The sequence below is a fragment of the Passer domesticus genome, chromosome 29 (genome assembly GCF_036417665.1).
Source record: "Passer domesticus isolate bPasDom1 chromosome 29, bPasDom1.hap1, whole genome shotgun sequence".
Lineage (NCBI taxonomy): Eukaryota > Metazoa > Chordata > Aves > Passeriformes > Passeridae > Passer > Passer domesticus.
This window is the reverse complement of record NC_087502.1, coordinates 1,975,026-2,094,019: the sequence shown is the minus strand read 5'-3', so window position 1 is coordinate 2,094,019 and position 118,994 is coordinate 1,975,026. Positions and strand designations below refer to the sequence as shown.

Here is a 118,994-nt window from a genome sequence, read left to right as displayed (position 1 = left end):
CCATGTGTCCCCTCTCAGACGCCCCATGGTCTCTCTGTCCTTTGCTGCCAGATGCAGGATGACAAGCTGCAGTTCCTGGAGAGCATCCGCAGCCTGTGCAGGAGCGCCACGAACCGTGGCTCGTTAGCAGGCCTGGAGTGCTTCTGCCGCAGACATGAGCTGGCAGAGAAGATCGAGGTGAGGGCACACCTGGGGAGCCCCAGCACCCTGTGAGAGCCGTGCTTGTGCAGGGTGAGGAGCTGGTGGCACTGGGTGCTGGCAGCTGCCAAGTCCCAGCCCAGCTGTGCTCCACAGGCGCTGCTGAGCGAGGAGCCCCAGAAGCAGATGCGCACAGAGCTGCAGCTGCTTGCCATGCTGGCCATCACCCAACTGAGGTACCTGCTTGTGCCTCTGTGGGACGCTCTGTGTCCACCTGCACAAGGCCCTGAGATGCTGCTGCCATCACCAGTATCCAACTGGAACCTCTCTCACTGCAGCTCTGTGCTGCCCGAGCTGCTGGACAACACACAGCTGATCAGCTCCTGCTTTCGGAGGGTTCTTCTTCTTCCTCCAGAAGAGGAAATGACGGGCCTGGAGGCTTCCTTCTATACTCAGGTAAGTGCTGGGTGAGCTGCAGGAACCCCAGGCCCTCTGGGCTGCTCTTGGCCACCCCATGCTGCCTCATGATCAGAGATCCAAGGCACAGCAGGCTCTTGCTTTGCTTTCCCACCCTCATCCTTCCATCCCCTTCCCAGGGCTCGGCCATGTCCAGCATCACAGACTAGTGCATGCAGGACACTGCCTGTCCCTGGATCTCCCAGGCAGTGAGGGCATCCTGCCCTGGGAATTCTGATCAGTCTCCAGGGTGGGAGGGACAGCAGAATCCCTGCCATCACTCTCTGTCTTCCCTGCAGACCGTGGAGGCCATGGACATCATGCTGAAGGCTGTGGTGCTCAAATCTTGCGAGGTGCCACAGGACATCTTGGAGGTCTGGCCTGTGCAGAGAGTGGGGGTCTGGGCACTGTTCCTTACCCTGGGGGGGTTGCCCACTCCTGGCTGGGTGGTCCTCAGCCCAGTTGTGAGCAGGCAGAGCACACTGCAGGGAGGGCGCTGCCCTGCCCTGGGGCTCAGCTGGAGTACAGGGGCTGCAGAGAGTGGCACCTGCCTGGCCACAAGGTTGGCCCGAGGCTGAGCTCGAGGTGAAAGGAAGCCTTGAAGGCTGGTAGGAGTCCAGCCCAGGAGGAGAGACCCACACTGCTCCCACAGGAGCTGCTGTCTGCTCCCAGGGCTCACCTAAGCCTCTCTGTGCCCAGGTGCTGCTCACCTTCACCAGCTCTGAGAGAGCCGTTGTGCAGGAGAGGGCCTTGCAGAGGATTTGCAGCCTGAGCCATTGGCTGGCCAGCTGTTCCACTCTGGAGGTGAGGAGCAGGCACCTCCAGCCATGTCCCTGTCCCCATGGCCAGTAGAGCTGCAGCTCCGAGGTGCCTTCAAGGCCAGCCTGGGCTCAGGCTCTGAGCTGAAAGGTCTTGGTCCCTCCATTTCCCCTGGGCTTCCCAGCCAGGAGCCGGCTCTGCCCCAGCCCTCTGTCGGATGGGACTGCCCAAGGAGCAGGGAGGGAGCTCTCCCTGCTGGGGCTGCTGTCCAGTGATTCTCTGAGATGGGGCCTGCAGGGCCTTACCAAGCTCTCAGCCACCTCCAGCCTGGGATACACTGTGTGGGTCAGGCTTTTGGCCTCAGCTGCTCTTCTTCAGCCATTCTTCTTCTTCAGCCATTCTGCTCTTCTGCCTGCCTCCCCCAGACTGGTCAAAATGAGGAAAGAGATGATGCCTGTGCACAGATCCAGATCCCAGTCCTTGGGAAGGTGTTTGGACATCTCATCCTCATGGCATTTGAGGAAGAAAAGACCAACCATGTGGCTCTGGATGCTCTCTACGCCCTCCTCAATTTCATCTCTCAGCAGCAACGTAAGAGAAGCTGTGCTGGCTGCATCCCCCTGCACAGTGACACCCCCTGATCTATCTGCTGGTCTTCCCTGGCATTTTGATGGACCCTTGTGCCTGGTGCAGGTGCCACCATGTCCCCAGCACTGCTATCATCTCTATTCCTTCCCCACATTCTCTGTCCCAAGTTCTTGATGGTCCTGTGCAGCTGAGCTGCTCGTCCACACAGGACTCAGCCCCATTCCGCCCATTCCCCAGGTGCCCCGGAGAGCTTGTGTCCTTCCCTGCCACACGCCAGCCCCACGGGCCCTTCCCCCTGACCAGTACTGCAGCCACAGTGTAGCTGGGGGCTGCATGCAGAGCTCCAGGGGCTCGCAGCCTCCTGGGCCAGCAGCACTGGCTGGAGACACTGGAGGAAGGCTGCCCCTTACACCCGTGCACCACCTCCTGCTGCAGCCAACTCCTCCCCAGCAATTCCCAGTTCCCAAACTCTGTCAGGATGTGCTGGTTTTCAGCTTTTTTTTTCTTCTGTTGAGATCAAGACTGAAGGTACTTGAGACGATAGTTCATGTTTAGACTCATTTAAGACTTGTGTTTAACTTGTCAATGTTCCAGTCTCACAGGCAGTGACTTCTGTAGTCTTTCATTAACAAGACAAACAATGGCGATCTCTTGTTACAAGGTCTTTTAAGGCTAAAATATCTAATTAAGAAATGACACCTAAATTATTTTCTCTTTCAAGCTAATAACTAATCACTTGAATTCCGCAATGCGGACTTTTCTGTCCACTTACAAAATACTACTCAAACTTATGAAGGAGAAGGAAGAAGGTCAAGAAGAACAACCTGCCTCTGCCCTAAAACTTCTATCTTGCCCTATATATATTTCTGTATTCTAAAACCTTAAACTCTGAAGTTTTCTAGTCTGTGATATTACACATTTCTAATTAACTATACACCTGTAATCCCAGTGCTATCAATTAATTTTGGAAGTCTTTTTCACGCCTCAGGTTAGATGTAGTGCTCTCCTGGGGGTCAGAGTCTGTTAGCACAGAAAGTCTAAAATTCTTAGCATCCAGAAGTCCAGCAAGGATGTGGTTGGCTTGCTGGCACAGCAGCTGTGTCTCACTGATGTGTCCAAGTTTCCCCACTCCTCAGGTGTGACACTGCCAGAGGACAATGCACAGCTCCAAGCACACTGGGAAGATGGGATCAGCTCCTCACTTCATTATCCCAATGCCAAGGACTTCATCGAGGTACCGAGAGCTCCCCTTGCTGGGACTCTTGTCCACAGCATTTGTGTAAGCAAAGGGGCCCAGAATCAGCAGGGTTCCTTTCCCTCCTGCCACAGGCTGTTGGAAAATACCTGGGACCTTCTGAGAGGACACACATCATCCTCTCAACCATTACGATGTTCCGCTACTCATCTCCCTGCAATCATCAGGTGGCTCTCAGCATGCTGGAGGTGATTGGGAGAGACCCTGACTGGTGGCTGACGGATGTAAGTGGCCTGTGTCTGGATTGCCCTGCCATGTTGGCTTCCTGCCTCCCTCCATCCCTCCCAAACCCAGATGTTTTGGGCACCTGGAGCCGCCCTGAGGCAGCAGAGAGGGATGGGAAGGGCAGCTCGGCTCCAGCGGCAGCACCATCCTCACCCGTGTCCCTCCAGGTGCCAAAAATCGTGAGCCACATCTACCACACTGGGTTGGTCACAGACATCCAAGTCCAGCACAGCCTCCACTGCCTGCTTCTCTTGGTGGCTGACAGGAGTCCTGTGCAGGTGGTCACAACACTGCTGCAGATCGCCCCACGAGGAGATAGGTACTGGTGCCAAAAGCCCCTGTGGGGAGAGGGACCCTGAGACCCTCTGGCTGGCAAACCCAAGAACACTGCAGGACCCCACCAAGGAGCCAGGACCCCCATCCAGCACGCTTTCCAGCCCTGATGGGGGTCATTCAGGCCTGCAGCAGCCAAAGCTGGCTGGGCCTGCCAGAGCTAGCCCAGAGCCAGCACGCTGCTCCTCAGGCATCTCCTGCCTGCCTGGGCAGGATCCCCAGGCAGCCCACATCTGCAGCGCTGGGCCAGGCCCTGCTGACAGTGCTCTGCCTTGCAGGAATGCCCTCAGTTTGTGGGAGGTGATGTTCTCGGTGCCCCAGACGGTAGAGAAGGTCTTGAAGGAGCTTCGTGTCCAACTCCAGGACCTGAAGAATGGCATTTTCCGCACCTTTCCTGAAAACGACTGCCTCTCTTACTTGGCTGTGCGTGAGCAGCAAAAGCTCTGGTGCCCTTGTCCTCAGCTGTGGGGGAAGCAGAAGCTGTGCCAGAGGAGCCCTGCTGGCTTTGCCAGGGGCAAAGTTGCTCACTGCAGGGTTTCTTTCAGCTGCTGGCCTCCGAAGATGTGCAAGAGGAGGAATTCGCTTCATTGTACAAAACCTGCAGGTTTCTGCTGTATTCAGCCAACAGCACAGACAGAGAGATAACCTCCCTGCTGCTCAGGGCCCTCATCACACTGTCCAACAGAGAGGACAGGGTGAGCAGGGTGCTGTCAGGGGCACACACGGGGAAGCCAGCCTTTCAACCCTGGGCTGGGAGTCAGGACAAGGGCTCACGGCTCCAAACAGCCTCCCTGACTGGCAGGGCCTGCTCACCAAATGGAAACTGTCTTTCCTGCAGGCGAGAAAAATGAAGGTGCTGCTGCCAGACCTGATGAACCTGTTGCGGCAGAACTGCACGTCTCTGGTGATGATGGCCCTGATGGTCCTCCAGAACATGATGAAGTGCTTGAAGAGGACCGAAGCCAGTTCCATTGCTGCAGATGTGGCGAGGATACTCTGGTACCACTTTGATGAGGTGAGGCCAATGTGAGCCCGAGCCCTGAGAGGGGCACTGGGCTGTGACAGCAGCACTCGGGGCAGGCTCCACTCCCCTGGGCTCTCCCGGCATGGATTCTGCTTCTCCCCACTCTGCAATCTGGCCCCCGAGCATCGCCCCTCACCTCAGCTGCTGTCACACCCTGCTGAGAAGGATGAAAGTTTGACAAGAAAGTCTCACAGATATGGATGCTTGGCAGAAAGATTTCTGAATGTAGAACTTGAGAATGAAATAGGGATGGAAGCAAGTTTTGATACAGAAGAAAAGAATTGCCCAGCCACTCCTACTGGATAACTAAGAAGGCAAAGGGTATGTTAGTTAGAAGGGGGTTTTTATCACTTAGAGCAAAGGATAAACCCACCTCAAACACGAAGATGTTTTTACCAAGCAGAAAGATAGCACAGGCAAACAAGACTGCCAACGTCGCAAGCAGAAAAAAGGTCTCAAAATTTTCCACTGCAAGAAAACTGGAAAACAACTTCTAACTTAAACTGTAACATACTAACTTTTAGTGATTGGGGAATAATAACACGAATATGGTAATTATAGTAGTTATGATGGGCTATAGGTAAAAGTTAAGCTATAGATTGGTTCTTCTGTATTAAGATGCTATTAAGCAAAGAAAAGTATATAATGCAATGTAACCAAAATTAAAGGGTCTTCAGGCTTGCCTACAGCTGGAGCTGACAGCTGTAGGCACAGGCTCTGTCGCCCACGACCCTGCACTGCTGTAACATCTTGGATACAATAAACAGCATTTTGAAGAGCCTCCTGCAGTCCCACATCTCTCCTTCAGGCTCTTGCTACACCCCTCATTATGGGTGGCAGCTGCTGTTTCCCAAGCTCACCTCTCCTTGTTCCTTCCAGGAGGAAAGCTGGGTGCGGGAGAGCTGCATCAGCTCCTTCAGAGACCTGGTGAGGACAGTGGTGGGGAAGGAGAAGAAGTGGATGAAGAACTTCGTGCACACTGTCCTGGCCCCGCTCATCCTTCGCATGAACGACGAGGCCCCCAAAGTGGGCCAGGTACTGATGTCAAGGCTGAGCAGTGACACAGAGAGGGGTGGCTGACATTCCCTGGAGCTCCGGGGCACTGGGCAGCCCCCCCAGCACAGACCCTGGGAAGGGTCCCTGCAGAATCAGTGCAGCAGGGCTGGACAAGCTGGCATGGCCATTCCCAACCCCTGCCCTGCCTACTGCAGCAGGGCTCAGCCCCAGCCCAGCACCACCAAGGTGTGGGATGTGTGCTGTGTGGTCCCCAAAGGTGTTGGAGAGCAGGGATTTGAGCCTCTATCCCTGTACCTAGGGGCCATTCCCAGATGCTTTGGCAGGGGCGTGTCCCAGCTCCCTCAAGGCAGAGGCACCTTTTCCAGGCCCTGGAGCCATGTCCCAGCTTCTGCTGTTCCACAGGCCTCCAGGAATGCTCTCCTTGCCATCGCAGAGCTCCTCAAGTGGAAGGAGATGAAGCATGTGGTGAAGACATGGCAGACCTGGAAGATGGCTGAGTGCTTGGTGAGGATGCACCCCAGGGACTGTGCCAGGCCATGAGCTCTGCAGCTGGGCCTAGGCAAGAGACCCCACAGCCTGGAAGTGCATCCTTGTTCCTGGCTCAAGAACAGGGCTCTTCTCCAGGCTCATCTCCAGGCCCATCTCCCCTTCCTGCACCCAGTGGGAGGGAACAGGGCTCTTGGTAATGGAGGTGCTGGCAGGAGGTGCTGCTGCAGCCACCTGGAGGGTATGTGCCAATGCTCACACCTTTCTGGTCTCTCCAGATGAAAAAGGACAGCAGCAGGGCTGAGCAGTACCTTCTTCAGAGCCTGAAGTACCTGAAGGACCCTCAGGAATGCGTGCGAGACTTGACTGTCAGGTTCATTGGTAAGCCCCAGCCCAGGCTCCCACTTTGGGCAGCTCCTGTCTCCCCCAGCCCTTGCCCAGTGTCACATCCAGGCTACTGGTGGGCCCTGGCTGCTGGGAGCATGCTGGGGAACAGCAGGGGCTGACAGAGCTCTGTGCCCAGGGACCATCATGCGGCATGTCAAGGACCAAAGCACGGAGGTGCCTGCTCTGATTGTCAGAGGTGAGTGGGGAGCGAGGGCTGGGAGACTGGGGGGTCTCTGTAAACACAGGAACTCAGCTTGGCTCTGTTTTGGTCACAGAACTTCAGGCCTTGGAGAAAGGTGGCTGTGAATTCATCTGTTGCCTGGCAGCTCAGACCAGCTTGATCCTGAGCAGGCTGAGGGAGCAGCAATCACCAGCAGGGTCCCGATGCTCTCTGTGGTGCTGGCACCGCTGAGCTGGGGGCCTCTTGTGTCCAGAGTGGCACATTCAGGCAAGACTGAGCAGGAACACCCGCCCGCTGCTTCACAAGGTGCAGAAAGGACTGCTGACTTCCTGAGGTTCTTCTCAGAGAAGGCTCTGGGTGTGGTTAGATCCAGGCTTGGTCAGCACTTTGTCATACATCATTGAGCCTGGACATCACATTGTTCTGAGGATTATGGTTGGCAAACCAACTATAGCTGTAAATAGTTTATTTGTAAATAAAGTTAGATTTGTGTTTAAATAATAGCTTGTCAATTTCCTTCTAAGACAAGCTGACCCATCTGGTTCATCAAGGAAAGCCAGTAAAAAATCCCAAAAGACTGGGATTCCAGCAAGGATTTGCAGACTGTCTCTGGCAGGATCCTTTAGGACAAACTGTCCAGCCCCAGCTGGATAAACCTGCCATGTGATGGGTGACAATGGGCACAAGGCTGGGGCACAAAGGGTGACAGTGACTGGGGTGGCATCAGGCTGGCACCGGTCACTAGTGGGGTTCTGCAGGGCTCCATCCTCGGCCCTGTGCTCCCCAACATCTCCAGAAATGGCTTGGACACAGGACTGGCAGGGATCCTGAGCAGTGCACAGCCAGTACAAAATGGGAAGAGCTATTGGCTCCCTGGAAGGCCTGAAGGCCCTTGGAGAGACCTGGACACAGGGGAGAAAGGGACAACCAGCAACCATGTGGAGACCAACAAACACAGGGGATGGATTCTGCCCCTGGGATGGGGCAATCCAGGATGTACGGTGTCATGGTTTGACCCTGGCACAATGCCAGTGCCCCCATGAGAGGTATATTTCCAAAATGGTTACTATGAGATGTGACCAGGAAACAGAACAAACCAGGCTCCAACTTGGGAATGGTGGGAAAAGACAACACTTTATTCATCTATAACATAGAAACAAAAACAAAACAAAACAAAAAACAAAAAAAAAAAAAAAACCAAAAAAAAACCCAAAAAAACCCAAACCAAAACAGAAAAAAAACCAAAAAACAAACAAAAAACCACACACAACAATCCACAATGGAACCCCTCCAAAACACTCCTCCTCCCCCACCCCTCTAACACTCAATCCCCTCTAATACTCAATTCTCAGTCCAATACCATCCTTCACACAACCTCCCCCCAGTTCATCAGGAGAGAGGAGTCTCCCTCTTGCACCATGGGCCTCCCCAGGAAACACAGTTGGAACTTCCTGTGCTTCCATGTCACACGTGGCAGCTGCCCGAAGAGAATCTGCCATGGTGACCATCTTCCTTACGTGTTCCGTGCTCTCAGTACTGGCCATGGATCCAAACTGCTTCTTAGGTCCTTTTAAGAATGCCTTGTCCAGTTCCAAGAAGTGGCCGCCTCTCACCATTTGGGACACCTGTCCCCCCCATATTCACTCTCCTGGGGCCTGGGGGTCTCATGAACAGAGATCCTTCTCCGCTGAAAGCAGAGGGCTCCACCACATGCTCCCCATCAGTCTCTGTTCCCTCTACTTCTTATAACAGCTTTGTCACTTCTGGCTTCTGGCCAACCACCTCTCCCAAGGTGCATTGTCTACATTACAGGAAGAAATTGGTTCCGTCCCGTGGCCATGTAAGAGGGAAGTCCAGCCAAAAGGCCACTGCAATCATCTCCTCCATCTAGGGCGCTTCTCAGCTGCTGGCATTTCTTCTCTCACTCAAACCTTCTTTTCACTTGCCCATCCTCCGTCCCCTCTCAATTCTCAGCTGGGGACGATCAATGTTTTTTACAGCTTCCATTGTCACAGCACCAAAGGGGTTAAAACCTCAGCCACGGTCTGCTGGGGGCACCTTGCCCCCCCTTCTTCTCCTGGCCATGGTGCCAGGCACAAGATATCAAATTTCAAGCCAGCACAGTCTCTATCACTCTCTCCCAGAGGGGGGGCTGCCCAAACATCCCAGGTCTCCTCCACCCCTGCACCCTGCACGGCTCCGGCCTCCCTTCCCACAGGCCGCATGGCCTCCCCTGCCCCACCCAGACACAGCTGGGCAGGGGAGAGGTCAGATCCACTCACCAACTGGACTCAAAAGAGAAAGCCCCTCTGGGAATCTTCTGCTTTTAACCCCTGTGTGTTCTCAGAGGCATATCCAGATCCCCAGTGGCCACAACAGGAGCCAGTTTCAAATCTGGCCACTGATTGGTTTGACCACAACTTTTCAGAAACTCACTTCCTAATCAAACTACGACAGTGCTACCTCTAACTCTTCATCTTGGTCTCGTGGCGGGAGTGACAATGGGCTTTCTACCTCTCTGTCCCTCTCTCCCACCGCTTCTTCTTGCACCCACTCCTCCAGGAGCTCATTCAGCAGAGTTTCCAGGGACGGTGAGTCCTCAGAGTCAGAGCCCAAGTCTGCCAGCAGCTCAAGAGACAACAGCTCTGTGCAGTTTTGTGCTTCTCCTGTGGCATCTTTGGTCAAACTGCAACCGCTGTGTGGCACCAAGGGGTCCGCAGGTGGTTCCACGGTGGCACTTGATGGATCCCTGAGGACGCAGCTGGACATCACGGGGCTTTCTTCATTGCTTATGGACGAGGAGATGTCTACAAAGAGCTCTGCATACATTTTCTCTTCCTCCAGCTTCTCCAGCTCCTCCCTCTTTTTATGCGTAATTTGCAGCAAATCATCAGGCCCCATGCACAGCTGCTTGTGAAGTGCAGTGTGCTTGCCTGGCTGACAAGTTGCCCTTTCCTCACAGGAGCCTCCAGAGAAAGGAGAAGCTGAGAAGCCTGAGCTTTCCCTAGGCTCTCATGTGGGGCAGAGTTTGCCATAGCCTTCATCCCAGAGGTCTCCAGCCAGGGCAGAAGCTTCTGCCTCTACCTCGTTCTCCTTCAAGAACAGGGCAAGCCACAGACTCTGCAGGTCTCGGTTCCACTCTCCTGCAGCCTGTGCTTCTGGGAGTTCTTCCTCCTCCAGCTCCTTTACAGGAATGTCCCAGAGCTGTGAGTTTCCAGAGACAGAGTTCTGCTCTGCCAACTGGGCATGGGACAGGAGCTCAGAGCACTTTTCTGCCTTTTCTGTGGAGCCCTTGGTTGAGCTGGAAGCACTGGGCAGCTCCTGGGGCTCTGCATCCATATCTTGGCGGGCACCTGACTGTGAGTGCAGGTGGACATGATGGACTTGTTTGCTGACAGGTGTGGCCTGAGGCCTCCAAAAAGCTCTTTGTAGATGTTGCTACCATGCCCCTCCTGCACCTCAAGGATCCCCTCTTTCACAGAGTGCCCCAGTAGCTTCCAAGCCAGCTGGGCCCCAGTGCAGAGCGGCACGCCACGTGCAGGTGTCACGGGTGGCAGGCAATGGCCCTGCCTTGCTGCTGACCCCTGCCAGAGCCCTTCTGTTCTCCTCTCCAAGGAGGGTGTTCCCTGGGCTCTGCCCACAGCCAGAGTGCTCCATGGAGAAGGTGGCACACGCTCTGGCTGGCCCCTGGCCATGGGGCCCACAGAACATGCTGTGCCTCTGGGAGAGGATCCAAAGGCTGCTGCTACAGGTACTGCTGGCAGAAGGGGCAGCTTGACCCTGTCAGTGGATACTCTGGATATTTGAACACTGGGCTGGCCTGGAGGTGCCAGTGTCACCTGAGGGCCATGGAGAGGTGGCAAGTCCAACACGGACAATCTCTGTGGCCCTGTGACACTGCTGCGGGGCACTGAGCGCCCGCCCTCCTGGCTGCCCCTGCGTGTGCAGGACCTGGTGGGGCTCCGTGAGCAGATGGGGAACAGAGTGGGCCTGTCCCCAGGGATGGGTGTGATGGTCATCCAGGTGACCTGAGGTGCCGCCTGTGGCTGCCTGTGGGTCACCTGTAGGAAGCAGAAGGAGGCACGGGATGGAGCTGGCTGTGTGGGCACGGTGTCCCCCATGTGCCTGCTGGCCCGGCCCTGGCCCCAAGGCAGGTTCTGGCCACAGCAGCCAGGCTGGGCCGGGTTCCCAGCTGGGCTCGCTGCCTCTGGGGCATTGCTGTGCCTGGGACATCCCAGCCCTGTCCCCTCCACAGAGCATGGCCTGGTGCCAGGCCTGGCTGTCCGTGTCCCAGGGCTTCCCCAGGTCCCACTGCAGGCTGTCCCTCCATCCCTGTCCCTCACCTGTCGCCGCTGGTACAGCAGTGGCTGCGCCTCACGGGGCTGGCCGTGGGCATTTGTCTCCTGCTTCTTCAGCATTGTGAGAGCGCTCTGGTGAACACTGGCCACAATCACCCAGGGGAGCTGCTGCCTCCAGAGAAGCTGCTGCCTCCTCAGAGAGCTGCTCTCCTGGGAGTGGCCCCTGCAGGGGCTGGCAGCCCCAAGGGTCATGACATGAACCCTCATCACAACGGCCTCTCCAAGGAAGCCATGTAACAAAGTGCTAGAGGGCTTTTCCCACCCAGCCCACCATAGGTCACAGCCCTCAGCCCTGATCTCCTGTAGAAAAATCATCAGAGAGGGAAAAGTTTCATTTGAACTTAATCTGGAGGCTGCTGTGAAAGTCTATAGAAAGACTGTTTTTTAAAAAAATATTAAGAACAAAGGAGGGCCAAGGAAAATTCCGTTCTTTAGTTCATAGGGGAGTGGAGGAGAATGGAATTGTGCTAAGGAATATGCCAGGGGCATCCTGGAATTCTCTGTCAGCAATAGTGTGGCCAGCAGGACCAAGGCTCTGATGGTCCCTCTATGCTGGGCGCTGGTGAGGTCACACCTCATATCCTGTGCCCAGCTTTGAGTCCCTTTACCCTGTGCCTACATTTAATAAACATTACCATCTCATTGGGTGGTAATACAGTTATCTCTTGTGTCTTTGTCATAAAATACGTGGCGTATTGCAGATTAGAGGTAAGGGGACAGTAAATTGATATGTTTTAAGTAATTTAGGAATGAAAAAGAGAATGTATTATCTTTGGAAGGAAGATCAGGTCTCTCAGGAAATATTTAAGGGGAATGCTAGAGCATGTAGAAAAAAATTTGGGAGGCCAAAGATCAGTTTGAACTTAAAATGGCGACTTCAGTAAAGGATAATAAAAAATGTTTTTACAAATATATTAATGGTAAAAGGAGGGGTAAGACCAATCTTTGTTCTTTACCGGATGAAGGAGGGAACTTAGTAACTGCAGATGAAGAGAAGGCAGAAGTGCTTAACACCTTCTTTGCCTCAGTCTTTAGTGGGAAGATGACTTGCCTTTAGGAAAACTGCCCTCTTGGGTTGGTCGATGGTATCAGGGAGCAGAAGGGGTCCCCTGTGATCCAGGAGGAGGCAGTCAGAGAATTTCTGAGCCAGCTGGATATTCATAAATCCATGGGACCAGATGGGATCCACCCCAGAGTGATGAGGGAGCAGGCAGATGAGCTTGCCAAGCTGCTCTCCATAATTTACCAGCAGTCCTGGCTCACTGGGGAGGTTCCAGATGACTGGAAGCTGCCCAGTGTGACACCCATTCACAACAAGGGTGGGAAGGAGGATCCTGGTAATTACAGGCCAGTCAGTCTGACCTCAGTACCCAGGAAGAAAATGGAACAGTTTATACTGAGTGTCATCACCCAGCACTTACAGGATGGCCAGGGCATCAGACCCAGCCAGCAGGGGTTTAGGAGGGGTAGGTCGTGTTTGACCAACCTGGTCTCCTTTTATGACCAGGTGACCCTCCTGGTGGATGCAGGACAGGCTGTGGATGTGTCTATTTGGACTCCAGCAAGGCCTTTGGCACTGTCTCCCACAGCACACTCCTGGAGAAGCTGCAGCCCAGGGCTGGGACAGGGGCACTCTGTGCTGGGTTCAGAACTGGCTGCATGGCCGGCCCAGAGAGTGCTGGAGAGCGCTGCTGCATCCAGCTGGCAGCCAGGCACCAGTGCTGTCCCTCAGGGCTCTGTGCTGGTGCCAGCTCTGTTCAATATTTTTGTTGACCACATGGATGAGGGGATTGAGTCTTTCATTAGTAAATCTGCAGATGACACTGAGCTGGGAGTGTGTGTCCATCTGGTGGAAGGCAAGAGGGCTCTGTAGGGAGACCTGGAATGGTTGGATGGATGGGCAGAGTCCAATCAGATGAAGTTTAATGACTCAACGTCCCATGTCCTGCATTTTGGTCACAATAACCCCCTGCAATGCCAGAGGCTGGGGATGGTGTGGCTGCATAGTGCCCAGGCAGAAAGGGACCTGGGGGTCCTGCTCGACAGCTGGCTGAACATGAGCCAGCAGTGTGCCCTGGTGGCCACGAAGGCCAATGGCTCCTGGCCTGGATCAGGAATGGTGTGGCCAGCAGCAGCAGGGAGGTCATTCTTCCCCTGCACTTGGCACTGGTGTACTTGGCATTCTTCCCCTGGACTGGCACCGTACTTTGATTGCTGTGTCCAGTTCTGGGCCCCCCAATTTAGGAAGGACATGGAGGGGCTGGAGCGTGTCCAGAGAAGGGCAACAAGGCTGGTGAGGATTTTTGAACACAAATCCTGTGAGGAACGACTGAGGGAGCTGGAGTTGTTTATCCAGGAGAAGAGAAGACTCAGAGGCGACCTTATTGCACTCTACAACTTCCTGAAAGGTGGTTGTAAGTCCAGTGTGGTTGGTCTCTTTCTCCAGGCAACAACTGACAGAACCAGAGGACAGAGTCTTAAGCTGCACCAAGGGAAATAGAGGTTGGATGTTAGGAACATTTTCTTTACAGAAAGGGTGATAAATTATTGGATTGGATTGCCTGGGGAGGTGGTAGAGTCATCGTCCCTGGATATGTTTTAAAAAAGACTAGTTGTGGCACTCGTTGCCATGGTTTAGTTGAGGTGCTGTTAGGGCTGGGTTGGATTCAGTGTTCTTGAAGGTCTCTTCCAACCCAGTAATTCTGTTATTCTGTCATTCTGTGATTCTGTAACTCGATGATCCCAATGTGTCCCTCCCAGCTCAGCCCCTTATGCAATTCTCCCTCTTTGGCTCAGCCTCTGTGTCCCCTCAAGATGCTGGCAGAGCTGTTTGGGGACAGGGCAGGAGCGGTGACAGCCCCAGCGTTCCCCTGTCTGTGACACCCCAGCGGTGACAGCCCCAGCGTTCCCCTGTCTGTGACACCCCAGCGGTGACAGCCCCAGCGTTCCTCTGTGTGTGACACCCCAGCGGTGACAGCCCCAGCGTTCCCCTGTCTGTGACACCCCAGCAGTGACAGCCCCAGCGTTCCCCTGTGTGTGACACCCCAGCAGTGACAGCCCCAGTGTTCCCCTGTCTGTGACACCCCAGCAGTGACAGCCCCAGCGTTCCCCTGTGTGTGACACCCCAGCGGTGACAGCCCCAGCGTTCCCCTGTGTGTGACACCCCAGCAGTGACAGCCCCAGCGTTCCCTCCCTGCAGACGCTCCAAGGGAAGCGTCCAGAGCTGCGTCCAGTCCATGGAGCTGAGCGGCCACTGCCCAGCCCGGCCTGGGCTGATGTGAATTCCTCTGCACACAGCTCGGGGAAGGTCCCCCTGGCTACCTGCACAGTGCCACAGACAAGTGTCAGACACAGATACAAAGCTCTGCCCAGAGCTGACAGGGGGAGTTCATTAAAAATACCACATAAACCTAAAACCAAACCAAAAGAAAACAAAAAACAACAACAACAAAACAAAACAAACAAACAAAAAAAACCCTAAAAAAACCCCAAACAAAACCACACCAAAACAAAAAAAAACCCACAACCAAACAAAACACCACCACCCCTACAAAACCAAAAAAAAACCAAAAAAACCAATAACAAACAAAGAAGAAAACAATAAAAACAAACGAACCAAAATAGAATAAAAAACCAAAACAAACATAAGAAAAACCAAAAGAAGAAAAACCAAAAGAAGGAAAGGAAAACACCACCCCACAAGAGCTGTTCCATCCTTCACTTTTCAGACCTTCACTCACACAAGACCTGGCTGCAAAAAATGAGAATTTATTGGGCACATTTACAGCAAAAGCAGATTTAAGACAGGTTTTCAGCAGAACTGTTCTCAGCTGAGCCAAAAAGGCCCCTTTGGCAGCTGCAGGGCCATTGCAAATGCAGAGCCTCAGCCCACAGGGCAGAAAAGCGCTCTGAGTTCCCCTCCCATGACACCAAATCCTGTTCCCAGGCTGCTTCACACACAGGATTCTTCTGGAGCACCGCGCAAAGCTGAGAGTGGGCTCTGGCTTCTCCATGTTGTGTGTCCTAAAGCTGCCTGGGAGAAGAAATTTCGGGTCAGCTCGGCTGGCACAATCCCTCCTGGCACAGGCACAGCGCTGGGAAGGGCTTTGCTTGCCGAGGCTTTGCTGCAGCCAAGGAAAGCTCCTGGCTCAGGGTCACCTTTGCTGCTCAGCCAGAGCCCCGAGTGCCCCAGCAGCAGCCGCAGCAGCAGAGAATGGCAGCACTGACACGGGCTGGCACAGGAGGGGAGAGGAGATTTCACCCTGGAGAGGCTCCTATTGCAGTTTTTGCATTCAGGCAGCTGCAGATGCCTCAGCTTTGGCTGCACAGCAGCTGGAAATGCAAGTCCAGGAGCTCTGTGCATGGCCAGCCCCAGCAGGTGACAGCAAGGACAGGGCCCTGGCACAGTGACATTTGCAGGGAGCACCTTCAGCAAGCGCTGGGGGCTGGGACTGTGTGCAGAAAATGCCCTGGAGGTCTCTGCAGTCAGGCCAAAGGAACAAAGTTTCAGTTGTGGCCTGGTTAGGGAGCACCAAAATGGATTGTTTTCCATTGCCGGGTGTTCCAAGAGCCCCAGAGGAGAGCCAGGGGGCCAAGGAATGGAGAGCAGGGACTGTGCAGGAGCTTCATTGGTATCAGTCCAGCTGCCCTTTTTTCCTTATATGTGCTCCCTGAGAATGTTCTCCCCTCTCCTGTCCCCCATTGGTCCTGGTTTACTGCAATGCTCCGCCCCTGTTACCTCATTGGTTCCCCAGTTGGCTACCCCTCCTCTGCACCACCTGTGCTCACTTCCCATTGGTCCTTGACCCTGAGGTCCGCCCCTTTCCCCCCTTACCAAACCCTGTGTTCTCAGCCCCATTTTGTCTCTGTCCCTGGACCCTCTACATTGCAATAAACTGTGTTTGGAGCTCTGCACACAGACCCGTCTCTGGTCTTGTCCATCAGCAGGTTAAGCAAGCGTGCTCGGGGCTCTGGGAGTGCAGGTTGCTCACAGGGGCTCGTTGTGGATGTGCCGCAACACTGGAGATGGACTTGGGCAGGAGGATCCCCTTAACCCAGTGTGCTCATACATTGCATTTTCCCCCAAACCAGGATTTCTCGTTCCCAAACCTTGGGTGGATGGAGGCTGCCAGGAAGAGGAAGATGCCCCAGGACACCCAGGGAGGTGAGGAGGAAGTCAGTACCTCTTTCCCCCTGTCTCTTGCTCCAGCCCAGCATGGCCCCTGGCTGAAGGACAACCCCTCTGCCAACGCCATCTTGGGATGCACTGGGGGGATCTTCTTCCATTTCCCTGTGGTATGGAGGCAAATCTCATCCTCTCCTTGTCCTGCCTTCCCCAGAGACCAGGGAGGACAAATGTCTGTGGCAAAACCTTGTGGAAGAGGCCATTTTGAGTGACGCCACAGGGCAGGAATCCAACGGGGAGGAAAAGCCACTGAGATCCCCCAGGAGGAGGGCCTGCAAACCCAACCTCGGGTGCTGTGAGGAGGAAAGACCCACCCTGAGGCAGGAAGGTGGACAGAGCTTCAGCCAGGGATCAGAGCTGGTGGCCCATGGGCAGCTTCATGGTGGGGAGAAGCCCTACAAGTGCTTGGAGTGTGGGAAGAGCTTCAGGCAGAGCTCACACCTGATCAGCCACCAGATGATCCACACTGGGGAATGGGCCTACGAGTGTGGGGAGTTTGGGAAGGGCCTGAGGTGCAGCTCAGAACTCGTCAGGCATGAACTCATCCACACTGGGGAAAGGCCCTACGAGTGTCCCCATTGTCTGAAGAGGTTTCAGACCAGCTCCAGTCTCCTGCGCCACCAGCGGATTCACACAGAGGAGCGGCCCTTCTGCTGCCCTGACTGCGGCAAGGGCTTCAAGCACAACTCCAACCTCATCAGGCACCGGCGCATCCACACTGGGGAGAGGCCCTACGAGTGTCCCCGGTGTGGGAAGAGCTTCACCCAGAGCTCCAGCTTGACCGGACACCAACGGAGGCACTGGTAAGGGAAGCCGTGCAAATGTCCCAACTGCAGGAAGAGCTTTTTGCATTTCTTCAGCTTCATCCACCATTGGAGAACCCACACTGGGAAGAGCCCTGGAGATCTATGTTCACTGTGATCCATGCTCGGAAGACACCTGTCTGTATTCCTGCCCCTGCCAATGGCATGATGTAGGATTGAAGAACGTGAAGGTCTGGCCATGGCCATGTCATTACATTCACTCCCACCTCGGGTCATTGCCAGGGGCAGGAAAGGGTGTCCTTTCCAGGCAGGAGGAAATACTAGGCCTGGAAGAGCCAGGGATTTGTGTTGTATTTTTCCATGTAAATAGTTTTTCTTATCCCTTCTGTTATCAACATTGTTTCTGTTCCTGTTTGTTTTTTATCTCATTGATGTTCCCAGTAACTTGTTCTTATGCCAGCCCAGGATCTTTGCCTTTTGTGATTTCCATGGGAGGTGGGAGGGCAGCCAGCGGCAGCGCGGTTTTAGTGGGAGCAGGACATTGGGGAAACCCATTCCTAAAGCCCGGCCCCTGGAATCCAAGCATCCCAGCTGGTCCCAGCCCTGGTGGCCATGGCAACAGCCTTGGGAGCGGGTCCCTGGCTGAGGCTGTGGGAACCTCTTCCCTCTGGGCCCAGGGACAGGACTGGAGGGAACGGCTGCAGCTGAGTCGGGGCAGGCTGAGGTTGGATCTCAGGAAAAGGTTTTTCCCCAGAGGCTGCTGAGGCAGTGCCCAGGCTCCCCAGGGAAGGCTCCCAGCTCCAGTGCTCTCTGAGCTCCAGCAGCGTTTGGACAACACTGCCAGACCCAGGCTGGCATTGTTGGGGTGTCCTGTGCAGGGCCAGCAGCTGGACTCCAGGATCCTGATGGACCCCTCCCAGCTCAGCCAATTCTGTGGATCTGGGATCCCATGACCCTGGGGATGGGAGTGCCAATGATTGCCATGGCAACGAGCTCTGGCTGCAGGCCTGAGCTGGTGTCCATGGCAACCACCCCTGTCATGGGGTCAGCATGGAGCTGCTGAGGGACTGAGCATGGCAACAGGGGGCTGGGGATGGTTGCCATGGAAACTGACTATAGCAACAGGGGGCTGGGGATGGTTGCCATGGAAACTGACCATAGCAACAGGGTCCTGGTGATGGCTGCCATGGAAACTGACCATAGCAACAGGGGGCTGGGGATGGTTGCCATGGAAACTGACCATAGCAACAGGGGGCTGGTGATGGTTGCCATGGAAACTGACCATAGCAACAGGGGGCTGGGGATGGTAGCCATGAAAACTGACCATAGCAACGGGGGGCTTGGGATGGTTGCCATGGAAACTGACCATAGCAAAAGGGGGCTGGGGATGGTAGCCATGGAAACTGACCATGGCAACAGGGTGCTGGGGATGGTTGCCATGGAAACTGACGATAGCAACAAGGGGCTGGTGATGGTTGCCATGGAAACTGACCATAGCAACTGGGGGCTGGGGATGGTTGCCATGGAAACTGACCATAGCAACAGGGGGCTGGGGATGTTTGCCATGGAAACTGACCATAGTGACAGGGGGCTGGGGATGTTTGCCATGGAAACTGACCATAGCAACTGGGGGCTGGTGATGGTAGCCATGGAAACTGACCATAGCAACAGGGGGCTGGTCATGATTGCCATGGAAACTGACCATAGCAACAGGGGGCTGGGGATGTTTGCCATGGAAACTGACCATAGTGACAGGGGGCTGGGGATGTTTGCCATGGAAACTGACCATAGCAACTGGGGGCTGGTGATGGTAGCCATGGAAACTGACCATAGCAACAGGGGGCTGGTCATGATTGCCATGGAAACTGACCATAGCAACAGGGGGCTGGTGATGCTTACTGTTATGGGAACATGACCTTTTTGTTCACTAAAAACAGGAGGGAATATAATGTAAATAAGTAACCGTCAGTTGGAATGTGATAGTTAGCTTGCGAAATTGAGAAACCGCAAAAGACAAACATTGCCGAGCTAATCAACCACATGTTGTTCCAAGTCTTAGGTTCAGGGAGAGAGCACGGAGGAAGACCATCGAGGACCTTCATCAGCGACCACCAGAAGGCAGAAGAAGACCCCCTAGCAACGAAGCGGACATGCGCAGAAGGAGACACCAGAAGGAGGAAGGATGGGGGCATAAAAGGGAGAACGGAACAACCCTCGGCACGGCAGTTGGTGGAGCGGTGACTCCCCTGTCGCCCAGCGCTGCAATTTGCTTTCTCTTTTCTGTAATAATAAATTGGCTTTGGATTGGCTCAGATGGCCTGTTGTGCTCATTTATAACAGCTTGGTGCCGTGACTCGGATCGGAGGCTGCGGGGGATTCTCAGTCGCTGGGGAGGCGCCCCACCAGCTTGGTGGCCCCAGTGGCTGAAGAGTTCAGCCTCGGCCCCGACCGACGAACCTCGAAAAGAAGGAAAAGAGAAAGCAAAGGGAGATTAAGGGCCCAGGAAACCCCTTAAAGGTTTTGTGCACAAAGTCCGGACAAAGACGCAGGACGCGTAAGTATTACGGGACCCATCCGGGTGGGGTTGGGATCCCGGAGTGCGACTGTGTGGTGGTGCGTGAGAGGAGGGCTGGCAGCCGGACTCTCCAAGCGAGTGTGGACCCTCAGTAGTGCGGTTCCCACAGAGTCGCGAGGGCTTGGGCCACGAACCAGGGGAAGCGAAAGTTGATTGTGTGAAAGAAGGCACTCCGGAAGAATGGGACAAGGGAAGAGTAAGCCCCCTGTCGATGTAAAACTCCCTCCGATACCTAGGGAGAGTCCTTTAGGATTTTTAATAGAGAACTGGCAGCATTTTCCAGGCACACAAGGCAAGGATAAGGCTAAGATGATTCACTATTGTGTTGAAGTATGGGGAGGAAAGGAGATTTCAAAAAGTGTATTTTGGCCTATATTCGGATCCTCAGAGGATTGGGTAAGGCAAATCCTGAATATTTGGGTAAACAGTAAAAAACCCCCCTGTACTGAAGAAGAGAGTGATTATGCAAAGGTGTGGGTGGAAAGACCAGAAGTGTTTCTTTTTAAACTCTCTGAAATGCCAAAAGGGAACAAGAGCAAGAAAAAGGGAAGTAGACCAGAAGAAACCCTAGTGCCTCCCCCACCCTATGTACCCCCACCCCAGGCACAGGAAGTGGCAGCCCCTCCGAATGCACCGACAGGGACAGACTCAGATTCGGATGGACCTGAGTATACAGGACCAGCGACCCGAAGTCGAACCAAAAAGGGTTTATACCCCTTAAGGGAGATGCCTATGGGGGGACCACAGGCAGGTATAGGGTTTGTGTCGGTGCCCCTGAGCTCGGGAGATGTCAGGGATTTTAAGAAAGAAATGGGACACCTCTTGGAGGACCCGCTTGGGGTAGCTGAGTGGGTAGACCAATTTTTAGGGCCCAACATGTATACCTGGGAAGAATTACAATCTATACTGAACATTTTATTCACGGCAGAAGAGAAAAATATGATTAGAAGGGAAGGGATGCGCATTTGGGATATGCAACATGCGCAGGGGCCAGCAGCAGACATAAAATGGCCATTACAAAACCCCAATTGGGACCATCAAAATCCGGCCCATAGGATCCACATGCAGGATCTCAGAACGATAATTGTGCAAGGAATCAGGGAATCTGTTCCGAGAGGGCAGAATATTAACAAAGCCTTTAATGAAAGACAAAAGAAGGACGAGACCCCCACTGAATGGTTGGAGAAGCTGTGAAAGAACTTTCAGTTATACTCAGGAATGGATCCGGATGGGCAGATGGGGCAGGCAGTATTAAAAGTACATTTCGTTTCCAAATCCTGGGAGGACATCAGAAAGAAAATACAAAAGTTGGAAGATTGGCAAGATAGAGGATTAGATGAGTTGTTAAGGGAAGCTCAGAAAGTGTATGTGAGGAGGGAAGAAGAGAGAGATAGGAGGCAAGCTCGAATAATGGTGGCAGCAGTGCGCGAAAGCCAGGGGTTAGATAAGAGATTCGAGCAGAGCAGAAGGGAACCGAGACGGAACGAACTATCCCCAGGGGGGTGGAAAGGTCCAAGGGAAAAGCAGGAGTTAAAAGTGTGCTTTTACTGCGGAAGGAGAGGACATTTTAAGAGGGAGTGCCGGATGCGGATCCGAGATGAGAAGGAGTTCAAGGAGGATTAGGGGGGTCAGGGGCTCTACCTCTTGGGGACCCAGAAACATCAAAGGGAGCCCTTGATAAAATTGAAGGTGGGTCCCCAGGGCCAGGAAGTTATCTTCCTGGTCGACACTGGAGCTGAGAGATCTACGCTCCAGTCGTTACCTAAAGGGTGTAAATTATCAAAAGAAACTGCTACGGTAGTGGGAGCAAAAGGGGAACCTTTTGAAGTTAAGATAATAAAGGAAGTACCGGTGGAATCAGATTCCAAAATGGGTATTGGAAACTTTTTATTAGTACCAGAATCAGACTATAACCTATTAGGTAGAGACATGATTGTTGAATTAGGCATTCAAATCGAAGTGGTAGAACAGGAGATTCGGATCAAGTTGTGCCCCTTAAGATTAGAGGATGAGAAGAAGATTAACCCTGAAGTATGGTATAGTTCTGACAGTGCCGGAAGACTGGAAATTACTCCCTTTAAAGTAACAATCAGAAACCCGGAGATTCCAGTAAAAATAAAACAGTACCCGATGTCCTTGGAAGGGAGAAAAGGGTTGAAACCAGAGGTTGACCAACTAATCAGCCAAGGATTGTTGGAACCTTGCATGTCTCCTTATAATACTCCAATTCTCCCTGTAAAGAAACCAAACGGGTCCTATCGCCTAGTACATGACCTGAGGGAAATAAATAAGAGAACAATAGCTAGATTTCCGGTGGTAGCAAACCCTTATACATTATTGAGTAAACTAAGCCCGGACAACCACTGGTATAGTGTAATAGACCTAAAGGATGCCTTTTGGGCTTGTCCCTTGGATGAGGCAAGCAGAGATTACTTTGCCTTTAAATGAGAAGATCCAGAAACCGGAAGGAAACAACAACTCAGATGGACAGTATTACCCCAAGGATTTACAGAATCCCCGAACTTATTTGGACAAGCCTTGGAACAAATTCTAGAGAATTACCAGACAGATGCTGGAGTAACCCTGACACAATATGTAGATGATTTATTATTAGCAAGAAAAGAAGAGGAAGAAGTAAGAAGGGAGAGTATAAGGCTTTTAAATTTCCTGGGACTTAAAGGTTTAAAGGTTTCAAAGGCTAAATTACAGTTTGTGGAAGAAGAAGTAAAGTATTTAGGGCATTATTTGAGACGGGGTGAGAAAAGAATAGACCCAGAAAGGGTACAGGCTATTTTATCATTACCAATACCCAAGAATAAGAGACAAATCAGGCAAATTTTGGGTTTAACGGGGTACTGTAGACAGTGGATTGAAAACTACAGTAGCAAGGCCAGGTTCTTATACCAAAAATTGACTCAGGATGGATTGATGAAATGGACTCAAGAGGATACTGAAAATCTGAAGGAATTGAAGGAAAGTTTAGTGCATGCCCCTGTTTTAAGCCTCCCTGATTTAAAAAGACCCTTTCATTTATTTGTTAATATAGAGGGAGGAGTTGCCTTTGGGGTACTTACCCAAGAATGGGCAGACAAAAAGAAACCTGTAGCGTATTTATCAAAACTCTTGGACCCCCTAAGCAGAGGATGGCCCACATGTTTGCAAATGTTAGCTGGGTGTGCCTTACTAGTTGAAGAAGCTAAGAAAATTACCTTCAACAGTAGCCTTAAGGTTTACTCTCCCCATAATATCAGGAGTGTAATGCAACAGAAAGCAGACAAATGGATATCCGATGCTAGGCTCCTGAAATATGAAGGGATTTTACTAGAAGCACCAAATTTTACCCTAGAAACAACTGCAATTCAAAATCCAGCTACCTTTTTGTTCGGCAGCATAGAGCAAGAACCTTTAACACACAATTGCTTGATAACTATTGAGGAACAAACCAAGATCAGGCCTGATCTGGAAGAAGAAGAATTAGATGAAGGAGAAAGGTTGTTTGTAGATGGATCCTCCCGGGTGGTAGAAGGAAAACGGCAATCAGGGTACGCCATCATTGAGGGCAAAGGCTTACAAGTAGTGGAATCAGGGGCCTTGGATAAATCTTGGTCAGCACAAGCCTGTGAACTGTACGCCATCCTTCGGGCTTTAAAACTTTTAAAAGGAAAAGAGGGAACAATATATACTGATTCTAAATATGGGTTTGGGGTAGTACATACCTTTGGAAAATTATGGGAAGAGAGGGGACTAATCAACTCACAAGGGAAGGGATTAGTCCACCAGCAATTGATAGCTGGGGTGTTGCAAGCCCTGAGGGGGCCAAAAAGGATAGCTGTAGTACATCTGAAAGGCCACCAAACAGGGACAGACCTCAAGACTAGGGGTAATAATGCAGCAGATCAGGAAGCAAAACGGGCAGCAGCAAGGGAAATGGTTTTAAGGGAAAACTCAGGAGAGCAAGATAGACTACGGGAAAATACGGAATTAGTCTTCACCCCCGAAGAGGAGGATAAGTTAAAGAAACTAGAATTGTCCAAAGATAATGGAAAATGGATAACCCAGGATGGGCGGGAAATATTGCCCAAAGCAGTAACTCAACGAATTCTATATAAATTACACCAAAACACACACTGGGGAGCCCAAGGGTTAGCAGACCATTTCGCAACCAAGTACATGACCATTGGGTTACACGACATTGCTAAGCATATCACCAAGAGCTGCCCCACTTGTTTACGGGTTAATCGAAGTAACTTGAGGAAATTACCTCCTGGAAGGAGACCTTTAACAAAAAGGCCATTTTCGAGTATACAAATTGATTTTACAGAACTACCTAAAGTGGGGCGAATCAGATACCTTTTGGTGATAGTAGACCACCTTACACACTATGTAGAGGCGTTCCCAACTACTAAAGAAACTGCTCAAACTGTAGTAAAAACCTTGCTCGAAGAAATAGTACCAAGGTATGGGGTACCTGAGACTATAGATTCAGATAAAGGGCCACATTTTACCTCAAAGGTAACACAAGATTTGGCTAGTGCACTGGGAATAAAATGGGAAAAACATACCCCCTATCATCCTCAAAGCTCGGGACGGGTGGAGAGAATGAACAGGGAAATAAAAAAGCAATTAACCAAACTAGTATTAGAGACCAAGTTGTCGTGGGTAAAATGTATACCGCTGACCCTGCTGAATATTAGGACACAGCCACGAGCAGATATAGGACTATCTCCCTTTGAAATGTTGTATGGGATGCCTTATAACCTAGAAAAGGTACAGTCAAATCCCAATATAAGTGATCGAAATTTGAATCACTACCTAACTATTTTGGCAAGGTACAGAAAAAGTTTGTGGGAAAAAGGAATGTGGGCCCAAAGACCTCCTTTGGATCTTGTGTTACATCAGGTACAGCCCGGAGACTGGGTGCTAATTCGAAGTTGGAAGGAAAACCCGTTAACACCGAAGTGGGAAGGGCCCTACTTAACGCTGCTCACCACAGACACCGCCATAAGAACAGCTGAGAAGAGGTGGACTCACGCAAGCCGAATAAAGGGGCCAGTAGACCCTTCCAACTTCCCGAAGCACCAAAACCCTCATTGGGAAGTGAAAAGACCAACAAGTGACCTAAAGTTGGTACTAAAGAAAGTCACACCTAAAACACCGAAGGAAGCAGATAAACTATGAGGACATTTAGGTGAAGGATAATTGAAATTTGTAAAAAGAATTGATTAGGACTTGGGAACCTCTAGGGTATTATAGGAGTTTAGAAGATTTAGAATACAAGGGTAAATTGTATAATATGAATTCCCGCTACATGGGTGAAACCTGCTCTCCATGACCGAGCAGTGGGAGAGACTATCACCGGCAGACCAGGGGAGGATTCAACAAAAGTTGTCACGGATTTTGCGTCCATACTTACAGAACTTGGCCCCTTATGACTCTGCTGCATACGAGGCTATAAAGAATCCTCCGGGTAATTGGGTTTGGTGGATTGAGACTTACAGTCGTCAAGGTGCCCCGTTCCACCCACTTAGACATTGTCCATGCTGTAGTTGCGGGGAAGCACTTTGTAAAGCCTGGGTAGCTTTTCGATGCGGAGGCTGTAACAAGGTTTATTGGGTAGAGCAAATACTGGTGTACGAGCTGTGGTGTGGAAAGTGCCAAGGCGAAGACCTTAGAGAAGACGATTGGGCTCTTGCATTAGAGAGAGAAAACGGGGTGCCCTACTCTCAATTTCGAAGGGTGTATGAGGCACCGGAACAGCTTGTATTGGCCTGGGCCCGGTGGAAAGTTAAGCGCTGGCTACGGAGGTGCCAGATAGTTGCTAATTCTCACATTCTCGCCGCAAGGTGCAAGCATAAGGTACCACATTTAGGGACCTCTGTGATTGGGCCAATAAAGAACTGCGCAGATCCAGATGCAGCCCTAAATAGTTGCATTGCAAGGCTTGAAAGATTACGTTTCGGGAAAGGCCGGTTTCAATCGAAACGAAAACATTATAGTAAATAGCTGATCAAACACACACGAATCACGAAGACATTAAGATAAGGTGTGTTTGGCTTGATCGTCTTTGCTACCCATCTGCTTTCTTTCGCCGTAAAATTTGTAAAGAGTTGTGGTGAGTTCATTGCCAGAGAGGGAGGGCCCCTAAGAGTTTGTGCCAATCCTATTGGGAGGGACAGCGTGAGCTGACTATCTCAATCCTCGGCCAAAGGGTAGCAGCTTGAGAGCTGAAACTGGGATCTATATTTAAAGGGCATTAATTCTGAGCTATATTGCTACCATCCCAACGAGTCCCTTGGCCCCCTCCACACCAGTATAGTGGAAATTAAGTGTCGTGAACAGATAAATAATCTTGGGTGCGACCTCCCAAGAAGAGGTAGGAGAGAGGTGTGAGTTCCACCCCTGAAGAAGATCCTTGCTGCCGAGAAGATGATAACCCTCGTAACTAGCAGCAAACTAGTTGACGAGCGAGGCAGAAGGATAGCTAGTGGAGAAAAAGAATCTCTCAAAATAAAAGCACCAATAAGACTTACAGACAATGATCAAAGGGGCCAAAAGACTCGGGATGGAAAAAGGGAAAAATTCGATAGGCCAGTTAATCCTACCCACTATGCTGGCAGTGGATTTTACTCAGCTCTAGCATTGAAGTTAGTAATATGGTTATTAACTAAAGAAGCACAGGGAGATGGTCAGGCAAGTCATGAACCCTTTAAATGGTCTTTAATAAGATGGGAAGATCAACAAGTGATTCAAGTGGTAACCACCTCAGGAAACCCCCCTTCCTTCGCCTGCCAACTCTGTGACATCATTAGGATACGTCCGTGTCTCAGTAAGAAAGGGTTCTACTTTTGCCCAGCTTCTAACCCAGGAAAGTCGTATTGTAATTACCCTGGGGAATATTACTGTGGGTATTGGGGCTGTGAAACAGTGGCTTACCCATTCTCACCAGGAGGAACAAAAGATGAATATATCATAGCGGAATGGCGACCCACAGGTTGCACCCCTCCGCGTATAGAATGGAACACCAGGATAGCGAACGCGGGAAATTGTCAGGGAATAAGAATTAATGTTACAAAAGAAAAAGTGGGGGATGTTGCATGGGCAATTGGGAAAACCTGGGGAGCCAGACTATGGGAACCTGGAAAAGACCGAGGGGGGCACTTCCTCATAAAACGGGAACCTATTCCCCACGATCCAGACCCCATAGGGCCGAACCCAGTAATTGTTAGAGGAAAAGAAAAAGGGGAATGGAGTAACAATAATCTAACAAGGGAAAATTCTACCAAGGGATGGAATCAATCAAAAAATTAGCCAGTTACTACCCAACCCACTCGGAAGTATAGTGCACTGTGGAAAGTAATGCAAGCTACATTTGGGATCCTCAACAATACATACCCAAATTTAACCAAGGAGTGCTGGTTATGTTATGCCGTTAATCCACCTTTCTATGAAGCTTTAGGAACCACAGCACAATCTAGGTGGATTAATGGAAGCAATCCACAAGAGTGCTTCTGGAAGAAAGGCAAGGAGCAAACTCCAGGAATATCAATAGCCCAAGTAACAGGGAAAGGAAGGTACATAGGGAACATACCTCCTGACAAAAAGCACCTTTGTCAAGTAAAGATGTCAATCACTAAACCCGAAAAACCAGCTCAATGGCTTCTCCCCGCGGTAAATACTAAATGGGTGTGTAACACGCTAGGAGTAACCCCATGTATATCCATACCTAACTTTAATGAATCATTTGAGTATTGCATACAGGTTATGATAGTTCCCCAGATCATATACCACCCAAAGGAGTATGTATATGAACATCAGATCACTCCTGAACATCACTTATCAAAAAGAGAACCTTTTACGGCTACGACTCTTACAGTGACCGTACTATTGGGCATAGGGGGAGCAGGAGTAGGAACAGGAGTAGCTTCTTTAGTAAATCAGCAAAAAAGCATGAGAGACTTAAGGGTCTCAGTAGACGAGGATCTGAGTAGAATTGAAAAAGCAATAGATGGACTAGTCAAGTCAGTAAGATCCCTATCAGAAGTCGTGCTTCAAAATAGACGAGTATTAGACTTGCTGTTTTTGCAACAAGGGGGGTTATGTGTAGCATTACGAGAAGAATGTTACACGTACGCAGATCATACTGGAATAGTAATAGATACAATGGCAGAGCTTAGAAAACAATTGGAGCAACGTAAAAGGAAAAGAGAAGCCCAACAAAGCTGGTATGAATCATGGTTTAACCACTCTCCTTGGCTTACAACACTCCTGTCCACTATAGCAGGACCCCTAATATTATTCATCTTAACATTAACCTTTGGGCCCTGTATTTTCAACAAACTAATCAACATAGTAAAAGGAAGATTAGAGGCTGCCCACCTCATGCTCATTAGGGCGAAATATGAACCTTTAAATAGAGGGGAGACAGAGGACTACCTAGAACTCAGCAGAAGGGAGCTTGCCAAATTCAGTGAACAAAAAGAGTAAAATAGAAAAAGGGGGGGATTGTTATGGGAACATGACCTTTTTGTTCACTAAAAACAGGAGGGAATATAATGTAAATAAGTAACCGTCAGTTGGAATGTGATAGTTAGCTTGCGAAATTGAGAAACCGCAAAAGACAAACATTGCCGAGCTAATCAACCACAAGTTGTTCCAAGTCTTAGGTTCAGGGAGAGAACACGGAGGAAGACCATCGAGGACCTTCATCAGCGACCACCAGAAGGCAGAAGAAGACCCCCTAGCAACGAAGCGGACATGTGCAGAAGGAGACACCGGAAGGAGGAAGGATGGGGGCATAAAAGGGAGAACGGAACAACCCTCGGCGCGGCAGTTGGTGGAGCGGTGACTCCCCTGTCGCCCAGCGCTGCAATTTGCTTTCTCTTTTCTGTAATAATAAATTGGCTTTGAATTGGCTCATATGGCCTGTTGTGCTCATTTATAACACTTACCATGGAATCTGACCATAGCAACAGGGGGCTGGGGATGGTTGCCATGGAAACTGACCATAGCAACAGGGGGCTGGTGATGGTTGCCATAGAAACTGACCACAGCAACAGGGGGCTGGGGATGGTTGCCATGGAAACTGACCATAGCAACAGGGGGCTGGGCATGGTTGCCATGGAAACTGACCATAGCAACAGGGGGCTGGTGATGATTGCCATGGAAACTGACCATAGCAACAGGGGGTTGGGGATGGTTGCCATGGAAACTGACCATAGCAATAGGGGGTTGGGGATGGTTGCCATGGAAACTGACCATAGCAACAGGGGGCTGGTGATGGTTGCCATAGAAACTGACCACAGCAACAGGGGGCTGGGGATGGTTGCCATGGAAACTGACCATAGCAACAGGGGGCTGGGGATGTTTGCCATGGAAACTGACCATAGCAACAGGGGGCTGGGCATTGTTGCCTGCTAAGGATCAGATTTGTCACAGGCCCTCAGAGGGGTTCCATGGGGACATTCCAAGAGTCTCTGGGCTGTTCAAGAGCTGGAATGTCACAGGCTGAGACAGGGGCTCCTTGGACACCTCCCAGGGGTTTTTGGGGATGGTAAAGAGCCCTGTGGGCAGAGGCAGTCACAGCCATTCCATAGTGACATCCCAGAGCACCTTGGGCTGCAAGGCACTGATCTGTCATAGGCACTCACAGGGGCTCCATGGTGACATCCCAGGAGTCCCCAGGCTGCCAAAGAGCCGGGATGTCCCAGACACTCACAGGGGTTCCTGTCATGGGCACAGTGGGAGCTTCAGGCAAAGTTTATTGGAGAAGCTCCTGTTGGGTCATGCGGTGCAGAAAGGATCCCCAAATGTCACTGCTGAGTCAGAGATGACACAGACTCAGATCAGAAGACTAAGGGCTAAAAGGCACCCATTTATTCCGTCCTCTTCTTTTATACCTTGGTTTGCTACAGGTGGACCTCAGTGCTCATTTAATCAACACATTTTACATCCTTGACAAATTAAGAAAATACTCTTCATTAAACAACTTTATGGAAAAAAACACTTATTACAAACATTGTCAGGACACCAGTTATTGATGTTTGTTTTACGTTGGACCCTTCTGGGGGCTCTCTGGATGGGGGAAACACTCCTTTAGCAGTTCTGTGCTAGGGAAAAAGAGACTCATGGGACTTTTTTGGTCTTCAGCTTCTTGTTTGTTCTTATCTTACATAAAGTTTTGCATGCTGTGCACACCAGGCTCAGTGGGATGGAAAATGTACAGTTTCCAGGTCTTTCAAAGTTGTCTCATCCAATTAACTCTTAAAATGTACATTATTTCTACTTATCTACCAAGAAGTCATCCCTTGACTGTCCACCTAACCTCTGCACTGTGCTTTCCTTGGCCAATCACCCAGTGCCACTAATACTGCAGAAAATGGAGTAGATGAAGAGGAAGAAGAAGACAGGGATAACACCAAAATTCCTTCTTCATGCTTCCTATCTGCACCATACTAAAAATCCCAAAACCTAAATTTCTCACCCTAGTAACATACTATACTACTCTCTATTACCTACTTCACACTTTGGTAAATTCTCATATATCTCAAAGTCTTGGAAGTCCTCTTCATGAGTGACAGTTAAAGGCAGTGTTTCTCTGAAGGCAGGACCCCTCAGAGCAGACAGAGAAATATTCCCTGTGCCCTGGATTCCCACACATTTAACCTAAAAACCTTGAACCATTGAGATGCTAAGTTACCCAAAAAATATTCAAGATAAGTAGTATTAGAAGGAGAAGAAATAGAGAACAACAGAAAGACAGAAGATCTATAGAAAGACACACACTTAGGAACAAATGGCTCGGGTTCCAGCATCACTGACAGCAGAACTCCAGCGCAAGGCAGGATCCAGAGCAGGAGCTGGCCTCGTGCTCCGGCTGTGAACCCCCTGGGCCTTCATGGGCCCGCCCCTGGGGTGGGACTGCCAGTGGCTTGTCCAATCAGAGTCAAGGTAACACCAGCTGCAGGTGTGTGATTGATTGACAGCTCAGCCAATCAGAGATTGGTTAGTGCATCATGTTGTGAGATTGACAGCTCTGTCAGGGCTGGGGGTGGGGCTCTGTCCCACCACAAACCAAGGCCTGACCCGGGCCTGGCCCCACACGGGCATTCCGAGCATCCCAAGGTATCTTGGGACATCGATCTCATCCAGCCTCTGACAGCAACCATGGTGACACTCCGGAACCTCATGGAACCAAGGGGCCATGTGACACTCTGGTGCCTCATGGAATCAAGGAGACCATTGTGACACTGTGGGGTCCCAGGAAACCAAGAGAACACTGAACAGGTCTGGCTAGCTGGGCCTCCTGGGGACCACCTGACAGGCCCAGCTGACCTTGGCATGTCGAGGGCTGCTTCTCATCTGCCCTTGAAGCACTGGGGCTCCGGGCTTTCCTTCCTACTGGAGAGAACAGTCCTTGTCCTCCAAGGGCCCATTGCCAAAACTGGGATTCCTCCTTTGAATTTCTTTACATGCAAAGATTGTTCCCAGATGAAATCTGCCAGGACAGACAGATCTGGCTGCCTTGGCTAACCGGAGGGCACCTTTCATCTGCCTTTGAAACACTGGCACCATGTGCTTTTCTTTTTGATGGGAAAAAACCATCCATCTTGACCAGGCACCCATGGCCAAAATTGGGCATCTGCCTCCAGAATTCCCTATATCCAAGTATAGCTCCTAGACAAAAGCTGCCAGGACTGACAAGTTTGGCTGGCCTTGGCTTCCTGAGGGCTGGCACTCACCTACCTCTGAAACACTGGGGCTCTGTGCTTTCCTTCCTAATGAAAAGAATTCTTCTTCTTGTCCAGGCCTCCACAGCCAAAATTGAGATTCCTCCTCCAAAATGCCCTATGTCCAAGGATAGTCCCTAGACAAAAGGTGCCAAAAGAGACAGGTCTGGCTGGTTTGGCCTAAGGGTAGCCACCTCTCATCTTCTTCCAGAACACTTGGAATTCACACTTTCTTTCCTATAAGAAAAAAACATCCATGTTGACCAGGTGCCTGTGTCCAAAACTGGGATTCCACCTCCAAAACTGTGTACATCAGGAACTGCTCCCAAGTGAAAGTTTCCAGGACAGACAGGTCTGGCTGCCCTTGGCCTCTTGGGAGCTCCCTCTCACCTGCTTTCCAAACACTGGGGCTCTGTGCTTTCCTTCCAATGGAAAAGAACTGTCCTTCTCAAAGTGTCCGTGGTCAAAATTGAGATTCCTCCTCCCAAATTGAATATATCCAAGCATTCTGCCATGACAAAAGCTGCAGGACAAACAGGTCTGGATGTCTTGGCCGCCCAGGAGCCCCCTCTCTCCTCTTCTGCCTTTGAAACACTCAGGCTTGGAGCTTTCCCTTCTATGAAAAAGAACCGTCCCACTTATCTACACAGAAGTGGCCGAAATTGGGATTCCACCTCCAAAATTCCCTATGTCCAAGGGTTGCTTTCAGACAAAAGTTACCAGGACACAGAGAGGTCTGGCTGGTCTAGGCCTCTGATGACTGCCTTTCATCTGCCCCTGAAACAACAATGTTCTATGATTTTCTTCCAATGGTAAAGAACCATCCTTCTCCTCTGGGCATCCATGTCTGAAATTGAGATTCCACCTCCAAAATTCTGTATATCCAAGGGTTGCTCCCAGGCAAAATCTGACAGTACCGCCAAGTCTGGTTGGCCTTGGCCTCTGGTGACTGCCCCTGCAACACTGGGGCTGGGTTCTTTCCTTCCCATGGAGATCACTGGGACACTGTGGGCCCTCATGAAACGCAGGAGATCATTGTGGCACCACTGGAGCCCATGGAACCAAGGGGCCATGGTGACACAGCGGGGCTTCATGGAACCCAGAGACCATTGTGACTCTGTGGGGCCTGATGGAACCATGGAGACCATTAGGACCCTTCAGGGCCTCGTGTCACCAAGGGGGCATTATGGCACCTCAGGGCCTCAAGGAAGCAAGGGACCATTGGGACACTGTGGGGCCCCATGGAGCTGAGGGAACATGGAACAGGTCTGGCTGGCGTGGCCTCCCAGGGGCCACCTGACAGGTCTGGCTGATCTTGGGATGTCAAGGGCTGCCTCTCCTCAGCTCCTGGAACACTGGGGCTCCATGCTATCCTTGCTGTGGAAAAGAACTCTCCCACTTTTCAGATGCCCATTGCCAAAATTGATACTCTCCCTAAAATATTTCTTACATGCAAGAGTATTTCTCAGAACAAAATCCGGCAGCTCTGGCTGGCCTTGGACTCTGCTGGTCACTTTGCATCTGCCCTTGAAACAGTGGAGCTCTGTTCCATCATTTCTATGGAATAAAATGGCTTTCATGTCCAGCTGCCATGGCCAAAAATAGAATTTGGCCTCCCAAATTCTGTAAATCCAAGGATTGCTCCAAGACAAAAGTAGCCAGGACAGACTGGTCAGGCTAGCCCTGTCCTCTGGTGATTTTCTTAGATTAGGAGCTGAATATTTTCATTTGAAAGCACCTTGGAGAGGGCCCAGAGATCTTTCAAGGAGGAGTTTTGAGATCTCGGGCACAAGACCACTACATATGGTCAAAGGAGCTCTGTGCTCTGTGCTGTTGTGGGGGTTTTGCATCACGGGAGTGATATTCTAAGAGAAGCTGCAACAGTTTCCTCTGTGTCTGACAAAAAACCCAATCAGTGATTAGCTTTGAGAACTGACAATTTGTTAAATCACTAAGGAACCTGTACATGCCTCTGTGCAGACACATGTTAAAGATGAGAAAGCCTGGGAGGGTCTCTTTTCTTTCTGGCCAGCAAAGAGGTAACAAGGCTGGCCCAGCCCTGTCTCAGCCAGGCCGGGCCGGGCGGCTCCTGCCGTGGGGCCAGGCCCCTTCCCAGGGAGCCCCCCAGGCCCCATCGGCTGCCGGGCAGGGCAGGGGAGGCCGCGGGGCCGAGGCCGGGCCGGGCCATGGCTGCGGTTGCCAACACCTGGGCGCTACCGAGCCCTGCCCCGCCGCCAGCCCGGGCCCAGCCAGGATCCGCCGGGCCCCAGGAGCAGCCCCGGGTCGGACCGGCTCGGCCAAGATTCTGCCACCCTTGGGGTTCACCCGCAAGCCCCGGGCAGGGGGAGGAGAAGCCATGGGCCCCGGCCGTGCTGCTGCTGTGTTCTGGCCTGGCTGCTGAGATCCTGGCCCTGCCCCAGCGCGGCCCATCCTGACACAGCCCCAGCGCAGCCACTGCAGAAACCTCCATCGTAAAACAGCTCCGGCCGCAAGGACTGAGCCCGGCCGGGGTCACGGAGCCATCTGCAGGCCCTGGGAGAGATATTAACTCTTTCAGTGCTTCCATCCTCCCTCGAGTGAGAGAAAAGGACAAAGTGCAGGAACATAGAGGAGCACCATGAAGACACCGAGGTCAGTGAAGGGGAAGTTGAGTCCCAGATGGGAGGGATGAGGAGATGCCTTGATCTTTAGGCTGAAATCCTCTTGAAAAGATACGGAGAAGGATGTAAGTGATACATCAGACTCTCTTTTTCCCTATAATGCATTGAAAAGTATGTGGAGATGTCTTGTTCAGCAAAGGCTTCTGTGGCAGCAACTTTCGGGTCACAGAACGAAACACAAATTTCCCAGGCATTGTTTTGGGAAAGCCTATGAGAAGATCAGAAAAAAAAAAAAAAAAGAAGAACAATTAATATCTTAACTTGCTGCACCTGGTATTTTGAACTTGTGGAATGTATTACAAAGATTTGTTTACCAAAGGGTGGTTTCTTAATTAGCCAGTGGTGATGGGTTTTGTATTGGAGGACCAATTAGGTCCAGCTGTAGTGAACTAGGTTAAAAAAGTATGGGTTTCTTAATAAAGATTATTGATCACCCTCTGTGAATCATGCAGTCAATGTCTATTATTATCCAGCCTGGGGCCCTTGACGTGACAGGCCTCCATGCTAAAGTAAGGAAATGTCGAAGTAGCTGTGATCCCATGAGACATTTGAACAGAGAAAGAGAGAAGAGTGATGAGACCCTGTGCCTCAGGGAGAGAAGAAAAAGACCTCTGTTCCCAGAGATGAAGATGATTTCAGAAACAGATGAAGAAAACCTTTGCTCTTAAACAGCCCATATTTAAACTAATGCCCCATAAGTTGACATGGCCCATAAACACAACTGTGGGAAAGCTGTGAAAAAACGGGAGGTACTTCATGATTGCTGATTTTCTGGGCGGCTGCTATACATGGGAATTGAGATCCATGAGAGAACTGTTTTCGTACAGAGAAGTCTCCATTGCATGAAAGAGAGACTCCTCTCCCTAAGGGAACTGAAGCAAGATTATTTTAGTAGTGGTAAACTGACTCAAAATTTAGGTTTTGTCTCTTTACAATGTCAGTAAGAAAGCAAAGGTTGCAGCGACAGGAGAAGTATTCTGAAAGTTTTGTTCTGATTCTAAATACTCTTTCTTTTAGTTGCTGTTAATAAACTTTTCTTTATAGGCTTTTAAAGTTTTTAGCCTACTTTGTCTTTCTCGTAATCCCATCTCACAGCAGGAAATGAGTAAGAATATTTTAGTGAGTGCACTGGTAATTAGCCAGCACTGAGCCCACCACAATAATTGATGCATTGGCCAAGAAATCTCAAAATGGCGAATCAAAATCACTAGAGAAACATTCCTGATGAACTTCACTAGAGGAGAGGGAAATCAAGACAGAGCCATGGTTTGTCAGGACTGCTTGATCCTAATGAGCCCCGTGGTGCATTTAGAGCTGAGCAGTGGAACCTCAGGGCCCGAGAGGAGATTGCAAAAACCTTTTCAGGAGTCAAAGTCAGAGAAAACACCCAGAGTATCTCAAAGCATGAATGGGTACCACTGAACCCCAACACAGGCTCCTCATGGACTCCTTGGAGGAGAGAATGGGAGGCCAGGATGGCACAAAACCCTCTCAGAGACTCAGTGTGGGAAGGAAAATCCAAAGTACCTTAAAAATCTTGAGAACCTCAAAGCATTAATAAGCCCCACTGAGTGTCATTACTAATAAAGGCTCTCAAGGGACTCGTTAAAGCAGATAATTGGAGGCTGTGACTGCAAAATCCTTCTCATAGAGTCTGCATCGAAAGGCAAACATCAAGTACCTTAAAATAACTGAAGTACCCTGACCATTAATGAGTCCCAGTGAATGTTGCTACTGACAGAGAATCTCTAGGGACTAATTACAGCAGATAATTGGAGGCCATGATTGCACAAACCTCTCAGAAATTCAAGGCAAAAGCCAAACCCAAAGTCCTTTGAAAAACCTGCATTCCCTGGGAGCATTCAGGAGCCCCCAGGGCCATTGCTGAGCAAGGCTCCCCAGGGACTCCTTCCAGCAGATCCTTGAGGCCACTGGGATGTGGGCTAGGGGGGGATGCTGAGGGGAGGACAAAGGGCTGACAGTGCCCAGCCTGGCTGGGGCTGTCCAGGAGGCCCCAGGGCCTTTGGACAAGGTGTCTCCTCCCAGCCCTTGGTGGCACAGACCCTGCTGTGTCCCTGGGCACCAAGACTTGGCTTCTCTTTGCCCCCACCTGGCATCAGTGCCTGCAGTTCTCTGCTCTGGCTGGGGCCTGGGGACACTTTCTCAGTCCTGTCCCTCAGTGGGACCCATTAAAAGTCCAAGAAACTTTGAAACTGGATTCTGACTTGGAGTTGTGGAGAGGTTTCTTCAGCTGCCTCTCAGGGACTGATGTTCAGGGCCTGAGCACAAAGCCCCAGAGGGTCATTAAAGTCCTTCTGCTGTGTCTGTGCTGCTGAGCTGGGCCAGGCTCCTGGAACAGAGGCAGCTCCTGGCAAGCAAGAAGAGCTTCAAAAGCACATTTCTCTTGATGAGCAGCTCTTCTGCCAGCCCAGCAGGGCTGGGGCACTGCCTGCAGCCACCGCAGGCACAGCCCAGAGGCACAGAGAGCTTCAATCAGTCAGGGCTGGGAAGGTGCTGAGAAGTGCCTGGGGCAGAATCACTGCCAGCCCTTGGCACAGGAACCTCTGGCTGCAGGACAATGCAGCGGCAGCTCCTGGAGCCATCTTTAGGAAGTTGGAACATCCCAATGCCTGCAGACTCTGTGAATACAACTCTCAGTATTTCTGGTGCATGGGAGCTGAAATGCTCATGAAGCTCTGACATGCTGAGTTCTGATCAGTCATAGAATATTTCCAAGACAAGGATTTTTATAAAAAAGCAGAAATTTCCTAAGACTTTGCTTTCAGTTTCCTACTACTTGATAGTGGCAAGGAGGGAGAATGAACAATAAAGCATGATTATGAATTATTAATTATGAAATTTGAAAAGTGCCTGAGACATCTGAACTGTTACTTTTAGCAATCAGTAGGTACACAGGAGATCCCTAATGTGCTTTCAGCCTCTCTGCCCATGGACAGCACCAGCATCACCACTGCTGGACCCATCAGGCTCAGTCTGAGCTCTCCTTTCTCCAGGCTGCAAACAGAACCTGCCCCCAGCCAGTTCCCTGCAGACAGGCAGGGTTCTGTAGGGCCAAGGAGAGTGCACAGAGATTTGGGGTCTGTGAGCGCTGTCAGGGAGAGATCAGGCACAGGGAAACACCTGCAGGAGGAAAATCTGCAGGAAGCAGAGAGAGGATCAGGGAAGGAGAGAAAACAAAACCCAGCAATGCTGTGGCAGGGAGAGTTTAGAGATGTCCACAGGATCCCTTCCAGTTCAGCCCCTCCCTCTGAACAAGCCCCCTCCCTCCTGTCCCCCAGCCAAGCCTCTGCCCTCAGGGCCGGGGCTCCAAGGCGTGAAGCCCCTCCTGTGCAGGCAGAGCTGCAGCAGAGCCGTGGGGCAGCTCTGCAGCCCCGGGCCCAGTTCCCTCTGCAGAGCACAGGGCTGGGAGCAGCTGCCCAGCCCTGGGGGCTCTTGGAGGGAGCACAGCTGGCTCAGGGTGACGCTGTGCCCAGTGCCCGGCTCTGGGCAATGCTGTCAGTGCAGCCAGGCAAGGAGCTGCATCTCCCTTCATCCAATGCCATCATAAGGACACTTGGGAGTCTCCCTGAGATTTCAGTCCAAGCTGGGAGCTTCAATCCAGGATGCAAACCTGCCCAAGAGCTTCTCTGAATTCTAAGATTGATGGGGAAAGGCACAGGTGTTCTGACACTGAAAATGCTGCTGGGTTGGTGAAATGAGCAATATGAGTCCTTGGCTACAAATGTGGAGCTGGGCTGTGGGGATCCATCTGCTCTCAGAAATATCTGGTGATCTTTAAGGAAAAGTTGGAAGCATGAACATCCTCCATTTGAGAAAAGTGAAAGCCCAGAGAACCTCCAAACAGAATGAAGAGACAGATCATCTTCCCTCAGTCTCCAGCCATCACTTTGCCTCACAGAACTCTCTCTGTTCTCCCAGAAGGCAGCAGAAATGACAAGGGATTCTCGTGTCCAAGAATAGCAGGAGAGATATGTGGAGAGCGTAGACAAAACCTCAGGACTCTTAATTATAGAAGCGTGTTGGTGTGTGTTACAGAGGAGGGTGAGTGGGAACTAACTTTGATTGTGGATACAGGTATCTCTGCTAACTCTTCACTGACCTTTCTCCATGAACAGGTCCCCATGTGCAGCCCCAGCAAATGTCCAACAGCAGCTCCATCAGCCACTTCCTCCTGCTGGCACTGGCAGACGCGGCAGCTGCAGCTCCTGCACTTCTGTCTCTTGCTGGGCATCTCCCTGGCTGCCCTCCTGGGCAACGGCCTCATCATCAGCGCCGCAGCCTGCGGCCACCACCTGCACACGCCCATGTTCTTCTTCCTGCTCAACCTGGCCCTCAGCGACCTGGGCTCCATGTGCACCACTGTCCCCAAAGCCATGCACAATTCCCTCTGGGACACCAGCACCATCTCCTACTCAGAATGTGCTGTACAGCTCTTTCTGTTTATCTTCTTCATTGGAGCAGAGTATTTCCTCCTGACCATCATGTGCTTTGACCGCTACGTGTCCATCTGCAAACCCCTGCACTACGGGACCCTCCTGGGCAGCAGAGCTTGTGCCCACATGGCAGCAGCTGCCTGGGCCAGTGCCTTTCTCACTGCTCTGCTGCACATGGTCAATACATTTTCCCTGCCCCTGTGCCATGGCAATGCCTTGGGCCAGTTCTTCTGGGAAATCCCACACATCCTCAAGCTCTCCTGCTCCAAATCCTACCTCAGGGAACTTGGGCTTATCATGACTAGTATATTTTTAGCCTCTGCATGCTTTGTGTTCATTGTTTTCTCTACGTGCAGATCTTCAGGACTGTCCTGAGGATCCCCTCTGAGCAGGGACGGCACAAAGCCTTTTCCATCTGCCTGTCTCACCTGGCCATGCTCTCCCTATTCCTCAGCACTACAGCCTTTGCCTACCTGAATTCCTCCTCCATGTCCTCCCCATCCCTGGATCTGGTGGTGTCAGTTCTGTACTCAGTGGTGCCTCCAGCCCTGAACCCCCTCATCTACAGCCTGAGGAGCCAGGAGCTCAAGGCTGCAGTGTTGAGAGTGATGAGCGGAGGTTTCACAAACACTGAACTGCTGGCCAGTTTCTGCAAATCTCTTGTAATAGAAGTAATTTTTGATACTGCTTGTTGGTTTCATTTTGGAGGCCCTATTTCTTTGTTTTCTTCCTCAGTATTGTCCACAAAGAAATGCCATTGTTTGTGCCATTGCTCATTTTGTTTCTCTCCACCTTCCCTGCGGTCACAGACTGTGTCAATGAGGGGCTGCACTCTCAGTGATTTTAGATGAAAGAAAGTATTTCCTACCAGAGATCTCCTTTTGTTGCCTTCTCTGGAGCTGCAGCAGCAATGTCTGTGTGCAGAGCTGGGGCACATCAGTGCTGGCACAGCAGCTGTGCCCAGGAGCAGCAGCAGCACTTGGTGTTGCCAGTGCTGCTCTCGTGCCCCTGCCCTCTTGGGATCTCCTCTGGTCAAGGTGAGCCCGAGGTGTGTTAAAAGTCTCTTTTTCCAACCCAGCTGTCAAAGAAGGAGTCAGAAGTCTTCAGCTCGCGTTCTCAAGGTTGTTTATTATTTCCTATCTAAAACATTTTCTGTCTGGCCTGCCGAGGTGTGTTCAGCAGGTCAGTCCGAGGCACGCTACTCTGCCCTGAGGTGTTGCTATCTCTTTATACTAAAAACTACATGTACTTTATTTGCAGCTATTTTCCATTGCTTATCATCTATGTTAGACAGTGACTTTCTACTTTACACCAATCCTAGGGTGCTACCATCACCAAGAGGATGGAAGCTAGGAAGAAGAAGGAAGAAAAACAGGACAACGCTCAAATCCCTCCATCTTGTCCCCTAGATCCCCATAGTAGAATTCTTCCAAATTCCACCTTTCACCCTGTGACAATCACTGTTATGCTGCTTAAAGTTTTATGACTTGTAATTCTTCATATAAAGTTGGTTATTTGCTCCATGGGTGGAACTCAAAGCTGCAGGGGTCTTTGGCTGCATGCCAGGATTCCCGAGCCCCCTGCCCGGGTCTCGAGCCATCCAGGGCACCCAGAGGGATGTCCTGGGTTCCGGCATTGCCCCGCTGAAATAAATGGGGCAGGAGATCCTTCTCCTTTTAAATGCCTTTATTAAAAATAATTAGCTCAGGTGGGGAGAAATCAACGGGTCGCGTCCATGCCGCTGGTGCTCCCAGGAGTGGCACGGAGGAGGAGGAGGAGGATGCAGCTGTGTCCGCTGGTCTGCAGGCAGAGCTGGGGCTTCCATCCTCATGGGGAGTTGGAAATTCCCCTTTTTCCAACTAACGTTCCAGGTCCTCTTTCTAGTTAAAACCTTTTTAGGTTAGGGTGAGAAGTAAAAGGACCTTAGCAGATACTGGATGAAGTTCCTCATCCTTAGACGTCACTTAGGTCTCTTAATTCCATGTTGGCTTGTTGTTTTTAGGGTTTTTTTCCTGAAACATTGCAAAATCTGGTGAAATGCATTCTCATCTGCATACTAGCTCTGATGTCACTCCCCCCGCTGCTACCTGTGGGGTCTGGTGTCACTCCCTGGCAAGCATCAGGGGAACAATGGCTAATCACCAACCATTAACAGGTAATTGAAGAAGAGCTCTTAACAACAGGTGGCTGCAACATGCAGGTAACCTTCAATTCAACAGCAACCCAAGCAACTTGTTTAACTTGTTTAACTTTGCAACCTTAAAAAAAATGGATAACTTTTTACTCATAACAGCGCTCAATATTCTGGGGCGCTGCAGCGGGGTGGCCTCGATGGCCATGAGGGCCGTGGGGGTGGCGCGGGCTCAGGGCTGGGCGGGGGTCGTGGCGGGCACCCGAAAAACCACACCGGGTTTCCGCTGGTGGAGAAATACGTGCTGGGGGTGGGGGGTGCGGACCCCCACCGGGGAGGTTTGGGGGACCTCATCCTGCTCAAGAACAATCACCGAGCGCTGGCGGCGGCAGCGGGGGGGCTCGAGCAGGTGGGGACGCCGAACTTGGGGGGATAATGGGCGGGGGCTTGAATTGGGGGGGTTCTGGTTGGGGGGGGGGCTCCAGAATTTGGGGAGTAGTGGCGGCAGGACCCATGGATTGGTCATGATTGGTGGGGTGCTATGTGGAGAAACCCAGAGATTTGGGGGTCAGGAGCCCAGTTTGGGGGGTAGATTGGTGGGGGAAGCCTTGAATTGGCATTTTCTGGGTGGTAGGCGTGACAACCCCAGTGTAGGTGGGAACATGAGATTAGGAGTAAATGAGGGGGTTATGGCGGAGGGGGCTCAATTTTGTGAGGAGTGATGGTTTGGGGTACCCCAAATTTCAAGGGTGGTGGGGAAGCACCAATACTTGAAGGGGGTACCAATTTTGGGACAAACTCCTGGATTGGGGTATTCTGGGCATGGACTGATGGGGGGGGACCCCTGGATTGTGCAGGGGGTGGGTCCCAGTTTGGGAGGGAAATTGGAGGTAACCCCTAAACTGTGGGGGATGGTGTGTTGGGTAACTCTAAATTTGGGAGTTTGTAGGTGAGGCCACCCCAGTTTTGGGATTGGGGGACACCCTTGAATTGGGGGGCTCTGGGGAGAGGACCCCAATTTGTAGAGATCAGTGTGGGGAGGGTGATGGGGGGATCCTAATTTTGAGTCAATGACTGGGGGCAGCCCCCCATTTTACCCCACCCCATATTGGTCTGAGGGATTGGGCATCGATCTGGGGCTCCCCCTGACCCCCCTGTTCCCCAGATGATTTTGGGGGTGCGCCGGGCCGGGGGCTTCACCCGCTGGTTGGAGGTCGAGTGCTCGAGGGTGGAGGAGGCGCTGGCGGCTGCGGGGGCTGGGGCTGACATCATCCTGCTGGACAACCTGGCCCCACAGGTGAGCCCCAAAATTGGAGCAGGGTCAATAATCTTGGGACCCCAACAAAGGGGGGTTGGACTTTCAAAATGGGAATAAACCCCAAAAACGGGGCACAGATCTCCCAAAAATTGGGGTGGTAATGCCATAGATTTGACCTCTGCCCCCACCAGATGAGTTCCCAAAATCTGGCAGGGGCCCCCAAGAATGGGAGGATGACTCCCAGGTGTGAAGCTGGACCCCAAAATGGGGGTCTGGACCCTTTAAAATGGGAGGCAGAGCAGTGAAATGGGTTGAAGACCTCAAAAAGTGGGATGTAACCACACAGATCCAGATTCTGCTCTCCCTAGCTGAGCCCCCAAAATTGAGGGGAGCGGCAAAATGGGGGACATCCAGGGATGAGGCTGCATGAGTAAAATGGGAATCTGCTGTAAATGTGGGGCAGCCCCAAAGATACGAGGGGCAATCCCAATTTTGGGGGGTCAGAGAGTTGGGTAATCCCAATTTGGGGGATTTCTGGGTAGAGGCACCCTTGACTTGAGGAGTTTTGGTGGGGGGACCACAAATTGGGGCTCAATGGGTGGGCAAATGCGTGGATTGGAGGGGTTGGGTAAAGGGCCAAAATTTTGGGGGGTTCTATGTGAAGAGACCCCAATTTGGGTCGTCAGTGGGTTGGAAAGCCCAAATTTAGGGTTGCTCTGGAGGTCACTGGTGGGTGGGGCCCCCAAGTGAGCAGATGTTGGGTGGGAAACCCCAATTTTTATTGGGTTTCTGGTTAAGGGGGATAACCCTTGATGTGGAGGATTTGGGGTTGAACACCCCAATTTTGGAGCTCTGTGGGTGCAGTAATCCCCGAACTGGTGGTTTCTTGTGGGGGGGACCCAAACTGGACAGATTTGGGTAGTGAGACCCCCATTTTGGGGGAGAATTCTGCACAACACAGATGCATTGTACATCCTGATGTCCCCTGTGCCCCTAAATTTTAGGGAGGGCGTGCTCCCTGCTCACGGGGTGTCCCCCCCAGGAGCTGCACACCCCGGGGTGATGGTGGAGGCCAGTGGGGGCATCGTTTTGGAGACCCTCCCCCAGTTCTTGGGGCCCCACATCGACGTGGTGTCCATGGGGTGTCTGACCCACAGTGCCCCCGCCCTGGACTTTGCACTGTGGGGGCTGGAACCCTAAAATCCATCCCAGGACCCTGAAAACCCACCCTAGAACCCCCAAAATCCAACCTTGGACCTACAAAAACCTACTCCAGAACCCCAAAACCCAACCTGAGATGCCCAAATCAATCCCAGGGAGAACGAAACTCACTGTGAAAATCCAAAATCCACCCTGGGAATCCTCACACCCCAAAGGTCCCTCTGCCGAGGGAACTGTAAAATCTGGCACTGAGTCTTCCCATCTGCCAGAGGCACCAATGCCTGAGACCTCCCCGCATTCTGGGACTCCAAAATCCATCTTGGGACCCACAAAATCTATTTTGGACCCCAAAATCTATCTTGGAACCCTTAAATCAATTCTGGGATCCCAAAAATCCACCCTGGGCCCCTCCAAAACCTACCCTGGGACCCCCAAATCTCCCCTCAGACCCCACAAAGCCCACCCTGGGGATCCCAAATCTCCATCCTGGGGTCCTCCCACTCACCTCCCCCCTCTAAGGTGGACCCAAAATTCCATCCTGAGGTGTCCCCTTCCCCCTTTTCTCTTTGTACCCCCAAATAAACCCCTACCTCACTCCCCCATGTCCCTCCAGTTTTTTCAGGTTGCCACCCTCAAAACCCTCAGGTTTTGCACTCGATGGAAAACCAGCCACTTTATAACCAACAAAAGGGGGGGTTTGTGACCACTGACCTGTTGAGCCCCTACTCCAAACCAGTGTCAGTTCTGCTGCTCTGTCTGGGCCTTTTGCAAGGAACTCCCATCTCCTCCCTGAGTAACTGGGATGAAAAATAAAAATTCTTTGCCTTGCTGTGGGAATTTGCACCTGGGGAATGAGCCCATAGTTGGGACAAAAGTTTAAAGGGCTCAGACCCAGTTGAGGGGTCCCAGATCTCACTTCAAGGGTCCCACACCCAGCTGGAGAATCCCAAACCCCTCTTTGAGGGCCACAAACTCCAGGTGGGTGGGGGGGGGGGGGGTCCAGACCCATTTTGGAGAGCTGAGACCCCAGTGTGAGTATCCCAGATCCTGCTGGAGGGCTGCAGACCCCCATTTGGGGGTACCAGTTCTCAGTTTGAGAGTCCCACACCCAGTTTAAAGACTCCAGATTACAGTTTGAGGGTCCCTGACCCCAGTTTAGGAGTCCAGGAATTGAACCCTTAATTTGAGGGACCCAAACCCCAGTTTAGGGGTCCCAGATCCCAGTTTGAGGGTCCCAGACCCACCACCAGCACACCTGGCACCACCACAACACTGGGAATTGGGATCAGGGGAGAAATCCTGCTGTAAATCACAAAATCAGGATCTGATTCCTGGCCTGATCCCGCCCAGCTCCATCACACCTGTGTGTGCCCACCTGCCCACAGGTACCTTTGGGATTGCTCTAGGTGCAGTTGGTGCTTTCTGAAATAATCCACAATTTTACACCTAAATCTCCCCTGGAGCCTTTCTTTTGGGTGATTTTTGGGATTAAAGAGGAACATTGCAGCTCTCTAGGATGTGGGAATTCGTCAGCCTGAATTGCCAGGCCCTTTGAATGAGCAGCATGAGATACTGAAACTGGGAAAATCCCAAAAACCACCTCAAATTTTACACAGGTGAAGGGAAAGATGCATTGATCACGTTGGATTTACCTTTCTGGTCTCACTGTACTGCGCAGCAATGGGAATTATCTCTTCCAGAGTGAATTTCCAGGTGCTGACTTCAAATTCCTTCTGTTCATCTATCAGTTCTGGGATTAAAACATAACAGGGAAAAAAGAGGAAAAGGTCCCAAAGACCAAACTCTTTTCCTCTAGAAAACCTGCCTCAAGCTTTGAATAATCACTCAAACTTACACAATTACTCAAAATTTTTCAATGACTCCTAAAAATGGAGCAGCTCCAAAATTATTCAAATCCCACTGAAAATGGCTCAGTTGCTTCCAAAATCATTAAAAGGGCTGGTATTGAACCAGTATGGGACCAGTAAGAACCAGTATGGAAACAGGAAGGGATTGGTACTAGACCAATACAGGACCAGTATGCAGCCAGTAGGGCTAGCATGGGACCAGTATGACACCAGGATGGGACCAGTACTTGACCAGTATTGGACTGATGTAGGACCAGTACAGGGCAGTGTGGGACCTATAGAGACCAAGCCAAGCAAATGCAGGACCTTTATGGGACTGCTGCTGGAACATGATGGGCCAGTGCAGACAAACACAGGCCAGTACAAACCAGTAGGAGCCAGTAGAGAACAGCACAAACCAGTGTGGGACCAGTGCAGGCCAGTACAGCCCAGTGTGAGGGCTAGTGTGAGCACTGTACAAACACTGTGGAGCAGTATGGCAGCAGCATGGGGCCAGCAGAGCCCTGCATGAGCCAGTGCTGGATTGTACTGGACCAGTACGGGAACCAGTAAGGAGCTGTATAGGCCACTACAGGCAAGCACTGGGCCAGTATGAGAGCACTGTGGGTGAGTGCAGGAGCAGAATGTGACCAGTACAGGCCAGTGTGGGACCAGTACTGGACCAGGAGTGGGCCATTGCAGGACCAGTGTGGAATCAGGATGAGAGCAGTGAGGACCCATATGGAACCAGGATGGGACCAGTACACACCGGTACGTAACAGACCGGGACCAGTAAGGGAACATTAAAGACCAGCACAGGCCAATAGGAGACCAGTACAGGAGCTGCACGGGACCAGTACAAGCCTTTCAGTCTCACTTCCAGGAAAAATCCTGGAAAAGATTTTCCTGGGAGCTGTTGCAAAGCCCTGGAGGACGAGGCCGGCCCCGGTCGGAGCCAGCGCGTCTCGGATTCCTCCTGGGACATGGTGACCCCCTGGCTGCCCACGGGGTGTAGGTGGAGAATCTGCATTCCAGCAAGGCTTTCCAGACTGTCTCTGCCAGGATCCTTCAGGACAAAGTGTTTATCCAGCCCCAGCTGGATAAACATGCCATGTGCTGGGTGACAATGGGCACAAGGCTTGGGCACAAAGGGTGACAGTGAGTGGGGTGGCATCAGGCTGGCACCGGTCACTAATGGGGTTCTGCAGGGCTCCATCCTTGGCCCTGTGCTCCCCAACATCTCCATAAATGGCTTGGACACAGGACTGGGAGGGATCCTCTGGAGAAGGGTGCAGGAGATTTTTCTCTAAGAAACTGAATTATTTACCAGTTTTGAGGAAACTCTCAGCAAGAGCTGCAGCAAGAAGGAAAAACTACATGAATATGCAAAAAGGATAAGATCAACCATAAGAAAGCAGAACAACACCTGCCCCCCACAACCCTTGGAGCTTGGAAATGTACAGAAACACTTTGTGAGAGCTGTCCCTTCGTGATGCACAGGGGAGAGAAATGCCCCACCTGTCTCACCTGACGCTGTTAGCCTGGTTCAGGGCCAATCTGATATTTGCTTCTGGACTTTCTACGACTGTATTTGAATTATGGAATAAATTCTCCTTACTAATAAAAAAAAGCTAATTCATTTAAAACATGCAGGATTCACGGCATCGTGACGCTGCTGCAGCCAGGTGGAGATGGATCTCAGGGCTGGACTTTTCCTTTCTGGGGAGGGAGCTTCTCCTGCCTGGCAGTTGTGTCCAAGGGCTGGGCCAGTCCCCCCAGTCGAGCTCACTGCTCTGTGTTCTGCACACTGGGCCAGGAGATCACATCCAAGGATTTCTGAGCTCCTCAGGCACTGTCAGCCACAGCCCACGATGCTGAGGAGTGAGTGATCTCTGGCTGGAGACGAGTACCCCACTCCCTCCTGTCAGCAGCTTCCTAGCTGGAAGTTTGGCACCTTGGGAGGGCCCTGAATCACACAGCCCTTTTGTTTCATAGGAAAGGGTGAAGCCTTTACTTCACCATTTGCTCTTCATGTGCAATGGAAGGCTCTGCTTCCTCTTGTGGTCCTCAAAGGACACAGTCAGTCAATAACACAGGGCGGGAAACCATCCGAGCTCTTCCATGCTTTGATATGCCAAAGGAAACCTTGAGGAGCACACGGTGGGTCTGTGCTGCTTGACCAAGCCAGAGGCCTTCCATGATGGAGTGGCTGCCTCAGTGCACAAGGGAAGAGCTCCAGATGCCACCACTCTGCACTTCTGTAATGCCCTGGCCACACCAGCCCTGCCCAGCACCCTTGTCCCGCGTTTGGTGAGCTATGGATCTGATGGAGGCACAGTTTGGAGAATGAGGCATTGCCTGCCTGGTCACATCCAGGGGGTTGTGGACAATGGCTCAGAGGCCCGATGGATGTCAGTGACCAGTGGTGTCCCTCAGGGTGACAGCAAAACCATGCCTGGACACTGGGAACTCAATGTCCTGATGGTGCTGCTGGACAAGAGAGCTGGAGGTGCCTCCCAAACAGAACTGTTCTCATTCCCCAAGTCTTTCAGCCTTGCTCAATGAATGAGCAGCTTTAAAAAAAAAATCTCTTTTTTTATCCTTCTCGTATGAAGTTTTAATTAGAAAGAGATTTTATTTTATACAGTTATATTTAGCAAATACATTAAATAGCAGATGCTTTTAAGATACCAAGTACTGGAACTGCAGCCAATTCCTCCCTGACTGACATTTATGAGTGCCTGCTCTCAGGGAGGAATTAGAAGGGCCTGTCCAGAGGGTGGGAGCAGATGTATGCCCTCTTCTCCAGGAGCTGCTTTCCAGCTTTTTTAATGGAATCATCCAGGTTTTCATTGGCATCTGTTGAGAAAGAGAGAAAAGTCAACTAAGGGACCACAATGAGCTGTTGTAAATTTCTTTCAAGGAGTGTTTTTCAATGCAAATGCAAGAGAGTGAGGGCCAGGAAGAAACTGAATATTCTTTTCTGAAAAAGATTGGTTATTACAGATTGAGCTTCAGAGAGCCAATGCCCAATTGGTCAGTACTTCCCAAAGAGTCCAAATCCCTCATTTCTATCAGCTACTTGTCAGGAGTATATACATGAAATGTAGATAGTATATTCCTCAATAAAGAACCCTGGCAGTTGGCTTTAGCTATGCAGTTAAGAGACTGTTTTCAACAGGTTCCAGCTCTGCTGTTTGTTTCAATTAAAAGCAGAGCCAAACTCTTCTGTTGGTCACATCAAACCAACATAAATTTCAGGAGTCTCTGAAAGACATAAGAGTGTCAACATGATTTCATTTTATAATACTTTTAATTCAGCCATGGAATACTTAGGCCATCACTGACTATATCAAATAACTGGAAAAAGCACTAGAAAAGAAGTTTTATTACAACTAAGTTTTAAAATCTAATGAATGAACTTCATAACAAAAACTATCTAGTAAGAATACAGTGATTGAAACAGCTCAAAGCTCTTTGATAATGGAGCCCTGAACCCCAGTCATGTGCAGTGCAGCCTCAGCTCTCCCTTTGAGGCCAGAGAACTGCCAAGGCTCAGGGCTGGGATGAGCCTTCGCCCAAAACCTGCTCCAAGACTGACTGGGAATCAATCCAGAGCAGGGCTCACACAAAGAGCAAAGTCTCAAGGCCAAATCCAAACCTTCATCACGTTGGATTTGTTTTAACACTGATCTGGAGAAATTTGCTTCTCCTGCAACACCACTGTTACCATGAATCTTTACACGAGGTACTAAATAAGCACTGTCCTCTTCTGTCCTGAGCTGTGCTGCCCAAATGATGTACAGAAGTTTCTCTGCCTCTGCCCTGTGCTCTTGGCCAGGCAGCCTCAGTGGGAGCCAGCTCTGGCTGCAGCCCCAGCAGGCCCCCAGGACAAGGCCCAGCAATTGAGAGGCCAATGGAAGCACTGGGCAGCAGCAGAACCCTCAGCAGAGATATTTGGACAACCATGGACTGGCCACAATTCCACAGTAGCATGACTCCCAGTCAGGCTACCTATGCAGGAGCAGAGTTATAAGAAAACTGTGGAGAAAAATCAACAACTGACCGTCTGAGCTCGTACAGCTTGCGAATGCCAAGATAGCAGCCTGTCAGCACAAGTGGCACAGTGATCACTGTCACCACCGTGCCTAACATGCAGGACCTGCGCACATCCTGGGGGCAGACAATTCTTGGGAGGCGCACTGGATCCGGGGCATATATTCCTGTTTCATTGATAACGTCTGTGGGAGCAATGGGGAGCGTGAGCCCGTGCTGTGCTGCACTGCTGAGCTGGCAGCAAGGTGGGTACGGGCAGGACGTTCTCTGTTTCCCCCAGAGCTGGGGCCTGCAGGCACCTTGCCGCCCCTGGGCACAGGCTGTGCCACCCAACAAAGCCCAGCAGGCCGGGAGGAGAGCCCGGGGGCAGCGCAGCTGCTTGGGCAGTGGCTGCTGCCAGGGACACGGGCCAAAGCCATCCCTGAGCAGCCACTGCCACCCCTGGCCCTCCCTGCCCCGTGACAGCTCCCCCAGCCCCAGGGGACAGGCTCAGACCCCGTCAGGAGGCATGGGAGCCTTGCACTCCCCCTCTGCCCTTTCCCCACCGTGGCCACCCTGTGCAGCTGCTCCCAGCTTTTGGGACGTGTCTCCCATGGAAGGAGCCCAGCAGGACTGCTGAGCCTGGCTGAGCCTGGCACAGCAATCACCTTCTGTGGCACTGTCTGGCATCTCCTCCCTTTGTGCATCGGTGGCTGGCACTGAGCCATCGCTTCCTCCAGGAAGTGCCTCCTTCCGCAAACCTTTTTGGTCCATGTCTGGAGAAAGGATAAAGGACAGCTGGATCTGGTGGAACCATTCCCGATTAGGGTGGTGGCATCTTCAGGAAACACTACGTGTCAATGATATGGATAAGTATCAGGGAAAGGCCTAGGCTTTTGGGGCTGCTCCAGGGCCCTCCCTTCTCCAAATAGTTGCCTTTCCAGATCTACCCAGAGACCAGGAAGTTGCAGGGGATCTCAGGGTGTTCATGCCCTTTGGTGAAGTTTGGGCTCCCTGTCAGCTGATGCCAAATGCCTTCCTGCAGGGGCTGGGCAGAAGCTGCAGCCAGGCTAGGCTGGAAAACAGCCCTGCAGGGTGTGAAAGCAGCAGCAGTAGCAGCAGCAGTGGGGCAGCGAGGCTGCCATGGATCCCTTCCCACTGTGCCGGGCACAGCGTGTCCAGATGTGCGGCCAAAGCCCCCGGCTGCTGAGTCCCAGGGGAAGCATGAGGGAAATGCACCCACCACGTTGTCTCTCCAGTTCAGTCAAGATTTGGTCCAGTCGTTTGGATTCCTCCAGGAACTCACTCTGTTTTATAGGCTTTTTCCTCCCTCTCAGAGGACCTTAAGAGAAAGTATTTCCATTTCTCCAGAAATGGATTCCACAGAACCAGGGCTCAGCCTGTGGGGACAGCAGGGGTAACCTACTCACCCCTGCCGTGGGAGCTGGGCTTGTGTGCAGCAACCAGCCCTGGAGCTTGAAAAGTCCTCCCTGCAGACACACCTGTAACTCAACAGCCACACAAGCTCCTGTCACCTGGTTCCTGGTTCACAGTTTGTCAATGATTATTCTCTGAGGGGAAGTTGAGAACTTACCTGCAGAAGCTCCCAAGGGTTCCAAACCACCTTCCATCCCAGCTGCTGGAGAACCTATCCCAGCACCCTCACCTAGAAAGGGAGCAAAGATCAGAACCCATTTCCATGGTGTTCTGGGATCCCCCTCTGTCTTGGGGAACTGGGCACTGCAAGGGGGTCAGGTAAGGCCTTGGCTGCCAGATGTCAGTGGACAAGGCCAAAGCTGCACAGGGGCCTGGGGAGCTCTGGACTGGCTCTGGCCACTCTCCACCCTCTTTGCAGGCCCTGTGAAACATCCCTGGAGGGGCACGCACTGACACACAGCAGCAGAGAGGGCAGCTGAATCCTCAGCAGGGCTCAGGCCCAGAGGCACAGCAATTACCTCCTGGGCCTGTGCCTGGCATCGCCTCCCTTCCTGCAGCAGAGGCTGCCAATGATCCACTGCTTCCTCTGGGAAACTCAGTCTTCAGCAGAGCCTTTCGTTTCATCTCTGCAGAAAGAAAAGGGAACAGTTGGATTAGGTGCAGATGTTCCCCTTTCTGGGAGTTGGAATCTTCAGGAGACAATACTGGTCAAATGGATGGATAAGGATCTGGAAATCATAAAAACTTTTGGGATTGGACAGGGCACTCTCTTGTCCAAACAGCTGCCATTCCTGATCTGCCTGGTGACCGGGAAATTGCAGGGGATCTCAGCCCAATGGTGCAGTTTGGGCAGCCTGTCAGCTGATGCCAAACGCCTTCCTGCAGGGGCTGGGAGGAAGCTGCAGCCAGGCCAGGCTGGGAAACAGCCCTGCAGGGCTGGAAGCAGCAGCAGCAGCAGCAGCAGCAGCGGGGCAGTGAGGCTGCCATGGATCCTTTCCCGCTGAGCCGGGCACGGCATCTCCAGATGTGCAGACAAAGCCCCCGGCTGCTGAGTCGCAGGGGAAGCATGAGGGAAATGCACCCACCACGACGTCTCTCCAGGTCACTCAGCATCTTGTCCAGAAGTTTGGCTGCCTCCAGCGACTTGCTGTCCCCTGTGTCTTGGTTCTTCCATCTAGGAAGACCTTAATGGAAAGTGATTGAATTTCTCCTTCAGGCCTGAGTGGCAGTGTGGGCACTTGAGTGATTGGTGCCCTCCAAGGCACTCCCTCAGCTCTGCCTCCCACTCAGGAGCAGGGGAGGGGGAGCACGTGCCTGCAGTGGCCCCACACTGGGATGGAAGGAGCCCCTTGCAGGGCAGTCAGGGCATAAAGGACTCCCTGGAGCTGCCAGCAGCTCTAAACCCAGCCCCGGGCAGGCCCAGAGCTTGGCAGTGGCAGCAGGAGCAGCTCAGGCTCCCTGGGGCTGGCAAAGGAGCTGCCAGAGGCTCAGCCCCGGGGCACAGCCCTGGGCCCGGCCCCTTCGCCTCTCGGCTCTTCTCCCTGGCTGCACGGAGCACACGGAAGGACACACTGGCATTGCACACGGGAGGAAGATGGACAGCTAAATGCTCCTCCCTCCCAGTGACAGTGATCCTGTGGGATCCCTCAGAGCCTTAGTGGGGAGCAGCAAATTTTCGAGATTCTTTCAATCCTGAGATTATGTTGAGGAATATGCCATATGACTGAGCTCTTGTCTCATGGACACAGAGTATTGTCTCTGAAAGGCTCACAGAGAAGTTACCTCCAGCATTCTCCAGGGCTTTCAAGTCATTATCTGATAGGGCATCTAGATACTCCATGACACCATCCCAGTCTAGAAGGGAGCAAAGATCAGAACCATTTCCATGGTGTTCTGGGATCCCCCTCTGTCTTGGGGAACTGGGCACTGCAAGGGGGTCAGGTAAGGCCTTGGCTGCCAGATGTCAGTGGACAAGGCCAAAGCTGCATAGGGGTCTGGGGAGCTCTGGAATGGCTCTGGTCACTCTCCACCCTCTTTGCAGGCCCTGTGCAAGATCCCTGGAGTGGTGGCTGGAGGAGCCCAGGGCCCGTGGGGGCTGTCTCACTCCCACAGAGGAAACCCTCCCTAAAGCCCTGGGCAAAACCATCCCCAGCACTTCCTGGGGAGCAGGGAGCGCTGTGCCGGGAAAGGGGAGCCAGGCTGCCGGCTCACCTGCTCCCCGCGCTTGCAGCGGAGCAGCCTGGGCAGCCCTGGCAGGCAGGGCCACGGCCAGGAGGAGCAGGAGGAGGAGGCGCAGAGCAAGGGCCATGCTGCCTTGCCCTCTGCCAGTCCCGCAGCTCTTGCTGCCACCGCTGTCCTGACACCGCTGTCCCAACGTCAGCACCGCTGCTGCCACCACCGCTGCTGCCGCAACAGTTGTGCTCAAGCACTGACTGCTGGCTCCTTGTGCTGCTGTGCAACCACGGGGCTCTGGCACCTCTGTGACCTCAGGGCCTGCTGTGTCCTCAGCCTCCTGTGACCCCTGAGCCTGTTGTGACCTCATGCCCTTAGCTGTACCCCCAGAGTGTGCCCCCATCTGTATGAATGGATTGCCCCAAATGTAAATGTTTTGCTTCATCAATGAGCCATTGCTCATCAAAATTTGTGTTTTGCCTACTGACATTGCTGGTCAGGCTGTGTTCCTGGAGATGCTCTTGATGGCTTTCCTCTTTTCCTGGGCATGGCCTTGGAGGAGGTCCAGGCCTAGATGATGCCAGAAGGAAATGTGCCCTCAGCCCAGGGACGCTCAGCATGGGCTCCCCCATCCCCTCGGGGCCCTGCCACTGGTCACAGCAGCCCCTGCCTGGCTCCTGCCTGCACCCACCGTGGGCACCCACGGCCGCTCTGGGGCATGGAGCTCAGCCAGTGCTGCTGTCGGGTGGGCTTTGCTGCTGCTCTCACCTGGACCCTGGGGTGACAGCCCCATCACTTTATTGCATCCGAAGATCTGGGCCAAACCCTGCCCTGGAATGGGGGTAGGTGGTGTGGCATGGAGGCTCTTTCAGTGTCATTTGGAGGGCAGGTCTGAGCGTTTTGGGCAATCAGGAGGGGGTGGTCTCAGCTGGGTATGGAAGGTGCTGAACTGGTTCTGGATTGCCGCGCAGGTGGAGATGGACTGGGAGGGGGTGGAGGCATCTTGAAGATCCCCATGGGTAGCACAGGCGGCTCAGGGATTCCTGTAGGGAGTGGAGTTGGCACTGGGATTTCCACAGGGATTGGCTGATTGCCTCCTCTAGGCCAGCTGTTCTGGGGTTGTCCACTGAGGGCTTTTGATGGGGCTGCCCAGGTTCTTATAACTGCTGGAGGAGCTACTCAAGTTATCTGGGCGTGAGATGCAGCCACTGTCCTTCAGCTGCAGTCCAGAGGCTCCCGTGTGAAGAGAGGAGGTGGCTGAGGCCCCAGCTGCCAGTGGCACACAGGGACCCTCCTGCACAGCAGGGCCCAGAGCTGGCAAGGCTCCCCAGCACGGCTGGAGCTGCTGGCACAGGCCTGCAGGGACGGCTCTGGGCAGGGTCCCTGGCCAGGAGCGGGCCCCAGAGCGCCTCTGCCTCTCAAGGGCAATCTCGGCCCTGCTCTTTCTTCTCCCCACCTCCCTCTGCCTCTGCCCTGTGCCCCTGGGGCTGCTCTTGGCCAGGCAGCCTCAGTGGGAGCCAGCACTGGCTGCAGCCCCAGCAGGCCCCCCAGGACAAGGCCCAGCAATTAGGCGGCCAATGGAAGCACTGGGCAGCAGCAGAACCCTCAGCAGAGATATTTGGACAACCTAGGACAGGCCACAACTCCATTGCGGCCTCCCTGCGAATGTTTCCTGTCTGCATTAGATTTTCATAAGCAGCTGTTTGAGGGAAAGATGAAGAAAACACTCACCATTTTCTCTTGCAGTAAAAATGAATTTGGACCCAACATAAGATGAAGATAAAATCCAAAAAAAGCAGGCCTGCCATTAACGCTGCCCAGCAGCCTGCTCCCTGCAGAAGTCCCTTCCGAGGCCCTTCTGGGCATCAGGAACACGTGTTGTGGTGCCGGCTGCATCTGTGGGAGCAATGGGGAGCGTGAGCCCGTGCTGTGCTGCACTGCTGAGCTGGCAGTACAGTGGGTACGGGCAGGACATTCTCTGTTTCCCCAAAGCTGGGGCCTGCAGGCACCTTGCCGCCCCTGGGCACAGGCTGTGCCACCCAACAAAGCCCAGCAGGCCGGGAGGAGAGCCCGGGGGCAGCAGGAAGCTGAGAGAAGGCCCTGCTCCAGAACTGAGGCAGTTCTTGCAGAAGAAAACAAAATGGTGACTTGAAGAGATTCCCACTGTGCTCAAAGTTTGCCTCTGAAGACTAAGAGGTGAGATTGTCAAGAATCCCAGGAAATATCTGGGAAAAGGTTTTACGTAACGTGGTTGTGACTAGGTACAAAGTTCCCATGGGAAAAGATCTTTGCCTCTGCAGCAGGCTGGGTGTCTTAGGGTGCCTTACTTCTTTGCAGAGTAAACATTACCACTGAAATGCCACTTTATTTTTCATTGTATAAGTGTAAAAAATTTTCCAGAACTGTAAAACTACTTTCAAAAATAGAAACGTATTCTGTAAAAAGGGATGAACCATGTGGTGAACATATTTCTAAAAATTAGAAGTGAAGACAAAATAGGGTTGCTTTTTCAGGATTCTAAAACTGCTTTAGGAGTCAAGTCCTTAGTCCTTGAAAAGTCCTTAACTACTGCAGTACTCAAGAAGAAATATTTAGGAATATAAAAATAAATACATTTTAAAATATTTCTAAAACGGTCTAATTTCTAAAAATTAAAAACAAAGGCAAAATGGTGTCACTTCTTCTTAGGAGTCCCATGCTGCTGCCTCCCCCTGGGCTCCCCCAGCCCATCGAGACACTGCTGCTGGTCACAGCAGCCCCTGCCCGGCTCCTGCCTGCCCACACCGTGGCCATCCCCAGCTGCCCCTGGGCATGGAGCTCAGCCAGTGCTGCTGCCAGGTGGGCTTTGCTGCTGCTACCTCCCAGACACTGGGGTGACAGCTCCATCTCTGTATTGCAACAGAAGAAGGGGCCATCGCCTACCCTGGCGGGGCAGCAGGGCTTAACTCCGCTGTTGTTTAGAGGACAAGGCCAGGGAGCTCAGGGGCAAAGGAAGGGATGTGTTGGTCTCAGGAGGGGCTGGAGGCTGCTCGGCTAGTCCCGGGGTCGCTAGAAGAACTTGAGAGATGGCTAGGACGGGATACAGGGAGACCAAAAAAATGGTTAAAGTCATCTTGGGGAGACCCATGGGGAGAGCAGGTGGCAGTGGGATCTACACGGTAGAAGGAGGATTCCTTGCAGATGGCTGTTCTGGGGTCCCCTTCAAAGAGCACTTAAGAGGGCTGTCCAGGCCCTTATTACTGCTGGAGGAGCTGCTCACGCTCTCTGGGTGTGAGGTGGAGCCACCGTCTTTCAACTCCTGTCCAGAGCTGCCCCTGTGGTGAGAGGAGGTGGCCGAGGCCCCAGCTGCCAGGGGCACACAGGGACCCTCCTGCACAGCAGGGCCCAGAGCTGGCAAGGCTCCCCAGCACGGCTGGAGCTGCTGGCACAGCTCGGCTCAGCTGGACAGCTGTCCCTTATTGCTGTATCTGGATCTATGTAGAAATCACAAACAGGACAGTACTACTTAGGAATGTGCCTTGAGCCGTTTCATTTTCCAGCATCAGTCTCATTATATGGTTATGACAATGGGAAGATGCAAGCATCTCACATCCCAAGCAGAAGACCAAGAACTTAATGTTGCAACTTACTTTAAAAGTTTCCTGGCCAATCACAAAAAGCAAAACCTATTGACAGTAGTTCCATCCAATTATTATAAGCACACATTCCTTTGGTTAAAATCGTGCTTGCTTATTTCAAATGTAATATCTGCTTAAAATACAACGCACAGAGCTCCATTATTAAGCTTAGAACTTCCTCACGTTCAACTAGATAGACTTTTCTGCAGGTTAGGGAGTTGTTCTAGACAAGTCTTAATACATAGACCATTGCTCTCTAAGCCTTTACTTGCCTACTTCTTATACAATTTCTCTGCTGACAAATCTTATGATTACTTTTTAGCTCTAACTGCAGTTCTGCTGTTACTGAGGCTTGCCTTTTGCAGCTTTGCCAAAACCCTCAGATTTTATGGATTCCCATAATTCCCCCTCTTGGTTCAACTAAAAAGAAACTTTCGTAACTGTCTCGTTTATTAACTCCCTTCCGTTTTGTAGCTTTACTCTAATATATCTGCTTGTTACTTGCTTAAAGCTTCCTTTTTGCTCACATTAAGTATTGCTATATTACAACACAATTGTAACACAATTTTACAACACAATTGTCACAGCAATTTTAATGCTGTGAAAGTCCAGTCAGTTCAAAGGGCATAAGTCACGTCTGATAACAATTACAAGTCATTGTTCAAAAAATCTCACCTGTTCTAAGGTTTTATTTCAAAACCTTTTTCTATGGCTATACCTTCATCTACCATCTCTGTAAGATTTTGAGAACTTTCTGTGAATCTATTTCCTACTTTTCTCTCTTGTATGATAAAAGCTTCTTTCATATTTTGTCCATCATTTGTCGCACCAAAGTCTGCAAGGTGTCACTACTAGTATGGCCACCAAAACACTCAGCACGTATAGACCTATCTTACAGAGTTCCCTTAGCCAAGGTGCAAAGCTCCATTCCTGGAACAAATCATCTAACTATGACAGACCATCTTCTTTAACTTGAGCTGTCAAATCTTTCAGCTTTTGTATGCTGTTTGGATGGATTCAGAATGATCTGACAGAATCATACAACAGAATCCTTCAAATTCCTCACAACCGTGTCCATGTGCCAGTAAAACAAAATCCACTGCTGCCCTGTTTTGAAGGGTAGCATGTCTAACACTATTAACATCTGTCAACATGTCACTGATTGCAGTGGATGTGGCATTAGTTTCTTTACTCAGACAACATCCAACTTGATCTAATTGTTTCAATGCCATTGATGAAGCCAGTTGGGGTAAAAACAAACCTGGCAGCCTGGGCAGCCCTGGCAGGCAGGGCCACGGCCAGGAGGAGCAGAAGTAGGAGGCGCAGAGCAAGGGCCATGGTGCCTTGCCCTCTGCCAGTCCCGCAGCTCTTGCTGCCACCGCTGTCCTGACACCGCTGTCCCAACGTCAGCACCGCTGCTGCCACCGCCGCTGCTGCCGCAACAGTTGTGCTCAAGGACTGACTGCTGGCTCCTTGTGCTGCTGTGCAACCAGGGGCTCTGGGACCTCAGAGCCTGCTCTGACCTCATGGCCAAGGTGGAATTGTTTGGGAAGGTGGATCTGCCTTCTTCGGGAGGGAGCTCATCCTGCCCAGCTGCTCTGCCCAAGGGCTGTGACACAGTCCCAGCTCAGCTGATCTCACAGGCTGGGACATGACGGGATGCAGGGCAGCTCTGCCAGGATGGACTTGGGGTTGCTGCTAGAAGAGAGGCTGGACATGAGGCAGCCATGGGCATCCAAAGGGGAGTGCGCAGCAGGTTGAAGGAGGTGATTCCACCTCTCTGCTCTGGTGAGACCCCACCTGGAGTACTGTGGAGGAGGTTTTACAGTGGCCTCTGTGAGCCATCAAGAAGTTTGATAAGAGGATCCATGTTAACCCCTGAAAGAATTTTCTGCCAATTTCTATGTCATTGACATAGAAACCAAGAAAGAATGAAGGATAAATAAGAGAAACCTGCAAATGCCTATTCCAAGAAGAGCTTTGTAAGAATGTAGAAAAGGCATGCAGGCTAGAATAAAAACAGGGTTTGAAGCCTTCTGGAAATGGAGTGTGTTGCTTTGTAGTGTCTCGGTCTCTGCCATGGCAGAGTACTGCATCTTGCTCTCGGTCCCCAAGACAGGAAGGACATGGACCTGTTGGATCTAGTCCAGAGGAGGGACAAAATGCTCTGAGGGCTGGAGCCCTTCTGCTTTGGAGACAGGCTGGGAGAGCTGGCAGTGTTCAGCCTGGAAGAGAGAAGACTCCAGGGACACCTGATTGCTGCATTTCAGTGCCTTCTGGGGGCTTGTAAAGAGATGGGACAGAATTATTAGTAGAGCCTTTTGTGACCAGACCGAGGGGGAATGGTTTTAATCTAAGAGGTGGTCAATTCAGACTAGATGAAAGAAACACATATTTTACATGCTTGGTTTTGAAATCCTGGCACAGGTTGCCCAGAGAGGTGGACATCCATCCCTGCAGACAGTCAAGCTCCTGCTCTGAGCAACCTGACCTAGTTCAAGGTGTCCCTGCTCACTGCAGGGCATTGGGACTAGATGGCCTTTAAATGTCCCTTCCAACCCAAGCCATTCTGTGCTCCTGTGCACCATCAAAGCAGTGCTGCATTAGTGCTGGGCTGATTATGCTGGCACCTGTATTTTGGTAGTTGTGCCCTTTAGCAATTGGCCACGAGAGGATTAATGAGCTGGGCAGTGAAGTCTGCAAATAACACAGAGTGTGCTCAAGGAGAAACAGGAGAGGAACACGGCTTCCAGTTCAGATAAATGCCAGCATTTTGCTGCCCATTTCCAGTTAAGAAACAAAGGAATGTCCTGAAGATCCCTTCATGTGGGTTCATTATTTGCCATATCAGTACTTGTGTTCTGTAAAACAGGTAAGTTGTTACAGCTTCTTGCCCCATTTATCCCTGGATAAACCCCAATACTGCATTGCTCCTTGTCTACTTTCTTCCAAGTCAAGGCAAATTTTGTTCATTACTGAGTGGGACATATTCATCTGTTCACAAGCAAATTCCTCTTGCCACTCACACAATGGCAAGACTGCTTTGTTGATTTGCTCTAATTGGACTGTAATTAAGGCCTACCTCTCACTAGAATTAAAACTGATGCATTGGGAGGCAAAGTGTTGAGTCATTTCTCCTGGAGTCTGGCACGGTAAAGAGTTGTTCTGTAAGTAAATGACATTTGAGGATAGGTGTAGTCTACCATACTTCTGGCATACTAGAAGTGAGAAAACAGCTTTTGAAACAGGATTTTATCCTTTCTTCCTCCACCTCCTCCTCCTCCTCCCAGGAATTTTAATCTCTGAGGTCTAAGCTCTTCAGCTGCCTCACAAACACTGTTTTAATTCAGACAGGCATCCATGCAGTGAGCCACAAATCAGGACCGTGGTGTGAACCTTGAACCAATGTAGGTTTATAGCACTGAAAATAGTAATCCAATACACAGGTTAAGCCAAGCCAATTGGTTATTTCCCAAATAACTCTACCTATCCTCAGTGATGTTTCAAAAAGGATCACTGTAAAGGCTAGGAACGGGGAGAGAGAATGTCATCAAAATTAAAAATACAGCTTTCTGAGACCTTTATATTCCTATAAAAAGAAAGTCCAAACTATTCATCTATGGAACATTAACTAAGAAGTGAACAAAAGACAGTAAAAATAATTGCTTGGGGAACAAAAAACCCATAAATAAAAACAATCTTAAATGTAGATAATAAGTAAACCATCATGCAGAGAAAAAAAACAGACCTGCCAAAACTAAAACCAATAAGGCTGTTTCATCTCTCTTAATTAAAAAAACCAAACAACACAAAAAAAAAAAAACCTGAAAAGAAACAGAGATTCTCAAGGGCATTACTTTATATAGAAACTTCCAGGTATTGGGAAAAATATGAAGGAAACTGTAGCATGCAATTCACAGATGTAACCTAGAATTTGTTAGTGGATTTGTTGCAGAATTTCTGAGAGCAGACTGGAAAAGCATAGGGGCTGATCAGACCACGTGGGGGCATTTACAGCAGTCTGAGGGATTTACAAATGGAGGGAGGAAAAGCAGCACACAATTCCTGGGACAATCTCTTTGCTGGCTGTGGACTTTTTGACAGTCTATCCCCTGGGGCTGGGGGAGCTGTCACGGGGCAGGGAGGGCCAGGGGTGGCAGTGGCTGCTCAGGGATGGCTTTGGCCCGTGTCCCTGGCAGCAGCCACTGCCCAAGCAGCTGCGCTGTCCCCGGGCTCTCCTCCCGGCCTGCTGGGCTTTGTTGGGTGACACAGCCTGTGCCCAGGGGCGGCAAGGTGCCTGCAGGCCCGAGCTCTGGGGGAAACAGACAACGTCCTGCCCGTACCCGCCGTGCTGCCAGCTCAGCAGTGCAGCACAGCACGGGCTCACGCTCCCCATTGCTCCCACAGATGCAGCCGGCACCACAACACGTGTTCCCCATTCCCAGAAGAGCTTCAGAATGGGTTGCTGTTGGGGAACCCTCTGTTTGCATGTGATAACGGGCAAGTTTGGCTATCTGTTTCTGCCAGGAAATAATTTGGAAGTGCTCAACTGAACCCTGATTCAGAGCTTCCCCACTGCAGTTCATGTCTTTGATTGTAATTCCATCCTAGCAGTCAGTTTTATACCCCTCCCCTTATTTTGTATTATTTTACCATATTTTATTACCAATGGGTTGCTCCTTTCCCCCATGTGTTGTTGGTTTTGCCCCACTTGTCCATCTCTCCAAAGACCTGCCCTTTTGTTCACTGTTCCTCCTCCCCTTGTATGTCAGTCCCTCTCCAAGCCTGCCCCTTGCTCTAGAAACTTGCCTATCAATTCTGTATCCTTCAGAACCCCATTGGTTTGTTTAAGTTGTTCCCCTCCCCTGTAATCCCCAATTGGTTTAAACCTTGTATTCCCCGCCTGGTGTTCCACCCTCAGTTTCTCCCAATTGGCTAAAGATTGTATCCTGCCCTGGGACCCTGACAAGTTTGTAAGTTGGTGTATGCCTTTAATGCAGTGTTGGTCTGCCCCTGATGGTCTGTAGAATAATCACCTTCGGAAAACATAGAGAACACCTCTCCCTGTTCCTCATCCCTACCCTCAGGGCAGTCCTACCCCCAAGGCAGTCCACCTGTGCTGTAGAGCAGCTGTGCCCTGCAGCCACAGCCCAGATTGGACAGTTTTCTGGGGGCGGCCCAGTCCCACTGTGGGTGTGGGCAGGGGCTGAAGAAATGGGGCAGCACAGCACTTCCCAAATCAGCTCTTCTGTTGCAGTAGAGAGATGGAGCTGTGACCCAGTGTCCTGGTGGTAGCAGCAGCAAAGCCCACCCGGCACCAGCACTGGCTGAGCTCCATGCCCAGGAGCAGCCGTGGATGGCCACGGTGTGGGCAGGCAGGAGCCAGGCAGGGGCTGCTGTGCCCAGCGGCGGGGCCCCGAGGGGATGGGGGAGCCCATGCTGAGCGTCCCTGGGCTGAGGGCACATTTCCTTCTTTGGCATCAGCTGAGCCTGGACCTGAAGAGGCACAAAGAGATATTTTGGGGTCCCTGATGAGGGTCCCAGGAGTCCCGCATGTTTTAAATGAATTAGCTTTTTTTGATTAGTAAGGAGAATTTATTCCATAATTAAAATACAGTTGTAGAAAGTCCAGAAGCAAATATCAGATTGGCCCTGAACCGGCTAACAGCATCAGGTGAGACAGGTGGGGCATTTCTCTCCTCTGTGCATCACGAAGGGACAGCTCTCTCAAAGTGTTTCTGTACATTTCCAAGCTCCAAGGGTTGTGGAGGGCAGGAGTTTTTCTGCTTTCTTATGGTTGATCTTATCCTTTTTGCATATTCATGTAGTTTTTCCTTTCTTGCTGCAGCTCTTGCTGAGAGTTTCCCCAAAACTGGTAAATAATTCACTTTGTTAGAGGAAAATCTCCTGCAATATACATTCTAGGAGGCACACATTTATCTTACAGATGATGCATATCGAATGCATATTGCTGAGGTTTGGTCAGAGAAATAATCTTCTGGAATCAGCATTTCTGGGGATGAATATTCAGGCTAGGATTTTGGTGCATATTGATTGCCCGGAACCCTCCTTTGGTATGCTAGGATTTTCATTAGGCGAGATTACTGTAGTCCCAGCATGAATTTGTGCATGCAATCTATCAGAATCCCTCCCTTTCTATATTAATTTATTAAATTTGTACTTTTAGGATACACTTTGACAAAGCTTACTTATTTTCTAACTTTATGTTTAGTATTTATAAAACTTAACAACTACACTTTTATACTACTAGTGAGGGTATAAAATTAACAGCTCTTCTCATAAAATAGATTATTCTAAATTTTTAATTTCTTTTATTTGGATTGTCAATTATACTTTTTATATCAATGCATGTGCTTATTGTACTTTAGATATATTTTGACTCCATAGTCATTTAAGGCTGGTAATATTTGTAAAATAAGTTTTTCATGTTTTCTTATGTTGCCTGCTAAAATGCATCTTTATAACTGTCTCATGTTCTTGTTTTCTAATTCTTGAGCAATTTGCTTTATTCTACTCTCAGGATTTATTTCTTCTCTATCTCTTACACAACAAGAAGTTTTAATATATTGCTTACAAATTTTGCCATTTTATTCTTTTTGCTATATTTCACATTTTCTTTATTCCAGTGTCTTTTACTACTCATAGCGAACATTCTGAATTTGTTAAAATTATAGCGTACTACACTAACTTGGGATTGTGCATATGGCTCATTCTTTTTGGGCTTGGATAACTAATACAGTGACAATAATCCTCTGCAATTTTAACTCTCTACCTCTCTTAAAGCCCCTTTGGGTTGCAGCCAAAGGGCCAAGATGTGTATCTTCTTGGTAGCAGAGCTTACACCGTGGGATCTAGTCACTGATGTCATTCGTCTCATTCTCAGTATTTACTTCATAAGATTTAGAAGAGCCTTTTAAATTGTTTTTCAGGATTTAGGATAGCATCTGCTTATTTCTAATTGTTATAGTTTTATTTCTTTGACATTTTAGCTCTAAAGTTGTAATTAGTCTATACACTTCTCTTTCTTTCAGCTACACTTGCCTTTTTTTCTTTTACTTTAATTTGATCTCTAATAAATATCTAACAGCTTTTGTTATATCCTATCTGATTTTAATTTTAATTTTAATGTTTCTTGGAACTTAAATCTGGTTTGTATTTTATATACTTAATTTTTTCAGATTTTTCACTAATCATATTACTTGTTCTAATATATTCTTTACACTGTCTAATATATTCTTTACACTGTTCCATTAGCTTTTACTTTTCTTTTCTTTCTTTTTTCTATTATAACAAAAGCACTAAAATATTTTATTTTTTGAAATACATTTGCATACCACACTCTAATTATTCAGTTCACTTAAAACAGCCTCATGTATAATACACTTTAAAATAAAACATTTTACTTCTCATAATAATTGGTTTTACAGCTTACAGGTTTAGGTATTAACATGCATCAGTCTTTTTTACTTCTAGGAGTAGTGGTGACTTTTTAGTGAGGTTTGGCTGGTGTTTCTGTTGGTGGTTTTACAGGTCTTCTGTTCTGCCTTTCTTTGCAGGTGCATTTCCCTCATGCTTCCCCTGGGTCTCAGCAGCCGGGGCCTTTGGCTGCACATCTGGACACACCGAGCCCGGCACAGCGGGAAGGGATCCATGGCAGCCTCGCTGCCCCGCTGCTGCTTTGACGCCCTGCAGGGCTGTTTCCCAGCCTGGCCTGGCTGCAGCTTCTGCCCAGCCCCTGCAGGAAGGCATTTGGCATCAGCTGACAGGCCGCCCAGTTACACCACAGGCCTGAGATCCCCTGCAATTTTCCAGTCGCCGGGTAGAACAGAAAGGGCACCAGTTTGGAGAAGGGAGGGCCCTGGCCTACCCAAAAAGTTTATAGGGATTTCCTGATTCTTAGCCATGTCTTTGACAAGCATTCCCTCCTGAAGGCACCACCTCCCCAGTGGGGAACAGCCCCACCTGATCCAGCTGTCCCTCTTCCTTTCTCCAGAAGTGGATGGAGAGGCTGGGCAGAAGGCGACGTTTCCTGGAGGAAGCAGTGGATCCGTGCCAGCGTCTGCTGCAGGAAGAGAGGCGATGCCAGGCACAGTCCCAGGAGGTAATTGCTGTGCCTCTGGGCCTGAGCCCTGCTGAGACTTCAGCTGCCCTCTCTGCTGCATGGCAGTGCAGGCACAGCCCAGACAAGACTGGCACAGCCCAGGGGAATTATCCCGAGCAGGCTCGGGGCACTCGGGTACTGAGCAGTCCTGCTGGGGTCCCTCCATGGGAGGCAGATCCTGAAACCTAGGAGCATCTGCATTCCCATGGTGGGGAAATGACAGAGCAGGACAGGAAGGCTCCAGTGTGTCCTGAGGGGGCCTGGTTCAGGGAGCAATTTCAGGGGGAAGAGGAATAGAGGGAGAGAGGAAATTAGGAAGGGAGCAAGAGAGGACTGAGGGAGGGATGATGGTGGCACTGCCTGCTGCATTTTTTCACTAGTGCTTTAGCAAGAGTTTTAGCTCTGGGAGTGGGAGAGCCCAAATGCAATCCGGGCTGCTCCAGGCACCTCGCCAGGGATGTTACACAGGGCCTGCAAAGAGGATGGGGATTGGTTAGGAGCCAGCACAGAGCTCCCCAGGCCCCTGTGCAGCTTTGGCCACGTCCATTCACATCTGGCTCCCACAGCCTTACCCAACCCACTTGCACTGCCCTGTTATCGGAGGCAGAGGGGGCCCCAACACACCAGGGAAATGGTTCTGATCTGTGCTCCCTTCTAGATTGGGATGGCAAATTGCATTATCTGGATGCCCTGCTGGATGATGGCTTAAAACTCTTGAAGAATGCTGGAGGCAAGTTCTCCATGTGCCTTTCTTAACAATATCCTGACCGTGCTGCAGGTGCCAGCACAGAACCATGCACATGTGTGCCCTCGCCCTGCGCGATCCCCTCACCGCTCCTGCGGCTCAGTGGTGCCCGTGCAGATCAGCAGAGATGGCAGAAGCTTCTGTGGCTGTTGTGTTACAGGTGTGTCTGCAGGGAGGACTTCTCCAGCTCCTTTGCTGCTTCCTACACAGAAGCCTGGCAACCATCACAGGGGTGAGTAGTGTGTCCCTGCTGAACCCACAGGCTGAGCCCTGCTTTTGTGGGATCCATTCCTGGGAAATGGAACTATGCTGCTCTAAGGTCCTCCAAGGAGAAAGAACAAAGCTACAGGACACCAGAAACCCCATGATCCATCCGAAAACATGAGGCAAATGCTGAAAGAATTACTGCAAGCCGAACAAGGTGGGTGCATTTCCCTCATGCTTCCCCTGGGTCTCAGCAGCCAGCGCCTTTGGCTGCACATCTGGACACGCCGTGCCCGGCACAGCGGGAAGGGATCCATGGCAGCCTCACTGCCCTGCTTTTGCTTTCACGCCCTGCAGGGCTGTTTCTCAGCCTGGCCTGGCTGCAGCTTCTGCCCAGCCTCTGCAGGAAGGCATTTGGCATCAGCTGACAGGCAGCCCAAACTGCACCATGGGCCTAAGATCCCCTGAAATTTCAGTCTCCAGGATGATCACTAAGGGCGGGTGTTATCATGAAAGTGGACCCTGGCCTACCCAGAAAATTGTGTGGATTCCTGATCTTTAACCATGTCTTTCCCAAGTACTGGCTGCTGAAGATGCCACCTCCCAGTGGGGAACAGCCCCACCTGATCCAGCTGTCCCTTTTCCTTTCTGTAGAAGTGGATGGAGAAGCTGGGCAGAAGGCGACATTTCCCGGAGGAAGCAGTGGATCTGTGCCAGCCTCTGCTGCAGGAAGAGAGGCGATGCCCGGCACAGTCCCAGGAGGTAATTGCTGTGCCTCTGGGCCTGAGCCCTGCTGAGACTTCAGCTGCCCTCTCTGCTGCGTGGCAGTGCAGGCACAGCCCGGACAAGACAGGCACAGCCCAGGAGAATTATCCCAAGCAGGCTCAGGGCACTCCGGTACTGAGCAGTCCTGCTGGGGTCCCTCCGTGGGAGACACTTCCTGAAACCTGGGAACAACTGCACGGGGTGCCTGGGGTGGGGAAAGGACAGAGAGAGATAGCAAGGCTCCAGCGTGTCCTTAGTGGGCTTAGCTGGGTCCCCTTAGGCTGAGGGAGCTGTCCCAGCAGATGGAGGAAGGGTGGCTGGGATTACAGGCAGGAGGGAGTTTGCTAGGGATATTTGCAGCACTGCCTGCTGCAGTTCTTCCCAGGGATTAAAGGAGGGTTTTCTTTGTGTGACTGAGAGAATCCCCACGGGCCCTTGGCTGCTCCAGCCACATCTCCAGGGATGTTGCACAGGGCCTGCAAAGAGGATAGGGATTGACCATGAGCCTGCCCAGAGCTCTCCAGGCCCCTGAGCAGCTTTGGCCTTGTCCATTCACATCTGGCTCCCAAGGCCTTACCCGACCTACATGCAGTGCCCAGTTCCCTGAGGCAGAAGGGGATCCCAGCACATCATGGACATGGTTCTGATCTTTGCTAACTTCTAGACTGGGACCAGGACATGGATTATCTGGGAAACCTGCTGGATTATGGCTTGAAACTCATGGGAAATCCTGGAGGCAAGTGCTCAATGTACCTTTCCTGAGAGAATACACAGTGACCAAGTGGCAAGAGCTCATATATTTGCCCTTTCACTTAAGATCATCTGAAGGTTGATGGAATACGGAAAATTTTGCCCTGCTCCCTTCTGGAGCCCTGAGTGATCCCACAGGATCACTGTCAGTGCGAGGAAGGAGCATTTAGCTGTCCATCTTCCTCCTGTGTGCAATGCCAGTGTGTCCTTCCGTGTGCTCTGTGCAGCCAGGGAGAAGAGCCGAGAGGGAAGGGGCCGGGCCCAGGGCTGTGCCCGGGGCTGAGCCTTGTGGGCAGCCTGAGGATCTCCTGCAGTGCCACAGGAGCTCTTCTGTCCTGCCTTTCTTTGCAGCTGAACCTGCTGGTGAAGGTGGTGCAGTTTCCCAAGCCACATCCAGGACTGAGCCTCTGGGAGATGCTGAGGGTAAGTCATGGTCTTTTCCTCTGGGAGAGCTGCCAGCTCAGAGCCCAAAGCTGGGCCAGGAGGGCATTGCTGCAGGTGCCAGCACAGAACCATGCACATGTGTGCCCTCGCCCTGCGCGATCCCCTCCCTGCTCCTGCGGCTCAGGCATGGCAGCTGTTTGGAAAGTGAGAGCCCTGGACCTGCTCCAAAAGCCATGACATTTTCTGAAACCTATCCCCATGTTGGACAAGTGTGACATCTGGAGATGCCACCACCCAAATCAGGAACTCTTCCATCTAATCCAGCTGTCCTTTTTCCTGTCAGAAGTGATGGACCAAAAATCTGTGCAGAAGGAGGCACATCCTGGAGGAAGCATTTCCCCATGGACAGCCCCTGTTGCTGGAAGGAAAGTGATGTCAGACACGGGCACGGGCACAGCAGGTAATTACTTTGCCGGGCTCAGCCCTGGGTGGGGCTGTGTGGCAGCAGCTCTTCCCCCAGGGCCTGCCCTTGCCCAGCAAGGCAGCAGCCAAAGCTGGAGGCGCCTCGGCTTCCAGGCCTCTGGAGCTCATTCAAAGCCCCGGGGAAACGGGACTGGTGCAGCAACGTCCCTCCCGCTGCAGCTGCTGCGGAGCTGGCCCTGAGTGCCCAGAGGCCCAAGGCACAGGAGCAGCCCCGAGCGGGAGCCCTGCGCCAGCCCAGGGCCAGAGCCAGCCCTGGCTCCCGACTGAGCAGGGGCTGCGCTGGGTCCTGACAGGGCCTGAGCCTGTCCCCTGGGGCTGGGGGAGCTGTCACGGGGCAGGGAGGGCCAGGGGTGGCAGTGGCTGCTCAGGGATGGCTTTGGCCTGTGTCCCTGGCAGCAGCCACTGCCCAAGCAGCTGCGCTGCCCCCGGGCTCTCCTCCCGGCCTGCTGGGCTTTGTTGGGTGGCACAGCCTGTGCCCAGGGGCGGCAAGGTGCCTGCAGGCCCCAGCTTTGGGGAAACAGAGAATGTCCTGCCCGTATCCACCGTGCTGCCGGCTCAGCAGTGCAGCACAGCACGGGCTCACGCTCCCCATTGCTCCCACAGATGCAGCCGGCACCACAACACGTGTTCCCGATGCCCAGAAGGGCCTCGGAAGGGGCTTCTATATGGGAACAGGCTGCTGGACAGGGTTACTGGCAGGCCTGCTTTTTTTGGAGTTTATCTTCATCTTATGCTGGGTCCAAATTAATTTTTACTGCAAGAGAAAATGGTGAGTGTTTTCTTCATCTTTCCGTGAAACAGCTTCTTATGAAAATCTAATGTAGACAGGAAGCATTCCCAGCAAGGTCGTAGTGGAGCTGTGGCCAGTCCATGGTTCTCGAAATAACTCTGCTGAGGGTTCTGCTGCTGCCCAGTGCTTCCATTGGCCTCTTAATTGCTGGGCCTTGTCCTGGGGTCCCGCTGGGGCTGCAGCCAGTGCTGGTTTCCACTGAGGCTGCCTGGCCAAGAGCAGCCCCAGGGGCACGGGGCAGAGGCAGAGGGAGCTGGGGAGGAGAAAGAGCAGGGCCGAGATTGCCCTTGAGAGGCAGAGGCACTCTGGGGCCCGCTCCTGGCCAGGGACCCTGCCCAGAGCCATCCCCTGTTGGCCAGGGCCTTGAGGGGCAGCTGTCCAGCTGGGCTGAGCTGTGCCAGCAGCTCCAGCCGTGCTGGGGAGCCTTGCCAGCCCTGGGCCCTGCTGTGCAGGAGGGTCCCTGTGTGCCACTGGCAGCTGGGGCCTCAGCCACCTCCTCTCTCCACAGGAGCACCTCTGGAACTTCACCAGACCGGCCAAAGGCCTCAGTCATGGAGAACTGGGCCTGTCATGCTGCATCTCCGTGCCAGTGTCCGTTGTCCCTTCCACAGGTGCATTACCAGCTTATAGGTGGAAATATGCCGCCACCACCACCCACCTCCCTCTCCGAAGGGACTGACCTTGCTCTCCATCCAGGACAGGAGGTGCAGCCCTCTAGCCTAGGAATGGATTGTTGAAAAAGTTATATTTACTTGTAAAAATTTTAAATGTTTTTTAAAACCTTTATTAAAAGTATAACAAGGGACTGAATTGAGAAAATGTTATGGCTCTGGGTATAGAGGATTTTCCCACCACATGCTCATCCACACAATGGAGGTTTCACCTTTTAACTCTTTTGCCCTTCTTAAAGTTCTGTCCATCAACTCCTTCTTTGATGTCCAGTGGTGGAGTTTACTTCCGTACATCTCGCTTGGAGGTCAGGTGCTGCTCTCGTAGCAAGGTGACCCTCTTAAATGTCCCAAACTCAGGTAACCCCATGATGAAAACACAACAGGGGGTAAAACATATCTGTAAGTGTATAAATCTTCTCTTAACATGTATACATGATATTTATCCTTTAATTGTGAGAGTCAACTGTCACATTACTCATCTATCACAGGCTTGAGTCCAGCTTCAGCTCAGGTGTCTGTGTGCTACCACCAGCACTGGCGGAGCTGCTCGTCTGGGCACAGCCAGGCATGGGCAGGTAGCAGCTGGGCATGGGGCTCATCAGACCAACAGCACTCTCATGTTATCTTTGTCTTTCATTTTGAAACATTTAGATATGTTTTTCCTTTGTAGCATTGAGGAGAGTTTTTCATAGAATACGGACACCAGATATTTGTTCCCCTTTCCTCCAACAGTTCTGTATTTGTCCAAGTAGTTTTACAGTCAGGGAAACCTAGAATCCTCTGACACTTTGGCAATAAAAAGTAAAATTGCTTTTAATTCTTAATGTTTAGTCTTACACAGGCTGGACAAGACCGGCATTGCCCATGGGAATTATCCCAAACAGGCTCAGGGCACTCGGGTTCTGAGCAGTCCTGCTGGGGTCCTTCCATGGGGGACACATCCTGAAACCCGGCAGTAACTGCATGGGGTGCCAATGGTGAGGACAGGACAGAGGGTAAGAGCAAGGCTCCAGTGTGTCCTTAGTGGGCCTGAGCCTGTCCCCTGGGGCTGGGGGAGCTGTCACGGGGCAGGGAGGGCCAGGGGTGGCAGTGGCTGCTCAGGGATGGCTTTGGCCCGTGTCCCTGGCAGCAGCCACTGCCCAAGCAGCTGCGCTGCCCCCGGGCTCTCCTCCCGGCCTGCTGGGCTTTGTTGGGTGGCACAGCTTGTGCCCAGGGGTGGCAAGGTGCCTGCAGGCCCCAGCTCTGGGGGAAACAGAGAACGTCCTGCCCGTATCCACCGTGCTGCCAGCTCAGCAGTGCAGCACAGCACGGGCTCATGCTCCCCACAGATCTTGTAGAGGTTCAAAGCAAGACAGGAACACATGCCCTGATTCCACTTTGATGAATCCCAATGATTTTCTGCTTGCAGGATGGGCACAAGCAGTGCATGACAGGTATAGCAGAGCCGCTGTTCACTGTGTCACTTGCCATGGCCTCTTTCACAGTTGTATATTTCTCCCTTCATATATCCTGCCAAACACCTAAGGGAGAACTGGACCTCTAATCGCATCGCACATCTCCATGCCCATGCCCGATGTCCCTGTGCCAGCTGCTTTAACAGCTTGTTGCTGTGCAGATGCTGTCTCCAGCCAGACAAGGTCCTCTCCCCTTGAAGGCACTGGCCCTGCTTTCTGGCCCCTACTGAAGGTGGGCAGGGCTTGGCCCAGCTCTTCTCTTGCACTAAAGAGATGGAGCTGTCACCCCAGTGTCCGGGTGGTAGCAGCAGCAAAGCCCACCCAGGATCAGCACAGGCTGAGCTGCGTGCCCAGGGGCAGCTGGGGATGTCCACAGTGTGGGCAGGCAGGAGCCAGGCAGGGGCTGCTGTGACCAGTGGCGGGTCCCCGGGGAGGATGGGGCAGCCCATGCTGAGCGTCCCTGGGCTGAGGGACCTTTCCTTCCATGGGACCATCTGGGCCTGGACCTCCTCCAGTGGCTTGCCCAGGAAAAGAGGGAAGCCATCAAGAGCCTGTGAGTTACGCAGGGATGGGGTGCAGCTTCCTCCCTCCTTGGCTAGCGGGCGGATTAAAAGAGGCCTCTAGGGTTTGTGGCAAACAGGAGTGGGCAAACAGGGCCGTGGCATGTCTCTGAGGGGCAATTCACGAGGCAGTTTGCACAGGTAGGGCAAGCAGGCAGGGTTGCAGGTTTTCTTGCTAGGAAGGTTTACTGTGTGTTGTTTGCAGTGTTTCTGTTGGTTGCTTGGTTTTGGGGTTTCTGGTAGTAATGGTTTTTACACAATCAAAAACTGTAGTTAGTACAAGTGCATGTAACTAGGTGGAGCCCTCCAAAAAGGATGTGTCTGTCCTGACCCAGTCCTGTGCAGAGTGTTTGAGCTTAGCAGTGGTTTCAGGGGGCAGTGAGGAGAAAAGCTGCCTGCGGTGTGAACAGGTGAATTATGTCCTTTCACTGGTGGCCGAGCTTAGGGAGGAAATTTAAAGACTAAGGAGTATCAGGGAAAGTGAAAGGGAAATAGATTGGTGGAGTTCAGCCCTTCCATCCTTACGCGAGGCCCAGCAACATGGTCAAACTGTCAAGCAAGAGAAGGACACCTGGTAGATGAAGGGGAGTGGAAATGGTCCCTGCACAGGGAGGTTATGATAAAAATTCCTACCAACCCCTCTCCCATATCCAGGGGCCACTTCAGAATAGGTATGAGCCCCTGGATCTAGAGAGTCAGCCAAATGATTAAGAAGAAAATTATCTGCCCAGAGAGCCTCCCAATTATGATTAATCTGTAACATGGATTGCCACCTCTAACATCAAAAGGGAAAGAAGGGTAATGGTGGTGGGTGATTCCCTTCTGAGGGGAACAGAGGGCCCCATGTCAAGGGGACCCACCCCACAGAGAGGTCTGCTGCCTCCCTGGGGCCCAGGTGCAGGATATTCCTGAGGGAATTCCTGGGCTCATTCAGTCCTCTGATTATTATCCACTGTTGAAACTCCAGGCTGGAAGTGATGAGATTAAGAAGAGGAGTGTCAGGAAAATTGAAAGGGACCTCAGGGCACAGGGACAAGTGGTTGATAGGACAGGGACACAGGTAGTCTTTTCCTCAGTCCCTTTGGTGGCTAAGAAGAACAGTGAAAGGAATAGAAGTGCTCAAATTATTAACAAGTGGCTCAAGGCTTGGTGTTACCTGCAGAATTTTGAATTCTTTGATTATGGGGCAACTTTTACTGTACCTGGCCTGCTGGAACCAGATGGGCTCCATCTCTCTGTTAAGGGCAGAAGGTTTTTAGCTCATGAACAGGCAGGACTTGTTGAGAGGGCTTTAAACTAGGATTGAAGAGGGAAGGGGATGCAGCTGGGCTGTCTGGAAACAGGCCCAAGGGTGGTAAGCCTGAGTTAGGGGTGAAATCAGATGCAGCCCAGCTGAGGTGCATGGATACCAGTGCATGCAGCATGGGTAACAAACAGGAAGAGCTGGAGGCCATGGTCCAACAGCAGAGCTGTGGTGTAATTGCCATCAGGGAAATGTGGTGGGATGACTCACATGGCTGGAGCACTGCATGAGATAGCCTTCAGAAGAGACAGGAAAGGGAGCAGAGGTGGAGGGGTGGCCCTTTATATTAGGGAGGGCTTTGATGCTATGGATGTTGAAAGTAATGATGAAGTTGAATGTCTGTGGGTGAGAATTAGGGGGAAGGCCAACAAGGCTGACATCCTACTGGGAGTCTGTTATTGTCCACCCAGCTGGAAGAAGTGGTGGACAACTCATTCTATAGGCAGCTAGAGAATGTTTCTGGGTAATCAGCCTTTGTTCTTGTAGGTGGTTTCAATTTGCCAGATATCTGCTGGGAACTTAATACAGAATAAAAAAGGCAGTCCAGGAAATTTTTAGAGTGTGTGGAGGACAACCTTTTGTCACAGCTGGTGGGTGGGCCCACCAGGGGAGGGACTGCGTTAGATCTGTTGTTTGCAAATAGAGATGGGCTGGAGGGAGATGTGGTGGTTGGAGGCTCCATGGGGCAGAGTGATCAGGAGATTACAGAATTCTCAATATTTGGTGAAGTCAGGAGGAACATTAATAAGACTTTTATACTAGACTTTTGGAGAGTAGACTTTGGCCTATTTAGGAGGCTTATTCAAAGAGTTCCTTGGGAAGCAGCCCTTAAATGCAAGGGGGTTCAAGAAAAGTGGATGTGCTTCAAAACAGAGATCTTGGGAGCACAGGAACAGACTGTCCCTGTGTGCTGAAAGATGAGGCGACGAGGCAATCACCCAGCCTAGAGGGGGAGGGAGGTTTTGGGGACCTTAAGAATAAAAAAGAGGATGAATCATGTTTGGAAGGAGGGTCAGGTCTCTCAAGAAGTATTTAAGAGGGCTTCTAGAGCATATATGAAAAAAATCAGGGAGGCCAAAGATCAGTTTGAACATAAAATGGCAACTTTTGTAAAGGATAATAAAAATGTTTTTACAAGTATATTTATGATAAAAGGAAGGGTAAGACCAACCTCTGTTCTATACTGGATGAAGGAGAGAACTTAGTAACTGCAGATGAGGAGAAGGCAGAAGTGCTTAACACCTTCTTTGCCTCAGTCTTCGGTGGGAAGACGGCTTGTCCCCAGGACAACTGTCCTCTTGGGTTGGCTGATGGTGCCAGGGAACAGAATGGTCCCCCCATTATCCAAGAGAAGGCAGTCAGAGAACTTCTGAGCTGCTTGGATGTTCATAATACATGGCATCAGATGGGATCCACCCCAGAGTGATGAGGGAACTGGCAGATGAGCTTGCCAAGCTGCTCTCCATCATTTACCAGCAGTCCTGGCTCACTGGGGAGGTTCCAGATGACTGGAAGCTGCCCAATGTGACGCCCATTCACAACAAGGGTGGGAAGGAGGATCCTGGTAATTACAGGTCAGTCAGTCTGACCTCAGTACCCAGGAAGAAAATGGAACAGTTTATACTGAGTGTCATCACCCAGCACTTACAGGATGGCCAGGGCATCAGAGCCAGCCAGCAGGGGTTTAGGAGGGGTAGGTCGTGTTTGACCAACCTGGTCTCCTTTTATGACCAGGTGACCCTGCTGGTGGATGCAGGAAAGGCTGTGGATGTGTCTATTGGGACTCCAGCAAGGCCTTTGGCACTGTCTCCCACAGCACACTCCTTGAAAAGCTGCAGCCCAGGGCTGGGACAGGAGCACTCTGTGCTGGGTTCAGAACTGGCTGCATGGCCGGCCCAGAGAGTGCTGGTGAGCGCTGCTGCATCCAGCTGGCAGCCAGGCACCAGTGCTGTCCCTCAGGGCTCTGTGCTGGCGCCAGCTCTGTTCAATATTTTTATTGACCACATGGATGAGGGGATTGAGTCTTTCATTAGTAAATCTGCAGATGACACTGAGCTGGGAGTGTGTGTCCATCTGGTGGAAGGCAAGAGGGCTCTGTAGGGAGACCTGGAATGGTTGGATGGATGGGCAGAGTCCAGTCAGATGAAGTTTAATGACTCAACGTCCCATGTCCTGCATTTTGGTCACAATAACCCCCTGCAATGCCAGAGGCTGGAGATGGTGTGGCTGCACAGTGCCCAGGCACAAAGGGACCTGGGGGTCCTGCTCGACAGCTGGCTGAACATGAGCCAGCAGTGTGCCCTGGTGGCCACGAAGGCCAATGGCTCCTGGCCTGGATCAGGAATGGTGTGGCCAGCAGCAGCAGGGAGGTCATTCTTCCCCTGCACTTGGCACTGGTGTACTTGCCATTCTTCCCCTGGACTGGCACCATGCTTTGATTGCTGTGTCCAGTTCTGGGCCCCCCAATTTAGGAAGGACATGGAGGGGCTGGAGCGTGTCCAGAGAAGGGCAACAAGGCTGGTGAGGAACTTGGAACACAAATCCTGTGAGGAACGACTGAGGGGGCTGGGGTTGTTTATCCAGGAGAAGAGAAGATTCAGAGGCGACCTTATTGCACTCTACAACTTCCTGAAAGATGGTTGTAGTCCGGTGGGGTTGGTCTCTTTCTTCAGGCAACAACTGACAGAACCAGAGAACAGAGTCTTAAGCTGCACCAAGGGAAATAGAGGTTGGATGTTAGAAACATTTTTTTTACAGAAAGGGTGATAAATTATTGGATTGGATTGCCTGGGCAGGTGGTAGAGTCATCATCCCTGGATATGTTTAAAAAAAGATTAGTTGTGGCACTCGTTGCCATGGTTTAGTTGAGGAGCTGTTAGGGCTGGGTTGGATTCAGTGTTCTTGAAGGTCTCTTCCAACCCAGTAATTCTGTTATTCTGTCATTCTGTGATTCTGTAACTCGATGATCCCAATGTGTCCCTCCCAGCTCAGCCCCTTCTGCAATTCTCACCCTTTGGCTCAGCCTCTGTGTCCCCTCAAGATGCTGGCAGAGCTGTTTGGGGACAGGGCAGGAGCGGGGCAACCCCAGTGTTCCCCTGTGTGTGACACCCCAGCAGTGACAGCCCCAGCATTCCCCTGTGTGTGACACCCCAGCGGTGACAGCCCCAGCGTTCCCCTGTCTGTGACACCCCAGCGGTGACAGCCCCAGCGTTCCCCTGTCTGTGACACCCCAGCGGTGACAGCCCCAGCGTTCCCCTGTCTGTGACACCCCAGCGGTGACAGCCCCAGCGTTCCCCTGTGTGTGACACCCCAGCGGTGACAGCCCCAGCGTTCCCCTGTGTGTGACACCCCAGCGGTGACAGCCCCAGCGTTCCCCTGTCTGTGACACCCCAGCGGTGACAGCCCCAGCGTTCCCTGTCTGTGACACCCCAGCGGTGACAGCCCCAGCGTTCCCTCCCTGCAGACGCTCCAAGGGAAGCGTCCAGAGCCGCGTCCAGTCCATGGAACTGAGCGGCCACTGCCCAGCCCGGCCTGGGCTGATGTGGATTCCTCTGCACAGCTCAGGGAAGGTCCCCCTGGCCACCTGCACAGTGCCACAGACAAGTGTCAGACACAGATACAAAGCTCTGTCCAAGGCTGACAGGGTGAGTTCATTAAAAATACCACAAAAACAAACAAACAAAAAAACCCCAAAAAACCCAAAACAAAACAAAACAAAAACTAAAAAAACCCCAAACAAAATCACACCAAAACAGAAAAAAAACCAACCAAAGAAAACACCACTACCCCTACAAAACAGAAAACAAAACTAAAAAAACCCAAAAAAAACCCTAAAAAAACCCAAAAAAAACCAAAAAAAAAAAAGAAAAAAATATAAAAACAAACAAACCGACGAAAACAGAACAAAAAACCAAAACAAACATAAGAAAAACCAAAAGAAGAAAAACCAAAAGAAGGAAAGGAAAGTAACACCCCACAAGAGCTGTTCCATCCTTCACTTTTCAGACCTTCACTCACACAAGACCTGGGGCTGCAAAAAATGAGAATTCATTGAGCACATTTAGAGCAAAAGCAGGTTTAAGACAGGTTTTCAGCACAACTGTTCTCAGCTGAGCCAAAAAGGCCCCTTTGGCAGCTGCAGGGCCATTGCAAATGCAGAGCCTCAGCCCACAGGGCAGAAAAGGGCTCTGAGTTCCCCTTCCCTGGCACCAAATCCTGTTCCCAGGCTGCTTCACACAGAGGATTCTTCTGGAGGACTGTGCAAAGCTGAGAGTGGGCTCTGGCTTCTCCATGTTGTGTGTCCTAAAGCTGCCTGGGAGAAGAAATTTTGGGTCAGCTCGGCTGGCACAATCCCTCCTGGCACAGGCACAGCGCTGGGAAGGGCTTTGCGGGCCGAGGCTTTGCTGCAGCCAAGGAAAGCTCCTGGCTCAGGGTCACCTTTGCTGCTCAGCCAGAGCCCCGAGTGCCCCAGCAGCAGCCGCAGCAGCAGAGAATGGCAGCATTGCCACGGGCTGGCACAGGAGGGGAGATTTCACCCTGGAGAGAGGCTCCTATTGCAGTTTTTGCATTCAGGCAGCTGCAGATGCCTCAGCTTTGGCTGCACAGCAGCTGGAAATGCAAGTCCAGGAGCTCTGTGCATGGCCAGCCCCAGCAGGTGACAGCAAGGACAGGGCCCTGGCACAGTGACATTTGCAGGGAGCACCTTCAGCAAGCGCTGGGGGCTGGGACTGTGTGCCGAAAATGCCCTGGAGGTCTCTGCAGTCAGGCCAAAGGAACAAAGTTTCAGTTGTGGCCTGGTTAGGGAGCACCAAAATGGATTGTTTTCCATTGCCGGGTGTTGTAGGAGCCCCAGAGGAGAGCTCAGGGGGCCAAGGAATGGAGAGCGGGGACTGTGCAGGAGCCGGAGCAGCGAGAGAGGCCGGGCTGAAGGTGTGGGGTGGGCATGGGCTGGGAGGGGGCACAGCCCGGGGGTCCCACAGAGCCTCCCTGCTCCAGAGCCGCAGCTGCAACAGCGGGGCAGCTGCCGGGATCGCTGTGCCGGGCCGGGCAAAGGCTGAGGGAGAGCGGGGGAAGCGCTGGCACAGAGGCCCCGGGCTCGCCGTGCCCCCTGGCCACACAGCCGGGCTCGGGGCCGCCTCGCTCAGAGCCAGCCCCAGCTGTGGGGGTCCCCGGGGCTCCCTGAGCAGGGGGCGGCGGGGGCTGCCTGAGCTCTGTGCCCGGCGCTGGGCGCAGCTGCCGAGGCAGCGGAGGATGCAGGGTCCCCCCGTGCTGGGGCTGGCTCTGCCCGGCCCAGGGGCTGCACTGTCAGCCCAGAGCTGAAATAAATGGGCAGGAGATCTTTCTCCTTTTTAATGCCTTTATTAAGAAGAATCAGCTCAGGTGGGGAGAAATCGACGGGTTGCGCCCTCGCCGCCGTTGCTCCCAGGCGTGGCACGCAGGAGGAGGATGATGCAGATTTGTCCGCTGGTCTGCAGACAGAACTGGGGACTCTGTCCTCACGGGAGAGTCGTTGAGTCCTTGGTTTGTTTTGTTTACAAACCCGGGGGGTCTCTTTAATCAGTTTCTTTTGAGGTTAGGGTGAGAAAATAAAAAGGTCCAAGCAGGTACGGGACTATGCTCCCATTCTTAGACCACTTACGTCACTTGCTGGCTCGTGATTTTAGGGGTTTTTTTCTTGTAAAAACTGTAAAACTGTAAAAACCCAGGGTGCACTGCATTTCTTATTTGCATGTTGTCTCTGGTGTCACTGCCCATTCTCTTTACCCTGGAGGGTTTCCCTTGGTATCTTCTTGCATACGGCCAGCAACAGGGAAACAATCAGTTAATCACCTGCCATCAACGGGTGATAAAAGGCTTTTCTTCGGCAGCGAAGCCAAAGGAGTCTGACTCAGTCTGGCTTGGTTTTTTTAACTCTGAAATTTAAAAAATTTCCAATTTTCTATTCATAACAAGAGCCACCTGGGGATCGCCCGGGACCGGCAGGGCTGGCAGGGAAACCGGCACTGGGGGGAGCAGAAACGGGCAATGTGAGAGCTGGGGGTGCTCCAGAAGCCTGGACATGTTGGCAGCAAGGACAGGGGGTACCATGGCTACCCCAGGACCCTGAAACAGGGACCCCGGACAGTGCTGACCCCTGGGACACCTGTGATGCCAAAGTGGTGAGCCCAGAGAACAGGAACCTGTGGGATTGCCAGGAGCCCCAGCAGCCCAGAGAGAGGGAACACCAATACAAACCTGACCCGCAGCAACCCAGACAGGGGGGGCCTCCAGGAGCCCAAAGTGGAGAGACCAGAGAGGTGAAACCCAGGGTTGGGTGGTTTGGCTGAATCTTGGTCATTTGTGTATTTTGGTGGACTGAGTCTTGGTGTTTAGAGCATTCGTGGTGACTTCTAGAGTGTGGAGGCGCAGAGGCCAACACTGGAACTGCAATACCTCAGGGCAAAGGTGACCAGGGTCAGAGAGAGACACCCCTCTGAGTACAATGGTCTCACCATAAGCATTTGCAGGCTCACGTTAATGCAGCAGGCTTCATTGGTATCACCCAGCTGCCCTTTTTTCCTTATATGTACTCCCCGACAATATTCTCCCCTCTCTTGTCCCCCATTGGTCCCAGTTTACTGCAATGTTCCGCCCCTGTTACCTCATTGGTTCCCCAGTTGCCTGCCCCTCCTCTGCACCACCTGTGCTCAGTTCCCATTGGCCCTTGACCCTGAGATCCTCCCCTTTCCCCCTGATCAAACCCTGTGTCCTCAACCCCATTTTGTCTCTGTCCCTGGACCCTCTACATTGCAATAAACTGTGTTTGGAGCTCTGCACAAAGAGCCGTCTCTGGCCTTGTCCATCAGCAGGTTAAGCAAGCGTGCTCCGGGCTCTGGGAGTGCAGGTTGCTCACAGGGGCTCGTTGTGGATGTGCCGCAACACTGGAGATGGACTTGGGCAGGAGGAACCCCTTAACCCAGTGTGCTCATACACTGTATTTTCCCCCAAACCAGGATTTCTGATTCCCAAACCTTGGGTGGATGGAGGCTGCCAGGAAGAGGAAGATGCCCCAGGACACCCAGGCAGGTGAGGAGGAAGTCAGTGCCTCTTTCCCCCTGTCTCTTGCTCCAGCCCAGCATGGCCCCTGGCTGAAGGACAACCCCTCTGCCAACGCCATCTTGGGATGCACTGGGGGGATCTTCTTCCATTTCCCTGTGGCATGGAGGCAAATCTCATCCTCTCCTTGTCCTGCCTTCCCCAGAGACCAGGGAGGACAAATCTCTGCGGCAGAACCTTGTGGAAGAGGCCATTTTGAGCGACGCCACGGGGCAGGAATCCAACGGGGAGGAAAAGCCACTGAGATCCCCCAGGAGGAGGGCCTGCAAACCCAACCTCTGGTGCTCTGAGGAGGAAAGACCCACCCTGAGGCAGGAAGGTGGACAGAGCTTCAGCCAGGGATCAGAGCTGGTGGCCCATGGGCAGCTTCATGGTGGGGAGAAGCCCTACAAGTGCTTGGAGTGTGGGAAGAGCTTCAGGCAGAGCTCACACCTGATCAGCCACCAGATGATCCACACTGGGGAATGGGCCTACGAGTGTGGGGAGTGTGGGAAGGGCCTCAGGTGCAGCTCAGAACTCGTCAGGCATGAACGCATCCACACTGGGGAAAGGCCCTACGAGTGTCCCCATTGTCTGAAGAGGTTTCAGACCAGCTCCAGTCTCCTGCGCCACCAGCGGATTCACACAGAGGAGCGGCCCTTCTGCTGCCCCGACTGCGGCAAGGGCTTCAAGCACAACTCCAACCTCATCAGGCACCGGCGCATCCACACTGGGGAGAGGCCCTATGAGTGTCTCCAGTGTGGGAAGAGCTTCACCCAGAGCTCCAGCTTGACCGGACACCAACGGAGGCACTGGTAAGGGAAGCCGTGCAAATGTCCCAACTGCAGGAAGAGCTTTTTGCATTTCTCCAGCTTCATCCACCATTGGGGAACGCACATTGGGAAGAGCCCTGGAGATCTATGTTCACTGTGATCCATGCTCGGAAGACACCTGTCTGTATTCCTGCCCCTGCCAGTGGCATGATGTAGGATTGAAGAACGTGAAGGTCTGGCCATGGCCATGTCATTACATTCACTCCCACCTTGGGTCATTGCCAGGGGCAGGAAAGGGTGTCCTTTCCAGGCAGGAGGAAATACTAGGCCTGGAAGAGCCAGGGATTTGTGTTGTATTTTTCCATGTAAATAGTTTTTCTTATCCCTTCTGTTATCAACATTGTTTCTGTTCCTGTTTGTTTTTTATCTCATTGATGTTCCCAGTAACTTGTTCTTATGCCAGCCCAGGATCTTTGCCTTTTGTGATTTCCATGGGAGGTGGGAGGGCAGCATGTGGCAGCATGGTTTTAGTGGGAGCAGGACATTGGGGAAACCCATTCCTAAAGCCCGGCCCCTGGAATCCAAGCATCCCAGCTGGTCCCAGCCCTGGTGGCCATGGCAACAGCCTTGGGAGTGGGTCCCTAGCTGAGGCTGTGGGAACCTCTTCCCTCTGGGCCCAGGGACAGGACTGGAGGGAATGGCTGCAGCTGAGTCGGGGCAGGCTGAGGTTGGATCTCAGGAAAAGGTTTTTCCCCAGAGGCTGCTGGTGCAGTGCCCAGGCTCCCCAGGGAAGGCTCCCAGCTCCAGGGCTCTCTGAGCTCCAGCAGTGTTTGGCCAGCGCTGCCAGGCCCAGGCTGGCTTTGTTGGGGTGTCCTGTGCAGGGCCAGCAGCGGGACTCCAGGATCCTGATGGGTCCCTCCCAGCTCAGCCAATTCTGTGGATCTGGGATCCCATGACCCTGGGGATGGGAGTGCCAATGGTTGCCATGGCAACGAGCTCTGGCTGCAGGCCTGAGCTGGTGTCCATGGCAACCACCCCTGTCATGGGGTCTGCATGGAGCTGTCGAGGGACTGACCATAGCAACAGGGGGCTGGTGATGGTTGCCATGGAAACTGACTATAGCAACAGGAGGCTGGGGATGGCTGCCATGGAAACTGACCATAGCAACAGGGGACTGGGGATGGTTGCCATGGAAACTGACCACAGCAACAGGGGGCTGAGGATGGTTGCCATGGAAACTGACCATAGGAACAGGGGGCTGGTGATGACTGCCATGGAAACTGACCATAGCAACAGGGGGCTGGGGATGGTCGCCATGGAAACTGACCATAGCAACAGGGTCCTGGTGATGGTAGCCATGGAGCCTGACCATAGCAACAGGGTCCTGCTGATGGTTGCCATGGAAACTGACCATAGCAACAGGGTCCTGGTGATGGCTGCCATGGAAACTGACCATAGCAACGGGGGGCTTGGGATGGTTGCCATGGAAACTGACCATAGCAACAGGGGGGTGGGGGTGGTTGCCATGGAAACTGACCATAGCAACAGGGTCCTGGTGATGGTAGCCATGGAGCCTGACCATAGCAACAGGGTCCTGCTGATGGTTGCCATGGAAACTGACCATAGCAACAGGGTCCTGGTGATGGCTGCCATGGAAACTGACCATAGCAACGGGGGGCTTGGGATGGTTGCCATGGAAACTGACCATAGCAACAGGGGGGTGGGGGTGGTTGCCATGGAAACTGACCATAGCAACTGGGGGCTGGGGATGGCTGCCATGGAAACTGACCATAGCAACGGGGGGGGACTGGGGATGACTGCCACTCAAACTGACCATAGCAACAAGGGGCTGGGGATGACTGCCACTCAAACTGACCATAGCAACGGAAGGGGCTGGGGATGGTTGCCATGGAAACTGACCATAGCAACGGGGGGCTAGTGATGGTTGCCATGGAAACTGACCATAGCAACAGGGGGCTGGGGATGGTTGCCATGGAAACTGACCACAGCAACAGGGGGCTGGTGATGGTTGCCCTGGAAACTGACCGTAGCAACAGGGGGCTGGGGATGGTTGCCATGGAAACTGACCATAGCAAGAGGGGGCTGGGGATGGTTGCCCTGGAAACTGACCATAGCAACAGGGGGCTGGGGATGGTTGCCATGGAAACTGACCACAGCAACAGGGGGCTGGTGATGGTTGCCCTGGAAACTGACCATAGCAAGACGGGGCTGGGGATGGTTGCCATGGAAACTGGCCACAGCAACAGGGGGCTGGGGATGGTTGTCATGGAAACTGACCATAGCAACAGGGGGCTGGGGATGGTTGCCAGGGAAACTGACCATAGCAACAATGGGCTGGTGATGGTTGCCATGGAAACTGACCATAGCAACAGGGGGCTGGGGATGGTTGCCATGGAAACTGACCATAGCAACAGGGGGCTGGGGATGGTTGCCATGGAAACTGACCATAGCAACAGGGGGCTGGGGATGGTTGCCATGGAAACTGACCATAGCAACAGGGGGCTGGGGATGGTTGCCATGGAAACTGACCATAGCAACAGGGGGCTGGGGATGGTTGCCATGGACACTGACCATAGCAACAGGGGGTGGTGATGGTTGCCATGGAAACTGACCATAGCAACAGGGGGCTGGGGATGGTTGCCTGCTAAGGATCAGATTTGTCACAGGCCCTCAGAGGGGTTCCATGGGGACATTCCAAGAGTCTCTGGGCTTTTCAAGAGCTGGAATGTCACAGGCAGAGACTGGGGCTCCATGGACACCTCCCAGGGGTTTCTGGGGATTGTAAAGAGCCCTGTGGGCAGAGGCAGTCACAGCCATTCCATGGTGACATCCCAGGGTACCTTGGGCTGCAAAGGCACCGATCTGTCACGGGCACTCACGGGTGCTCCGTGGTGACATCGGGATAGAGCCGGGATGTCCCAGACACTCACAGGGGTTCCTGTCATGGGCACAGTGGGAGCTTCAGGCAAAGTTTATTGGAGAAGATCCTTTTGGGTCTCGAGGTGCAGAAAGGATCCCCAATAGCCCCCACAAATCCCCAAATGTCACTGCTGAGTCAGAGATGACACAGAGTCAGATCAGAAGGCTAAGGGCTAAAAGGCACCCATTTATTCAGTCTTCTTCTTTTATACCTTGGTTTGCTACAGGTGGACCTCAGTGCTCATTTAATCAACACATTCCACATGCTTGGCTAATTAAGACAACACCCATCAGTAGACAACTTTATGGAAAAAACAACTTATTACAAACATTGTTGGGGCACCAGTTATTGATGTTTGTTTTACGTTGGAGCCTTCTGGGGGCTCTCTGGATGGGGAAAACACTCATTCGGTGCCAGGGAAAAGGAGACTCACGGGACTTTTTTGGTCTTCAGCTTCTTGTTTATAGTTATCTTACGTAAAGTTTTTCATGCTGTGCACACCAGGCTCAGTGGGATGGAAAATGTACAGTTTCAAGGTCTTTCAAAGTTGTCTCATCCAATTAACTCTTAAAATGTACATTATTTCTACTTATCTACCAAGAAGTCATCCCTTGACTGTCCACCTAACCTCTGCACTGTGCTTTCCTTGACCAATCACCCTGTGCCACGAATACTGCAGAAAATGGAGTAGATGAAGAGGAATAAGAAGACAGGGATTACACCAAAATTCCTTCTTTCTTCCTATCTGCACCATACTAAAAATCCCAAAACCTAAATTTCTCAACCAAGTGACATACTATACTACTCTCTATTACCTATTTCACACTGGCAAATTCTCATATATCTCAAAGTCTTGGAAGTCCTCTCCATGGGTGAAGGTTAAAGGCAGTGTTTCTCTGGGAGGCAGGACCCCTTATAGCAGACAGAGAAATATTCCCTGTGCCCTGGATTCTCACACATTTAACCTAAAAACCTTTAACCATTGAGATGCTGTTACCCAAAAAATATTCAAGATAAGTAGGATTAGAAGGAGAAGAATTAGAGAAAAACAGAAAGACAGACACACACTTAGGAACAAATTGCTCGGGTTCCAGCATCACTGACAGAGAAACCCCAGCGCAAGGCAGGATCCAGAGCAGGGGCTGGCCTCGTGCTCTGGCTGTTAACCCCCTGGGCCTTCATGGGCCCGCCCCTGGGGTGGGACTGCCAGTGGCTTGTCCAGTCAGTCAGGGAAGGTACCATATTTTAGTGTGTGATTGATTGGCAGCTGGGACAATCAGAGCTGGTTAGCACAGCCCATGCTGTGTGATTGACAGCTCTGTCAGGGCTGGGGGCGGGGCTCTGTCCCACCACAAACCAAGACCTGACCCGGGCCTGGCCCCACAAGGGCATTCCGAGCATCCCAAGGTGTCTCGGGACATCGATCTCATCCAGCCTCTGACAGCAACCATGGGGACACTATGGAACCTCGTGGAACCAAGGGGCCCTTGTGACACTCTGGTGCCTCATGGAATCAAGGAGACCATTGTGGAACTCAAGGGCTCCAAGGAACCAAGGGTCCATGGTGACCTTGTGGAGCCCAGAGTGTCACGGAGGAGCCCTTGAGACACAGCGAGGGTGCATGGAGCCGCGAGGCCATGGTGACACATCAGGGCTTTGTGGAACCATTGCAAGGCCTCATGGGAGGACGGGGCCATTGTGACACTGCAGAAGCAAGGGGAACATTGTGACGCTCCAGAGCCTCATGGAACCAAAGAGACCATTGTGACACTGTGGGGTCCCATGAAACCAAGGGAACAGGGAATAGGTCTGGCTGGCTGGGCCTCCTGGGGACCACCTGACAGGTCCAGCTGACCTTGGCATGTCGAGGGCTACTTCTCGGGACTCGCACTGGGGCTCCAGGCTTTCCTTCCTACTGGAGAGAACTGTCCTTGTCCTCCAGGGGCCCATTGCCAAAACTGGGATTCCTCCTTTGAATTTCTTTACATGCAAAGATTGTTCCCAGATGAAATCTGCCAGGACAGACAGATCTGGCTGCCTTGGCTAACCGGAGGGCACCTTTCATCTGCCTTTGAAACACTGGCACCATGTGCTTTTCTTTTTGATGGGAAAAAACCATCCATCTTGACCAGGCACCCATAGCCAAAATTGGGCATCTGCCTCCAGAATTCCCTATATCCAAGTATAGCTCCTAGACAAAAGCTGCCAAGACTGACAAGTTTGGTTGGCCTTGGCTTCCTTAGGGCTGGCACTCATCTACCTCTGAAACACTGGGGCTCTGTGCTTTCCTTCCTAATGAAAAGAATTCTTCTTCCTGTCCAGGCCTACACAGCCAAAATTGAGATTCCTCCTCCAAAATGCCCTATGTCCAAGGATAGTCCCTAGACAAAAGGTGCCAAAAGAGACAGGTCTGGCTGGTTTGGCCTGAGGGTGGCCACCTCTCATCTTCTTCCAGAACACTTGGAATTCACACTTTCTTTCCTATAAGAAAAAAAACATCCATGTTGACCAGGTGCCCCTGTCCAAAACTGGGATTCCACCTCCAAAACTCTGTACATCAAGGATTGCTCCCAAGTGAAAGTTTCCAGGACAGACAGGTCTGGCTGCCCTTGGCCTCTTGGGAGCTCCCTCTCACCTGCTTTCCAAACACTGGGGCTCTGTGCTTTCCTTCCAATGGAAAAGAACTGTTCTTCTTCTCAAAGTGTCTGTGGTCAAAATTGAGATTCCTCCTCCCAAATTGAATATATCCAAGCATTCTGCCATGACAAAAGCTGCAGGACAAACAGGTCTGGATGGCTTGGCCGCCCAGGAGCCACCTCTTTCCTCTTCTGCCTTTGAAACACTCAGGCTTGGAGCTTTCCCTTCTATGAAAAAGAACCGTCCCACTTATCTACACAGAAGTGGCCGAAATTGGGATTCCACCTCCAAAATTCCCTATGTCCAAGGGTTGCTTTCAGACAAAAGTTACCAGGACACAGAGAGGTCTGGCTGGTCTAGGCCTCTGATGACTGCCTTTCATCTGCCCCTGAAACAACAATGTTCTATGATTTTCTTCCAATGGTAAAGAACCGTCCTTCTCCTCTGGGCATCCATGTCTGAAATTGAGATTCCACCTCCAAAATTCTGTATATCCAAGGGTTGCTCCCAGGCAAAATCTGACAGTACCGCCAAGTCTGGTTGGCCTTGGCCTCTGGTGACTGCCCCTGCAACACTGGGGCTGGGTTCTTTCCTTCCCATGGAGATCACTGGGACACTGTGGGCCCTCATGAAACGCAGGAGATCATTGTGGCACCACTGGAGCCCATGGAACCAAGGGGCCATGGTGACACAGCGGGGCTTCATGGAACCCAGAGACCATTGTGACTCTGTGGGGCCTGATGGAACCATGGAGACCGTTAGGACCCTTCAGGGCCTCGTGTCACCAAGGGGGCATTATGGCACCTCAGGGCCTCATGGAAGCAAGGGACCATTGGGACGCTGTGGGGCCCCATGGAACTGGGGGAACATGGAACAGGTCTGGCTGGCTTGGCTTCCCAGGGGCCACCTGACAGGTCTGGCTGATCTTGGGATGTCAAGGGCTGCCTCTCATCAGCTCCTGGAACAGTGAGGTTTTGTGCTTTCCTTACTATGGAAAAGAAGCGTCCCTCTTTTCAGAGGCCCATTGCCAAAAGTGGTACTCTCCCTAAAATATTTTCCCATATGCAAGGGTATCTCTCAGAAGAAAACCTGCCAGCCCTGGCTGGCCTTGGCCTCTGCTGGTCACTTTGCATCTGCTCTTGAAACACCGGGGCTCTGTTCCTTCCTTCCTATGAAAAATAACTGGCCTTCTTTCCAAGGAACCATGGCCAAAATTAGAATATGGCCTCTAAAATTCTGTATATCCAAGCATTGCTCCAAGACAAAAGTCGCCAGGAAAAACTGGTCAGGCTAGCCCTGTCCTCTGGTGATTTTCTTAGACTAGGAGCTGAATGTTTTCATTTCAAAACACCTTGGAGAGCGTCCAGCAATCTCCCAAGAATGGATTTTGAGGCCTCCAGCACAAGACCACTCCATATAGACAAAGGAGCTCTGTGCTGTTGTGGGGGTTTTGCATCACAAAAGTTATCTTGTAAGAGAAGCTGTAGCAGTTTCCTCTGTGTCTCACAAAAAAAATTCAGTAATTATCTTTGAGAATTTACAGTCTGTTAAACCACTGAGTAACCTGTACGTGCCTCTGTGCAGACACATGTTAAAGATGAGAAAGCCTGGGAAGATCTCTTTCCTTTCTGGCCATCAAAGAGGTAACAAGGCTGACCCAGCCCCCGTCTCAGCTGGGCCGGGCCGGGCGGCTCCTGCCGTGGGGCCGGGCCCCTTCCCAGTGAGCCCCCCAGGCCCCATCGGCTGCCGGGCAGGGCAGGGGAGGCCGCGGGGCCGAGGCCGGGCCGGGCCATGGCTGCGGTTGCCAACACCTGGGCGCTACCGAGCCCTGCCCCACCGCCAGCCCGGGCTGAGCCAGGATCTGCTGGGCCCCAGGAGCAGCCCCAGGCCGGGCCAGCTCGGCCAAGATTCTGCCACCCTTGGGGGTCACCCGCAACCCCCGGGCAGGGGGAGGAGAAGCCATGGGCCCCGGCCGTGCTGCTGCTGTGTTCTGGCCTGGCTGCTGAGATCCTGGCCCTGCCCCAGCGCGGCCCATCCTGACACAGCCCCAGCGCAGCCGCTGCAGAAACCTCCATCATAAAACAGCTCCGGCTGCAAGGACCCAGCCCGGCCGGGGTCACGGAACCATCTGCAGGCCCCGGGAGAGATATTAACTCTTTCAGTGCTTCCATCCTCCCTCGAGTGAGAGAAAAGGGCAAAGTGCAGGCACACAGAGGAGCCACATGAAGACACCAAGCTCAGTGAAGGGAAAATTGAATCCTCGATGGGAACAATGAGGAAATTCCCTGATCTGAGGGCTGAAATCCTCTTGTAAAGCCATGGAGAAGGATGTAATTGATACATCAGACTCTCTTTTTCCCTGTAGTGCATTGAAAAGTATAGGGAGATGACTTGTTCGGCAAAGGCCTACATGCTAAAGTAAGGAAATGTTGATGTAGCTGTGATCCCATGAGAACTTTGAACATTGAAAGACAGAAGAGTGATGAGACCCTGTGCCATCACAGAGAAAAGAAAAAGATCTCTGTTCTTAGAAATGAAGATGATTTCAGAAATAGATGAAGAGAACCTTTGCTCTTAAACAGCTTATCTTTAAACTCATACCCCATAAGTTGTCATGGCCCATAAACACAACAGTGGGAAAAGCTGTGAAAAATGGGAGGGACTTGACGATTGGAGATTTTCTGGGCAGCTGCTATTTGTGGGAATTGAGAGCTACGAGAAAACTTTTCTTATGGAGAAGTCTCCATAGCATGAAAGAGAAAATCCTCTCCCTAAGCAAACTGAAGAAAACTATTCTAAAGGTGGTAAACTGACTGAAAATTTTTGGATTTGTCTCTTTACATTGTCAGGAAGAAGGAAACGGTTGTAGGGAGAGGAGAATTGTTCTGAAAGTTCTGTTCTGATCCTTACTGCTCTTTCCTTTAGTTACGATTAATAAACTCTGCCTTTCTCCTAATCATATTTCAGAGCAGGAAATGAGGAAGTATATTCTAGTGAGTGCACTGGTAATTAGCCAACACTGAACCCAACAGACTAATTGCTGCATTGGCCAAGAAATCTCAAAATGGTGAACCAAAACCAATACAGAAACCTTCCTGATTGTCATGGTTTGGCCCTGGCACAGTGCCAGGGCCCCCATGAAAGGTGTATTTCCAAAATGGTTACTGTGAGATGTGACCCGGAAACAGAACAAAGCAGGCTCCCACTTGGGGATGGAAGGAAAAACACAACACTTTATTCATTACAACATCTAGAAAGGAACACATACAAAGCTAAGAATGAAAACCCTCCAAATACATTCCTCCTCCCCCCTCCCTTTTCTCCACAGATTCACCACCCCTCAAATAATCAACTCTCAAATCCATCAGGGAGAGAGAGGAGTCCCCCCTTGCACCATAGGCTTCCCCCAGAAGCACAATTAAAACCTCCTGTGCTTCCGTGTCACCCATGGCCCCACCCAGAGAACATCGGCCCTCGTGACTTCTCCCCCCCCACGTCCAGCACTCTCACCACTGGACATGGGCCAGGACTGCTTTTAGGGTTCCCTGTTTAAAGATGCTCCATCCAGTTCCAGAAGCAGCAGTCTCTCAACTTTGGGACATCAGTCCCCCCCTAAATTTACCCCCTGGGGCCGAGGGGCCTTGTGAACAGAGATCTCAAACCCTCTCTGAAGGGTTTGAGGGCATCTCACACCCTTCTCACCCATCTCTGTTCTCACCACTGCTTCACCTCTCAACTTTAGGACACCAGTCCCCCCCAGATTTCACTGCCTGGGGCCGAGGGGCCTCATGAACAGAGATCTTCCTCTCCGTGGAGACAGAGGGCATCCCACACCCTCTTCAGCTGTCTTTGTTCACGCCGATGCTTCACTCTTGACTCCAAGGTATTGCCTCCCCCTAAATACAGTCTCTGGGTCACAGGAAAAAAACACGGGTCTGTCCATGGCCATACAAGAAAGAGTCCAGCCCAAGGCCACTCCATCATCTCTTCCCACCTAGGATTCTTCTCACCTCTTCCAAATTTTCCTCACACTTGCCCATTTCGTTGTGCTTCATCTCTCTCCTCATTCCGATTCAGGAGGATCAGTATTTGTAAGGTTTCCATATTCTACAAAGGGGTTAAAATCTTCGCCTCTGTTTGCCCAGGACTCCCACAGCTGCCGTGCACCTTCTCTCGCCGCATCCCCCGCTTCTGACCGGCTGTGCTGCCAGAACAGTCTCTATCACTCTCTCCCGGGGGGGGCTGCCCAGACATCCCAGGTCTCCTCCACCCCTGCACCTTACAGAGCTCCGGCCTCCCTCCCCACAGGCCGCATGGCCTCCCCTGCCCCACCCAGACGCAGCTGGGCAGGGGAGAGGAGGTCAGACTCACTCACCGGCTGGATCAAAAGAGGAAGTTTCTCTCAGAATGCTCTGCTTTTAACCCCTGTGTGTTCTCAGAGGCGCATCCAGATCCCCATTGGCCACACCAGATGGCAGTTTCAAATCTGGCCACTGATTGGTTTGACCTAGACTTTTCCAGAAACTCACTTGCGGGCCAAACCACGACAGTTTTCCTGCAGTAAAGAAGGCAGCTTGATTGCTTTTGTCCTGAGTATCTCCTGAGTTTATGACTTCACATGGACTGGAATGGTCCTGGCACCCCAAAAGCGGCCACAATGAGCAGGATCAAACCTCCAGGTCACCATTCAATGTTCTCCATCCCTGCCTTCCAGAGCCCAGCAGCAATTCCTGCTTCTGTCCCCGCTCTGGGTCAGCCTGCTGGGATCGCTCTGGTGTGCAGAGCCAGTCCCTGCAGGACAAAGCGCTCGGAGCCGCTCTGTGTCCCGCAGCGTCGGCATCTCCTGTGCCGCTCCACGACCGTGGGGCCTGTGCCATCAATGTGCCTCCAATGTGCCACCAGTGTGCCACCAATGAGCCTGCAATGTGCCAGCAGTGTGCCTCCAGTGTGCCAGCAGTGTGCCTCCTATGTACCACCACTGTCTATGGCTGTGGTTCCTGAGCTACCAGTGTTCATTACTGTAAATCAAAGATGTCTCCGATGTTGGTGAGGGAATGAAGAGGTGGACTCCATTAATATTAGAAAGCTAATTAATTACGTTATTATACCATAATATATGCGTTACATCTAAACTGATTCTGCCAAGCACTCATCTCTGCACACAACTGCACAGAACTGCACTCATCTCGTGACTCTCCCGTGACTGTCAGCCGACAGTCCGACACACACACTCTCTTGGCCCTAATAGGTCCAGGAAACAAAACATCCTCACTTTGGGTAAACAATCTCCATATTCCATTCTACTTTGGCACAACACACGCACAGCAAATGAGATAAGAATTGTGTTTTCCCTTTCTCTGAGCTTCAGAGAATATTAATTTCAGAAATCCTTGGGAAGAACTGTGCCTTGTTTTTCTCTATGAAATGAAATGTGGCAACAGTTCACGGCTATGGCTCCTGTTCCACCACTGTTCCACCTTTTCCATGATTACTCCACTGCTGCTCAAAAGCTGCTCCAGTGCTGCTCTGGGGATCTTCCGCTGAACTCTGAGCACAGTTCCTCTGCTCATCCACCACAGTTCCACCACTGCTCCATCACTGCTCCAGCGCTTCTCCACCACTGCTCATCTCCCACTGTTCCAGAGCTCTGTGTCTGCTCCTCCCCTGCTCCCCTGTTGTTCCACGGCTGCTGCTTCTGTTTCAGTGCTGCTGCCACAGCTGCAGTGTCACAGAGAGGGGAATGTTCAGGCATCACCCACTGTGGTGTCACAGAGACCAGGACAAGGGAACTGCCACAGCTGTGGTGTCACAGAGAGAGGAAGGCTGGGGCAGCTGCTGCTGTGGTGTCATAGAAGGGAACACTGGGGCTGCTACCACTGTGGTGTCACAAACGGGAACATTTGGGGCTGCCTCACCTGCGGTGTCATAGAGAGGGGAATGTTGGGACTGCCACTTCAATGCTGTCATAGAGAGGAGAACGCTGGGGGTTCCAGTGCTGTGGTGTCACACTGAGGGGAATGCAGGGGTTGCAACCGCTTTGGTGTCATAGACAACGGGACATTGGTATTGCCACTGCTGTCATGTCATTGACAGGGGAACACTGGGGCTGCAGATATTGAGGTGTCACAGAGAGGGGAATGTTGGAATTGCCACAGATGTGGTCTCACAGAGAGGGGAACACTGCCAAACCTTCCCTGATGCTGTGCCCATTCCAGTGCTGCTCCTCTGTGACACTGCAGGGCGTCCCGGGGACATTGAGACACTGTAGGGTCTCCTGGGGACACTGTGAAACTGCAGGGATTCATGGAGACATGGTGACACTGCGGTGTTTCCTGCGGACACTGCGACACCTCAGGGACTCATGGAGATACGGTGACACTGCAGGGCCTCCTGGCAACATGGTGACACTGCAAAGACTGATGGGGACATGGTGACAATGCAGATACACAAGGTATCACAGGGGCCCTGTGACACTCCAGGCCCTTGTAGAATCCAGAGGCCCCTTTGGGGCCATGGGTCCTCATGGAACCAAGAGGAGACTGCCAACCTGTGGGGCTTCATGAAACCATCCACTGTGATCCCTCATGGCCTCATGGTTCCCAGAATCATTGTGACACTGCAGGACTGAATGGAACCAAGGGGACACTATGTCACTGCAGGACTGAATGGAACCAAGGGGACATTGTGACACTGTGGAGTTCATGGAACTGAGGAGATGCTGTGACACTCTGGTGCCTAAAGATGCTCAGGGGCCATTGTGACCCTGTGGCTTGTGGAAACAAGGGGACACTGTGACACTCTGGGGTCTCAGGGAATCCAGGGGCCCTCGTGACACAGCCAGGCCAGTTGGAATCATCAAGGATCCATTGGGATACCACAGAGCCTTGTGGTGTCCAGGGGTCCTTGTGACACTGTGGGACATCATGAGACCAAAGGGGCCCTGGGATTCTGTGGGGCCTCATGGAGCCAAAGGGGCCCTGGTGACACGGTGGCTGCTTGGAGATGTCTGTGGCTAGCCCTGTCTCCTGGCCCGTGCCAAGAGTGGCCACTCCCTATCTGCCCTTTGGGCCCGTTTGGCTGCTGGTACAAGCAGGGCTGCTTGTCTCCCAGAAGCAGCAGGCTGCTCTGTGCAGCTACTGATGTCCCGAGCCGAGAAATCCAGAGCGAAAGAAAGAGAGGGATCGCTTGTGTAGATTCCCAAGAGGCTTTAATATCTGACAGGGTCCAGGGACAACTGACAGCAAATCCAGGGTTACAACAGGGGGAGTGAATATGGGGAGGATACAAACCAGGACCAATGGCAGGAAACCTGGGGAGGAGCACAGGGGGGCGTCCACATTATGACAACCAATGGGGAACAACAGGGCAGGAGAGTAGACTGAGCATACCAATAGGTATTCGAGGGATACAAGATGGACACAGAAGATTCTAGAGCTAAAGGTGGGGTTTCTGTAATGGACAAGGGAGGAGGGCAGGGTTTCCCTGAGTGGCAGGGAAGGGTCTGGAATAAGAGGTAGGTCTTGAGGTAGATGGACAGGGGGATGGGAAGGTACATCTCCAGAACAAACCAGTATGCATGGGGGACAACCAGAACAAACTACTTTCACTTATAACACAACTGTTTCATAACAAAGGAACTTACTACTACAGCCTGGGATTCTGTGGGGCCTCCTGGAACCAAGGGGACTCAGAGACACTGCAGGGTCTCCTGGTTCTCAGTCTCTTCTGACACTTGTGTCCATCTACAGAGACACAAAACTGGGCAGCCTGAGCCTGTTGATCCAGAATATTCCCATCTCCATGGGAGGACGTTCCTGCCATCTGTGCTGCTGTGTGTTCCCTCCGCTCCCCGGGGGGAATTGAATCCTACAAGAGACACCGACCACTCCTGTAGCTGACACCACAGGGCCTCCTGTGGGGTGGGAGCAGAGACATCTTTTCCTCCATCATGTTGCTCAGAGCCCATCCAACCAGGAATATTTCCAAGGATGGGGCATGCACCAGGAAACCTGTGCCAGTGTTTCACCAACCACAGCATCAAAGATTTCTTCCTTATCTCCAGTCGGAACTTATCCTCTTCTGCTTTAAAGCCATTTCCTCTTCTCCAGCTGAGACAGATCCTACTAAAACATTTCTCCCCACGTTTCCTGTGAGGTTCCTTGAAGTCCTGCAAGGTCACTGTGGGGTCTTCCCATGGCCTTTTCTGATCTAGGCTGAACTGCCCCAACTCCCACAGCCTGTCTCTGTCACAGAGGTGCTCCAAGCATTTGGAGCATCTCAGCCTCCTCTGGAACTGCTCCACAAAGTCTGAGCCATTCCTGTGCTGAGGACCCCACTGTAAAAGGTTGATGCAAAGCACCAGTCATGTCTCTTCACAGAGAAAAGCAAGGCACAACTTCCCAAGAATATTTCTGAGATTCACATTCTCTGAACCTCAGAAAAAGGAAACACAATTCTTATCTCATTTGCTGTGCCTGTGTTTGTGCAGAAGTTGAATGCAATATGCAGATTGTTTTCCCCAAGTGATGGTGTTTTGTTTCCCTGGCCTATCAGGGCCAAGTATGTGTGTGTGTGTGTCGGGACTGTCGGCAGTCGAGAGCAGAGTTGAGTGCTTGGCAGATTCAGTTTAGTTGTAATGTAATATGGTATAATATAGTATAATATACTATAATGTAGTAATTAATTACCCTTCTGATATCCATGGAGTCCTCTTCATCACTTCTCCTGCCGTGGGGATCACAGTGGATACAATGGAGGGGAAATAACCTCATTTCTGAAATGCTGCTGAGAGCTGGAGGGACAGTTTCTGCACAGGTCATCCACAGCCCCGAGGGGGGCAGGGACATTCCCATGGGGTCCCTGGAGCTGCAGGGCCAATCTGCCCACACTGGGAGCCTCTGGCCATGTCCAGCTCCCTCTGCCTGGGCTGTTAGCACGTGGTCAGTGGCTGTCCACTGCCACCCCCTGACAGGTGCTGATCTCCAAGGAGGTCTGCATCTCTCCTTGGCCATTATTCTGCAATTGGAACCCTGTGGACACTTCCTCAATCCCATTCCAAGACCATGTCAGCACAGCAGTGATGTCACAGCACTTGTGCCTCTGGCCAAGGATCCTCCATGGGGACACTCTGGTCTCTGAGTCCTGGGGCACTCCACAAGAAAATCTTCCTGGACCCTGCAGCTCCTTGGGCAAGTTCCAGAGCAAACAGTTAAGGCAGTGGCCTGAAATGTTTTCATAGCTGGGCCACAACACATCTGGGATGGATCCACATTGTCCCTGGGGAAAGAGAGGTGCAGAAGCCTTCACTAAAGGCCTGGAATGTCAAACAGGAGTCACTGCCAAGGACAGCCCCCGGGAATCACTTCACCATGGATTTTCCTTCATGGAAGCCCAAGATATCTGAATGTCTTCCTGGTGCTTAAGGGCCTGGGTAAACAGGGCTTGTCAGAGATGCTGATAAGGGACCAACACCCCTCCTCCTCACAGGGCACCTCTGTTACCCCAAGTAGCTGCGAGTGGCTGCCTGGGGACAGGTGCCCCCTTCCCCATGTCCCCTGGGATGGGCACATCCTGCTCAGGGCCAGCACTGGCCTTAGTTCAGGGCCAGGGCATTGCAGAGACCCTGTGTGGGGCCAAGGGCCCTGGGGAGCTGCAGCCCATGGCAGCCAGGGCCAGGGCTGGAGTTTGAGCCTCGCTGGGGATGGGGTCCCTGGCACCCTGCATGTGGCAGCTGTGCAGAGCGGGACACGGGTGCTCTGGGTGGGCACGGTGGCCGTGGGTGGGACAGGGTGACGGGCAGGGCAGGGGACATTGGCCTCTGCACTCTGCTCTGGGGCTGGAGATGGGACTGCTTTGGGGCCAGCAGGGAAAGGGAAATGGAGTGGTCTGGCTGAGGGAACAAGCACACCTGAGGCATTGCTCAGCCTTGTCTGCAAGGTGATCAACAGGTGATCAACACTGCCCAGTGCTCCCAGTGTCTCCAGGGGCTGCAGATCCCAATCACCTGCCTGCCCTTGACTCAAAGTCCTGCCACATTCCTGCTTTCCCTGAGTCTGGGGTCCTGATGCCCCTGGAAGAGGGGTCAGTGCTCACCACTGTTTCCTCCAAGTGCCAGAGCAGGAAGAGGGACAATTCTGCTGGGGCTCTACAGATTTTGGGATGGGCTCAGCTCTGGGTGTCCCACAGGGAAAGCTCTGGGAGGGAAGGGGCAGCAGGAGATGGGGGTACATGGTTCTTGGGGCTGTTGGAGGATGGATTGTGTTGGAGTGGGGGTTGTCCCCACCAGGGATCCATCTGCTCTCAGTTCCCCCATGCACAGACCACCCTGCACCAGGCAGTCCCAGAAAGCCCAAGATATCTGAATGTCCTCCTGGTGCCTCAGGGCCTGGGTAAACAGGGCTTGTCAGAGATGCTGATAAGGGACCAACACCCCTGCTCCTCACAGGGCACCTCTGTTACCCCAATTAGCTGCGAGTGGCTGCCTGGGGACAGGTGCCCCCTTCCCCATGTCCCTGGGATGGGCACATCCTGCTCAGGGCCAGTGCTGGCCTGGGCCCAGAGCCAGGGCCATGCCCCAGGTGCTCTGGGAGGTCTCAGTGGCTGCAGGTGTGACAGGATGAGGGTCAGGGCAGGGCACATTCCCCTCTGGACAGTGCTCTGGCAAGGAGACTGCATGGGATTGTCATCTGCAGGGAATGGGATATCAGGTTGTGTGGATGTGGGAATTGCCACGCCTGAGCCATTCCCAACCCTCAGCCTTGTCTGCAGGTGATCAGCATTGCCCAGTGCTCCCAGTGTCTGCAGTGACTGGAGATGCCAATCACCCACCTGATTACATGTTCCTTGTTCCCCTTGTTCTCCCACATGTTGGGTTTGGGGCTGGGCTCAGCTCTGGGCTGTCCCACAGGGAAAGCTCTGGGAGGAGAGGGGCAGCAGGAGATGGGGGATCTGGCACTGGGGCTGTTGGAGGATGGATTGTGTTGGACTGGGGGTTGTCCCCACAGGGTCTCCAGATGCCTTTGGCTCCCTGCCTGCCCCCCTTGGCCCCCCAGGTGCCTGGGCCCTTTCAGGGGCAGCTGCCCCATGCAGGAAGCTGGATGGATGCCGGGCAAGGGGGCTGGATCCTTGCCACAGGTGGGGTGGACTCTGTGCCAGGGCTGGGCTTGTGGCCAGGGCTGGGGGCTGTGCCAAGCCGGGCTTTGGCCTGGGGGCTGGCAGGGAGGGTGCAGGGAGGAGTCCCAGCAGGGATAAAGGTGCTCCTCACCTGCTGCAGCCTCAGGCATTGCTGCCCAGAGCAAGAGGAAGATGACGGTGGCTGTGCTCAGCGTGGCCCTGCTCTTCTCCATCCTGCTGTGCCCCCCGGCACAGGCCAAGGTGAGGCACCAGCCAAACGCTGTCCCCACATCCTGCCCTTTCTACCCTCCCAACCCACCCTTTTGTACCTCTCTCTGTGCCCCTGACCATTCCTGAGGCCTTTCCTTCCATGTTTCCCCTCAGTCCTTTGCATTTCTTCCTCTCCAATGCAGGAGGGTCCCCCTGTACAATTCCCCGACTCACTCCCCACTCCCACACCATCTCTCATTCCTGTTGCTTTTGTCCCTACCCATCCTCATTCTTCTGTCCCCACCAAGCCCCTCTCTTGCACTCCCATGTCCCTACACCTCAATTCCTTTCTCCTCCCCTGTACCTCACACCCTGCTCCTTCCACGCCCCCAGCCCTGTCTCCTGGGCCCTCAGTTGACCCCAGATCAGTATCTTTGGGTCTCCCCCCACCTCACACAGATTTCCCTGGAGGCCCTGAATTCCCATCCCTCTGCCTGGGCCCTGCTCCCTGCACCCGTGTCCCCCCAGAGCCCCACAAGGTCCAGTCCAGACCAAGCCTTTGTTCTCCTTTCCAGGCACTCCTGGAAGGAACCCAAGATGATCTCCGGGAGGTGAGTGGGCTGCTGGCATTGGAGGGCATCCCCTCAGGGAATTGGATGGCAGTTCAGTCCCCCCATCCCTCGCTGGCACTGGGGACAGCCCAGAGACCAGCCAGGTCTCCTGGTCTCTCTGCAGTTGGATTTAGACAACGTTGTGGACCTGGAGACGCCTCTGGTGGGTACCACGAGTTCTGCCAGTGTCAGACCCTCCCCTTGCATGGCCACCACAGCCCAGCCCATCCCAGTCTGTCCCAGCACAGCCCAGTGCACCCCTCCTGACAGCCCAGACAGCACCCTGCCCCACGGCTCCTCGCCAGGGAAGCCTTTGCCCAGGGCCCCTGCTGCATTCCCGTCCCTGTCACCCCAGGACCCCCTGCATGAGCCAGGACGCAGCCCCTCCCCCAGCTGTGCCTCTTGGCCAGGAGCCCAGTGCTTCTGGGCAGGAGCACAGCAGCTCCTGCACCCCATTGCTCCTGCAGCCCCTTCCCCAAGGGCCCCCTGCTCTCCCCTGCCTCGCAGTCCAGCCCAGTGCCCCCAGTGGGTCTCTAACCCTGCCTTTGTCCCCAGCCCCCTCTGCCTGAAAAGCTGCTGGATCTGCGTGTGAAGCGCCTGGCTGCCTCTCTGGATGCCTAGGTGAGCCGTGCCTGCAGGGACAGGGGTGGGGACAAAGCCCATCCATGGCCCAGTGTGCTCCAGAGTCACGTTCTGGGGTTTGTCTTTTAGGATTGGAAGCTGTGGGGACACTGGTATCCCGATCCCCTCTGGTGGCATGAGGAGTTGATCATCCCTGGAGGAACCCTCTGATCCCCTGGGAGCCCTGGGCCATTTCCCTTCAATAATCAATAATCAATAAACTCTTTCAGGAAAGTCACACTGTGTGTGTGTGTATCCATATCTATAGGTATTTTACAAACAAAAATGCCCCAGATTTTGAAGAGGTTTCCCCCAGAGGTGTTCTCTTGTCCCTGTGTCCATCTGCACATCCCATCATAGTGTCACTGTCACCTCCACACATCTCTGACCTCGCTGGCACCTCCCAGGTTGGCGCTGAGCTCCTCCCTCCTGCTCCCCAGCCCAGCAATGAGCATGGCAGGGAGCTCAGAGCAGGAGCAGTCAGGCCAGGGATGGAGAAGGAGCATCTGGCAGAGGCAGGAAGAATCCCCCATTCCAGGGGCTGTGTGGGGTGCACGGGGGGCAGCTGTGTCCCCTGCCAGCCCCAGGGCTGCAAAGCAGGGAGGAGTTGTCTCAGCTGCCTCAGCTGAATTGCTTCCCTCAGCCCATGGCCTGGGAAGTCTCTGGCTGCAGCACAACCTGCACAGGAGACTTTGCACCTGGAAGAGAAAAGAAAGGAATTGTTTCTGCCCTCTCCCTCATCCCTCCCCTTGTGCTGATTTTCTCGTGATCTGTTAGCAAAACCAACCAAAAAGCATCTGCACTGAGGTGTTTCTGAGGGTCAGATCCTAAATAGGGCCAAAGGAAGGTTTTCTGCTAGGGCAAAAGGGAGAAATGTGGAAGTTGATCTGAGAGTTGAACACATGACAGTTTCTAAACACTGGAAATGCAGAGGCTACAACAACAGAGTTTGCAGTTTGAATGGTCCATTTTCCTTCCTCTTCCCACTGCTCATTTGTCCCATTCCAACTCCAGAGAAGCAGATTCTGGAAAGCAGACCTGCAGGGAGTCTTGGAGTCCTCATCCCAGAGAGAGAGAGAGAGGAAGGAAGAGTGAAATCGAGAAAAAATTGTTTTCTCAGTCATAACAACTACAAATAGCTCTGTACTCCTTGTGCAGTATCCAGGTGATGAGGCCCAGTGCTCCTTTTTAACGCCAAATCGCAGCACTTTGGGAATAGTTCCAGGACTAGAACAAACCACAGGCCAATAATTGACCCACTTTGGTTCCTAAATCAGAATCATGAAACTTCTCCCAAGCTGTGTTTCCCTGCAGTAAAGAAGGCAGCGTGATTGCCTTTGTCCTGAGTATCTCCTGAGTTCATGACTTCAGATCGACTGGAACGGTCCTGGCACCCCAAAAGCGGCCACAATGAGCAGGATCAAACCTCCAGGTCACCATTCAATGCTCTCCATCCCTGCCTTCCAGAGCCCAGCAGCAATTCCTGCTGCTTCCCCCGCTCTGGGTCAGCCTGCTGGGATCGCTCAGGTGTGCAGAGCCAGTCCCTGCAGGACAAAGAGCTCGGAGCCGCTCTGTGTCCCGCAGCGTCGGCATCTCCTGTGCCGCTCCACGGCCGTGGGGCCTGTGCCACCAATGTGCCACCAATGTGCCACCAATGAGCCTGCAATATGCCACCAATGTTCCACCATTGTGCCACCAGTGTGCCACCTATCTGCCACCACTGTCCATGGCTGAGCTACCAATGTTCATTACTGTAAATCAAAGGTGTCTCTGATGTTGGTGAGGGAATGAAGAGGTGGACTCCATTAATATCAGAAAGCTAATTTATTACTTTATTATACTATACTCTATGCATTACATCTAAACTGAATCTGCCAAGCACTCATCTCTTCACACAACTGCACAGAACTGCACTCATCTCGTGACTCTCCCCTGACTGGCAGCTGACAGTCCGACACACACACTCTCTTGGCCCTAATAGGCCCAGGAAACAAAACATCCTCACTTTGGGTAAACAATCTCCATATTGCATTCTACTTTGGCACAACACACACACAGCAAATGAGATAAGAATTGTGTCTTCCCTTTCTCTGAGCTTCAGAGAATGTTAATCTCAGAAATCCTTGGAAAGAATTGTGCCTTGCTTTTCTCTATGAAAGGAAACGTAGCAACAGTTCATGGCTATGGTTCCTGTTCCACCACTGTTCCACCTTTTCCATGGTTACTCCACTGCTGCTCAAAAGCTGCTCCAGTGCTGCTCTGGGGATCTTCCTCTGAACTCTGAGCACAGTTCCTCTGCTTGTCCACCACAGTTCCACCACAGTTCCACCACTGCTCCAGCACTGCTCATCTCCTGCTGTTCCAGAGCTCTGTCTCTGCTCCTCCCCTGCTCTCCTGTTGTTCCACGGCTGCTGCTTCTGTTCCAGTGCTGCTGCCACAGCTGCAGTGTCACAGAGAGGGGAACGCTCAGGCATCACCCACTGTGGTGTCACAGAGACCAGGACAAGGGAACTGCCACAGCTGTGGTGTCACAGAGAGAGGAAGGTTGGGGCAGCTGCTGTGGTGTCATAGAAGGGAACGCTGGGGCTGCCACTGCTGTGCTGTCACAAACAGGGGAACATTTGGGGCTGCCTCCCCTGCGGTGTCATAGAGAGGGGAGTGTTGGGGCTGCCACTGCAATGCTGTCATAGAGAGGAGAACCCTGGCAGTGCCACCTCTGTGGTGTCTCAGAGAGGGGAACGCTGCGGGTGCAACTGCTTTGGTGTCATAGACAGGGTATTGCTACTGCTGTCATGTCACTGACAGGGGAACACGGGCTGCAGATGTTGAGGTGTCACAGAGAGGGGAATGTTGGAACTGCCGCTGCGGTGCTGTCACAGAGGGACAGGGATCACTTTGGATGGCCACCCCTGCAGTGTCACAGAGAGGGGAACTTTGGGGCTGCCACCACTGGGGTTTCACAGAGAAGGGAACACTGGGCTTACAACTGCTTCAGTGTCATAGACAAGGTGACGTTGGTATTGCCACTGCTGTCATGTCACAAAGGGGGGAACACTGAGGTTGCCAACACTGTAGTGTCACTGACAGGGGAACACTGGGACTGCCAGTGCTGTGGTGTCACAGAGAGGCGAAGGCTGGAGCTGCTACTTCTGTGTTTTCATACACCAGGGAACGTTGGGTCTGCCACCCATGTGGTGTCAGAGAGATTGGAACCTTGGGTCTGCCGCCACTGTTTTCTCATAGAGAGGGGAATCTTTGGTTTGCCACTGTGCTGGTGTCAGACAGAGGGGAACGCTGGGGGTGCCAGCTCTGGTGTCAGAGAGAGGGGGACTAGGGGGAGTGCCACAGCTGTGTTGTCACAGAGAGGGGAAGGTCAGGATTGCCACCATAGTGGTGTCACAGAGAGGGGATTGCTGGCGCTGCTACTGCTCTGGTGTGACAGAGAAGGGAATGTTCGGGCAGCCATTTCTGTGGTGTCATAAAGAGTGGAACTTTGCGGCTGCCACCCTTGTGGTCTCACAGAGAGGGGAATATTGGAATTGCCACTGCTGTGGTGTCACAGAGAGGGGAACGCTGCCAAACCTCCCCTGGTGCTGTGCCCACTCCAGTGCTGCTCCTCTGTGACACTGCAGGGCCTCCTGGGGACACTGTGAAACCGCAGGGATTCTTGGGGACATAGTGACACTGCGGTGTTTCCTGAGGACACTGTGACATCTCAGGGATTCATGGAGACATGGTGACACCACAGGGCCTCCTGGGTCAAGGAGACACTGCTGAGACTGATGGGATCACAGGGGCCCTGTGACACTCCATTCTACACCTTGTAGAATCCAGAGGCCCCTTAGGGGCCATGGACCCTCATGGAATCAAGAGGAGTCTGCCAATCTGTGGGGCTTCATGAAAACTTCCACTGTGATCCCTCAGGGCCTCATGGTTCCCAGGAACCATTGTGACACTGCAGGACTGAATGGAAGCAAGGGAGCACTGTGACTCTGCAGAACTAAATGGAACCAGGGGGACACTCTGACATTGCAGGACTGAATGGATCCAAGGGGACATTGTGACACTGTGGAGTTCATAGAACTGAGGGGATGCTGTGACACTCTGGTGCCTAAAGATGACCAGGGGCCGTTGTGAACCTGTGGCTTGTGGAAACAAGGGGACACTGTGACACTGTGGCGTCTCAGGGAATCCAGGGGCCCTTGTGACACAGCCAGGCCAGTTGGAAGCAAGGATCCGTTGGGATTCCTCAAGGCATTGTGGTGTCCAGGGGTCCTTGTGATATTGTGAGACCTCATGAGACCAAAGGGGCCTTGGGATTCTGTGGGGCCTCATGGAGCCAAAGGGGCACTGGGATTCTGTGGGGCCTCCTGGAACCAAGGGGACTCAGAGACACTGCAGGGCCTCCTGGTTCTTAGTCTCTTCTGACACGTGTGGCCATCTACAGAGACACAAAATTGGGCAGCCTGAGCCTGTTGATCCAGAATATTCCCTTCTCCATGGGAGGACGTTCCTGCCATCTGTGCTGCTGTGTGTTCCCTCCGCTCCCCGGGGGGAATTGAATCCTACAAGAGACACCGACCACTCCTGTAGCTGACACCACAGGGCCTCCTGGGGGGTGGGAGCAGAGACATCTTTTCCTCCATCATGTTGCTCAGAGCCCATCCAACCAGGAATATTTCCAAGGATGGGGCATGCACCAGGTGTCTGTGAAACGTGTGCCAGTCTTTCACCGACCAGAGCATCAAAGATTTCTTCCTTATCTCCATCTGCTTTAAAACTTATCCTCTTCTGCTTTAAAACCATTTCCTTTTCTCCAGCTGAGACAGACCCTACTAAAACATTTCTCCCCACGTTTCCTGTGAGGTTCCTTGAAGTCCTGCAAGGTCACTGTGGGGTCTTCCCATGGCCTTTTCTGATCTAGGCTGAACTGCCCCAACTCCCACAGCCTGTCTCTGTCACAGAGGTGCTCCAAGCATTTGGAGCATCTCAGCCTCCTCTGGAACTGCTCCACGAAGTCTGAGCCTTTCCTGTGCTGAGGACCCCACTGTAAAAGGTTGATGCAAAAGCAGCAGTCATGTCTCTTCAGAGGGAAAAGCAAGGCACAACTTCCCAAGAATATTTCTGAGATACACATTCTCTGAACCCCAGAAAAAGGAAACAACAATTCTTATCTCATTTGCTGTGCCTGTGTTTGTGCAGAAGTTGAATGCAATATGCAGACTGTCTACCCAAAGTGATGGTGTTTTGTTTCCCTGGCCTATCAGGGCCAAGCGAGTGTGTGTGTGTCGGGACTGTCAGCAGTTGAGAGCAGAGCTGAGTGCTTGGCAGATTCATTTTAGATGTAGTGTAATATAGTATAATATTGTATATAATATTATAGTATAATATAGTAATTAATTATGCTTCTGATAGCCAAGGAGAACTCTTCATCATTTCTCCTGCCATGGGGATCACAGTGGATACAATGGAGGGGAAATAACCTCATTGCTGAAATGCTGCTGAGAGCTGGAGGGACAGTTTCTGCACAGCTCATCCACAGCCCCGAGGGGGGCAGGGACATTCCCATGGTGTCCCTGAAGCTGCAGGGCCAATCTGCCCACACTGGGAGCCTCTGGCCATGTCCAGCTCCTTCTGCCTGGGCTGTTAGCACGTGGTCAGTGGCTGTCCACTGCCACCCCCCTGACTGGCGCTGATCTCCAAGGAGGTCTGAATCTCTCCTTGGCCATTATTCTGCAATTAGAACCCTGTGGACACTTCCTCAATCCCATTCCAAGACCATGTCAGCACAGCAGTGATGTCACAGCACTTGTGCCTCTGGTCAAGGATCCCCCATGGGGCCACTCTGGTCTCTGAGTCCTGGGGCACTCCACAGGAAAATCTGCCTGGACTCTGCAGCTCCTTGGGCAAGTTCCAGAGCAAACAGTTAAGGCAGTGGCCTGAAATGTTTTCATAGCTGGGCCACAACACATCTGGGATGGATCCACATTGTCCCTGGGGAAAGAGAGGTGCAGAAGCCTTCACTAAAGGCCTGGAATGTCAAACAGGAGTCACTGCCAAGGACAGCCCCCGGGAATCACTTCACCATGGATTTTCCTTCATGGAAGCCCAAGATATCTGAATGTCTTCCTGGTGCTTAAGGACCTGGGTAAACAGGGCTTGTCAGAGATGCTGATAAGGGACCAACACCCCTGCTCCTCACAGGGCACCTCTGTTACCCCAAGTAGCTGCGAGTGGCTGCCTGGGGACAGGTGCCCCCTTCCCCATGTCCCCTGGGATGGGCACATCCTGCTCAGGGCCAGCACTGGCCTTAGTTCAGGGCCAGGGCATTGCAGAGACCCTGTGTGGGGCCAAGGGCCCTGGGGAGCTGCAGCCCATGGCAGCCAGGGCCAGGGCTGGAGTTTGAGCCTCGCTGGGGATGGGGTCCCTGGCACCCTGCATGTGGCAGCTGTGCAGGGCGGGACACGGGTGCTCTGGGTGGGCACGGTGGCCATGGGTGGGACAGGCTGAGGGGCAGGGCAGGGGACATTGGCCTCTGCACTCTGCTCTGGGGCTGGAGATGGGACTGGTTTGGCGCCAGCAGGGAAAGGGAAATGGAGTGGTCTGGCTGAGGGAACAAGCACACCTGAGGCATTGCCCAAGGCTCAGCCTTGTCTGCAAGGTGATCAACAGGTGATCAACTCTGCCCAGTGCTCCCAGTGTCTCCAGGGGCTGCAGATCCCAATCACCTGCCTGCCCTTGACTCAAAGTCCTGCCACATTCCTGCTTTCCCTGAGTCTGGGGTCCTGATGCCCCTGGAAGAACGGTCAGTGCTCACCACTGTTTCCTCCAAGTGCCAGAGCAGGAACAGGGGCAATTCTGCTGGGGCTCTACAGATTTTGGGATGGGCTCAGCGCTGGGGTGTCCCACAGGGAAAGCTCTGGGAGGGAAGGGGCAGCAGGAGATGGGGGTACGTGGCTCTGGGGGCTGTTGGAGGATGGATTGTGTTGGAGTGGGGGTTGTCCCCACCAGGGATCCATCTGCTCTCAGCTCCCCCATGCACAGACCCCCCTGCACCAGGCAGTCCCAGAAAGCCCAAGATATCTGAATGTCTTCCTGGTGCCTCAGGGCCTGGGTAAACAGGGCTTGTCCGAGATGCTGATAAGGGACCAACACCCCTGCTCCTCACAGGGCACCTCTGTTACCCCAATGAGGTCCGAGTGGCTGCCTGGGGACAGGTGCTCCCTTCCCCATGTCCCTGGGATGGGCACATCCTGCTCAGGGCCAGTGCTGGCCTGGGCCCAGAGCCAGGGCCATGCCCCCGGTGCTCTGGGAGGGCTCAGTGGCTGCAGGTGTGACAGGATGAGGGGCAGGGCAGGGCATATTCCCCTCTGGACAGTGCTCTGGGCATGGAGACTGGATGGGATTGGCATCTGCAGGGAATGGGATATCAGGTTGTGTGCACGTGGGAATTGCCACGCCTGAGCCATTCCCCAACCCTTAGCCTTGTCTGCAGGTGATCAGCATTGCCCAGTGCTCCCAGTGTCTGCAGTGACTGGAGATGCCAATCACCCACCTGATTACATGTTCCTTGTTCCCCTTGTTCTCCCACATGTTGGGTTTGGGGCTGGGCTCAGCTCTGGGCTGTCCCACAGGGAAAGCTCTGGGAGGAGAGGGGCAGCAGGAGATGGGGGATCTGGCACTGGGGCTGTTGGAGGATGGATTGTGTTGGACTGGGGGTTGTCCCCACAGGGTCTCCAGATGCCTTTGGCTCCCTGCCTGCCCCCCTTGGCCCCCCAGGTGCCTGGGCCCTTTCAGGGGCAGCTGCCCCATGCAGGAAGCTGGATGGATGCCGGGCAAGGGGGCTGGATCCTTGCCACAGGTGGGGTGGACTCTGTGCCAGGGCTGGGCTTGTGGCCAGGGCTGGGGGCTGTGCCAAGCCGGGCTTTGGCCTGGGGGCTGGCAGGGAGGGTGCAGGGAGGAGTCCCAGCAGGGATAAAGGTGCTCCTCACCTGCTGCAGCCTCAGGCATTGCTGCCCAGAGCAAGAGGAAGATGACGGTGGCTGTGCTCAGCGTGGCCCTGCTCTTCTCCATCCTGCTGTGCCCCCCGGCACAGGCCAAGGTGAGGCACCAGCCAAACGCTGTCCCCACATCCTGCCCTTTCTACCCTCCCAACCCACCCTTTTGTACCTCTCTCTGTGCCCCTGACCATTCCTGAGGCCTTTCCTTCCATGTTTCCCCTCAGTCCTTTGCATTTCTTCCTCTCCAATGCAGGAGGGTCCCCCTGTACAATTCCCCGACTCACTCCCCACTCCCACACCATCTCTCATTCCTGTTGCTTTTGTCCCTACCCATCCTCATTCTTCTGTCCCCACCAAGCCCCTCTCTTGCACTCCCATGTCCCTACACCTCAATTCCTTTCTCCTCCCCTGTACCTCACACCCTGCTCCTTCCACGCCCCCAGCCCTGTCTCCTGGGCCCTCAGTTGACCCCAGATCAGTATCTTTGGGTCTCCCCCCACCTCACACAGATTTCCCTGGAGGCCCTGAATTCCCATCCCTCTGCCTGGGCCCTGCTCCCTGCACCCGTGTCCCCCCAGAGCCCCACAAGGTCCAGTCCAGACCAAGCCTTTGTTCTCCTTTCCAGGCACTCCTGGAAGGAACCCAAGATGATCTCCGGGAGGTGAGTGGGCTGCTGGCATTGGAGGGCATCCCCTCAGGGAATTGGATGGCAGTTCAGTCCCCCCATCCCTCGCTGGCACTGGGGACAGCCCAGAGACCAGCCAGGTCTCCTGGTCTCTCTGCAGTTGGATTTAGACAACGTTGTGGACCTGGAGACGCCTCTGGTGGGTACCACGAGTTCTGCCAGTGTCAGACCCTCCCCTTGCATGGCCACCACAGCCCAGCCCATCCCAGTCTGTCCCAGCACAGCCCAGTGCACCCCTCCTGACAGCCCAGACAGCACCCTGCCCCACGGCTCCTCGCCAGGGAAGCCTTTGCCCAGGGCCCCTGCTGCATTCCCGTCCCTGTCACCCCAGGACCCCCTGGATGAGCCAGGACGCAGCCCCTGCCCCAGCTGTGCCTCTTGGCCAGGAGCCCAGTGCTTCTGGGCAGGAGCACAGCAGCTCCTGCACCCCATTGCTCCTGCAGCCCCTTCCCCAAGGGCCCCCTGCTCTCCCCTGCCTCGCAGTCCAGCCCAGTGCCCCCAGTGGGTCTCTAACCCTGCCTTTGTCCCCAGCCCCCTCTGCCTGAAAAGCTGCTGGATCTGCGTGTGAAGCGCCTGGCTGCCTCTCTGGATGCCTAGGTGAGCCGTGCCTGCAGGGACAGGGGTGGGGACAAAGCCCATCCATGGCCCAGTGTGCTCCAGAGTCACGTTCTGGGGTTTGTCTTTTAGGATTGGAAGCTGTGGGGACACTGGTATCCCGATCCCCTCTGGTGGCATGAGGAGTTGATCATCCCTGGAGGAACCCTCTGATCCCCTGGGAGCCCTGGGCCATTTCCCTTCAATAATCAATAATCAATAAACTCTTTCAGGAAAGTCACACTGTGTGTGTGTGTATCCATATCTATAGGTATTTTACAAACAAAAATGCCCCAGATTTTGAAGAGGTTTCCCCCAGAGGTGTTCTCTTGTCCCTGTGTCCATCTGCACATCCCATCATAGTGTCACTGTCACCTCCACACATCTCTGACCTCGCTGGCACCTCCCAGGTTGGCGCTGAGCTCCTCCCTCCTGCTCCCCAGCCCAGCAATGAGCATGGCAGGGAGCTCAGAGCAGGAGCAGTCAGGCCAGGGATGGAGAAGGAGCATCTGGCAGAGGCAGGAAGAATCCCCCATTCCAGGGGCTGTGTGGGGTGCACGGGGGGCAGCTGTGTCCCCTGCCAGCCCCAGGGCTGCAAAGCAGGGAGGAGTTGTCTCAGCTGCCTCAGCTGAATTGCTTCCCTCAGCCCATGGCCTGGGAAGTCTCTGGCTGCAGCACAACCTGCACAGGAGACTTTGCACCTGGAAGAGAAAAGAAAGGAATTGTTTCTGCCCTCTCCCTCATCCCTCCCCTTGTGCTGATTTTCTCGTGATCTGTTAGCAAAACCAACCAAAAAGCATCTGCACTGAGGTGTTTCTGAGGGTCAGATCCTAAATAGGGCCAAAGGAAGGTTTTCTGCTAGGGCAAAAGGGAGAAATGTGGAAGTTGATCTGAGAGTTGAACACATGACAGTTTCTAAACACTGGAAATGCAGAGGCTACAACAACAGAGTTTGCAGTTTGAATGGTCCATTTTCCTTCCTCTTCCCACTGCTCATTTGTCCCATTCCAACTCCAGAGAAGCAGATTCTGGAAAGCAGACCTGCAGGGAGTCTTGGAGTCCTCATCCCAGAGAGAGAGAGAGAGGAAGGAAGAGTGAAATCGAGAAAAAATTGTTTTCTCAGTCATAACAACTACAAATAGCTCTGTACTCCTTGTGCAGTATCCAGGTGATGAGGCCCAGTGCTCCTTTTTAACGCCAAATCGCAGCACTTTGGGAATAGTTCCAGGACTAGAACAAACCACAGGCCAATAATTGACCCACTTTGGTTCCTAAATCAGAATCATGAAACTTCTCCCAAGCTGTGTTTCCCTGCAGTAAAGAAGGCAGCGTGATTGCCTTTGTCCTGAGTATCTCCTGAGTTCATGACTTCAGATCGACTGGAACGGTCCTGGCACCCCAAAAGCGGCCACAATGAGCAGGATCAAACCTCCAGGTCACCATTCAATGCTCTCCATCCCTGCCTTCCAGAGCCCAGCAGCAATTCCTGCTGCTTCCCCCGCTCTGGGTCAGCCTGCTGGGATCGCTCAGGTGTGCAGAGCCAGTCCCTGCAGGACAAAGAGCTCGGAGCCGCTCTGTGTCCCGCAGCGTCGGCATCTCCTGTGCCGCTCCACGGCCGTGGGGCCTGTGCCACCAATGTGCCACCAATGTGCCACCAATGAGCCTGCAATATGCCACCAATGTTCCACCATTGTGCCACCAGTGTGCCACCTATCTGCCACCACTGTCCATGGCTGAGCTACCAATGTTCATTACTGTAAATCAAAGGTGTCTCTGATGTTGGTGAGGGAATGAAGAGGTGGACTCCATTAATATCAGAAAGCTAATTTATTACTTTATTATACTATACTCTATGCATTACATCTAAACTGAATCTGCCAAGCACTCATCTCTTCACACAACTGCACAGAACTGCACTCATCTCGTGACTCTCCCCTGACTGGCAGCTGACAGTCCGACACACACACTCTCTTGGCCCTAATAGGCCCAGGAAACAAAACATCCTCACTTTGGGTAAACAATCTCCATATTGCATTCTACTTTGGCACAACACACACACAGCAAATGAGATAAGAATTGTGTCTTCCCTTTCTCTGAGCTTCAGAGAATGTTAATCTCAGAAATCCTTGGAAAGAATTGTGCCTTGCTTTTCTCTATGAAAGGAAACGTAGCAACAGTTCATGGCTATGGTTCCTGTTCCACCACTGTTCCACCTTTTCCATGGTTACTCCACTGCTGCTCAAAAGCTGCTCCAGTGCTGCTCTGGGGATCTTCCTCTGAACTCTGAGCACAGTTCCTCTGCTTGTCCACCACAGTTCCACCACAGTTCCACCACTGCTCCAGCACTGCTCATCTCCTGCTGTTCCAGAGCTCTGTCTCTGCTCCTCCCCTGCTCTCCTGTTGTTCCACGGCTGCTGCTTCTGTTCCAGTGCTGCTGCCACAGCTGCAGTGTCACAGAGAGGGGAACGCTCAGGCATCACCCACTGTGGTGTCACAGAGACCAGGACAAGGGAACTGCCACAGCTGTGGTGTCACAGAGAGAGGAAGGTTGGGGCAGCTGCTGTGGTGTCATAGAAGGGAACGCTGGGGCTGCCACTGCTGTGCTGTCACAAACAGGGGAACATTTGGGGCTGCCTCCCCTGCGGTGTCATAGAGAGGGGAGTGTTGGGGCTGCCACTGCAATGCTGTCATAGAGAGGAGAACCCTGGCAGTGCCACCTCTGTGGTGTCTCAGAGAGGGGAACGCTGCGGGTGCAACTGCTTTGGTGTCATAGACAGGGTATTGCTACTGCTGTCATGTCACTGACAGGGGAACACGGGCTGCAGATGTTGAGGTGTCACAGAGAGGGGAATGTTGGAACTGCCGCTGCGGTGCTGTCACAGAGGGACAGGGATCACTTTGGATGGCCACCCCTGCAGTGTCACAGAGAGGGGAACTTTGGGGCTGCCACCACTGGGGTTTCACAGAGAAGGGAACACTGGGCTTACAACTGCTTCAGTGTCATAGACAAGGTGACGTTGGTATTGCCACTGCTGTCATGTCACAAAGGGGGGAACACTGAGGTTGCCAACACTGTAGTGTCACTGACAGGGGAACACTGGGACTGCCAGTGCTGTGGTGTCACAGAGAGGCGAAGGCTGGAGCTGCTACTTCTGTGTTTTCATACACCAGGGAACGTTGGGTCTGCCACCCATGTGGTGTCAGAGAGATTGGAACCTTGGGTCTGCCGCCACTGTTTTCTCATAGAGAGGGGAATCTTTGGTTTGCCACTGTGCTGGTGTCAGACAGAGGGGAACGCTGGGGGTGCCAGCTCTGGTGTCAGAGAGAGGGGGACTAGGGGGAGTGCCACAGCTGTGTTGTCACAGAGAGGGGAAGGTCAGGATTGCCACCATAGTGGTGTCACAGAGAGGGGATTGCTGGCGCTGCTACTGCTCTGGTGTGACAGAGAAGGGAATGTTCGGGCAGCCATTTCTGTGGTGTCATAAAGAGTGGAACTTTGCGGCTGCCACCCTTGTGGTCTCACAGAGAGGGGAATATTGGAATTGCCACTGCTGTGGTGTCACAGAGAGGGGAACGCTGCCAAACCTCCCCTGGTGCTGTGCCCACTCCAGTGCTGCTCCTCTGTGACACTGCAGGGCCTCCTGGGGACACTGTGAAACCGCAGGGATTCTTGGGGACATAGTGACACTGCGGTGTTTCCTGAGGACACTGTGACATCTCAGGGATTCATGGAGACATGGTGACACCACAGGGCCTCCTGGGTCAAGGAGACACTGCTGAGACTGATGGGATCACAGGGGCCCTGTGACACTCCATTCTACACCTTGTAGAATCCAGAGGCCCCTTAGGGGCCATGGACCCTCATGGAATCAAGAGGAGTCTGCCAATCTGTGGGGCTTCATGAAAACTTCCACTGTGATCCCTCAGGGCCTCATGGTTCCCAGGAACCATTGTGACACTGCAGGACTGAATGGAAGCAAGGGAGCACTGTGACTCTGCAGAACTAAATGGAACCAGGGGGACACTCTGACATTGCAGGACTGAATGGATCCAAGGGGACATTGTGACACTGTGGAGTTCATAGAACTGAGGGGATGCTGTGACACTCTGGTGCCTAAAGATGACCAGGGGCCGTTGTGAACCTGTGGCTTGTGGAAACAAGGGGACACTGTGACACTGTGGCGTCTCAGGGAATCCAGGGGCCCTTGTGACACAGCCAGGCCAGTTGGAAGCAAGGATCCGTTGGGATTCCTCAAGGCATTGTGGTGTCCAGGGGTCCTTGTGATATTGTGAGACCTCATGAGACCAAAGGGGCCTTGGGATTCTGTGGGGCCTCATGGAGCCAAAGGGGCACTGGGATTCTGTGGGGCCTCCTGGAACCAAGGGGACTCAGAGACACTGCAGGGCCTCCTGGTTCTTAGTCTCTTCTGACACGTGTGGCCATCTACAGAGACACAAAATTGGGCAGCCTGAGCCTGTTGATCCAGAATATTCCCTTCTCCATGGGAGGACGTTCCTGCCATCTGTGCTGCTGTGTGTTCCCTCCGCTCCCCGGGGGGAATTGAATCCTACAAGAGACACCGACCACTCCTGTAGCTGACACCACAGGGCCTCCTGGGGGGTGGGAGCAGAGACATCTTTTCCTCCATCATGTTGCTCAGAGCCCATCCAACCAGGAATATTTCCAAGGATGGGGCATGCACCAGGTGTCTGTGAAACGTGTGCCAGTCTTTCACCGACCAGAGCATCAAAGATTTCTTCCTTATCTCCATCTGCTTTAAAACTTATCCTCTTCTGCTTTAAAACCATTTCCTTTTCTCCAGCTGAGACAGACCCTACTAAAACATTTCTCCCCACGTTTCCTGTGAGGTTCCTTGAAGTCCTGCAAGGTCACTGTGGGGTCTTCCCATGGCCTTTTCTGATCTAGGCTGAACTGCCCCAACTCCCACAGCCTGTCTCTGTCACAGAGGTGCTCCAAGCATTTGGAGCATCTCAGCCTCCTCTGGAACTGCTCCACGAAGTCTGAGCCTTTCCTGTGCTGAGGACCCCACTGTAAAAGGTTGATGCAAAAGCAGCAGTCATGTCTCTTCAGAGGGAAAAGCAAGGCACAACTTCCCAAGAATATTTCTGAGATACACATTCTCTGAACCCCAGAAAAAGGAAACAACAATTCTTATCTCATTTGCTGTGCCTGTGTTTGTGCAGAAGTTGAATGCAATATGCAGACTGTCTACCCAAAGTGATGGTGTTTTGTTTCCCTGGCCTATCAGGGCCAAGCGAGTGTGTGTGTGTCGGGACTGTCAGCAGTTGAGAGCAGAGCTGAGTGCTTGGCAGATTCATTTTAGATGTAGTGTAATATAGTATAATATTGTATATAATATTATAGTATAATATAGTAATTAATTATGCTTCTGATAGCCAAGGAGAACTCTTCATCATTTCTCCTGCCATGGGGATCACAGTGGATACAATGGAGGGGAAATAACCTCATTGCTGAAATGCTGCTGAGAGCTGGAGGGACAGTTTCTGCACAGCTCATCCACAGCCCCGAGGGGGGCAGGGACATTCCCATGGTGTCCCTGAAGCTGCAGGGCCAATCTGCCCACACTGGGAGCCTCTGGCCATGTCCAGCTCCTTCTGCCTGGGCTGTTAGCACGTGGTCAGTGGCTGTCCACTGCCACCCCCCTGACTGGCGCTGATCTCCAAGGAGGTCTGAATCTCTCCTTGGCCATTATTCTGCAATTAGAACCCTGTGGACACTTCCTCAATCCCATTCCAAGACCATGTCAGCACAGCAGTGATGTCACAGCACTTGTGCCTCTGGTCAAGGATCCCCCATGGGGCCACTCTGGTCTCTGAGTCCTGGGGCACTCCACAGGAAAATCTGCCTGGACTCTGCAGCTCCTTGGGCAAGTTCCAGAGCAAACAGTTAAGGCAGTGGCCTGAAATGTTTTCATAGCTGGGCCACAACACATCTGGGATGGATCCACATTGTCCCTGGGGAAAGAGAGGTGCAGAAGCCTTCACTAAAGGCCTGGAATGTCAAACAGGAGTCACTGCCAAGGACAGCCCCCGGGAATCACTTCACCATGGATTTTCCTTCATGGAAGCCCAAGATATCTGAATGTCTTCCTGGTGCTTAAGGACCTGGGTAAACAGGGCTTGTCAGAGATGCTGATAAGGGACCAACACCCCTGCTCCTCACAGGGCACCTCTGTTACCCCAAGTAGCTGCGAGTGGCTGCCTGGGGACAGGTGCCCCCTTCCCCATGTCCCCTGGGATGGGCACATCCTGCTCAGGGCCAGCACTGGCCTTAGTTCAGGGCCAGGGCATTGCAGAGACCCTGTGTGGGGCCAAGGGCCCTGGGGAGCTGCAGCCCATGGCAGCCAGGGCCAGGGCTGGAGTTTGAGCCTCGCTGGGGATGGGGTCCCTGGCACCCTGCATGTGGCAGCTGTGCAGGGCGGGACACGGGTGCTCTGGGTGGGCACGGTGGCCATGGGTGGGACAGGCTGAGGGGCAGGGCAGGGGACATTGGCCTCTGCACTCTGCTCTGGGGCTGGAGATGGGACTGGTTTGGGGCCAGCAGGGAAAGGGAAATGGAGTGGTCTGGCTGAGGGAACAAGCACACCTGAGGCATTGCCCAAGGCTCAGCCTTGTCTGCAAGGTGATCAACAGGTGATCAACTCTGCCCAGTGCTCCCAGTGTGTCCAGGGGCTGCAGATCCCAATCACCTGCCTGCCCTTGACTCAAAGTCCTGCCACATTCCTGCTTTCCCTGAGTCTGGGGTCCTGATGCCCCTGGAAGAACGGTCAGTGCTCACCACTGTTTCCTCCAAGTGCCAGAGCAGGAACAGGGGCAATTCTGCTGGGGCTCTACAGATTTTGGGATGGGCTCAGCGCTGGGGTGTCCCACAGGGAAAGCTCTGGGAGGGAAGGGGCAGCAGGAGATGGGGGTACGTGGCTCTGGGGGCTGTTGGAGGATGGATTGTGTTGGAGTGGGGGTTGTCCCCACCAGGGATCCATCTGCTCTCAGCTCCCCCATGCACAGACCCCCCTGCACCAGGCAGTCCCAGAAAGCCCAAGATATCTGAATGTCTTCCTGGTGCCTCAGGGCCTGGGTAAACAGGGCTTGTCCGAGATGCTGATAAGGGACCAACACCCCTGCTCCTCACAGGGCACCTCTGTTACCCCAATGAGGTCCGAGTGGCTGCCTGGGGACAGGTGCTCCCTTCCCCATGTCCCTGGGATGGGCACATCCTGCTCAGGGCCAGTGCTGGCCTGGGCCCAGAGCCAGGGCCATGCCCCCGGTGCTCTGGGAGGGCTCAGTGGCTGCAGGTGTGACAGGATGAGGGGCAGGGCAGGGCATATTCCCCTCTGGACAGTGCTCTGGGCATGGAGACTGGATGGGATTGGCATCTGCAGGGAATGGGATATCAGGTTGTGTGCACGTGGGAATTGCCACGCCTGAGCCATTCCCCAACCCTTAGCCTTGTCTGCAGGTGATCAGCATTGCCCAGTGCTCCCAGTGTCTGCAGTGACTGGAGATGCCAATCACCCACCTGATCACATGTCCCTTGTTCCCCTTGTTCTCCCACATGTTGGGTTTGGGGCTGGGCTCAGCTCTGGGCTGTCCCACAGGGAAAGCTCTGGGAGGAGAGGGGCAGCAGGAGATGGGGGATCTGGCACTGGGGGTGTTGGAGGATGGATTGTGTTGGACTGGGGGTTGTCCCCACAGGGTCTCCAGATGCCTTTGGCTCCCTGCCTGCCCCCCTTGGCCCCCCAGGTGCCTGGGCTCTTCCAAGGGCAGCTGCCCAGTGCAGGAAGCTGGAGGGATGCCGGGCAAGGGGGCTGGATCCGTGCCACAGGTGGGGTGGACTCTGTGCCAGGGCTGGGCTTGTGGCCAGGGCTGGGGGCTGTGCCAAGCCGGGCTTTGGCCTGGGGGCTGGCAGGGAGGGTGCAGGGAGGAGTCCCAGCAGGGATAAAGGTGCTCCTCACCTGCTGCAGCCTCAGGCATTGCTGCCCAGAGCCAGAGGAAGATGAAGGTGGCTGTACTCAGTGTGGCCCTGCTCTTCTGCATCCTGCTGTGCCCCCCGGCACAGGCCAAGGTGAGGCACCAGCCAAATGCTGTACCCACATCCTACCCTTTCTGCCCTCCCTTCCCACTCTTTTGGACCTTCCTCTGTGCCCCTGACCATTCCTGAGGCCTTTCCTTAAGTGTTTCCCCTCAGTCCTTTGCCTTTCTTCCTGTCCAATGCAGGTGGGTCCCCCTGTACAATTCCCTGACTCACTCCCCACTCCCACACCATCTCTCAGTCCTGTTGCTTTTGTCCCTACCCGTCCTCATTCTTCTGTCCCCATCAAGCCCCTCTCTTGCATTCCCATGTCCCTACACCTCAATCCCTTTCTCCTCCCCTGTACCTCACACCCTGCTCCTTCCACGCCCCCAGCCCTGTCTCATGGGCCCTCAGTTGACCCCAGATCAGTGTCTTTGGGTCTCTCCCACCTCCAGCAGATTTCCTTGGAGGCCCTGAATTCCCATCCCTCTGCCTGGGCCCTGCTCCCTGCACCCGTGTCCCCCCAGAGCCCCACAAGGTCCAGTCCAGACCAAGCCTTTGTTCTCCTTTCCAGGCACTCCTGGAAGGAACCCAAGATGATCTCCGGGAGGTGAGTGGGCTGCTGGCATTGGAGGGCATCCCCTCAGGGAATTGGGTGGCAGTTCATTCCCCCCATCCCTCGCTGGCACTGGGGACATCCCAGTGACCAGCCAGGTCTCCTGCTCTCTCTGCAGTTGGATTTAGACAACGTTGTGGACCTGGAGACGCCTCTGGTGGGTACCACGAGTTCTGCCGGTGTCAGACCCTCCTCTTGCATGGCCACCACGGCCCAGCCCATCCCAGTCTGTCCCAGCACAGCCCAGTGCACTCCTACTGACAGCCCAGACAGCGCCCTGCCCCACGGCTCCTCGCCAGGGAAGCCTTTGCCAAGGGCCCCTGCTGCATTCCCGTCCCTGTCACCCCAGGACCTCCTGCATGAGCCAGGACGCAGCTCCTGCCCCAGCTGTGCCTCTTGGCCAGGAGCCCAGTGCTTCTGGGCAGGAGCACAGCAGCTCTTGCACCCCATTGCTCCTGCAGCCCCTTCCCCAAGGGCCCCCTGCTCTCCCCTGCCTCCCAGTCCAGCCCAGTGCCCCCAGTGGGTCTCTAACGCTGCCTTTGTCCCCAGCCCCCTCTGTATGAAAACGTGCGGGATCTTCTGCGTTTGAAGCGCCTGGCTGCCTCTCTGGATGTCTAGGTGAGCTGTGCCTGCAGGGACAGGGGTGGAGACAAAGCCCATCCATGGCCCAGTGTGCTCCAGTGTCACGTTCTGGCGTTTGTCTTTTAGGATTGGAAGCTGTGGGGACACCGGTGTCCCGATCCCCTCTGGTGGCATGAGGAGATGATCATCCCTGGAGGAACCCTCTGATCCCCTGGGAGCCCTGGGCCATTTCCCTTCAATAATCAATAATCAATAAACCCTTTCAGCAAAGTCACACTGTGTGTGTGTGTATCCATATCTATATGTATTTTACAAACAAAAATCCCCCAAATTTTGAAGAGGTTTCCCCCAGAGGTGTTCTCTTGTCCCTGTGTCCATCTGCACATCCCGTCACTCTGTCACTGTCACCTCCACACATCTCTGCCCTCGCTGGCACCTCCCAGGTTGGCGCTGAGCTCCTCCCTCCTGCTCCCCAGCCCCAGCAATGAGCATGGCAGGGAGCTCAGAGCAGGAGCAGCCAGGCCAGGGATGGAGAAGGAGCATCTGGCAGAGGCAGGAAGAATCCCCCATTCCAGGGGCTGTGTGGGGTGCACGGGGGGCAGCTGTGTCCCCTGCCAGCCCCAGGGCTGCAAGGCAGGGAGGAGTTGTCTCAGCTGCCTCAGCTGAATCACTTCCCACAGCCCTTGGCCTGGGAAGTCTCTGGCTGCAGCACAACCTGCACAGGAGACTTTGCACCTGGAAGAGAAAAGAAAGGAATTGTTTCTGCCCTCTCCCTCATCCCTCCCCTTGTGCTGATTTTCTCGTGATCTGTTAGCAAAACCAACCAAAAAGCATCTGCACTGAGGTGTTTCTGAGGGTCAGATCCTAAATAGGGCCAAAGGAAGGTTTTCTGCTAGGGCAAAAGGGAGAAATGTGGAAGTTGATCTGAGAGTTGAACACATGACAGTTTCTAAACACTGGAAATGCAGAGGCTACATCAACAGAGTTTGCAGTTTGAATGGTCCATTTTCCTTCCTCTTCCCACTGCTCATTTGTCCCATTCCAACTCCAGAGAAGCAGATTCTGGAAAGTAGACCTGCAGGGAGTCTTGGAGTCCTCATCCCAGAGAGAGAGAGAGAGGAAGGAAGAGTGAAATCGGGAAAAAATTCCAGTTGTTTTCTCAGTCATAACAACTACAAATAGCTCTGTACTCCTTGTGCACTATCCAGGTGATGAGGCCCAGTGCTCCTTTTTAATGCCAAATTGCAGCACTTTGGGATTAGTTCCAGGACTAGAACAAACCACAGGCCAATAATTGACCCACTTTGGTTCCTAAATCAGAATCATGAAACTTCTCCCAAGCTGTGTTTCCCTGCAGTAAAGAAGGCAGTGTGATTGCCTTTGTCCTGAGTATCTCCTGAGTTCATGACTTCAGATCGACTGGAACGGTCCTGGCACCCCAAAAGCGGCCACAATGAGCAGGATCAAACCTCCAGGTCACCATTCAATGTTCTCCATCCCTGCCTTCCAGAGTCCAGCAGCAATTCCTGCTGCTTCCCCCGCTCTGGGTCAGCCTGCTGGGATCGCTCAGGTGTGCAGAGCCAGTCCCTGCAGGACAAAGCGCTCAGAGCCGCTCTGTGTCCCGCAGCGTCGGCATCTCCTGTGCCGCTCCACGGCCGTGGGGCCTGTGCCACCAATGTGCCTGCAATGTGACACCAATGAGCCTGCAATATGCCACCAATGTTCCACCATTGTGCCACCAGTGTGCCACCTATCTGCCACCACTGTCCATGGCTGAGCTACCAATGTTCATTACTGTAAATCAAAGGTGTCTCCAATGTTGGTGAGGGAATGAAGAGGTGGACTCCATTAATATCAGAAAGCTAATTTATTACTTTATTATACTATACTGTATGCATTACATCTAAACTGAATCTGCCAAGCACTCATCTCTTCACACAACTGCACAGAACTGCACTCATCTCGTGACTCTCCCCTGACTGTCAGCCGACAGTCCGACACACACACTCTCTAGGCCCTAATAGG

The 118,994-nt window shown here is 52.7% G+C and overlaps 3 protein-coding genes and 2 long non-coding RNA genes across 6 annotated transcripts; 4 read left to right on the top strand and 1 right to left on the bottom strand.

The window, feature by feature from the left end:
- Nucleotides 1–418: 418 nt before the first annotated feature.
- LOC135287351 (uncharacterized) lies at nt 419–7,350 on the top strand. 2 transcript variants are annotated; one of them, XM_064400703.1, is made up of 15 exons: nt 419–594; nt 894–968; nt 1,294–1,398; nt 1,779–1,944; nt 3,078–3,175; nt 3,271–3,420; nt 3,589–3,740; nt 4,033–4,177; nt 4,300–4,449; nt 4,593–4,769; nt 5,658–5,813; nt 6,198–6,299; nt 6,560–6,662; nt 6,805–6,864; nt 6,944–7,350. In XM_064400703.1, exons 1-15 carry the CDS (start codon nt 430–432, stop codon nt 7,078–7,080), a joined length of 1,941 nt encoding a protein of 646 aa, XP_064256773.1. In that variant the 5' UTR covers nt 419–429; the 3' UTR covers nt 7,081–7,350. The 2 variants fall into 2 exon arrangements, with proteins under 2 accessions (XP_064256773.1, XP_064256774.1); XM_064400704.1 differs by lacking the exon at nt 4,300–4,449.
- Nucleotides 7,351–15,628: 8,278 nt separating this feature from the next.
- LOC135287271 (zinc finger protein 501-like) lies at nt 15,629–80,353 on the top strand. Its single transcript, XM_064400624.1, has 4 exons — nt 15,629–16,154; nt 16,299–16,371; nt 16,547–17,189; nt 79,924–80,353. Exons 2-4 carry the CDS (start codon nt 16,326–16,328, stop codon nt 80,351–80,353), a joined length of 1,119 nt encoding a protein of 372 aa, XP_064256694.1. The 5' UTR covers nt 15,629–16,154; nt 16,299–16,325.
- LOC135287468 (uncharacterized) lies at nt 30,995–34,561 on the top strand. The gene is made up of 2 exons (XR_010351150.1): nt 30,995–32,723; nt 34,015–34,561. It is a non-coding gene; the product is annotated as an uncharacterized LOC135287468 (long non-coding RNA).
- Nucleotides 31,514–32,649, bottom strand: LOC135287459 (uncharacterized). The gene is made up of 2 exons (XR_010351141.1): nt 31,848–32,649; nt 31,514–31,694 (listed from the first exon to the last, which is right to left on the bottom strand). It is a non-coding gene; the product is annotated as an uncharacterized LOC135287459 (long non-coding RNA).
- LOC135287495 (uncharacterized) lies at nt 63,923–69,102 on the top strand. The gene is made up of 9 exons (XM_064400802.1): nt 63,923–64,351; nt 65,257–65,328; nt 65,416–65,517; nt 65,955–66,062; nt 66,730–66,801; nt 67,167–67,238; nt 67,543–67,659; nt 68,286–68,451; nt 69,084–69,102. Exons 1-9 carry the CDS (start codon nt 64,330–64,332, stop codon nt 69,100–69,102), a joined length of 750 nt encoding a protein of 249 aa, XP_064256872.1. The 5' UTR covers nt 63,923–64,329.
- Nucleotides 80,354–118,994: the final 38,641 nt, after the last annotated feature.

Coding starts and splice junctions, on each gene's coding strand:
- LOC135287351 (XM_064400703.1), top strand. CDS start 430: ATGCTGCTGCCATCACCAGTATCCAACTGGAACCTCTCTCACTGCAGC. Junction 1,945..3,077: donor TTTCATCTCTCAGCAGCAAC/GTAAGAGAAGCT, acceptor CCCACTCCTCAG/GTGTGACACTGCCAGAGGAC. Junction 4,770..5,657: donor TCTGGTACCACTTTGATGAG/GTGAGGCCAATG, acceptor TGTTCCTTCCAG/GAGGAAAGCTGGGTGCGGGA.
- LOC135287271 (XM_064400624.1), top strand. CDS start 16,326: ATGGAGGCTGCCAGGAAGAGGAAGATGCCCCAGGACACCCAGGGAG. Junction 16,372..16,546: donor GCCCCAGGACACCCAGGGAG/GTGAGGAGGAAG, acceptor TGCCTTCCCCAG/AGACCAGGGAGGACAAATGT. Junction 17,190..79,923: donor TTGACCGGACACCAACGGAG/GCACTGGTAAGG, acceptor CCATGGGCAGCT/TCATGGTGGGGAGAAGCCCT.
- LOC135287495 (XM_064400802.1), top strand. CDS start 64,330: ATGCCAGGCACAGTCCCAGGAG. Junction 65,518..65,954: donor ATTACTGCAAGCCGAACAAG/GTGGGTGCATTT, acceptor TCCTTTCTGTAG/AAGTGGATGGAGAAGCTGGG. Junction 66,802..67,166: donor ACTCATGGGAAATCCTGGAG/GCAAGTGCTCAA, acceptor CTTTCTTTGCAG/CTGAACCTGCTGGTGAAGGT.